The sequence below is a fragment of the Zingiber officinale genome, chromosome 6A (assembly GCF_018446385.1).
Source record: "Zingiber officinale cultivar Zhangliang chromosome 6A, Zo_v1.1, whole genome shotgun sequence".
NCBI lineage: Eukaryota > Viridiplantae > Streptophyta > Magnoliopsida > Zingiberales > Zingiberaceae > Zingiber > Zingiber officinale.
Window position 1 is genome coordinate 115,492,116 of NC_055997.1, and position 140,911 is coordinate 115,633,026.

Here is a 140,911-nt window from a genome sequence, read left to right on the forward strand (position 1 = left end):
CATGGCTGGTACGTTCCTATTGGAGCAATCTGGGTACCCTAGGTTTTGATGTTTGAGCAAAAGTTTAAGTTAGATTTATTGTTGTATTTGATATGCATTGTGAGTGTGCAGGATACAGGGACAACAAGGAAAGTCCAAGGGTGAGTCTTGGCAATGTAAGTCCAAGCATGTAGTCTTGGCAACGTAAGTCCAAGTGTGATCTTGGCAAAGGAGGAAAGTCCAAGGATGAATCTTAGCGGTGTAAGTCCAAGCATGTAGTCTTGGCAACGTAAGTCCAAATGTGACTTGGCAATGGATGAAGTCCCGGAGGCGCGACCTCTTGGCAAAGGAAGACCCGACAACAATGACAAGGCCGATGGAAGCTCCAGAAGGCAAGACGTGAAGGATGGGGAGGCATCCGAAGGACGCAAGGCTGATGGAGGAGGCTAGAAGACTAGGTCTAGGTTGGTCGGGCGAGAACGAGTGCTGAGTGGATGTACTCGGGGTAAAATCCCAAAATTAGGATTTACTGTAGCAGTATTGTAGCGTTACTGTAGCAGTACTGTAGCAGTTGACTGGTGGTTTCATCAGTCGACTAGTAGCGAACAGAGGGTTGGTATCGAGCCGTTGGGCTGCAACGGTCGAATTTCCACGAAAGGCAGTCGACTGCATGTTTTGGCAGTCGACTGGTAGGCAGGGTTTTCTAACCCATGGCCTATATAACCAAGCATTGGAAGCTTGGTTGAAGTTGACGAAATTAGTGGTGGTTAACCCTAATTAGAGTCTCCCAGTGCCCAAGTGATCTAGCGTTCTTGTACAAGGTTGTGGCGAGGTTTCTCCACCCACAAGGAGCTACGTGAGCTAATCGGAAGTTCTCCGGGGAATCATTCATCGACGGATCGGGATCGTCCACCTTACGGACAGCCGTAGAGTAGGAGCTTTATCTCTGAACCACGTTAAATCAACGTATTAGGTTTGCTTTCTATTGTTAGTGTTTATCTTGTATTTCCGCTGTGCACACTAACCATTGTAGGAAGCGACGATTTGGGTGAGACGCTATTCCCCCCCCCCCCCTTCTAGTGGACGTCAAGGTCCCAACAAGTGGTATCAGAGCCAGGTCGCTCTTCTACGGACTAACCGCCAAGAGAGCAAGAAGCTAGAGGAAGAAGAAGATGGAGTCCGAAGGACCGCTCGGATGGGATATCCGAATTCCACCTCCGTACGACGAAGAAGACTTTAATTATTGGAGGAAGCAGTTGGAGACATGGTTCTAAATGGATTGGAACCAATGGGTTGTCTTGAGTGACCCATTTGAAGCTCCTACGGACAAGAAGGGTAAACGCCTCCGACCTCGGCATTGGACCGAAGAGCAACGGGAGCAATCGGAGGCGGACAAAGTGGTAACGAGAATTTTACATAGTTTACTACCTTCTAATATTTTGTTGAGTGTAGGTGAAACCACAAATGCAAGTGATCTTTGGAAAAAGATCATTGTCTATCATGAAGACCCTACAAAAATCCAAGGAGTGGAAAAGCCCAAGGAGAAGGGTTCATTGGTCCAAGAAGAGAAGGACCAATCGAATGTTGACACGAGCTCAACATCCGAGAAGGAGAAGGAAGTGTTGGTGCGGGTAGCACCAACGGTCTAACCCAGGTTTTGATGAATGACAAATTGGTTAAGTTAGTTGTGTTGTTGTCTGACACCTTGATCAAGTGTGCAGGAAAAGTCCAGACAGGTCGACGGGCTGACCGGATGTCTGGCACGAAGTCCAGCTAGGTCGACGGGCTGACCGGATAGCTGGCGAGAAGTCCAAGCGGGTCGACGGGCTGACCGGACGCTTGGCGAGAAGTCCAGCTAGGTCGACGGGCTGACCGGATAGCTGGCGAGAAGTCCAAGCGGGTCGGCGGGCTGACCGGACGCTTGGCGAGAAGACCAGACGGGCCGACGGGCTGACCGGACGTCTGGCAGGTAAGTGAGGTAAGTCACTGGAGGGGAGTGACTGTGAGGACGCATTCCCGGGAAAGGGACATTAGGCGTCGATACGACTTAGATCCATTTCGGATGTCTAAGTCGAGATCGTGACTAGATTCCGGTCTCGGAAACACGGAATCTAAGTCATACTATCTTTATCCATCTGTTGAACTTTAACTGTGCTAACAATTTGTTTTACAGGATGTATATTTGCCTCGGACTAACTTTGTTTTGCAGGAAAAAGGAGTCTTTCTGAAACAAGGTGGTCCGGGCGCCCGGAAGGCGAATTCTATCCAGCCGAGTCGTCACCACGTGGAGCATCATGGTTTGTGCAGCTACATCACATTCCAGGCACCCGGAAGGGATCCAGGCGCCTGGAACAGCATATAAAAGAAGCCCCAGACAGGAGCTTCAGTATCAATCAATTTTTACTGAGAACTCTTCTACTGCTGGTCTTGCTGCTCGACGTTCAAGTACGACGTCAACAACGCTCCGACAAAAGTGCTCCTCCGGTGTTTAGTTAATTTTTCTTTGTCGGTATTGCTTTATTATTACTAGCATTTCCTGTACTTCTTCTGTAATCATATTTCGACTTGTTAGTGATTGCCCAACGAAAGTGGTCAAGGACCACGGGCCTTCGAGTAGGAGTCGTCACAGGCTCCGAACGAAGTAAAACAACTGTGTCTATTTTACTTTTCCGCTGCGCTTATACTCTTGTTTTTCGAATCGATATTCACCCCCCCTCTATCGAATCTAACGGTCCTACAAGTGGTATCAGAGCATGTACCGCTCTGATTTGGCGCAACCACTAATCAGACAGGGGGTGAATTGTTTTTGTTGTTTTTAAAATAATTAATTTTAAAACTGGTGTTTCGTTAACTTAATATTTCACTAATCAATTTAAATTAGTGCAACACGAATCTAGATTTTTTTCTATTTTTCTCTTCCCGCACTACTAATCCAAGACCAAGTCTTGGGATATTTTTTTTGGCTATTTACCTGTGCACAGAATGTCCCAACAAGAAGGATTCAGCACAGTGCGACCTCCACTCTTCAACGGGGACGACTTCCCTTACTGGAAGAAGCGCATGGAGGTCTACCTCAAAACAGACTTCGACCAGTGGATGAGCATCACGAGACCCTACAAAATTCCAGTGGACAACGCCGGGAATCTAGTGGATCCTGAAGACTGGACAGCAGATCTCAAGAAAAAAGCATCAACAGAAAATAAGGCGATCAACACTCTACAATGCGGATTGACAAGAGAAGAACTGAACAGAGTCGGTCCACACAAAAACGCTAAAGAGCTATGGGACAAGTTGATCGAGCTGCACGAGGGAACGAGCGACGCCAAGGTAACAAAATGAGACCTGCTCTTAAATAAAATTTTTAATATAAAAATGCAGGAAGGTGAAACGGCGAATCAACTACACGCGAGGATCAAGGACATCCTCAACGGGCTCCATGCGATAGGCCACCAGATAGAGAACAGAGACTTAATAAGGTACGCATTAAACGCCTTTCCACGTAATAGTTTGTGGGCATCAATAGTGGATGCCTACAAAATTTCTAAGGATCTTTCTAACTTAAAATTAGATGAGCTCTTCTGTGAATTAGAATTACACGAACAAACTAATGCTGGAGCCGAGAAAGGTATAGCTCTATTTGCAGGGTCCTCCAAAGAAAAGAAAAGCAAGCCTGAATTTGAAGAAGAATCTGACCAAGACTCCGAAAACGAAGAACACCTGGTGAACTTGGTAAGAAAAATGTTCACCAGGAGAAAGAGGAGCTTCAGCAAAAAGGATCTTCAAAAGATCAGCTCTCCCTCAGAACAGAAGAACGTGACTTGCTACGGCTGCAACAAAAAGGGACATTACAAGAACGAATGCCCAAAACTAAAGTTCGACAAACTAAAGCCAACAAAAAGGAAAGCACTCAAAGCAACGTGGGACGACTCCTCGGACGAATCAGAGGAAGAAGAGCAGAAACATCAGAGCCACCTCGCACTGATGGCCCGCGAAGCCGAAACTGAAAATGAGTCGGAAGATGAAGACGGGTCTGAACCCGAAACAAGCCACGAGTCCGTACTCGTTTCCGAAGGCTCGAATGAGGTATATCTTAATTTAAACAAAAAGTTTTTTAGAATCATTTCCTGTTTAAATAGTAAATTAACTAAATTAGAAAATGAAAACAAATCACTTCTTGAGGAAAATCAAAACCTCAAGGAACAATTAAAAAATTCAAATCCAACTCAAGATCTAACACTTGAGGAGGAGAATTTATCATTAAAAATGAAATAAACAATTTAAAAGAGATGTTAGAAAAATTCACAACAAGATCAAAAAATTTAGACTTAATCCTAAATAATCAAAAAGCATGTTATAATAAAGCCGGACTAGGATATAAGTCGAATTCAAATAAAACCTTCAAATCATTAATAACCCAATATAAGTCAACCAATCTAGCTTGGGTTCCGAAAGCGTGTCTGACCACGCAAGTAGGACTTAATCAATATTATATACCTAAAGAAAAAATACATTATATAAAATTAAATAAACCAAACCAAAATCCAAAATACAAACCTAAATCAAATTTAAAATCTAAACAGTTTAAAAAACAACAAAATTATCACCAAGTTAACTATAACTATAAAAAGAATCGACACAAGCCTAAAACCAAAATCTAAATTAATGGCCAATAATTCAGGGGGAGGCTCCAGAATAGCTGGCACCTCCAAAACTAACCTACCCGACAGGGTAACCCAAAACTAACTAACGCGGCAGGGTAATTAGGATTAGTTAAAAGGAGACCAAGTTTAACTTGAATCATGGTACTGGTGAAATTTTTGGATGATAGTACGTTAGGAAAGCTTGGGCATCGCATGTCTAGAAAGATATGGCTTCGATCTGGTGCATTTGGCCAAGTGGAACTGACCGAAGCTACCCTTAAACGAATCCTAACCAGTTAGACCAAGATTTAGTACTAAGTTCCGTGGATAGGACTATTCGGAAAACCTCAAAAGGTTGGTTACTTCTAATGATGTCCTTGTGACTCACCAAGCTTAGAAGTTTATCCGAAGAATGCCTATTTGTGGAAACCAAAGCTAAGTCTGAATCTAACACAAGTTAACCAAAAGTCTGTAATCAAACCAATTTCATCTCACAAAATCATAGGATTCCCTGATTGATAATATAGATCGGGTGAGATGAATAAGGCTTAAAAATTAATTTGAAAATTTTAATTTTAACTTAAAAATAAATTTCAAAATTTTTAATTTTAACCTAAAAAATTAATTTGAAAATTTTAATTTTAACTTAAAAATTAATTTGAAAATTTTCAATTTTAACTTAAAAATTAATTTCAAAATTTTTAATTTTAACTTAAAAATTAATTTCAAAATTTTAATTTTAACTTAAAAATTAATTTCAAAATTTTTAACCAAAAAAAAAAATTAATTTGAAAATTTTCAATTTTAACTTAAAAATTAATTTCAAAATTTTTAATTTTAACCTAGAAATTAATTTGAAAATTTTAATTTTAACTTAAAAATTAATTTCAAATTTTTAATTTTAACCTAAAAATTAATTTGAAAATTTTAATTTTAACTTAAAAATTAATTTCAAAATTTTTAATTTTAACTTAAATTAATTTCAAAATTTCTTTAAAAAAAATTAATTTTAAAATTTTAATTTTTAAATTCATAATTTTAATTTTAAACTTAAAAATTAATTTCAAAATTTTAATTTTAAACTTAAAAATTAATTTCAAAATTTTAATTTTAAACTTAAATTAATGCATGCTCAAAAGACTAACTTTAAATCCCACTTACTGTAGGAAACCAAGTGGATTTTGGACAGTGGTTGCTCCAAACATATGACTGGAGATCACACCAAGTTCACTCAACTCACTTACAAAAGCCTAGGAACAGTTGCCTTTGGAAACAACGGCAAACTCAAGGTAATTGGTATAGGTAATATTGAATTAAAATTAGACTTTATAATTACAAATGTCTTACTTGTTGAAAACCTTAAATATAATCTTCTAAGTATAAGTCAATTGTGTGATACTAGGTATAAGGTCAAGTTTCTATCTACAGAATGCTCAATCAAACATCTAGATAATCCTACCATAAGCCTAAAAGGTTTTAGAAAAGACAACATCTATGTCATCAACTTAACCATTTCTTCCATTAAGTGCTATTTAACACAAAAAGAAGAAACTTGGTTATGGCATAGGAGAATGTCTCACACCAACTTTAGAAATATAAGTAAACTAAATGGACTTGTAAAAGGCTTACCGAAGTTACCTAAATTAGATTCAACTATATGTAATGCTTGTCAACAAGGAAAACAAACTAAATCAACCCACAAACAAACAAATCAACCACAAACTAACTCAATCTTAGAACTTCTACATTTAGATCTTTTTGACTCCCATGGAGTCAAATCCATTAATGAAAACTTATATTGTTTAGTAATTATAGACGATTACTCTAGGTTTACTTGGGTAAAATTCTTAAAACATAAAGATGAAACTTTTGAAATTCTTACAAATTTTTGCAAACAGATTGAAAACGAAAAAGATATTAAAATTAAAAGAATTAGGAGTGACAATGGGGGAGAATTTAAAAATCACAACTTTAACAGTTTTTGTCTAGAAAACGGTTATCATCATGAGTTCTCATGCCCTAAAACCCCCCAACAAAATGGAATTGTAGAAAGAAAAAATAGAACCTTACTTGAAGCTTCTAGAACAATGTTAAATGAGTATAACCTACCTAAATACTTTTGGGAAGAAGCCGTTAGTTACAGAACAGAACAACAATAAATAAAACTCATAACAAAACTTTCTTCGAAATATTTTATAATAAACAACCAAACATAAAATACTTTAAGGTATTTGGGTGCCCAGTTTTTATCTTAAATACAAGAGAACACTTAGGAAAATTCACCTCTAAAATTGAAAATGGAATTTTTGTAGGATATTCCCTAAATAGTAGAGGCTACAGAATTTATAATAAGGTTACCTTAAAAATTGAAGAAACTACTAATGTAACATTTAAAGAAACTAAACAAGACATAGAACCTACAAAACCACCGGAGTTTGTTCTAGAAATCAACCAAACTCTAAGTCATGAAGAAGAGGAACAACATCAAGAGAATCAACCTCCTAAAACAATAAGGGTAAACCCAAATCATCCAACTGATCAAATAATTGGTGACCCAGACTTAAGAGTTCAAACCAGATCATCTTTTAGAAACCTAAGTAAAATTTCATTAATTTCAAAAATAGAACCTAAAACTGTGGATGAATCCCTACTAGACCCAGATTGGATTATAGCTATACAAGAAGAACTAGCCCAATTTGAGCGTAATGAGGTCTGGGACCTAGTCCCACCACCTAAGAATAAGAAAATAATAGAAACAAAATGGGTATTCATAAACAAACTAAGTGAAACTGGGGAAATTACTAGAAATAAGGCTAGGCTGGTTGCCAAAGGATTTAGTCAAGTTGAAGGACTTGACTATGACGAAACATATGCCCCAGTAGCCAGATTAGAATCCATTAGAATGTTACTAAGTTATGCAGCCCATAAGGGATTTAAACTATACCAAATGGATGTTAAGTCTGCCTTTCTTAATGGACTAATCAAAGAAGAAGTTTATGTAGGTCAGCCTCCTGGTTTTGAAAGCTTAGAACACCCTGATTATGTTTTTAAATTAAAGAAAGCTCTATATGGACTTAAACAAACACCCAGGGCGTGGTATGAGAGGCTAACATCTTACCTAACATCTAAAGGATTCAAACAAGGTCAAATTGACCCAACCTTGTTTGTTAAATCATTAAATACAAACATATTTATTGCACAAATATACGTGGATGACATAATATTTGGCTCAACAAATTCAGAATTTTTAGAAGAATTTATTAATCTAATGGAAAAAGAATTTGAAATGAGCTTAGTGGGAAAACTAACCTATTTCTTAGGATTACAAATCAAACAAACAAATGAAGGAAACTATATTTCTCAACATAAATACACCAAAGAATTACTTAAAAAATTCGAAATGGAAAATACAAAAGAAATAAAAACACCGATGGCTGTAAACACAATCTTAGATAGTGACCCAAATGGAAAACCAATTGATTTAAAATATTATAGAAGTGCAATAGGTAGCCTACTGTACTTAACTGCAAGCCGACCTGATATTTTATTTGTAGTTAGTATGTGTGCTAGATACCAAACTTGTGCTAAGGAATCCCATTTGACACAGGTTAAAAGAATTTTTAGATATCTTAAAGGAACAACAAATGTAGGAATCTGGTATCCTAGGACAAATAATTTTGAACTAATAGGGTATTCTGATTCAGATTATGCTGGATGCAAATTAGACCGCAAAAGCACAAGTGATGGATGCCAATTATTAGGTGCATCACTTGTTAGCTGGTTTAGTAAAAAGCAACATTGTGTTGCTCTGTCTACAACTGATTCAGAATACATAGCTATAGGCGAATGTGTTGCACAAATATTATGGATGATACATACTCTAAAAGATTTCAACTTAAATATCACAAATGTAAAAGTATTAATTGACAATATAAGTTCAATTAACTTAACCAAGAATCCTGTGCATCATTCAAGAACCAAACATATTGAAATTAGACACCACTTCATCAGGGATCATGTTACTAAAGGCGATATTGAACTCAAGTACATTGAGTCCAAATCAAATTTAGCTGATATTTTTACAAAACCTCTCCCTGAAAATGAATTTAGCAACTTACGACGAAAATTAGGGATGTGCTTAATAGACTAGGATCTTTCAAAAATACTTTCAAAAATGATTTTACCAAATTATAAGTCAAATTTATTTGTGTTCAAACTTTCCATTTTTAGATTTTCAAAAACAGTTTTGGCCTTAGACTAGTTTTGAATCCTTAGAAAGCATGTACCCATAGGACTAGTTTTTGAGCATCTCACCAACACCCTAGGTTTACCTTGCTTGTGTTTGACAAACATAGAAAGGGGTGAGATGCATAGGCCAACTGTCTGAACTTAAGATGCTTATTTTAGTGCATCAACATAAGTCTGGACGTTAAATACAATTCAGATATTAATCAGATTAAAGTTCGTCAGTCAAGTCAAACACTGACTGGTTATAATTAACTTAATCTGACTAACCAAGTGAAAGCTACTATCTTCTGATAGTTAGTTAGTACCTAATTGGTTAGACAGCTGATTAGAGTTAAGTATCAAGTTCAGGGGGAGAATTAACTCAAATTTTGTGTGTTTGAAAAGTGCTTTTTAAAACCTAGCATATGTTTGAACATTGAATTTAACTAAGTATTTGAAAAATGTGAAAGTTTAATCCCACCTGATTTTCAAACCTGATTTGAAAAGTTAACTATTTCAAAATTTACCTTTTATCAAATTAGCCTTAAAAATTAATTTTTGACAACAAAAATTTTTTTTGATTAGATGTTACTTAAACATAAAAAGTAAATTTGAAAAACCTATTTTTGAAAATTTCCACACGCTTAAGAGTTAAACTTGATTAACTTTAAATATACTTTTCAAAACTCAACTTGTCTCCCCCAAGTCAACTTGACTATTTTTTTACTTGGTGTTAATATCTTTCAAAATTTGATTACCTGTTACAGTAACTCTTCACTATGATTATTTACCTTTGTTCATTTTTTTGATGAATGCCAAAGGGGGAGGAGGGTTAGGTGGTTAAGTTAGGTGGTTAAGTTAGCTAAACAAATTTGAAAATACAAACTAACAAACTTTAAAACCACATAAATGCATGTTGTTTCTTGCATATGTTTTCACTAACTTAACCAGGTTGTCATTCCATCAAAAAGGGGGAGATTGTTGGTGCGGGTAGCACTAACGGTCTAACCCAGGTTTTGATGAATGACAAATTGGTTAAGTTAGTTGTGTTGTTGTCTGACACCTTGATCAAGTGTGCAGGAAAAGTCCAGACAGGTCGACGGGCTGACCGGATGTCTGGCACGAAGTCCAGCTAGGTCGACGGGCTGACCGGATAGCTGGCGAGAAGTCCAAGCGGGTCGACGGGCTGACCGGACGCTTGGCGAGAAGTCCAGCTTGGTCGACGGGCTGTCCGGATAGCTGGCGAGAAGTCCAAGCGAGTCGACGGGCTGACCGGACGCTTGGCGAGAAGACCAGACGGGTCGACGGGCTGACCGGACATCTGGCAGGTAAGTGAGGTAAGTCACTGGAGGGGAGTGACTGTGAGGACGCGTTCCCGGGAAGGGGACATTAGGCGTCGATACGGCTTAGATCCATTTCGGATGTCTAAGTCGAGATCGTGACTAGATTCCGGTCTCGGAAAGATGGAATTTAAGTCATACTATATTTATCCATCTGTTGAACTTTAACTGTGCTAACAATTTGTTTTACAGGATGTATATTTGCCTCGGACTAACTTTGTTTTGCAGGAAAAAAGGAGTCTTTCTGGAACAAGGTGGTCCGGGCGCCCGGAAGGCGAATTCTATCCAGCCGAGTCGTCGCCATGTGGAGCATCATGGTTTGTGCAGCTACGTCACATTCCAGGAGCCCGGAAGGGATCCAAGCGCCTGGAACAGCATATAAAAGAAGCCCCAGACAGGAGCTTCAGTATCAATCAATTTTTACTGAGAACTCTTCTACTGCTGGTCTTGCTGCTCGACGTTCAAGTGCGACGTCAACAACGCTCCGACAAAAGTGCTCCTCCGGTGTTTAGTTAATTTTTCTTTGTCGGTATTGCTTTATTATTACTAGCATTTTCTGTACTTATTCTGTAATCATATTTCGACTTGTTAGTGATTGCCCAACGAAAGTGGTCAAGGACCACGGGCCTTCGAGTAGGAGTCGTCACAGGCTCCGAACGAAGTAAAACAACTGTGTCTATTTTACTTTTCCGCTGCGCTTATACTCTTGTTTTTCGAATCGATATTCACCCCCCCCCTCTATCGAATCTAACGGTCCTACAGGAAGATGAGGAGGTATCATCCACATCATCAAGGGAGGAAGAAGTGGAACCGTCCACATCTTCAAGTGAAGAGGAAGAAGAGCAATCCAAGGAAGAGGAGATCTTGGAAGCTCAACCCTCCACCTCAACTACCAAGAAGAGCACAAAGGACCACATCAAATGCTTTGAGTGTGGTAATATGAGGCACTACAAGAGTAGGTGTCCTTCGCTCAAGAAGGTAAAGGAGGTAAACCCTAAACTCACTAAAGTTAATTTAGAAACTACATGTGAGTTGTAGGAAGAAGAAGAAGCATATTAGGTGCTTTATGTTAGGATCGACGGATGGCGGCTAGAGAGGGGGGTGTGAATAGCCTACCCCAAATTCGCGTTTCTTTCTACAAATCAAGTTAGCGCAGCGGAAAAATAACAACAGAAACGTAAATGGAGAAATCAAATCTCAAGCACAGCGATGTAACGAGGTTCGGAGATGAAACTCCTACTCCTCGGCGTGTCCGTAAGGTGGACGAAGCCTATCAATCCGTAGGTGGATGAAACCCCGGATAACCGGCTAATATAAACTCCTCTGGGTGGAGAAACCTCACCACAAAGTCTTTGCAACAGCAAAACAGAGGAGTACAACAATAGAGTCAACAAACAAGAACAATAGAAATTGTAAACACACTTGCTTGCCTTCTCGTCGGAGTCCGTTGATGAAGCAGCAGCTTCACGGTTCCAGCAGCTAGAAAACCAGCACGAAGCTCACGCGAAGCTTCAGCAAAGCTCAAGTCGCAGTTAGGAGAAAGAAGAGTTGTTACTGTAGAGGCCCTCGACCTTGATATATAACCTGCGAAGAAGAAGACAGATAAACTAGCCGTTGTGTCGCAACGACTAGGGCCTGGACCGATCAGGCACACTCCTGATCGGTCAAGGAGTGTTCTGATCGGTCTTGGGACCGATCAGGCCTTAGGCTGATCGGTCCCCAGACCGATCAGGCCTTAGGCTGATCGGTCCCCAGACCGATCAGCCAACTCTCTGTGAGAGTTGGCCTCGTCTCTGATCGGTCTGTGGACCGATCAGGACTCAGGTGGATCGGTCCACAGACCGATCCCCCCTCTTTCTTCTCCCGATCTTCTTCGCTTCTGATCGGTCACCAGACCGATCAGGTAATTCACAGAAACACACTGTTTGGTTACTGATCGGTCACCAGACCGATCAGTCAACCAGCGTATCACTGGATCGGTTACCAGACCGATCCAGGTTTAGAGCTCCCAGCCCTAAACCCTACTTAGTCCGGAGAACGAGCTACTGAGCCCTCTCCGACTTCGTCCGGTCCAGAGAACGAGCTACCGAGCCCTCTCCGACTCCATCCGGTCCAGAGAACGAACTACCGAGCCCTCTCTGACCTAGTCCGGAGAACGAGCTACCGAGCCCTCTCCAACTCTGTCTGGTCCAGAGAACGAGCTCTCGAGCCCTCTCTGACCTAGTCCGGAGAACGAGCTGCCGAGCCCTCTCCGACTTCACATGCCAAGCTTCCATACTTGAACTTCTTCCGTGCCAAGCTCCTTGCTTGGACTTTTCCGTGCCAAGTCTCCATACTTGGACTTTACTCGTGCCAAGTCTCCATACTTGGACTTTTCCGTGCCAAGTCTCCCTGCTTGGACTTTTCCGTGCCAAGTCTCCATACTTGAACTTTTCTCGTGCCAAGCTCCCTGCTTGGACTTTTCACCAGATGTCTGGTCAAACTTGACCTATCTGGATTTCCCTTGCCTGGCTTCACTCACCAGAACTTTCCAACTGCCTGGCTTCACTCACCAGGACTTTCCCTTGCCTGGCTTCACTCACCAGGATTTTCCAACTGCCTGGCTTCACTCACCAGGACTTTCACCTGGCTTCACTCACCAGGATTTCCCGAATCAGGTCGACTCACCTCGGGTCAACCAGGTCAACCTTGACCAAAGATTACACCCACAATCTCCCAAGTTTGTATTCTGTCAAACATCAGAATATAACTTTTCTACTCTCGTCAAACATCAGAATAGAGTTTTTCTATTCTCGTCAAACATCAAAATACAACTCGAGTCAGGTCAACTCGAGTCAGGTCAACCAAGTCAACCTTGACCTAAAGTTGCACCAACAATCTCCCCCTTTTTGATGTTTGACAAAACCATAAACAAGTTAAGTTAACCTGATAACCTAACTTAGGTTTCCCAATATTCTTTCTTGAACATTCTCCCCAAACTCTAATGTTCTTCCTTGAACATTCTTCGGACATTCTCCCATTCTCCCCCTTTTTGACACACATCAAAAAGAGTGAATCAAGGTCAAGAGTTTCTTCCTAATGAAAGTCACATACCTTTCATTGAAACCCTTAAATTCCCCCTTGATACTAAAGTCAACAATCAACTTAGTGATAATCCCATATCACTCAAGTCCTTAGAGTAAAAACTCCCCTCTAAAGGTCAACTCCCCCTTGACTAATAGGTAAAAACTCCCCCCTAAAGGTCAACTCCCCCTTGACCATTGCACCAACAATGTCTTGGAGAGTTTCAAACCTTTAGAAATCCAAAACACAAACTGTGTTTTAACTTTCAGCTGAAATTTCAGACAACACAATCAAAAATCAGCATTTTGGCACGCCCAGCCTTTACTGGATCGGTCACCGGACCGATCCACACTTCCCCGGATCTGTCCAGTGACCGATCCAGCATCCCCTGGACCGATCAAGAAACCTCCTGATCGGTCACACATGTCTGATTTCTGAATTTCTTCCTCCCGAAATTCAGAAACCCCTACAAAATTACAGGAAATTCCAAAAATTATAAAATTTTGAGGATACATTCCTCATAACATATACTATTATGGAAAAATAGTTTTCTATGAAAATAACTTCCATTTTCAAATCTTGATACAAAGTTTAAAAACTTTGAAATAGTTCAAGTTTACCTCAACTTTGTATCAACTTGCTCAATGATGAATGCTATTACTAGAAAGGCTTCATCAAGGTCTTTCAAATCAATTTTGAAATGATTTTAAACCATTCAATTTAGGACCACAATCTTAGGGCTAAGTATACATGACTTGTACACAAGCTTTCCCTATGATCCTCCATTTTGAATTAGGCTCATCTAGGTACAAGAACTATGCACCTTGATCCTAACTCATGATCCTAATATCTCACACACATCTAAGGTGTATCAAACACATCCAAGTCAATTTTGATGTGAGATATGGTTTAGGTCATCTTAATCTAAGTTCTCATGCATTTTCTAAACAACAATTTGATTTCCATATCAAATTGTGTTTTTGTCCTTAAATCAAATTAATTGATTATAAATGCAGAAGATGATGACATGACATAAAATAATATCATAAGTGAAAACATGTGCCAATGTCATGATGTCATGTCATAAAGTATGAAACTTAAATAAGGCATGACATATAACTAATCTAAGCATTATCATGACACTTCAAATGATAATAAAATAGATATGATGTCATGACATGGCATATGGCAAACAATATATGGCAAATAACATATAAATGTATAGAAAATACCTAATTCTAGCTTTAGTTGCCATTTTTGATAATTTTGATCATTTTGTCATAAATTCCATATTTCTAAGTGTAATAGACCTAAAATCATATACTAAAGATTTTTAGATCACTATGTGCCAATTAGATTGACCCTAGAAAACTCCTCAAATGTGGTTGGCACATCCTAATCACCTTAGGAATGAGTAAAATTTCATTTTCAAGGCTTGATTACACCTTGAAAAATGCCACCTTTTTCCATGATTAGGTTAACTACCTATTCAATTAAGGTTGACACACCCTAATTCATCTAGCGTGATGGAATCACGCTCCTAGGAACCCAATACCTATTTGAGCTCATTGGGTTCACTAAATATTCACTAGGGATGACTTCCCTAGCAACCCTCCTAATGACCCTCCTAGGCTTTAAGGCCTTGGTCATTTGGGACTCATCAAGATCAACTCTAGGGGTGACTCCCCTTGTGACCTTGGTGATGGTCTTCCTAGCCCTAGGTTTTGTTCCATAATCAAATGGAACATTATGGTAAGTGGGCTTGACCACTTGAGACTTAGGTTTGTGACTCAAACCTCTCATGTCCTTGGGCTTTGGTTTTTGACCCTTAGACCCTAGAGTTGACTTCTCTAAATTCTTAAGAGCCTTTTCTAAATTGTCAAGTCTTGACCTCAAGACTTGATTTTCCTTTTCTAATACCTCAAGTTTTAATTTGTTATTTATCTTTGAGGTATTCCTAGGGATATGTCTAGTTGTTTTGGGATTTCTACCTAGGTTCTCCTTAGCCTTAGATGAGTTAATTCTAGGGTTAGCATTTCTAGAATTGTCCTTACCTAGGCTAACATGTTTGGCACCTAAGGACATGTATCGGATTCTATGGTTATCATGCTTATCATCATTGGCAATTGCAATAAAGCTACTAGCATGTTTCTCATTAGAATTGCAATAATGTGCCTTAAAAGATACCTTAGCTCCCCCCATATATGTGCTTGGTCTCTTGTCTTTGTGAGGTTGCCTCCTCCTCGGACATTGACTCCTATAATGTCCCCTTTGCTTGCATTGGAAGCACACCACGTGCTCCTTGCCCTTGCGTATCGGGACTCCGGCTTCCTTGACCTTTGGCGCCGGTGGAGTCTTCCTAATTCTCTTTGGACATTTACTCTTGTAATGCTCAAATTCCCTACACTCAAAGCACATTATATGTAATTTACTTGAAAGTAAATTGCTTGAGTTACCTAGGGTTGAGGATGGTTGTATGCTTTCTTCTTCATCCCTTCCGGAAGTAGAGGCTTCTTCTTCTTGCTCCAATCTTGAAGAAGAACTCTCCTCCTCCTCTTCCTTAGATGTTGAGTAGCCCTCAACTTCTAATTCCTTTCCTCCATGATGTGAGCTACTTGGCTCACTTGACTACTCTTCATGACTTGAAGTGGAGCTCTCCTCATGGAACTTAGCCAAGTTGTTCCATAATTCCTTGGCATTGTTGTATCCACCTATCTTGCACAACATATCATTAGGTAATGAAAATTCAAGAATTTTCGTTACCTCATCGTTGATTACGGATTGGTGGATTTGTTCCTTCGTCCACCTCTTCTTCTCAAGAATTTCTCCTTCTCCATCCCTTGGAGGAACAAAACCTACTTGTACACAATTCCAATTAACTAAGTTAGTCATAAGAAAGTACTTCATTCTTACCTTCCAAAACGCGAAGTCGTCGCGATCGTAGAAGGGTGGAATCGTGATGTCTTCTCCAAGTCCATCCATTCTCTAGCTTGTGCTCCCTTGGGTGTTAATCCGACGAAGAGCAACCTTGCTCTGATACCACTTGTTAGGATCGACGGATGGCGGCTAGAGAGGGGGGTGTGAATAGCCGACCCCAAATTCGCGTTTCTTTCTACAAATCAAGTTAGCGCAGCGGAAAAATAACAACAGAAACGTAAATGGAGAAATCAAACCTCAAGCACAGCGATGTAACGAGGTTCGGAGATGAAACTCCTACTCCTCGGCGTGTCCGTGAGGTGGACGAAGCCTATCAATCCGTAGGTGGATGAAACCCAGGATAACCGGCTAATATGAACTCCTTCTGGGTGGAGAAACCTCACCACAAAGTCTTTGCAACAGCAAAACAGAGGAGTACAACAATAGAGGAAACAAACAAGAACAATAGAAATTGTAAACACACTTGCTTGCCTTCTCGTCGGAGTCCGTTGATGAAGCAGCAGCTAGAAAACCAGCACGAAGCTCACGCGAAGCTTCAGCAAACCGAGAGCTCAGCAAAGCTCAAGTCGCAGTTAGGAGAAAGAAGAGTTGTTACTGTAGAGGACCTCGACCTTGATATATAACCTGCGAAGAAGAAGACAGATAAACTAGCCGTTGTGTCGCAACGACTAGGGCCTAGACCGATCAGGCACACTCCTGATCGGTCCAGGAGTGTTCTGATCGGTCTTGGGACCGATCAGGCCTTAGGCTGATCGGTCCCCAGACCGATCAGCCAATTCTCTGTGAGAGTTGGCCTCGTCTATGATCGGTCTGTGGACCGATCAGGACTCAGGTGGATCGGTCCACAGACCGATCCCCCCTCTTTCTTCTCCCGATCTTCTTCGCTTCTGATCGGTCACCAGACCGATCAGGTAATTCACAGAAACACACTGTTTGGTTACTGATCGGTCACCAGACCGATCAGTCAACCAGCGTATCTCTGGATCGGTCACCAGACCGATCCAGGTTTAGAGCTCCCAGCCCTAAACCCTACCTAGTCCGGAGAACGAGCTACCGAGCCCTCTCCGACTTCGTCCGGTCCAGAGAACGAGCTACCGAGCCCTCTCTGACCTAGTCCGGAGAACGAGCTACCGAGCCCTCTCCGACTCCATCCGGTCCCGAGAACGAGCTACCGAGCCCTCTCTGACCTAGTCCGGAGAACGAGCTACCGAGCCCTCTCCAACTCTGTCTGGTCCAGAGAACGAGCTCCCGAGCCCTCTCTGACCTAGTCCGGAGAACGAGCTGCCGAGCCCTCTCCGACTTCGCATGCCAAGCTTCCATACTTGGACTTCTCCCGTGCCAAGCTCCTTGCTTGGACTTTTCCGTGCCAAGTCTCCATACTTGGACTTTACTCGTGCCAAGTCTCCATACTTGGACTTTTTCATGCCAAGTCTCCCTGCTTGGACTTTTCCGTGCCAAGTCTCCATACTTGGACTTTTCTCGTGCCAAGCTCCCTGCTTGGACTTTTCACCAGATGTCTGGTCAAACTTGACCTATCTGGATTTCCCTTGCCTGGCTTCACTCACCAGAACTTTCCAACTGCCTGGCTTCACTCACCAGGACTTTCCCTTGCCTGGCTTCACTCACCAGGATTTTCCAACTGTCTGGCTTCACTCACCGGGACTTTCACCTGGCTTCACTCACCAGGATTTCCCGAATCAGGTCGACTCACCTCGGGTCAACCAGGTCAACCTTGACCAAAGATTACACCCACAATCTCCCAAGTTTGTATTCTGTCAAACATCAGAATACAACTTTTCTACTCTCGTCAAACATCAGAATAGAGCTTTTCTATTCTCGTCAAACATCAAAATACAACTCGAGTCAGGTCAACTCGAGTCAGGTCAACCAAGTCAACCTTGACCTAAGGTTGCACCAACACTTTACATGTGGTGAGTGGGGCCACTACCACACAAAGTGCCCAAGGAGAGGAGAGCTCAAGAAATTGGTGCACTTGAAGAAGTGGGAGAAGAAGAGAGCTTCAAGGGTAAGGGTGGTAAACCCTAATTTGAATGCTAGTTCAAATTTAAATCGTTTTAATGCTAATTATAATGAAAGTAGGAAGCATGATGACACTAAGGGTAAATATATTCCTCCTCATGCTAGATTTATCGCACCTAAGGCTAGAAAGGTATATAACAATTTAGGCAATAACTCTAAGGATTATAGATATATGCTTAGATATAGAAATGCTCATAGGGGTCAAGAAAAATCCAAGTCTATGGATTCAATGACGGAAAACCAAGTCTTGAGGTCAAGACTTGATAATTTAGAAAGAACCCTAGCAATAATGGAAAATATTCTTAGGGGTCAAAATGAGCATAACCTAGGAAAAGCTAGACAAGAGCCATCCAATGGCTATATAGGTTTGGGATACAAACCTAAAGCCAAGAAGGATGTGACTTCCTTTCATAGGGTTCTATATAGTTATGGGACCAACCCTAGGCTTAGAGGTCAAGTCAAAGATACTAGGGGAGGAATCCCTAAAAGTACTTTTAGCAAGACCAATGTGACGAAGACTTCTAAGAAGTCTAACAAAGTCACAAAGAAGGTTACAAGGGAAGTTATTCCTAGAAGTGACTCAGTAGAAGTGACCAAGGCTTCTAAGAAGCCTAGAAAGTGTTAGGATCGATGATCGCGGCTAGAGAGGGGGGGTGTGAATAGCCGATCCCAAATTCTCGTTTCTTTCTACAATTAGAGTTAGCGCAGCGGAAATAAAACGAATAGAAACGAAAGCGGAAAGATCAAACCTCAAACTCGTCGATGTAACGAGGTTCGGAGATAAACTCCTACTCCTCGGCGTGTCCGTAAGGTGGACGAAGCCTATCAATCCGTCGGTGGATGAGTCCCCGGAAAACCGGCTAATAAGAACTCCTTCTGGGTGGAGAAACCTCACCACAATATCTCTTGCAACAGCAAGAATGAAGTACAGAAATACAGCAAGAAATACAGACAATATGAATGTAAAACACCTTGCTTACCTTCGACTGGTTTCCGTTGACGAAGCAGCAACTTCACGGAAGAACAACAGCAGCTGACCAGCCGGGGAAGCTCACACGAAGCTTCAGAAACAAAGAGCTCAGCAAAGCTCAAATCACAGTCTCGTGAGGAAGAGAGTTTTTCCCCTCCTTCGTCTACTGTAGAGGTCTTATACCTGCACCTGCGAAGAAGACAAAGAAGACACAGAATCTAGCCGTTTTGTCGTAACGGCTAGTGCGTGGACCGATCAGGCTGAAGCCTGATCGGTCCAGATCCTCTCTGATCGGTCTTGGGGACCGATCAGGACCTGTGCTGATCGGTCCCCAGACCGATCAACACTCTTCACAGAGAACTCGCCCAAGTTCTCTGATCGTCTCCTGATCGGTCTGTGGACCGATCAGGGTGCATGTGGATCGGTCCACAGACCGCTCTCCCCTTCTGTTCGCTTTCTGATCGGTCTGCAGACCGATCAGATAATATACAGTAGCATACTGTTTGGTTACTGATCGGTCACCAGACCGATCAGATAACCCAGTGTATCACTGGATCGATCCACTGATCGATCCAGAGATCGGTTTTTGCCCAAACCAAGTCCAAACCAATACCCGGTCAACCTTGACCTGTTGGTACATCATGCTTAGCATCTGGTCACTCCCTTGACCTGCTAAGACTCCCCACCAAGTGTCCGGTCAATCCCTTTGACCCACTTGGACTTTTCTCTTCGTGTCAAGTATCCGGTCACTCTCTTGACCTACTTGACCTTCTCAACACCAGATGTCCGATCACCCTTGATCCATCTGGATTTTCCCTTGCCCAACTTCACTCACTAGGACTTTCACCTGGCTTCACTCACTAGGGTTTTTCACCTGGCTTCACTCACCAGGATTTCCAATCTGCCCGGCTTCACTCACAAGGACTTCCAAACTGCCTAGCTTCACTTACTAGGACTTTTACGTCTGTCTGGCTTCACTCACCAGGACTTTCCACATCTGGTCCAGAGAACGAGCTACCGAGCCCTCTTTGACCACAGTTCGGAGAACGAGCTACCGAGCCCTCTCCGACTTCCATCCGGTCCAGAGAACGAGCTACCGAGCCCTCTCTGACCTAGTCCGGAGAACGAGCTACCGAGCCCTCTCCGACTTCCACTTGCCAAGTTCCCATACTTGAACTTCTCCGTGTCAAGTCTCCATACTTGGACTTTTCCCGTGCCAAGCTCCCTGCTTGCACTTTTCCCGTGCCAAGCTCCCTGCTTGGACTTTTCCGAGTCAGGTCAACTCACCTCGGGTCAACCAGGTCAACCTTGACCAAGGGTTGCACCCACAACCTCCCAAGTTTCTGTTCTTGTCAAATATCAAGATACAACTTGAGTCAGGTCAATCAGGTCAACCTTGACCTAAGGTTGCACCAACAATCTCCCATCAAAATACAACTCTTCTGTTCTTGTAAAACATCAAAATACAACTCGAGTCAGGTCAACTCGAGTCGGGTCAACCAGGTCAACCTTGACCTAAGGTTGCACCAACAGAAAGGTCCTTAGGAAGGTATCTAGGGAAGTCATCCCTAGTGAGTACCTAGAGCATCCAAGGAGCACCAATAGGTTTTGGGTTCCTAGGAGCATATTCTCTAGACCCTAGATAGGTTTAGAGAGTGTCAACTCAAATTGGAAGGGTAGTTAACCTAACCTTATTAAAGTTGACACTTGAGAGTATTTTCAGGGTTATTGTTAACCTTTGAAAATGAAAAGGATGATAAGTGTTACTCTTTGAAAGAGTAAAATGTGTCAAAATTTGAGGAGTTGAATCTAATTTAATTTGACACACTTGAGAGAAGCAAAAGTAATGCCAAATTTGGAATTCGACATTTTATTATGGAATTAAGGGAAATGTAAACCTTAATCCAAATTATCACTCTTGGAGAGAGTAACATGTGCCAAATCTTAAGGAATTATCTTTGAATTAAATTGGCATAATTTGGAGAATCATAAGAAATACCAAGTTGGGATTTTGGTATCTTCTTAGTGATTTAAGAGAAATCTAGGTCCTAATGTAAAATGTTTACTCTTTGGAAGAGTAAAATGTGTCAAACATTGAGGATTTGAACTTAATTTAATGCCAAGTTGGGATTTTAGCATTTTCATGAGAAATCATGGGCAATCTAGGGTTAAATTTTGAGTTAGTTAAGTTTAAGGACACTTAGATAGGTAATCTAGGTATCTTATGTATATTAATTTGTCATGTTTTGTTTGCCCATCATATATCATGACATCATATCTATTTTTTCATTCATCTTTATTATGAAAAACATAAAAATATCATGTCATATCATACATACATCATGTAGTTATAGCATGTTTTTCTTTTAAAAATTGCTTATTTTAATGTATGCCATAAAATATCATGTATTATTTTAATTTCCTTGTAATTAAGGACAAAAGACATTTATTAAGAATGGTAAATATCCCAATAAGTGGGATTATAACAAATGACATCCTAGGTGGATGATCACAAGTTTCATAATGCCTAGATAGATATGCATGATCCCTTAGTTTAGGGCAAGACCAAATATACATCTCACAAAAAACTATAAGGTGACTTGTATGTGTTTTAATACATGTTAGATACAAGTGAGATGTTAAAATGGTGAACTAAACTCAAGATGTTGATCTAGTGCATCTTGTTGAGTTTTAGTTTCATCAAAACACATAATTATGTGTCTTCCAATCATTGGGAAAGCTAATGTACAAGTCATGTGCATTGAGCCCAAAGAACGTGGTTGGATATTGGATTTGAAAAAGATTTCAAAATACTTTTGAAAAACCTTGGTGAAGACTATCTTTTGATAGTAATCATCATTGGAAAGTTAGATACAAATTAGGAGAAAACATTGAAGTTTTCAAGAGTTTTCAAATTTGTGTCAATCTTTGAAAATAGGAAGTATTTTCATAGAAAACTATATTTCCCTGATAAAGTATACCCTAAATAATGTTTACATGAGTTTTCATGATGAAAACAAGTATGGATTGGTTAAGAAAAACCAAAGTGAAGTTTCGGTTGAGGTTTAGTTTCATTATTGAATTTTGAACCTCAAAACTTCGAGTTTTGGTTTTCCTAATTATTTAGGAACCCCAAGTCATTATTGGTGCAATGATAGAAATTTGACCATATTTTTAGGGGGAGTTACGCTTTGGAAACATAAAAATCTTTTCCAAGACCAAAAGGAGGTCAAGTGTTAAGGTAGCACATGACATTGGTATGAGAGGTGTTACCAAGAATAAGGGAGAGTCATCCAAGGCCAATAAGAAGGAATATGCTAGGGTAGCATATAATTATAGCAAGGATGAGGTGTCCAAGATTAAGAACAAGAAGAAATTAATCAAAGACAAGGTGTCTAAGGTTAAGAAGGTGAGTTTAGTAGGTCAAGTGTCACCCGAGGTGCATCGAAGTGACCTAGCCATAGTGGATGAGTCACCAAGGGAGGTGACTAAGGTTAAGATTCCTAAGGTTAGGAAGAGCCTTTGGGACCCATGGTAGATGGGTTATCAAATGTGCCAAGTGGTTAAAAGACGGACTTAAGTCTCTAACACAGTGGGTTAGCACAATTGAGTTGAGTTTCATGCATAGAAATATGAATTGGGTTCATATTACATGAAAATTAGTTTTTGATGTATAGATGCCATATAAACTAATGCTAGTGATGCATTATGGTTTAGTATGGGCAAATACATCAAGAGGAAGCCAAAACTATGACTTTAGGTCAAGGTTCAATTGAACTTTTTAGCTAGTTTTGTGTTTTGTGTCAATCTTAGGATTGGTGATAGATATATTTTTATATATATATTTCCCAAGTATATATTGATATAATAGACCTCTCCACAAAATTTGGAGATTTTTGGAGGTATTTGGAATTTCTGCCGCATTTCTGAAGTTGGATAGAAAAGGCTGATTTTTCATGAATAGTGTACCAGTCGACTGGTGCAGTTACCAGTCGACTGGTAACACTGTTCACGAGCACAGAATGTCTCTGTAAGCTCGTTTTCATGGGGGCAGTCGACTGGTACTTCTTGCAGTCGACTGATACGGTCTGAAAATATTTTTCAAGCATTAGAAAATGACCAAAAGAGTGGTGAACATGTATATAATCTTATGGGGGATTAATACATGATGTTTATGGTCATTAGAGGTCAAAGAGTCCAATAATTGGGATATTGTTGGAGCTTTTCTTTGATGTATGGTAAAGGGGGAGAAATTTAGGTTTAAGTGGGAAACTTACATACCTTTGCAAGAAATCCTAGCTCCAGGGGGAGCTTAGGTGAAGGGGGAGCGATTGCTCATTTATTAGCAAAAGGGGAGAAGTTTACCTTTGCAAGAAATCCTAGCTCAAGGGGAAGCTTAGATGATGGGGGAGCCTAGGATTAGGTTCCATGATTTATGAATGTGTAGATTACATATATTTATTTGCATATGTATTGCTATATTGTTTCCCTAACTTAAACGGGTTGCCAAACATCAAAAAGGGGGAGATTGTTGGAGCAATCTGGGTACCCTAGGTTTTGATGTTTGAGCAAAAGTTTAAGTTAGATTTATTGTTGTATTTGATATGCATTGTGAGTGTGCAGGATACAGGGACAACAAGGAAAGTCCAAGGGTGAGTCTTGGCAATGTAAGTCCAAGCATGTAGTCTTGGCAACGTAAGTCCAAGTGTGATCTTGGCAAAGGAGGAAAGTCCAAGGATGAATCTTAGCGGTGTAAGTCCAAGCATGTAGTCTTGGCAACGTAAGTCCAAGTGTGACTTGGCAATGGATGAAGTCCCGGAGGCCGACCTCTTGGCAAAGGAAGACCCGACAACAATGACAAGGCCGATGGAAGCTCCAGAAGGCAAGACGTGAAGGATGGGGAGGCATCCGAGGGACGCAAGGCTGATGGAGGAGGCTAGAAGGCTAGGTCTAGGTTGGTCGGGCGAGAACGAGTGCTGAGTGGATGTACTCGGGGTAAAATCCCAAAATTATGATTTACTGTAGCAGTATTTGTAGCGTTACTGTAGTAACACTGCAGCGTTACTGTAGCAGTTGACTGGTGGTTTCATCAGTCGACTAGTAGCGAACAGAGGGTTGGTATCGAGCCGTTGGGCTGCAACGGTCGAATTTCCACGAAAGGCAGTCGACTGCATGTTTTGGCAGTCGACTAGTAGGCGGGGTTTTCTAACCCGTGGCCTATATAACCAAGCATTGGAAGCTTGATTGAAGTTGACGAAATTAGTGGTGGTTAACCCTAATTAGAGTCTCCTAGTGCCCAAGTGATCTAGCGTTCTTGTACAAGGTTGTGGCGAGGTTTCTCCACCCACAAGGAGCTACGTGAGCTAGCCGGAAGTTCTCCGGGGAATCATCCATCGACGGATCGGGATCGTCCACCTTACGGACAGCCATGGAGTAGGAGCTTTATCTCTGAACCACGTTAAATCAACGTGTTAGGTTTGCTTTCTATTGTTAGTGTTTATCTTGTATTTTCGCTGTGCACACTAACCATTGTAGGAAGCGATGATTTGGGTGAGACGCTATTCACCCCCCCTCTAGCGGACGTCAAGGTCCCAACAGTTCCGACCTGTACGCCAGGTCTGTTTCTCGACCTGCATTTGTCTACTGTTATTCATGGCTAGTACGTCCCGACTTGTACGACAGGTCCGCTTCCTGACCTACTTTTGAGGCCTTCCTTGCCTAGCCTTTGCGTGGTTTGTGGGCTCAGCCTTCAGCTATGCCTGACTTGTGGGCTCAGTTCTTGATTGCTATCGAGGCTGATTTTTGTTCGACTTGTGATCTTCTCCCTTGACCGCCCCGTTAGCTGAGACTATGGTCGTAAACTTGACTTCTAACCCCCCGTAAGCTTTACTTTTGACCAGCCACATAAGCTTGACTTTTGACCAACCACATAAGCTTGACTTTTGACCAACCACGTAGGCTAGACTTCTAACCTCCACGTAAGCTTAACTTCTGACCATCTTATGATCTTGACTTCTAATCACATCATTTTACTGACTCCACAATCATGCACCGTATCAACCGTCATTTTTAAGTGAGTGTGTGTAAATATTTCTTAATTTATCTTAATAACTGATAAAAAAAATTATGGAATCAAATTATTCATCTCCAAAAATAATTTGATTTGAAAAAGCTCGATAGCCTTACCGCTTTCACGGCATGGTACAATGGTAAACTGTGAGAAATAAGAAAAATTAAATTAAAATTTTAAATGAAAAAAAATATTTTTAAAGTTATTTTTCAAGTATGAATTAATTATGTTGGAACTAACAAAAAAAACCATCTACTTTAATTAAAATCAATGTACCACGAGACCAAAGAAAATTTAATCCCTAAAATATATCACACAAATCCAAAATAAACCCCCTCCGACATTAAATTCTCTCCGAACACTCGTCTCTATTTGAACGATTAAAATGTTCTTTTCTAAATATAGCAAACCCTACAGCCCTAAACTGATCTCACATTTATAAATATGGCAAACCCTTGGCTACCCTCTCCTACTATAAATTACCCCTTTCTACCCCCCTGCATTGATAAATAATATTCATCAAGCCTTCAATAAATACAACATGGCAATTAGACTCCTCCTCCACCTCCTCCCCTTCCTCCTCCTCCCCCTCCTCCACTCTCCGGCCGCCGCCCATAACATCACCCGCATCCTCGAGGACTTCCCCGACTTCTCCACCTTCAACAGCTTCCTCACCGAATCCACCGTTGCCAACGAGATCAACCGCCGGCAGACCATCACCGTCCTCGTCGTCGACAACTCCGCCGCCGGCGCCCTCTCCTTCCTCGACAGTGACACTCTTAAGAGTGTCCTTTCCATCCACGTCATCCTCGACTACTACGACAAAGTCAAGATCCACTCCCTCCGCCGTCAGTCCACCTTCTTCACCACCCTCTACCAGACCACCGGCGTCGCCGAAAACAACATGGGCTTCCTCAACTTCACCCGCCTCCCCGACGGACGCCTCGCCTTCGGCCCCGGCGTCCACGGCGCGCCCCTCAGCGCCACCTACGTCAAGCAGGTTGCCACCAGGCCCTACAACATCTCGGTACTCCAGATAAGCGGCGCCGTCGTGCCGGCGGGCATCACCGAAGCACCGCTCGCGCCCTTCGGCCCCCCCATCAACGTCCAGCCGGAGATTCTCGTCCCGTCGCCGGCCCCTTTGGATGAGGACTCGGAAGCCAACTCGCCCGATGCCGACGCTCCCGGGCCCGATGCTGACGCGCCGGCGGCGGATTCGCCGGCGCCTGCTGCAGACTCGCCGGGGCTAGCTCCGGCCGGCGACTCGGATGCGCCGGCAACATCGGAAGACGACGCCAAAGACGACGACGAGAAATCTTTGGCCGGTCGGGTCGCCAGCGTCGGCGCAGGGCTCATCGTGGTGACCGCCGGCGCGCTCTTGCTATAAATATACACCTTGAATTTTTATTTTAAAATTGGTTTAATGATTGGCTTGGTGTGGCCATTGAACGACTGATTAATTTAACAAATGATTATTTTTGTCATATTTAATTGATATTGGAGGAGTCTAATTGGACAATTGATCTGGGTTTTGCCCATCAATGAATTTTCTCGGGCTTTTTGAAAAATTATGAGCACAATACGTACATTTCTATCATTGATATTTTGAAATATATTTTATTTAAATGTTTATATTTAAGATTAACAGCATTACTTAGGATCGACTTGACATAAAATTTTAAATGACAATTGATATTTCAACTTTTAAAGAAATACAAGAAGTTTAATATAAACAGTATTATAAGAAACATCTGAAATGGATATAATCATCATTTTAGTATAAAAGTAAAAACTTCAATGCTATAGATTATCGATTCAACTCTTTGAAGTAAAGGTTCCTTTGTGTCAAGCGATCAATATGTTTAGATTGGGATAACAGATAAAATGAGGGGGATCTCAAATACTTGGGCACGTGAAAAATCATATTGTTGAGAAGCATGGAATCATCACAAATATGTTATTTGTTGAATATGTTTTTAGATCACTTGTATTTTATAAGAAATAAAAACTCTATCATCCTCCTTTAATAGCCTCAAGTGCTTAGTTAGGCGAACTTGGTGAGGTCCTAGCTATGTTATCCTTGCTTAAATGGGGATTTAATTTGGAGTACAAAGGACTATATATGGTTTAGTTTCCCCACGGACCCCACCCAATCTAAGTCATTACTATGGTTCATGATCATTGCAGTCACCAAAAAGAACCTCATTAATAAACATCAGACCCTTTCATAATTAATTTTGATAATGTGAGTGTACGTTGTTAAGCAAAAGTAAACTTGAATTGTAATCACTGTAATGTTTAGTTCCATTTTCTCTATATTTGTGAATACTAATCGTATATCTCTTTATAAATATGCAAATGATATAGGTGTTGGTGTAATCGTTTTAAGATCAAAGTTGACCAGTTTTACTAAGTTCAGATTGACTTGAGTTTAAGTTTCAATAATTGATAATGTACGAGAGAGAAATTAAGTCAGTTAAGAGAGGGTCGGATATTTAACTTTGAAAATCCTAATTAGAGGTTAGACAAATAGAAAGTTCTAGTTGGACTAGGCAATGAAAAATCTAATTGGGAACTAGGCAATGGAAGTCTTAGCGACACTAGACACTGGAAGATCTAATAAGAAACTAAGCAATGAATGTCCTAGCAGGGCTAGACAATGAAAATTTTTAACTGGATATTAGGCAACAGAAAATCCTAACTAGAGGTCAAGGAAGGGAAAATCTTAACTGAGGTTAAGTAAGTGAGAAGTCTACCTAGTGACTAGTTTTAAATGGATATAAACAAGGGAGAGTCCAATGGGAAGTTGGTGAGGAAAAAGTTTAAGTGGGTTAAAAGTTGATCGGACACTTGACACAAGGTGAAAAAAAAAAAAATCAAAGGTTGATAGAACACTTGGTAAAAAAATCTTGACAAGTTAACGTTGACCGGATGTTGGGCAAAAGAACCCTAAATTTAGATTTCAGGTATTAAGGTTGAGCAATCGCTTAGGGTAATCGATTGGCCCAAGAAAATCGATTGAGAGTTGCTTTTACGAAGTTTGACAAGTGTGTCGAATTAATTAGATCAATCGATTCAGCATAGGTCAATCGATTGGACGATTTTCACAAGAGAACAGAAAGACCTGGAATTGATTGAGGCAATCGATTCAGACTTCACCAATCAATTGAGCTAATCAATTAGGGCATTTTTCATGAGAGAACAAAAGATGTTGGAATCGATTAGTACAATCAATTCAGCGGGTTGTAATTGATTAGGTTAATCGATTGAAGTGTTTTCACGAATAACATAAAGTTTCACAATCAATTGAAGTTAGTAATCGATTAATACGACTCACTAATCGATTAGTCAGGCAAAAAAGAACTGTTCTACAAGTCTTGAAACGGTCAAACTGAAGTAATAATCGAGTGAGCATAACGTCAATCGATTAGGCAATATTTTTCAGCTTGAAAGGAACTTTAGAAAAGAGGAGCTGGTGGACATTTGAAGACGTCGGTTCTTGAGGTTTTGACAATAAGTGTTGTTGTACTTTTCAAGCATCAAGAGAGGCTAACCAAAGTAAGAAAAGACTAAGCATAAGCAAGGTTCATTGTTGTAAAATTATTTTCAATTTCTTGTGTAATCTTGTTTGTGTTTTCTTATTTCTATTCTCGTATTTGAGCTTATACAAGGTTTCTTCGTCTCTGGAAAGGAAGTTTTCATAGTGAAGTTATGAGTGAGGAGTGAACCCTTGGATTAATACCTCAAGAAGATAGAAATCAAGTAAAATATAAGATGTTAATAATTAAAAAAATATGATTAACCAGGTTGGTTAACGTCAAGCCTGGGGTGACCGGTCCGGTCCTACGGAAATTTTCTACCGGCCATCAGGGTAAATCAGGAAGCACACGTGGCGGTCAGTCCAGAAGCCCAACATCCTTTGATTATACCCTCCCCCTACTCATTTGGAAGAAAAATTTCTACAAATATATCGTAGTTGAGGTTCGAACCACATATACCTAAGAAACAACCACGAATACCTAAGAAACAATCTAGATATCCTACTACAACATTATAACTCCGATGACAATTAAAAAAGCAACGTGAGTTATTCAACCCCTCTCTCTTTAGTTTATTCATATCTTAACAATATCTAACGTTTGCGATACTCGAATTACTTGAGATGTTGCTTGGTGATGAATATGTGAGGCCGGACCGTATCTTCGGGATTAAAAGAATAGTAAGAATTGGATAACTTGATTAATAAATACAAAATAAACACAGAGAGGATTCAAATGACATGCATGTATAAATGAAAAATGATCTTAAAGGTTGAGTAAATTCAATTATAAAAGTGCTAAATTTCAAATTCATTTCCAAAATTGAACTGGCGCGTTGTTTCATTTTAAATATATAAAAAATGAAAATAATACATCCATACATATGTTGAATTGTTGCTCATATTTGACTTTGAGGTACTTCAAAACCGCCCCAAATTGAAACCTTTCTCCTTTTCTTTCTCTTCAAACCAATCAAAGCCAAGCTTGGAGAAGGGTAGAACCCATGGCGAACCCAATCATGGTACACATTCCCACTCCGTTGCTCGGGGAACCAGAGGCATGATCCCCCACCGGACCAGGAGCCTCCGCCGACGAGGGAGTCGATGCGATGCTTGTCACCGGCACGTCCGCCACCGGCCCTTCTGCGTTAGTCCCCATCCGATCCTCATTCCTGGGAGCAGCGGCGGGGGCCTTCTTGGGCGCGCCGGCGGGGGCCGCTCCCTTGTTCGCGGGGGAAGGTGCAGTTGGACCACTCTTGGGGGCGCCTGAAGGAGCGGCGGAGATGCTGTTACTCTTTGGCGCCTCTGCGGCCGTTGGAGAAGAGGAGGTAGCGCTGCTCTTTGGAGCTTCAGCGGCCGTGGGAGGAGTGGAGATGCTGCTGCTCTTTGGAGCCTCTGAGGCAGTTGGAGAAGAAGCGGTGGTGCTACTCCGAGGAGCCTCAGAGGCTGCTGTTGGAGCATTGGAGAGGCTGTTCTTTGGTGTCTCTGCGGCCGCCGGACCAGAGGAGCTGCTACTGCTCTTTGGAGCCAAGGAGCTGCCACTGACTGGAGCTGATGCTGTTGGAGCTTGGGATGTTGCAGTGCTAGCGCTGCTCTTAGGAGCTTCTGAGGAAACAGAGGAACTGATCTCGGGAGCCTCTGAAGAAGCACCACCACTGCTCTTCGGAGCTTCTGAAGCAACAGAGGAACTGCTCTTCGGAGCTTCTGAAGAATCAGAGCTACTGCTCTTGGGGGCCTCTGAAGAAACAGAGGAGCTACTGCTCTTCGGAGCTTCTGAAGAATCAGAGCTACTGCTCTTGGGGGCCTCTGAAGAAACAGAGCCGCTGCTGCTCTTGGGAGCCTCTGAAGAAACAGAGCCACTGCTGCTCTTTGGAGCCTCTGATGAAACAGAGCCGCTGCTGCTCTTTGGAGCTTCTGATGAAACAGAGCCGCGGCTGCTCTTTGGAGCCTCCGCTGCCACCGGAGCAATGGATCCACTGCTCTTCGCTTCCTCAGATGTTGCAGGAGCAGTGGAGCTGCTGCTCTTCCGTGCCTCTGCAGAAGTGGGAGCCTCTGTGGCTGTCGAAGTTGCAGAGCTACCGCCACTCTTCGGCGCCTCTGCCGCAGTGGGAGCCGCTGCCTTTTCACCAGAGGTAGCGGTGCTGCTTCCACTTGACGCTCCCGTCGCCGGAGCGGCGGCAGAGCTACCCTTCGGTGCCTCCGCGGAGGCAACAGGTGGGGCGGAGCCGTCGGGAGTTGTCGCTGCTGGTGGAGCGTTGGTCGAAGAGGCAGCACCGCTGGCATCACCTGTCCCCATAATGGCCTTGCTCACTTCGAGGACCGATAGATTATAAGGCCTCGCCCCGACGACCTTGATCAGGCTGCAATCCTGCGGAGCCCCGGCGACGTCCACGCCGAAGACCATCTTCTGTCCGGCCAACTCGTTGTACTTCAAGTCGCCCCCCAGGGAGGGGATAATGCCAGACTTATTGAAGTTGCGGTCCAAGACGTAGGGGTCGTAGTAGTCGAGCAGGACGTGGAAGGAGACGGCTTTCCTGAGGCTGTCGCCTGAGAGAGACGAGAAGGCCGAGACGGCCTTGTTGTCGAGGACGAGGACGGTGACGGTCTGACGGCCATTGATGACGTCGACGAGCTTCAAGTCGGTCAAGTACTTGGTGAAGGTGGAGTAGTCGGTGTAGGGTTGCAGGATCTCCATGACGTCGAAGGCAACGGCGGAGGAGAGGAGGAGGAGGAAGGGGAGCCAGAGGCGGAGAAGCGGGGAGTGTCCGGCGGCCATTCTGAAATGGCCTTATTTAAATAAAATAAAATATACAATTTTCGACGCTTCGAAGCTAATGGAGATATACGCTTCCGACGAAAGGAAGAAGGGATCCAGTCGGAATATATAGGGGAGTCTCTTTTACAACCGTGGGATCGAGAGTGAAGTCAATCGTCACCATCCATATAGCGACTTTCATGGAGAGTTCCTCTCTGAAAATCATGTTCGCCCTTACAAATCGCTGTGGACAGCCGCGCACTTAGCAGTTTCTATAAATAGTTCTTCTCTAGCAATATTTTGGACAAAAGTTAGACCACATTTGAAACGTTGGAACGGCTCAATCCAATCCAAGAATTTGTATGTACCTCTTTTAAGGCATCAAATAATATTACAATCAACGCCGATGGTATTATAATATCCATAGTCAACGAATATATTTTATAAACAAAATATAACTAATGAGTATTAATATTAAATAGATATAAAGTGTGTTAATTAAAAAAAAGTGTTGATATAATAAGTATGTGACATTATTTTTTTTTGAAAATGTAACATATTAACTAACGTTCAAATTAATAAAAGGACATCCATATTAGGGATAATATATGAGTATTATAATACATAAATGATGTTACAAACTAACATAGATGGGTGTTATATTATTCACATATTAATAATATTCAATTCTTTAATGAATATATTTTATATAATATTTTTAAAAAACTAAAAAAAAATTTTAAATATAATGAATAAAAATAAATAAATAGATGGTAGTATCTACAAATAATTAAAATGAATATGAGTATGTTAATATAGAAAAAAGCTAAGTGATATACTATTTGAAGATGTGTGATAAATATAATATATTAACGTTCAGATGCCTTCACTTAAACACTTATTTTATCATTAGGATTGTAAACGAGTCGAGTTAAATTAAGTTGAGCTGAGCTTTGGGGTGTTCAATCTTGTTTGATAAGGTAACAGAGTCGAGTCAAGCCGAGCTTAAAATGAACCAAGATTTTGAAATTATTGTTCAAGCTTGACTTGGTTTATTTTTTATGAGCTTGAGCTTTTTTGAAGCTTAGTTTGTTTAAATGTTATCGAGCTCTCAATTCAAGTTTGGCTTGAGTTTGGTTCGAACTTGGCTTGAGCTTGGTTCAAGCTTAGTTTGTTTAGATATTATCAAGCTCTCGATTCAAGTTTATTTGATTGTTTGAAAACTTTAATTGTTTAATTGGTTATTGAGATTGATAATTTAAATTTATTTATTTTATTTTATTTTATTATTTATTTATCATATTAAAAAGAGTTTTATTAATGAATATGATTCATGAATATTATTCACGAACGTTGTTCACGAACGTTAACAAGCTGAATACATATGTATTCAAGCTTTTTTGTTTAGTTTAACGTGCTGTTCAAACTTTTTTATTTAATTAATCTTGTGTATATTAAACGAACATAAACAAGTACTTACTAAGTCGAACACCAAACTTGTTCATGAACACTTAATTCATTTACAGTCCTATTTACCATGTTCAAACACCAACGTTTTGAATTTCACAAATTAATATTTTAGTTTTTTTAAAATAAAGGGAATAAATGAAATTAGGAATCTCCATGTTCATTTAAGTAGATAAAATATGATGAGTTTTATTTAATTCGATATGATATTAGATCATAAATTGAATTTACTGAATTAGAGAGAAAAAACATCTATCTTTAAAATTAATTGGGCAAATTCGAACATCTAAATTATTAAAAAATATAATATTAAAGTTATGATAATTTATTTATACACTCATAATAGTTTTAAACACTGAGAGAGAGTTTGTTAGTGTTTTGATTTAATTTTTTACATCTGTTTTTTAATAAAGGAGATAGTATTTTTTGAAAAGAAAAAAAAATATGTATTTAGAAAATGAAAATAAAAAATATGTAAATCAAAGGCTCTCTAAATTTTACCAAAAAAATGAGAGGAATTTCACATCCAAAAATTAAGGGGAAAACAAAATTTTCTCTTATCCTAGAAGGGAGGGTGATATATAATATCCTTAGCAATTGATTTTTTTAATTTTTTTTAATAATTTAGGTCCAAGCTTCACCAATTAATTATGAAGGTAGACGATCTTCCCTCTAATTCGCTTATCATATACATCCAAAACTCAGGTGATTAAATAATTGAAATGGCTATGGATTTGATAGTAAAATGGAATGAAAATAAGAATAGAAATGAACTGATCTAGTTATATGCGTTTAGTTGATTCCCATGAATCTCAAAATTATTTTTAAATTATCATTTTCAAACCCACAAATCAAATACTATATTTTACTATTATTTCATTCTCTCATTCTCAAATCCATTAACCAAACAACCTCTCAACTTATGCACACTAAAAAAAAGTTTACAACCTTCCTTTTAATTCATCTATGGAATAAATCGCAGAAGATGTCGTTTGGGACTTTGGCGAAGGCAGCCCATAAAAACCCTAGCAAAGATACCGAAGACGCCGGCTGCGGATAAAGAGGAGGAGGAGGCTTCCTCTCCGGCGGTACTTCTCAGATCACGGGTCTTCGGAGGGTGAAGCGGCCGTCCTCCCACATCGCCATCGGAAGAGGCCGCGGCCAGATTTGGAAAAGCTCAAGTAAATTACAGAATTGACCTCCACGTGAGAGGAGGGTAGTTTCGTAAATTGTGGATTTTCCCGTTTAAACATAGTTATAGTTAATTTAAATTTGGAATTATTTTTTATTTTCCATTTGTTAACGATATCGACTGTTTTGGATAAAATACTTTGCAAATTAATGCAACAAATATTAATTAATTAAATATTATCAAAGATACACAATCAATCAAGCATGATTTACATTGATCATTTCAGATGATTTTTCGGTTCATGGACACATACATTTTTTGTTAATTACTTGCGATTCATCTCGGTCTCTTTTACAAACGTTCCTGGTCTGTCTCTGTGCCTAAACAAGGGCACACCCAGCTCATAATGCTTTTCTTCTTGTGTTGGTCCTGCCGCCGGTGCCCCCGCCGGCGCTCCCGCTGGTGCTGCCATCGGTGCCGCTGCCATTGTTTTCACAGTTGATGAACTCAGAATGAGGCCAGACACGAGAAAGAGGACGATCATAATAAAAGACTTAGCCATTATTGTACGTGTGAGGATATACATTACCTGAGAGATAGAGTTATATAGAGGATCCATTACAAGAAAAAGGTTGATTAGACGAAAATTTCGGTCGCTAATGTGTCTAACTTTCTATCTTTTCTATATATGGACAACAAGGTGTGTGGATGTAAATTTGTTGCAACTTGCAAGTTCAAATGTCTTGAGAAGACAAGCCACGACAGTTTTGGTAGTTAAAATATAGTAGTTCGGATCCTCTGTCCCGAATTTTTTCTGTCCCCATGTTCCACTGTCAATCGGACGGTCCAGATTATATCTCAAAGTATCATGTCATCTTTAAGATGTGTGCAGTATTCTTGTGATGTGCTATGATACCTTGAGATGTAATCTGGACCGTCCGATTGACAGTGGGACATGGGGACAGAGAAAGTTCGGGGCAGAGGATCCGAACTAAAAATGTAGGATGTTGTCATGTGAGATATTGGTAGTTCAGATCTTCTGTCCCCATTTCTCTCTGTCCCCATGTCCCACTGCCGATCGGACGGGTCAGATTATATCTCAAGGATGCCTTGCACATCACGAGGATACTGCACACATCTTAAAGATGTCATGATGTATTGAAATATAATATGATCCGTCCAATCGACAATGAAACACGGGGACAAAGAGAAATGGAGACAGAAGATCTGAACTAAGATATTGGAGTTGAAACTCCACGTATTGGCCACATTAATAATAAATATTTTTTAATTTAGTTTAATATATAAATGAATGAGTAACTAGTTGAATAACTTTTATGTATATTTGAGATTAAAATAAAATAAATTACTTTTAGTTTTTGTGTACATAAAAATTGTAAGGCATTTTTTTTAAGGCATAATTTGAAATTTTTGATATTTTGCGTTGTTGCCGGAGCTATTCGCGGCCAGCCATCTGTTGGTCCAATTGAGTCGAACCGGCGGTTCGAACCGGACCTAATTTAATCCAACCTTTCCTCCCTCCCCGCTCCACCCACGATTTCAAGTTTGAATCACCACCGCCACGGCCGCGTCCGCCACGCGCCACCATAAATACCTCCTCCTCGATCCACATATATCGTCTCCTCCCTCGCCCATTGGCTCCCTGAGCTCCTTCACGCGCTCACAATGGCGTCGTCGGCACTGATCAGAATTATCTCCTTGGCGACTTGCTCCGTGGTGCTGGTCGTCGCCGCTGCCGGCAGCGGCGGCAACTTCTACGAGGACGTCGACATCACTTGGGGCGACGGCCGCGGCCAGATCCTCCGCCACGGCCGCCTCATCACCCTCTCCCTCGATAAGTACTCCGGCTCCGGCTTCCAGTCGAAGAACTACTACCTCTTCGGCCGCATGGACATGCAGATCAGGCTCATCTCCGGCGACTCCGCCGGCACCGTCACCACCTTCTACGTACAATTACGATTCCCTTCGCCTCGTATATATAGTTCAGAATATTAATTATATTCAATTCAAATGAATCGATCCATTACCATTTCATTTTGTAGCTGTCGTCGGACACACAGAATACAGAGCAAACGAGCACACACGACGAGATCGACTTCGAGTTCCTCGGCAATGCCAGTGGATCCCCTTACACTCTCCAGACCAACATCTACACGCAGGGGATGGGCAACAGGGAGATGCAGTTCGAGCTCTGGTTCGATCCCACCAAGCACTTCCACACCTACTCCATCCTTTGGAACCCTAAACACATCATGTGAGACGACATACATATATCTACAGATTATTTCTCGCCAAGATTTGATTTTGACGGATCGAACACGAGAATGGAGGCTGAGGAGTTTGGATTTTCTCACCAAGATTTGATTTTGATGCATCGTTTCAGCTTTCTCGTGGATGGGACTCCCATAAGGGACTTCAGGAACATGGAGTCCAAGGGCGTGGCCTTTCCCGACCAAAAGCCCATGAGGGTTTACTCCACCCTGTGGGACGGCGAGGACTGGGCGACCATGGGCGGCCGAGTGAAGACCGACTGGAGCAAGGCACCGTTCGTGGCGTCGTACCGGAACTTCACCGTGGACGCGTGCGTCGTCGTCGACGATGCGGATTCGCATTCGGGCTGCAATTCGAGCAATTTCGGGTGGTGGAACCAAGAGCTGGACTCAGAGAGCTGGAGGAAGATGAGGCGGGTGCAGAGGGGGCACATGATATACAACTACTGTGACGATGCGAGCCGATTTCCTCAGGGACTCCCGCCGGAGTGTTGAGGGGGGTGGAGAGATCGATAGAGATCTTCTAATCAATTTTTTAATTTGTTCGTCGTGTGTGTTCATCTGAGGATGTGTTACACGTACATCGCATTGCATTGCTGATGATGAATGGCGACGGATGAAAATTGAGCAAAGTTCATATATATATATATATATATATAAAATTTAGAAACCCCAAAATTATTATTATTAGAGAAACTCTGGTTTCTCATGGGACGAAGGAGATGCCGAAGACAACACCGCCGACAATCACGATCGCCGGCGGCATGGTCTCATCAGTGCACGAAGTGTAACAAGGGCGTTCCGCTCATCAATCAACGATCAAGGCGCTGTGTGAGGGCCTGAAAAAGCTCCTCTGCCTTCTGTGCCGTCCCCGAACTCCCAGCACCGGCAGGCTGGTGTTCATCCTATGAGAGCTCGAACTCAAGGAGCTTCAATGCCCTCCGCTCTTAGAAATTCTTCCTCCGATCCTTTTAAAGTTTTCATGGAAATTTCTCAAATTTTTTTTTTAGTCGGGTATCCCATCCCGTTCTTACGAGCCGACTAACCTCGAGATGGATAATCCGGTATACATTCGACCCGCATCCCCGGTAGTTAATAAATATGTCATGTGTGAAAATTGAACCTAATTGTTTAGGAATGCACCATGTCTCTTACCACCAAACCAAGCCCCGGGGTTCCAGGAAACTTCTAGCTGTGTAATATAATAATATATAAATTATTTGAGTCTACTAGTGTGATTATGCACACGCTGTGTAATATAATAATATATAAATTATTTGAGTCTTTGAAAATCCGAATTGGATTTTCTAGTATGTGACACTAGAGAATTCCAACAACAAACTAATATAACGGACTTCCCTATGCAAAAAATTAATTTAATTTAATATTATACTTATCTTAGTAAAAAAACAAAGAAAAGTATATTTTTTAACATCGGCCTAAAATATTTATAGAAATTTCTTTGATCCTAGTGTTGTCAATTCTAAGATGTGGGACTAAAGATAATTATATTTTTTTTATATAAAACAACCAGAGAAAATTAATGATGAGAAAAAATCATAATAATACGTCGTAACTGAGTCTCGAACTCTAAATCAATGATTGTTTCGCTTGTGGAATTACTAATAAACCTTGGAATTATTTTTAAAGTGAATAGAAAAAAAGATAATAACGTAAATTCATTTTAAGTTTCACCAAAGTTAGTTAGTAAAGGGGGGAGATTTTCAATAAAATAATAAGATAATCAGGTATCCAAATCTGACGAGCTAACTAATCTTAGAATCAACAATCTGACCAGGGAGGTAAATCACGGTAGCTGGAGAAGTTAGTGTGCAGTGGGAAGAGGTGCACAGGGACCAGAGAATTACGCCTTGACTACCCCGCGGTTCGAATCCACGCTCTCAAGTGGCAAGCTTCTACGTACTAACCGCTCCAGATAACCCCGTGGGGCTCCATAAAAACTTCTCATGAATGAACAAATGGTGGTGTAAAGTATTGAGGGGGCAAACTAGCTAGCAAGAACTCCTAGCAAGGGCTTTGGATTTGGTCAACCGATATTTTAGCTTGACCAAGCCTTCCGTCCTACATAACATACTTGTCTAACTTGCTCTTCTAGAGTTAAATTATCTCGTCGTACGTTGAATGAAAAATAGATTAAAAGAAAAACTAGTTTCAATAGAAAGGTGAAACAGTTGGACAATGCAAAATTCAAAGTAAATAAGTTGATTGATTATATATAATTAGACAAGAGATTCTTTGTTATGCGTTCCACGTGCAAAGGAATGTAGATCTAGAGTCTAATTTGTATTAAAACTGATTGACAGGTGTGCAAACAAGAGTTTCGTGTGTCGAATGTCGTTCTCGTTGAATTGTCCAACTAGTCCAACTCATATTTTGCCTAATATAATAGGTTAGCAGTGGTTATATATATATAACTAATATTGGTCATTATTAATTGTGGTACTGAGTGGTGGTTGCATGATTAGTAGTGGTCACTAACTACTTTTACATAACTAGTAACAACCACTAATACATAGTTAGTGGCGGCCATTTACGGTGGTTATATGAATATGGTAGTGGTCATTAATTGCAGTTATATAAATTCACACACACCTGCAATTCCTCTTCTTGGTTCTCTCTTTCTTCAACTTCTAATTCTTTTGCTTCTTCCATTGATCTTTCGTGATGATGTTTAGATACTGAATTCAATCTGCCATAATTAATATGTGCTTAATTGCTAAGAGTGGTTTAACTATTGCAACTTGAGAAATGGGTCATCTATTTAAACTTCTCTGTTTACTTAATGATGGAAAATTGAAAGGGAAAAGAAGGACAAAGGAAAACAGATACATAAGAGGGAGAAACAACAAAGTTGGGAGGGAAAGAAATCCTTTGGTGGCCCGTGATCTATCACTCGAGCTCAAGCATTCTCGGTGACTCGGTCCTTGATCACGACAGCTTTCTCCACCTCACCATGCCTCGCAGAAGGCGGAGGCAAACATCTCTTTTCCTACTTGTTAGGGCTTTTAGCTGTTGGATTTTATTTTACTATTCGATGGGCTTATATGTATTTCTAACATGTGGATTTATGTCATTTAGGAAGTGTTGGTGCACTTGGGGTATGAGGATTTTGATGTTTGATAATATATCAATGTTTGGATAGTTTGATTAAGGATTAATTCAAACAAAACTTAATATTTGAAAAAAAAAAAGTTTAGTCCGGTCAAAAGTTGATCGAATAAATAGCAAAGTGAAGTCTAGTCAGGTTTAGAGTGACCCGATGACTAGCAAAGAAAATACCTAGCATGTTAGTGAGAACCGAATGTGAAACAAAAGCCTAGCCAGGTCAATAGTGACGGGATGACTAGTAAGAAAAAGACTTAATAGGTTAGTGAGAATTGGATGTTAGGCAAAAGTTTAAACGAATCAAAGGCGACAAGGTATTTTATAGGGGGTAGCCTACCAAATGATTAACAAATAAGTCTAAGCAGGTCAAGGTAATCAGATGATTGGTAAACAAAAATCCTAAGGGGGTGAGTCTTAGGTGGTATAGTTTTGGAGGAAGTCCAAATATGAAGTCTAGTAAATCGGATAGACTTATAGGAGTGCATTTTAATCCAAAGAGAGTGATACTTAGATGATAAAGTCTTTGAGGAGTGACCTTCAAGGAAAAGATAAGCCTAATAAGTCAGGTAGACTTATAGGATTATGCTAGGTTATTTGTTTGTATATGTATATTTGTCTTACATGCAGAAACCTGGAGTTGGAAGTAAGAATAAGGGAGTAGATATACGTAAACTAGCTAGAGGCAGCCACCCGGACCAGACGGATCCGGGCGCCCCAAGTGGATCCAGGCCCGGAAAAGTTCTGAGTGGCTGAACTTGGATATGATAGAATCAGACAAGCCGCGACTGATTTATATTGAATGAGACCGAAATCCAAGCTTCTAGGGCTGGTCCAAGTGCCTGGAATGACTCTATATTAGCAACAACGAACATAGCCTTCGACAATTAATTCTCTCTACTAGTCTACCACTTTGTACTCAAAGAAAAGTGGCAAGACTACTCGTGCAACCAGAGAAACTCCAGGAGAAGTGCTAGCACTCAGGGGCGCCTTTCGGATCGACCGGCGATGACTTGTTTGGGTTGCTTTTATGTTATTACATACGTGCTTTAAATTTATTACCCGTGTTTGTATACATAAACTATAACCGGTTCTCTGTTTTCGGAAAGGTTTTGAAAAAGAGAAAAACTAGTAGATGAACGCCTCCTATGATTATGCCTTAGATGTATTGATCATGGAGAAGTTGGAACCAAATAAACTACGGGTGCTCTTTCTCATGTCTTTAAGTTCTTTTATGATATTCCATTACGACTAACTTTGATAGAAAAACAACGAAAAAAGTGAGAAAATGAAAGGTCAATATTCACCCCCTATGGATGCAGACAGATCCTACAATAACATGATCCATTAAGTGGTCTAGTTAAGGCTAATTGTGGTTTTGTGTTATTTGATGTGGGGTATATGTGTAGAAACCATTAATTCTCACCATTATTATTGATTAGTTGATAACAAATCCAAGTAGTTATAAATAAGGCATGATCCCCATAGAATTAGATATTCTGATAGATATCTTTACTATCAATTGGTGAGATGATTATGATTTCGTCACCTAACTTCTACGGAAGACTCGCCTCTTGCTCTTTTCCTTTTATGGACTAGATTTTCTTGTTTTCCCATGTTGTTAAGTTCATATGATTTAGAATTCATGCTTAAGAAAATTCTCATCATTAGCTTCGAACAAAATAATGACGCCCTTGCCCAATCGCTCATGAGCCGGGATCACGATGCTATTAGAGTCAATGTAGCCAACATCGTTGATCCGTTAGAAGTCAAGGCCGTGTCATGAACTAGCAATGACCTCGGAGAGCCCGATCATGATCTCACCTCTCACGATAGCCGTGGAGAGTACGATCGCAATCTTGCCGTGAGTCCGCAAGGCGGATGGTTGCAACCTCGCCTCTCATGACAGCCACAAAGAGGCCAATCACAATTTCACCTCTCGTGGCGGTTAAGAGAAGAATTTATTTTAAAAAAATTATGATTACCACTTGCCTCATGAGTTCGTCCATAATCTATCACTATCAACATTTCGAGTCCCTAAAGAGTCTAGCTGCCTAAACTATCTTTATATAGTTCTTTATTTTATCACATTTCTATTTTTATGATTATCCCTACAATCCTTTTAGCTTAGCTTTTTGGTTCCTCTGCTTAGGGCCACATGTAATATGACCTTTCCATTTTTTGTCCATCCACTCCAACTCATTCAACATTATTTATTACATATTAATTAATATTGTTAAAAAAAATATTCTTTAAAGATAATTTTATAATTTATTTTTTTGCATAGAAAAATGAATAGTATTACACATGTTTGCTAATAGTCAATTTTTTTTTTAAAATATGAGACCAAACAAGAAAAGTTAATTACGTTATCATGAAGCACTAAAAAAATGTCAAAGAAGTGAAACATGCATGCCATCTTATACATTGTGCATGGTTTTCAGATCCCAAAAAGATTATATTAATTAATTAAAAATTAAAGAAAAAAATAAATATTACTCATAAATATTATATAAGCTCACTATGGTCTAATTCTAGTAAACACTTAGCTTCATTTTAACTTAAATAATCTATCAATATATAATTATTATATAAAATTAGCTTCATCTTTTAAATTATCCTAAAGTTTAAAAGAATATCAAAAATACCCCCTCTTAAGTTCTTTAATCTCTATCATTTTTATAAATCTTTTTTTAAAGAAAATATATACGGAAAGTGTCGATCCAACTACCATCTCACTTAATCCTTGTTGTTGATCATTCATCTACCACATGCATTGATCTTTAATTCATGATCATCACATGGCTGCCACATGATGAACATGAGACTTCATCATAATTCATCCCAACCACCTTTTTAATTTAATCCATTAATTAATAAAAAATAATTAGATTGGTTTAATCTTAAGCAAGAAGCTCGATGGAGCCAACGACCGCCACGTGGTCCGGGCAGCTTTTGCCGGGAGTGGCACTCTCGTAGTTTGGTGCGACTGCAAGGGTCGGCCCTTTGCGCTTCCTCTACGCCTTTCGATCGAGTCATTAATATCACAACACGTGGAATTTAATGCGGGAATTAATTCCTTTTTAATGTTTTTGGCTGCTTGATGGACGATTTTGCCCCTGCGTGTTATTTCATCTGGCGCTCTTCGTCCCGACTATTTAAGGCCTGCGCCTTCGCTCTCCCTCCGCCTTGGTCCACGAGGTGTTCGATCCAATTCCCCACCGCCGAGTTCGAAGCCTCGATTCGCCTTCGATTCGTGATCCCCCAGCAGAATTCTCGGCGTCGATGGCATCTAAGGTCGCCGTCTCAGGCGAATTGCCGGTCCTTCCTCCGATCAAGACGGCGGCGCCGATCCGGGAAAAGCTCCCAGTCGTGGGAGGCCAGGCCTCCCCTGGCGACGGTAGCGGCGACGAGGAAGGGTGTGTCACGCCCAAATCGGAGGAGCACTATCTCAAGCCCCTCGCCGTGTGCCCGCCAGCCCCGAGGAAACCGAAGCCGGTGAGGAGGACGTCACCGGCGCCGGCGACCGACTCTAAGGTTTTCCGCGCAGTGCCCCGAGACCTGACCTCCATCTTCCTCGCTCTCCCTCCGAAGAAGAGGATTCGTATAGCTTGATCTGATGAGAAAAGCCCCTTTCTGCTCGATACGAATCCCTAATTTTCATGTGTGGTACAAAATCGATTTATTTTTCCAATTTTTTTTCTTCGTTCGGTAATTCCCACATCGCTTTGTATAAGTTTGACAGAAATTGTGCTCCATACCACGCTTCTGTGTACAAATATGAGAATCTGTTCTTCATATGGCTTCATTGTTTCAGGATCTGGATCAGATTCCCAATTTTTCGCCTTGTCTTGTTTAAAGCCGTGAATTTTTTTCCCTTGTTCCAAAAATGAAAATTGCATAAAAGTTGCAGAAATTATGTTCTTCATATTGCCTCATTTTCAGTAATTCTTCACTCTGTGATCTTCAACTATATCAGATTCCCAAAGTTGCCGTGTTCTTCTTTCAAAGTCGTGATTTTTTCCTCGTTCCAAAGACGAAACATTGCACAAAGTCTCATAATTATCTCAAAACTGTGAATTTTCTTGGGAAATAAAAAAAAAAACTCCCACAGAACACGTTATCAAACAGCACTTCTGAGTTTTGTCTGCAGATCTAACAATTGCAGGGACTAAATTCTCTCCGTCTTGTGAATCATACTTCGGCTTGGAGCTAAAGAACAGAATGAAGTTACTGAATCTCTGCTGCAATTCTTTCCTGTCAGATCTTTTCATGTGGTGGATCCTGAAGCAGCCCTTCAATTCTCACTTCAATGAATGACATCAACATTTCTGATAATAGTCCTGCAGACAGACTGACATGAACAGGACGGCACACAATGCAGATCGCTAACAAGGAGTGTCTCAGCCTACCAGATCATAAATCTGTCCTCCACACAGAGGACAGCAACTGTTTGTTTCAGTCTCGCGATGAGCAGATGGAAGGATTTAGAGCCTGTGGAAGGAAGACTTGTTTTGGAAGGGATGGGCACATGGAAAGCTACCAAAAAGCTGCCATGGACTGATGGCATAGATTCTCTACAACTCACTTCATGTCTTGGTTTCCAAGCCAAGCTGTCTTAGTGTAAAGGAATTGCTGACATGAAAGAAAGAGAAGGCTCTTCAAGAATTAAATCATGGTACAATTTTTGATTGATTGTTTGTTTGTTGATTGCTTCTGTTTCTCCATTGATCAAAAATCATGTTGGGGAAGGAAACAAAGGTGGTAAAAACTAAAGCTCAGTGGTTTCTTTAGCAAAGAAACAAACGTTACATACAATTCTTGATTCTGTTCTTATTTTGTCTTGACAGTGAAAGTGCCATAAAGTAGATAACTTCAGTTGTTTATATGCTTTATAAATATTTTATTGAAAAGAGACAACCACGAGAATGCTTGGATAGATAGGAAGAAGCATTAACAATTTTAATTTTGATCTCTCATTCCATATGCAAATGAAAACAAAATTATAATTATAATAAATCTTGCACTTTGATTATCTATAGTTATTGTGTCCCACAAGTAAGAGATTTCATTCTGATGGTAACCAATTTTGATGGTAATTAATTCGACTCCACAAATTTTTTTACCAATTATCGAGATAAATAGAAAAGTAAATATAGATCCCAGTAGATGACTCTCAAATGTAATAATATATTCTGAGTGAGATTTTAATTTTTATTACTCAGGAGTCTATTCCATCTTTTATCATCACTTTATATATATAAAACTTTTTATTGATATTAACATTCTTCTTCACTACAACTTAATGTCATTTAATATATTTGTAGGGTGAGAGAGAGATAGATAAGCTTAAGATGAGCAACTATGATTAATTTATACTTAATATTTTGATTAATTTATTGGGCCTAAAATACTTATGAGCTATTATCTTTTATGAAAATATTATTATATATGCTTCATATATTAAGTGTTTAGTGGATTTGGTGGAATATGTTTGTTGTTTGTTTAGGGTAAATTATTATCATAAATTTATGGTTACACTTGAAAATTTTATATGCAAAGATAATCATAATAATTTAATATATTAAATAAATCTCTAATGATTGGAAAATTAAAACAAACACTCAATAAATAACTACTCATAAGTTATAATTTCATTCAAGATTTTATTATTATAAAAATGTTTCTTCATTTTTTTTTCATTAATCCATCTTACTTGTAATTAATTCGGAAGGAAAATTATATTCTAGAAATCGACCACAAGATAAATTCAAGAAGTACACAAAGACAGGCGTAGCCAAGATTTATCATTAGAGGGGGTGAATTTAATAAATTTTAAAAAGTAATACAATACAAAATTAAATTATCCAATTCTAAAATTCAAAAATATTTTAAAAAATATAAATTATTTAAAAACATTAGTGTAGGTTGACTTTCACAAACTAAAAGCTTAAATTTTGAATTTAAATAGTTGAAAATTAATTTAAAATCAAATTTTCATGATTAGTCTTGGTTGTATTTTAAACAACAATCCATCAATTCTCAAATTTTATCTATAATTCAAAATCAAAGAATCATCAGTGACCTCATTTCCTCATAATATTTATTTAACATTCTTACGTTTGAGATTTCTATTTCGATCTAAATAACTATCAACTATATATCAACCTACTAAAATAACCTGATAATTTTTCAATTCTCCTTCAATTAATAAATAACTTATTTCTTGTTGACATGTTTAAAAAAAAACAAAAGGGAAAAAAGAGTTGAGTAATTTGAATTAGTCGAACAAATTTCATTTTTTAGAATTTAAAAATAAGATGAAAATTTAATCCAATCAATGGAGTGGGAGTTTGTGGGGTTCCTTAACCCATTGACGTTGGTTTGTTGGTCCCAAACATTGTAGTGGAGAGGCGGTGAGGGATCAAAATGTGGTGGTGATGCAGCACGACCATTGGATCGACCACAGGAAGTCGCTCTGGGTGGCGCACAAGCAGCACGTCCTTGGGACCTGCCGCTGGCCGATGAGGGTCGGATCCAGGCGTGGATAACCGGGAAGCAGGTTCATGATTCTGGATTCCTAATCCATCGAGTCGTCGTCTCTCTTTTCCTCCGCTGCTTGCAAACATCTGTTGAGGTCATCTGCGCCTTCTGTTGTGTCGTCGATGACCACCAGCTCCTGCTCTCCATGGAGACAAGCTGCTATGCTTTCCTCGATCCCTCTCATGTCAAAGTACACCTCATTTTTCCTTGTCCATTTCATATTCTTCTCAAATATTGTTGCGATTCGCCAATCTTTAAACATGGGGGGCGGTCACACCCTCTCATCCTCAAATGACTACGCCCTTACATATAGATCATATCATGACATCCAATATCATTAATGGTTCGAATTTTACCAGCATTCCAAAATACTTAATAAAGATTCAAAAATACTCAACATGAATTTTAAACTTTTGCTACATGAGAATCATCCTCACCGTTTATCATCATATTATATAGTGAAAAAAATATCCCTCCACTTTAAAACATAATTTGGAAGAGTAAAATATGCAAAATGATTGATAATTTTAAAGGATATTTTAAAAATCTATTTAATTTCAGATATGTTTATTATAACAATAAAGTGATTATATTCACCTAATGAGTTTTAATTAAAGAGTGAAAGAGATTTTTGTAAAAAAAAAAGGCATGTGTCTGTTAGAAAATAATATTTTATTTTATTATAATAAATTTATCATTTTCTAATTAATTAGTTGAGTATGTATTGCCATATTGGACGAAAATTGATCTTTGATTTCATCGTAAGACGTCTGGCTCTCTGATCAACTCAGCATTCGACGTAGACAATTTCGGATAGGTTAATGATTATCCATTTAATTGGGTATCCGTTGCCGTGGAATCCCGTTTCACCTGCAAGGGGACGCTTCCGGAAAACCGAGTTTGGCCTGCTCAGTTCCTTAACCTCCTTCCTTGACCTTTTGTGTTTCTCTATAAACTGTCTTCTTTTCTTCTTCCCCTTTCTCTCTCGCCGATCGCCATCGGGACCGACCAACAATCCTTACCGAGGGTTGGATCTCCGCCGTTCCTCCAGCTCAGGACTCTCCCTGCCTCCGATTTGCTGCCGGTCACGGAATCTGCGATCAAAGAGGCGCCTTTGAGAGGATTAAACGAGGAGGAAGCAGCGAGAAGAGGAATAGGCGGCGGAAGGAGTTTCAAAGATGCCGCCTTTGGTGCTTCCCACCGTCGACTTAAAGGATCGCGTGGGCAGCTTGCAGGGCTACTTCCATGGAGAGGAAGAGGGGTCGGCGGTGGTGGTGCGGAAGAGGGGCAAGCTCTCTTTAACTAGGATGGCGGCAGGGGAGGAGAAAGCGAGTTCCTCTATCTGCTCCGCTTCCTCTTCCTTCTCTGGTTTAGCGCACGGCGAGGAGGAGGAAGAGGCGGAGAGCGAGCGAAAAGATGAGGGTCTGATGTCCTTGGATTCGCTGGAAGACGCGATTCCCGTCAAGTAAGAGTCTTCTTCGATGGATCTGGTTGATCGTTAATCGTTCTTCCCCAAATCGATGGATCTAACTGCTTCTTGCCCTAAATCGGCACAGGCGAGGACTGTCCAATTTCTTCTCGGGGAAGTCCAAGTCCTTCGCCATCCTCGCCGACATCGCCGGCGCCTGCTCCAGGGACGTGGCCAAGCCGGAGAACCCATTCAACAAACGCAGGCGTCTGCTGCTGATGAGCAAGACGCGGCGGGCCTCCTACATTTCGTTCCTCCGCCCGCCATTGCCACCGCTCCTGTCGCCTGCGCGCGCCGTGGAGGAGGGCGACGAGGAGGGGGAGGAAGACGAGAAGCGGCACCACCGCCAGGAAGGGGGCGCCTTGGGGCCGTTTCCTCACCTTGGCAGCCGCGGCGGCCTCGTCGGAAAGCCGCCATTTCGATCGCCGAGGTGCTTTTCCCTCTCCGATCTCCAACACCACGCTTAGTGTTTCTTCTTTTACCCCAAAATAATATAAATCGATCTCTTTATTATAAAGATCTGAAATTTAATATCTAGCCGCAATTTATTAAGGTAAAGGTAGGAGGGAAATTTTTAAATTTTAATAAATTAATGATTAGAAATTCATTTTTTAAAAAAATAAAGCGTGACGAAAGAAATTTTAAATCGGATAAAAATGTATTAATAGTAATAAGATTTTAAAAATAAAATCTCTTTTTCCTGATTTTTATTTTCTTTTTTATTCTTCTTCCATCGAAGTAATCAGAACCCTAAATCCGTGCAAAAGAAAGTGGAAAGTAATTATCACTATGTCTCTTAGATTTTTTTTTGCCTGATAAGCTTTTATTAAAATGTCTTTTATTTAAATACACATAACAAATTATATTCGTTTTTTCTTCAAAAAAATGCTAGTACTAAAAATTAAAAATACTCATTTTATCCGTGTAAATTTCTATCTCTTAACGAATATAAAATTATTTTAAAATAAAGTAAATACCTCTTGATACATTTTTGTATGTAGAATTATTTTAACAATAAAGTAAATAATCCTTAGTACATTTTAAACATTAACAGATTTTTCGGAGGCATTATAAAAATGACCGTAAATTATGAAGTGCGACTCTTTTTTTTTCTTTAAGGAAAATGACGAGTCAATAGCAATTTTCTCATTTATTATTTCGGACACGTGGCATTGCATGGTAGCGGTTAATTTATATTTAGTCTCATAATTATGAAATGACTGGATCAAGGTCAAAATAAAGGAGTGCAACGTCGACCCGGTTGTTGATACGTTTGAGAAGCACAATTATTTCGTTTTTTAGAAAAAAAAAATTATGAAACTTAATTAAAAAAATCAAACATATTTATGAGAACTTTCATAACTTTTTTTTGACTTTTTATGTGGTAGCTAATAATAATAATAATAATAATAATAATAATACAATCTAAAAAAATATAAATAAAAATAAGACAAAAGATAAAATGTCATGAATTTGGAGATTAAAAAACTTATATATAAAATTTAATTTGAGCAACGTCTTGGACAAGCAAAAAGTTAGACCTTCAAGATACTTCCAAAGACAAAGCAAAGGGTTTCTTAGGGGTTACTTTCGACATCATTAGTCGTAATTTTTCAAGCACATATTTCGTACTAGGAATCAAGGGTTGCTTATCCCTAGTGGGGCAAGACTTTAATAAAATTGAGGTGAGATAACTATCCCATCAAAGATATACCCCTAGTTATAATATAATTATGTGTATTGATCCTGTCTGGAAGCTGAGAAGACGAATCTGCCGGTATGACGTGTCTGAAGGGTTGACCGCATCCCCATGACCCAGTCGATGATCTGTCCGCTGCGTTGACCAAGTCGTCTGAAGTCCTCCTCCGGTCAACTGTACCTGTTTCCAGCGACCGGGTTCCCCCGGTCTCTGGTACCTCGGTGCTCGAGGCGAATCCCACAAATGTATGAGTAACCAGATAATAACAGAATAGTAGTAAAATAAACAAGGGGGCGCCCTCGGATGGATGAGTGAGCTGGTCGTGGTGCTGATCAAGTCGTCGCGGTCGTGACAAGTAGATGGGTGTGAACCCGCTGAGAAGTCAAATCTAATGGTGGCGGCACGGAATCCGATGCAGCCTGGATCCGGAATGCGGCATGTAGGCTGTGACACAACGGCTCGCAGGCCGATACGCGGCACGCAGGCCGGATAACACAGATAGCTCGTAATCATAAGAGAGATGCACAGAGTAAAACCCAACGACTCAATGGCCGGAACAACCTCGGCTCGATGGCCGAACCCGATCTCGGCGCGATGGCCGGAATAACCCAAATAGTACCAAGCTGTGGCTATCTGGAAGGTGACGATATCCACTAAAGACAACAGCAGTAGATGCGAGAGGGGGAGGCTGCGGCTATTGGCGGCGGCTATGGCCGCGGGAAAAGGCAGCGGTGGCTGCCGGCGGCGGCTGTGGCCGCGGGGGAAGGCAGCGGTGGCTGCCGGCGGCGGCTGTGGCCGCGGGGGAAGGCAGCGGTGGCTGCCGGCGGAGGTGACACCGGCGGCGGCTGTGGCAGTCGCCGGAGGCCGTGGCGGATGGAGACGCTGGCGGCTGCTGGAGGAGGTGACACCGGAGTAGGAGGCGGCGCTGGACGCCGTACGCGACGGCGGTGCTCGATTTCTCCCTGGCAGCGGTGAAAACGCCCTCTCCTAGGCGTCGTCGATGGCGTGAGACCGGAGGAAAGGGGTGGAGGAGAGGAAGAGGAGAGCTCCGGCGACTTCGTCGGTCGCCGACGAAGTGTGTGAGAGGGGCAAACCCAAGCTTCTCCCTGGCTGGCGGCGGGTCCAGCTCCCTGTACAAAAAACGCGAGCCCCCCCTCCTCCTCTCCTGTGAACGGCGCTTCCCAAAAAAAAACCCCTCAGCCCTAGCAATCCTCCATGACCAAAATGCCCCTGACCACTTCTTTATTTACTTCTCATGCCCTCATTTACCTCCGGATCACAAGCCTCCCCCTCGAGTCTAGTCGAAGGAGGCGTGAGTCCAACTGACTGGACAGTCTATTGCAAAGAATTGAACCGCTATCGATGTCAAAGCTAAATCGCTGAACCAATAATATAATGTCGCTCGAGCGGTCGCTATAATAGTGGCGTCGTAGGAGATGGTAACGGTACTGAGCGGATCAGGTCAATAATCGCACTGATGTTGAATGCGCAGCCGCGAAGATACTGACCGGACGATCGAAGTGATGTCGATCGGGTGGATAGACGATCAAGCGTGTGGCCGAACGGACAATCGGAAAGATGTCGATCGAGTGAGTAGATGGCGAGCGGACAATGCCGAACGGGCGACAGAGAAAATGACGATCAGTCGATCATGAAATGCTGGCCCGACGCACTGAATGAGCCGCACCGAGAATGGTCAGCGAGCGAACATAAAATGCTGTTCTGGCAATCGAGTAGCGATGAGTGGGCAATGCTGAACGAGCGATCGGACTGATGCCGATCGGATGGATAGATGTCGGGCGGACTATGCCGCGCGTGCGACCGGAATGACGTCGATCGGTCGGATAGATGCCGGGCGGACGATACCGTGCGTGCGACCGGAATGACGTCGATCGGTCGGATAGATGCCGGGCGGACGATACCGCGCGTGCGACCGGAATGATGTCGATCGATCGGATAAATGCCAGGCGGACGATACCGCGCGTGCGACCGGAATGATGTCGATCGGACGATATCGCGCGTGCGACCGGAATGACGTCGATCGGTCGGATAGATGCCGGGCGGACGATACCGCGCGTGCGACCGGAATGATGTCGATCGATCGGATAAATGCCAGGCGGACGATACCGCGCGTGCGACCGGAATGACGTCGATCGGAAGAATAGATACCTGGCCGCGACGACTGCTCGACCTCGAACGGGGGAGATAGATGATCATGAATCTGGTCCGTGACCAGTGAAGGCCGCTCAACCCCGAACGGGGGATATAGACATATGATGTGCTGGTCCGCTGAACTGGTCCGAAACCGGTGATGATCGCTTGAATATAATCCTCCCGGCCGATTGGCTCAGAGTCTTCGCCATCGAGCCCCTGGCTCGTATATAATCCTCCCGGCTGCTCGGCTCGGGGGTCTTCGCCATCGAGCCCATAGCAGCTACGGGCTCGTATATAATCCTCCCGGCCGAACGGCTCGGGGGTCTTCGCCATCGAGCCCCTGGCTCGTATATAATCCTCCCGGCTGCTCGGCTTGGGCCATCGAGCCCCCGGCTCGTATATAATCCTTCCTACTGCTCGGGGTCTTCGCCATTCAGATATAATCCTCCTACCGAACGGCTCGGGGTTCGCCATCGAGCCCGTAGCGCACGGCTCGATATAATCCTCCCCGAACGGCTCGGGGTTCGCCATCGAGCCCGTCACGGCTCAGATATAATCCTCCTACCGATCAAGACGGGGTCTTCGAGCCTGTGGCTCGGATATAAACCTCCCAGCCGAACGGCTCGGGGGTCTTCGGCATCGAGCCCCTAGCTCGTATATAATCCTCCCGGCCGAACGGCTCGGGGGTCTTCGCCATCGAGCCCGTAGCAGCTACGGGCTCGTATATAATCCTCCCGGCCGAACGGCTCGGGGGTCTTCGCCATCGAGCCCGTAGAAGCTACGGGCTCGTATATAATCCTCCCGGCCGATCGGCACGGGGGCCTTCATCTTCGAGCCTGTGGCTCGGATATAAACCTCCCGGCCGAACGGCTCGGGGGCCTTCGGCTTCGAGCCCGTGGCTCGGATATAAACCTCCCGGCCGAACGGCTCGGGGGCCTTCGTCTTCGAGCCTGTGGCTCGGATATAAACCTCCCGGCCGAACGGCTCGGGGGCCTTCGTCTTCGAGCCTGTGGCTCGGATATAAACCTCCCGGCCGAACGGCTCGGGGGCCTTCGTCTTCGAGCCTGTGGCTCGGATATCAACCTCCCGGCCGAACCACTCGGGGGTCTTGGCTCGAAGAACTACTACAGATCACATAACTAACCGAAAACAGATAACGGAAAGACTGACCTAGGTCATGAGGATAGAAGAACTCTCCGGCGTCGTCCATCTTCACGTTCCAGATCAGGCGCGTTCCCACAGACGGCGCCAATTTGATCCTGTCTGGAAGCTGAGAAGACGAACCTGCCGGTATGACGTGTCTGGAGGGTTGACCGCATCCCCATGACCCGGTCGATGATCTGTTCGCTGCGTTGACCAAGTCGTCTGAAGTCCTCCTCCGGTCAACTGTACCTGTATCCAGCGACCGGGTTCCCCCGGTCTCTGGTACCTCTGTGCTCGAGGCGAATCCCACAAATGTATGAGTAACCAGATAATAACAGAATAGTAGTAAAATAAACAGATACCGAGTACGAGAACGTACCCTGGCCCAGGGGGGCGCCCTCGGATGGATGAGTGAGCTGGTCGTGGTGCTGATCAAGTCGTCGCGGTCGTGATAAGTAGATGGGTGTGAACCCGCTGAGAAGTCAAATCTAATGGTGGCGGCACGGAATCCGATGCAGCCTGAATCCGGAATGCGGCATGTAGGCTGTGACACAACGGCTCGCAGGCCGATACGCGGCACGCAGGCCGGATAACACAGATAGCTCGTAATCATAAGAGAGATGCACAGAGTAAAACCCAACGACTCAATGGCCGGAACAACCTCGGCTCGATGGCCGAACCCGATCTCGGCGCGATGGCCGGAATAACCCAAATAGTACCGAGCTGCGGCTATCTGGAAGGTGACGATATCCACTAAAGACAGCGGCAGTAGATGCGAGAGGGGGAGGCTGCGGCTGTTGGCGGCGGCTGTGGTCGCGGGGGAAGGCAGCGGTGGCTGCCGGCGGCGGCTGTGGCCGCGGGGGAAGGCAGCGGTGGCTGCCGGCGGCGGCTGTGGCAGTCGCCGGAGGAGGCCGTGGCGGATGGAGACGCTGGCGGCTGCTGGAGGAGGTGACACCGGAGTAGGAGGCGGCGCTGGACGCCGTACGCGACGGCGGTGCTCGATTTCTCCCTGGCAGCGGTGAAAACGCCCTCTCCTAGGCGGCGTCGATGGCGTGAGACCGGAGGAAAGGGGTGGAGGAGAGGAAGAGGAGAGCTCCGGCGACTTCGTCGGTCGCCGACGAAGTGCGTGAGAGGGGCAAACCCAAGCTTCTCCTGGCTGGCGGCGGGTCCAGCTCCCTGTCCAAAAAACGCGAGCCCCCCCTCCTCCTCTCCTGTGAACGACGCTTCCCAAAAAAAAACCCCTCAGCCCTAGCAATCCTCCATGACCAAAATGCCCCTGACCACTTCTTTATTTACTTCTCATGCCCTCATTTACCTCCGGATCATGTATAATATAATATATGAACGTATAAGTATGAACAAATACTATATTTAATTTTAGTCAAAAGGTCGTCTATAAATTGAGTAAGGGTATGCCGTTAGATCTATACAATAACGAACTTCTCTTATTAAAAAATAATTTAATATGATACTTGATCTTGCTAAAAAAAATTAAAAGAATTGTTTTCTAATATCACCGACCTAAAATATTTATAGAAACTTCTCTGATTGCAGTGATATCAATTTTAATATATTGGACTAAAGAGAATTTTAATTTCTAATTGATTAATGGAAAACATTCATAATAATACGTCGCTACTAAGATTTGAACTCTAGATCCCTAATTGATTAATGAGAAAAATTTCTAATAATATGTCGCAACTGAGTTTCAAACTTTAGATCACTGATTGATTAATGAATCTTTTTTTAATAATACGTGAGTCTAAAACTATAAAACTTTATATCACTGATTGATTAATGAGAAAACTTCCTAATAATACACCATAGGTCAATTTTTAACTTTAGATCCTGATATGTTTGTGGAAATTATTAATAAGTCTTGGAATTATTTTTAGTGTAAAAAAAAAGAATATTAAAATAATTTATTTTAAACTTCACCAAAATTAATTAATAAAGGGACATATTTTTAATAACATAATTGCTTAATATAATTGCTCAATCTCACCCCTTAAATATCTTTAAAAGGGCATTCGGCCCAATTAGGCCCAATAGATCCAGCCATATAAGGACAATTTAGGAATCCCAATTTTGTGATTTCAAATTCAATCTAAATTCAATGCCATGGAGAGAAATCACAAAGTAATTAATTTCCTATTTATTTGTAAAAATTTTAACTATTAAGTATGTAATTTTCCATCATAAACTTTTTTTTTACTATTATTACTATTATTATTATTGTTATTTTAAAATAGAATTATTATTAGTTCATGGGGGCATTATACTTTCATTCATGACCACGTTATTTCTTCCTCTTCCCTTCACCCACCCAGCAATCATCTCTCAATTACTGCCCGACATCTCCACGTCCACGCAACCGACACCGCGACAGGAGACAACAATGCCTACCCTTTCTCCTCTCCCCCATTAGTTTCTCCTCGTGGCTGTACTACTCGCGTAATTGGACTATACTTTGTCGGCCATACATGTTATCCAATATTGAGCCAGGTACGATTCGAAGTAGTTACGAATATGTGCGCTTCATAATTGGCGATTAATGATCGAAGCATCTTACTCTCTGAGTGTAATTAAGTTATCCTACTCTACGAATAATAAAAGTCCATCTCATCATAATATTGCGGGACCCGGTTTCACCGGTTTCTTGTTTTTCAAATTATCCTGCTCCGCGGGCAATCCTATCGCACGGCATTGATGCCATCCTTGTTCCGGTAATTTTAAAAGCAGCGACTCGTGCTCAGTGGCAGAATCGTGAATAGCAGACAGTTCGCCGTCCATGTCCGCCATCGAAGCGCGCTCCCTCTGCTCTGCGACAAATGTGAAACCCTAATCCCGTTCCTGTGCTCTTCTTCTTATTCGTCGTCTTCTTCTTCGCTTTGGATCTCCCCGGATGCAGCGGCGGAGCCAGTAGTTGGGCCGCAGTTCCACGGGGTGCCGAAGCGTAGCTCGGATCCGAAGTTTTCTGGAGATCAGGGGCCTCTCGGTAAGTTTGAGAGCTCCAGGTGGTTAGTGGTCGTGCTCGAGGAGAAGATATAGACGCGATTTATCTATAGATAGTTCTTACATTGTTCTACTTCTATAAAGTGTGCTTCATTTGTTTACGGCCGGTTGGTTCTTTTGAGTCTTCGGTTTGTTCTTTTGTGCATAGCGAGTATTGATGCCTGTCGCTGCTTCTAGTTAGTGGCGAACTGGAGACAAAATCTCGCCTTTTGATCTTTGCACGCCTTACGGGCTCCGTTTCGTCAAGTATGTGTAAGAGCGACGATGTCTACGTGAAGTTCATAGCAAAATAGCCCGGTTGAAGCTTTTAGCGAATTAGGCTAAGTTAGATGTGGTGTGATCAATGATTGTATCATGATTATTGCAGAGTAGCTGTAGTTCCATGAACCATTTGTTTAATCTTTGACGTCCATCATTAGTCTGAATACTTTTTATTTTGTGATCCGATGGTTGTATCATGATGGATTATGATTAAAGTGGCTATATCCTATAGTTTTATGAAACATTTGTTTAATCCTGGACATTCATTATTAGTTTGGAACAGTAAGAACACCTTTTCCGTTTTCATTCTCTGCTTCAATGGTTGTATCATGATGGTTTCTGATCAGAGTAGCTATAGTTTTGTGAATCATTTATTTAAAGCTTGGACTGAGTCCATCATTGGTCGGCAATAGTAAGAACATCTTTTTCATTTGCATAATTGCAAGGGCTGGTAATTCTGTCCTTGGTCATTCCTGTTTTGAATTTTGATCTATTTTTTGTTTAGTGGATCCTTCGATATGTTTCCTGGCATGTCCTTTGGTGGAGGAGGCATGCACAAAAGTTAGCTAAAATCAAATTGTGTTCGTCTCATATTTCTCCACTTAAGTATCCTGATCTATATTTCTATGATCTATCCTTAATGTAGAAAGAGCTCATGCCAATCAGCACATAAATGAACATATATATTGACTATTATTTATTTGTAGATGCCGTATAAATTTTAAAGCGAAACTTTGCTTTATCCCTGAATAACCTAGAAAACTTCAAATTGCAATACTATTTTCTTAAATTTTCTGAAACTGCATGCTGATGCTTCTTATTTTTGTGTGATTTCATGTTTCAGTTGGAGCATTCAAAAATTAAGCTTTAATTTTATAGTTCCGGTTAATAAATTAATGAAGATGGAGCTGGAACTTGCGATCACAGTTTTATCTCTTTTATCATTTCTAACTATTGCAAGTGGGGAAGTATATATTGTCCATGTAGAAGGGGAACCTGTAGTGAGTTACAACGGAGGTGTAGATGGTTTTTCTGCTACAGCAATTGATATATCTCAGGAGATGGACATCACCAGGTAATACTAGCTTTCTTACTTGTGCTAATGCTGTGCCTCCACCTTCCAGTTTCTGAGTGATGGTTAGTTTCTGAGAAACTGTGCGAACCCTGGTTTCCTTCTCAATTTATCAAGCGTTTCAAATTTCCAGCATATAATTTCATTTAGAACTACTTGTCTTTGTAGGTAATTTGAAATGTCTGTCTCTTGCCTTTGTGTGCCATTGACTAACATGGTCATTTTGAACAAATATGTGTGTTCATGTGTGTGTGTGCACGCACGCTATTTCATCTGTTAAAGTTTTGAATTTCATGACTTAACTCTCCATATAACTAAAGTATCTAGCAGATAATTTTCTGTCTTCATACAAACAGTGAATCTGTTACATCATATGCTCTTCACCTCATAAACAAGCACAATTCTCTTCTTGAATCGGTTTTTGAAGTTGGGACCTATGAGAAGCTATACAGCTATAGTCATCTAATCAATGGATTTGCAGTTGACATTTCTTCTGAACAGGTAAGTGTCGTTGAATTGTGCTTAAGCATATGTAATGTCAAACTGTTAAACTAAGATTTATTTTATTTCACAACCATGTGTTTAGATTATATGATCAATTACTTGACTAGGCTGAAGTTCTCCGTGGTGCTTCTGGAGTGAAATATGTGGAAAAAGACATGAAGATAAAGAAATTGACCACTCACACTCCACAATTTCTGGGATTACCAACCGGGGTATGGCCAACAGGTGGAGGTTTTGATAAAGCAGGAGAAGATATTGTCATTGGATTGGTGGATTCAGGAATTTACCCCCAGCATCCTAGCTTTTCCACACACAATAGTGAACCATATGGGCCTCTTCCTCGTTATAGAGGGAAATGTGAAGTTGATCCAGAAACACAGAGGAACTTTTGCAATGGAAAGATAATTGGAGCACAACATTTTGCAAAAGCTGCCATTGCTGCTGGTGCATTTAATCCATCAATTGATTTCCCGTCACCATTGGATGGTGATGGTCATGGAAGGTAAACCACACATAATTGTGCCTTGATTACCAAAGTCCTTGATGTGTTTTATGATGTAGTATATAGAAATGTTGATTGCACTACCACCCTTTTACTGAGGGATATCACAGGATCTTCCTGAAGAAAGATATTTCCTGAAATCCTAATTTGAAAATTCCCCTGATAAATATTTTAATCAAGTAATGATTTCTCTGTTATTGCCAGCCTTGAATGAAACATTTTCATTCACTTTACAATTTAACAGGTTGTTGTAGCATTTTGGTTGGTAACTGATGATACATTGAGATTAAGAAGTATTCTTGTATTAAATTGAATAAGGTCATTGTAGTATTTCCATGCACTGCTTTCCTAAAGTCCTCATTTAGTTATTTATGAATTACAATATGGGGATGTTGAGCCTTTAGTGATCATTGTTTTGGTTAATCAAATCAAGAATTTAATGTCAATGAGGATACAAACAGTTATCTAGTTCTGATGCTGCTTAGGGTGGAGAGGAGTTATTGCCTTTGTTTTCTAGGATTGGGTGTGTGGCTTATGCCAGAACCTTTGGAATCAGCTTCAGCTAACCCTTAATAGATGGGCTTACAACATCAAAGTATACTTGCTTGTTCTGTTTAAGGTGAGGATTTTTTTTTTTTGGCTTGAATAATTGAAAAAAACACAATCATGCAAGAATTAATTATACATGTCCTTTCTCATTGCTCTTAAACAAATTACGATAATTTTGCCTATGGGAAGATCAGCCTTATAAGTTTGTTTTGAATAACATTTTTCTAGTTGATACTTAGTTGAATGTCAACTAGAACAACTCTAATGTGCTTGTAAGTGAAATGAATGCCATTAGGTGATTTTTCATCATTCACATAAGCACTCAAATAACCTTGCAATTTCTCATGTGTGATTATTAGGAACACTCTCGCTTCTTGCATGCCTCCTCCCTTCCATCTACAGGTGCAGCCCAACTCTTACAAAAAGTGAAAATAGTCAGAGGCCATATCTTCTCAAAATGAATATCCATTTCGAGTGAAATAAATGGCCTAGGATAAATACAAACTGAGGATGTAGGGTTATTGAATATGAACACTCTCTCATTGCAACTTGTTGGGGTCAAAGGGAACCTAACACACTTCACTGCCAAGGTGAAAGGGTCTGAATTCAACCCAATTCTAAATGACTAGCCATTTGGAAGGAGATTCTCCTTTCACATTGTACTTAAAGGTCCTCAGCACTCTTCTCTCCAGGAATATGAGAATGGAGTGCCCTTGCTTCACAAATGTATCAAACAACAATGATATTGCATGCAAAAAAGTATAACACAATAGATAATTTATCCTATGCAATCAAACTTTCTTTGTTTTCAATTGTTCTTAGCATTTGATGTTTCTGTAAACTTCTGTTTCCATATCTGGTAAATTCTGATCTACCCATCCTTTTTGTCACTAGTCATACTGCTGCTATTGCTGCTGGAAACAATGGAATCCCTGTCAGAATGCATGGATATGAATTTGGAAGGGCTAGTGGCATGGCACCACGTGCTAGGTAAGCTTTTGAACCTTCAGTGCAAATCATCTTAAGTTCTGGTTTCACCATTGAAGACAATATTGGCGTCTTTTGTCAGGATTGCTGTGTACAAGGTTCTTTATAGGCTTTTTGGGGGATATGTCTCTGATGTCGTTGCTGCTATTGAGCAGGTATACAAGAAAACAGTGAAATTCTTTATCAATTGAACCTGTTGTATGATTTAAGAATATGATGGTACTGATGAGAATACTATTTTTTGGAGAATTTTCTTGAGGGACACTATTTCTCTGAGTTGATATTTATAGGCTTTGGTTTGGAGAATATGATGGGTAAAGGCCTCAACTATTAACAGATTCATAGATATTAAATTTGTGGTCCTGATACTATTATTTCATGTTTATCCACTTCTTTTATCCTTATCTTCTTTATTATCATTGTTGTACTTCACATATATGCCCTTGAGAGCATTAAGGCATATTTAATCCTAGATGATGTGTGGTTTCAAACCTTCTTTAGCCACGAAGGTAATTAATTACTTGATCGTAGAGCTGGCATCGTTCTCTCCGCCAAGGCATTAGCCACTCGTAGTTAATTTAATTACATGAAGTTGCACATTTCTTGTTCTTGCATGTTCCAGATAAATTCGGATGTTTTAATTTTAATAAGTCATTTAATCTTATCTACATGTTTTAATTTTTAATTTTTGCACTTCGATTCTTGAACATACTTTAAGTTCTTTGAAATGTGTAAAATTGACAAAGCAAAGTGTTTCAAACAGGCTGTTCTTGATGGTGTCGATATTCTTAATCTTTCAGTAGGGCCAAACAGCCCCCCAACAACAACGAGATCCACATTTTTGAATCCTTTCGATGCTGCACTTCTTTCTGCAGTAAAAGCTGGAGTGTTTGTTGCTCAGGCTGCTGGAAATGGTGGCCCGTTTCCAAAAACGTTAGTGTCATTCAGTCCATGGATTACTACAGTAGCTGCAGCTATCGATGATCGTAGATATAAGAACTTTTTAACCCTGGGTAATGGAAAAACCTTAACAGGGCTTGGATTATCACGTGAGTATAAGCTATTGATTTTTATCTCATGCATGTTTTTTGCTTAATCATTTATGAGTGGAGCATGTGCTAAATCAGGCTGAGTTTGTCCTAGCTATTTGGAACTGACTACACAAATAGTATCTCTCATTTAGCTCAGATAGGATTTAGATTGATGTTCTTAGGTTTATAGAATTTTAATACTGGCTGTGGAGGCTTAACACAATCCCCAACCTCTTTTATCTGGATTTGGGATTGCCCGTTATCACTTTATTTTGTAATTTGCCTAAATAGTTCAGAGGATAGTCTCTAGACATTGTTTCGCACTATGTAATCATGTAAGGCAATAAGAATGAGATTTGATTTTAATACGATCTGCAAAGTTTTTAAAAATACTGGTTCTAGAATATCGTATGCGAGACGTGAACAACTTATTCAGTGTGCTATTTAATTTTCATAACTGTTTGTCGATGCAGAAGACATGATGCTGACAATAATTGGTTGCTTGGCCATTGGAATTTTGAACATCATGTTAATCCTTCCACTTTGTAGTTTGTGATAAATGTTTCTATTCCTACTTTGCTGCTTATGTAGTTAAGGTATTTTTCTTCATTATGTGGGTCGTATATTTTTCTCTCAAATTACAGCCGCCACCCATGGGAACACGTCATTTGATATAGTTTGTGCAAATGATGTGATGCTGGATTCATCTTTGATGAAATACAATCCATCAGACTGCCAAAGGCCTGAGCTGTTGAACAGGAACAAGGTGCAGGGAAATATTCTTCTGTGTGGATATTCTTTCAATTTTGTTTCTGGAACTGCATCCATCAAAAAAGTGTCTGAAACAGCAAAAAGTCTTGGGGCGGCAGGCTTTATTGTAGCCGCTGAGAACTCTTATCCAGGTACCAAATTTGATCCTGTACCTGTTGATACTCCAGGGATCCTCATCTCAGATGTCAGAAAAACACAGGTATTAAATTTATTTTATTCTTGAAAGTTGAAATTAAATGTTTCAAGAGTTCTGATCCTGCAAAAACGATCCACATGATTTTAAAATGCACGTTGTATTTTCTTGTTGATGTTGGTACTTACATTTTAGTTCTGACTCCATTCTTTGGAAGGCTTTGATGTTATTTATATAATTACTGAATCCCACGGTATACTTCAATATCAGTACATTAGTTAAAGATCTTTTCAATGCAAATTCAAAATTGAAATTTGATGGTGTTCACACGCTAAAAGGGCCATTTCATGATGGTGTTTGCCAATACTTTCTGACACAATTTGCATAATCTTAGGAACTTATTGATTACTACAATGCTTCAACAAGAAGAGATTGGGCTGGTCGGCCTAGTAGTTTCCAGGCAACTGCCAGCATTGCCAATGGTTTGTCACCCATACTCCATAAATCAGCCCCTCAGGTGGCATTGTTCTCGTCAAGAGGGCCAGATGTTAAAGATTTCAGCTTTCAAGATGCCGATGTCCTTAAACCCGATCTACTAGCTCCTGGCAATCTCATTTGGGCTGCTTGGGCACCAAATGGGACAGACGAGGCTAATTATTTAGGCAAGTATCCAACTTCAACTACAGTTTTCTTTATCTTATAAACCAGTGTTTCGTTGCTGTTAAAATGGAAATTTATGTGGAGTTAGAAATATTTTTTATGTGAAAGGGCAAATTTTTATGAAACTAGCGGTAAGGTGTGGTCTGCATGTTATTGATTCCTTCAGAATAATAATTATTGTTTCAAAGTCGTGGATTCCCTAATTCTACTCAAAATGTGCAGGAGAAGGCTTTGCTATGATTTCTGGCACAAGTATGGCGGCTCCCCATATTGCTGGAATCGCAGCCCTCATAAAGCAAAACAATCCACATTGGAGCCCAAGTGCAATCAAGTCCGCCTTGATGACCACCGCTTCAACTCTGGATCGAGGCGGCAGACCAATATTAGCTCAGCAATATTCCAGCTCAGGCATTATGACTTTTGTGCAGGCTACACCATTTGATTATGGAAGTGGTGCTGTTGATCCCAAAGCTGCACTGGATCCTGGACTTGTCCTAGACTCAAGTAAGTTGATCTTTTAACTATATCATAGCGTCTTTTTGAGTCTTAGATACATACAAATTATTTAGAGGCAGTCTGATTTAGCCACCTGAGATGCTTGAAACCATCTGCTAATCTTATGTAACCAAGGCCGTCCTTCTAAAGTTCTAAAAGATAGAACTATCGGCTCTTACATAGTGAATGAAACTGAATCCATCTAAACTGAAATTATTTCACACTTTATCGATGTAAACTAGGCCTGTCTTAGCTACCTAATGCCGTATCAGCTACATGGGTCGGTTTCTGTGTGATTAAAACCCTCTGTTGATATTCTGTAACTGAGATGGGCCATCTAACCTACCTATAGGCTCTTAAATAGTTGACGGTATTTAATAGAAACCAAAATAGATAAGGCATTTTTTTAGAGCTTGGGTTCTGGTCCCCAACCGGAGCTAGATGTGCTAGTGCTGCAGAATGCATACCTAGAAGCTTGTTGAAGTCATCATCATCCAAAACACCATTCAGATCATGGTTGGAAGCTTTCATCAGTTTCCCTGGTAGTATTCCATCTCCTTAGCCCGTGCATGTAAAGGTGTCGCTCAATTTGAACAAGACAATACGAGATTTGAATCTACGATACTTGCCATTTACAATTAGGTCCCGTGAATGTTACTGATCCTCCTAATTCTGAGCTATTCATGTCTGCAGCTTACGAAGACTACATCAAGTTCTTGTGCTCAGTTCCAGGTGCAGATCCACGAGAAATCTCAAACATCACCAATTCCCAATGCAACAGCACCCGCAGTCATCCGGCCGACCTAAACACTCCATCGATCACCATCTCGCACCTCGAAGGAACTCAAACAGTGAAAAGAAGAGTGACAAACATCGCAGACACTGAGACTTACGTCATGACTGCAAAAATGGCACCGGAGATTGCCCTCGAAGTCAACCCGCCAGCCATGACGGTGCTCTCAGGTGCCTCCCGGGATTTCACTGCGACTCTCACAGTCAGGTCAGTGACTGGTGAGTACAGCTTCGGTGAGATAGTGATGAAAGGAGACAAAGGGCACAGAGTGAGGATTCCAGTGGTGGCAATGGGCTACCGTAGCTAATTTCGGTAGTATTTTGGTGTTCTTTTATCACTAGAACTTACGTTATTTTTTATATATCGTATAATAAATTGTAGGACATAAAAAAGTTGTAAATTTTGCTGGTGCTTATGTAGTTGCTACTTGGTGTTGAGCCCATGATTATTATCATGAAAATATCAGGTTTAGTGATGGTTATAAATAGCTTATTAAAGTGTTAAGATTTCTTCCATACCTTCTTTTCAGCTGTTGGATTTGGTAATCGACTATTGCTGAATGAAGATTAGTTGATATGTATTATTTAAAAGTATAGAAAATTAACATTGTTCCTGCTGTAATTTTTTTATATAAAATATTAGTAGATTTTTTAATTTATAACTTTATCATAAATAATATAGAAGTCAACTAGTAAAAAAAGTTTTTTTCATAAGTAGCTTAATAAATTTGAAATTAATGTCATTGTTGCTCTGTATGAAATATTCCATTGAAGTTTTATGCACTCAGTGCGTAAGTTAATACATTTGAATATAAATGCTGCAAGAATTGACAACACAAAACTTCCATCTCGAAGCATAGAATTTATTGTATAAAGTTAGGGATGTAAACGAGCCGAATCAAGTCGAACAGTATTAGGCTCGAGCTCGACTCGTTTAAGTTATATTCGGGTTCGAGCTCGGTTCGAGCTCGAATCGAGCTTTTATCACATGACTCAAGCTCGGCTCGTTTTAAAATAATCAAGCTCGCGAACAGTTTGAGTGCGGCTCGTTATTAGCTCAATTATCAAAGTTAATGAGCCTAATTTGTTAAGCGAGCTTAGGCTCGTTGTCGGGCTCGTTTTTTATTCGTTTTAGAGCTCATTTTTTTTTGCTCATTTTAAGGCTCGTTTTAGAGCTCGTTTTTTTGACTCGTTTTAGAGCTCGTTTTTTGACCCGGTTTAAGCCTCATTTTTTTTTGAGTCACGAGCCTATAAACGAACATGTTCGCGAGCTCACGAGCATAATATCCTTAAGCTCGAACTCGACTCGATAAAACTATCGAGCTTGATTTCGAGCTCAGCTCGATAAGATAAACGAACACGAACGAACTTTTTACTGAATCAAGTTCCGAATAACTCGGAAACCGTTTGATTCATTTACATCACTATATAAAGTCTTATTTAAGAGGTCTATTGTACAGTCTTACTTTGCATTTTTGTTTTCACGATTTGAACCATGACCTCAATATCATATGACAACAATTTTCCCGTCAAAAACTAGCCTCTGAAAAATAAAAAGAATAAAATGTTGCAAAAATGACAAGTTTCCTAAGAATTCTTCATAAATAAATAGATGAATTATTCATGTGCAGAAAGTAACAAATATTTCATCACTAAACCAGTTGAGGCACCGTACAAATTCTTCATGAACAAGCAGGAAAAGGTGTGGAGGTGTGTGAGACGCTTATTTGCATTCCTGTGCAGTAGTTTTGTATAACACTTGATGAGACCTTGGACATGAACCATTCTGAAGCGTGCGACGCTTTCTTTTATTCATCACCTGAAACAGACAACTTTCGAGGCTCAAGCATGAGCCTCTTGGATGGTGTCGATAGAGCATTTGAGAAGCTTCTTTATTCGTGACTTGAAACAGACACTTCCGAAGTTCATACATGGTTCAATTCGAGCTGCTCCACCTTTTGGATTTTGAAACCTCTTATGCGGATTTCTTCAGGGTTGGAGCTGTCTTTGTGATCGACGTGCTGAAGAACCCATCCTTTGTTTTGAACGGCGCCTGCCAGTTTGACCTGCAAGTTTCAAATCTCAGTAACCACATTGGATGAATCACTTTTTTGTTTTTGGACATTTTCTAAAGAATTTTGTCATAGTTAAAAAAACTGGCAAAGATATACCTCTACTTCGTTAGCAATAAGAGTTCCATCCAAGGAGAGAGTGTCGAGGATCACATTTGAATTATTGATGACCAAAGTGGATCTTTGTGACACGGAACATGCCTCATTAACTTTTCTTTTCACATCGCTAAATGTCAACGCCCATTTTGGATTCCATGTTACGCGCGGCCAAACCTCTACTTCTTGTCCATTGAAGACATCAGTAATGGGATCAGCTATCTGGACTCCAGCCTGAAAAGTATAACTTTGAGAGCTTAGACGGCAAACAATTATCTAAATATAACATCAATATAACCTCATTGCCTTATCAGCTATAAAGTTTTTAGTCGTTTTGTTTTTATATATATGGTTAACGTTTTGTTCAAGAGAGGACCCTCTCACAAAAAACCCGCCTATCTCTTATTCAGTTCATCAATTTCTAAACAGAAAAACACATGCAAAAAACAAAAACAAAAAGCTTATTGAAAAGGTTGGAATACTAAAAAGGAACTGTGAATTCTCCATTATTTTTCATCTCCAAGGTTGGGAACTGTGAATTCTCCTTGATTTGATTCCAAAAACACATTTCAATAAAAACTGACCATATAACTTGATGCTCTAAGACTCAAGAAAATCACAAATAAATTATAAATTCCTGTAAAAATTCCATAGAGAAGTACCAAGTGAAATGCAAGATTGGATTTTTGTGTTGTATGCAAAACACAAGCAAGAAATCAAACCTTTTTGAGAATAATGCTGTTAGCCTTATAAATAGCCATCTCACCACTTGTTGCACTGTGATATGGATTCCCCTTTGGCACCTACAAAGGACAATAGCAAAGCTAGTCATTTTTCTATCCATAAGTAGACAACAAATTCTAGCTTAGAGCTCTAAGCCATAACAAATAAATAGTGCATGCCCTTCCAAAAAGTAGCAACATACACATGTAATCAGCATAAAAAAATCATCGCTAACATGCTGAATCAGAAGCAATATTCCTGCAATCATACAATTTAAGACAAACTTTTGGCAAATGTATTGCCCGTTGTTTCGTTGTCCCTAATCAAATGAGATGGCATATAAATCCTCTTGGTATTTATCAGTAATAAAAATAATGAATGAAATTTCATCTGGTCATTTACAGTATCAAAATACTATATGAATTTTCCATACAGGATTCCATAAAGCTGGTTTCTTGGTAGTTCATATCTGCAGATGTGGAAGAATTATAAGTTGCTACTGATGTTTGACAAAGCTGTAGTAAAAACTTATGAAGACAACTCAGCTTGCTGCTCGGCCTATAAAACCGCAGAATCACAATGAAACATATGATGAAATTTATTGCATTATGGGGATTGGAAGGTGATTTTTCTTGTCAAGACATCTGACAATGAGGGGGCATTTCGACAAAAAGGACTCACAATGACGAGATGTTATACACACTATAGAATTACAAAGTCTATATGCAAGTGGGCCCCTTGAGGATCGACGGTTATAAGAAGAGAACCAGAAATATAGTTGCATATGGGTATGCAGAGGAGTTTGACAGCAGTAGCACATATCAAGTTAGGAAAGAGTTGAGCACAACTTGGTCCAGCATCTCTTAAATGAAAGCAGCTGGAATTAGCAGCAATGGATTAACTTACATGCTAATGCATGTTAATGGCGTTGAAAGTGTTGGGAAGTCTTGAAGATAAAAGAAAAAAATTTGAAAATTTTAAAAAAAAATGAGGCAGTAAAAGAAGGATTTGCAGGTGATGTAATACATGAAGAAATTGTCATTCAATTTTGTTTCTTCAACCTGAATCTGAGAAGGAATATATTTGAACTAGATGTCAGGGAACATCTTCCGAAAGCATATGTGAAAACAATGAAAAACATCCCCACACAGTTATATGAAGGAAAAGATGTAGCATGCCTTTTAAGATGTTTTAATTTCTAGATTTGATCCATAAAGAACCCCATGTTTTCTCCTGATGTGGTTTACAATGGTGCATGCTATATTCTTCTTGCTTGGCCTTGGAAACTCTTTCAAGTGTCAATAGCCTCATGAAAATATATGTTTCCAAACAGGATTCTTAGATGTGATCATGATTACTTATAAATGATAAACTTTTACTTTGTGATTACCTTCTGAGTCACTGACCCAATTTGATGATGAATTGAAACCCAGAAATATCACATTAAGCAGAAAATAATGTACCTTAGCAGCATCCTCAGGGTTATTCTTCACTGGTGCATAACCGAGCCATGTATCCATCACCTACATCATCAGAAAATATATGATTACAATAAGTTCAACTACCTCAAAAATTAAGGGTAACAATCAGTTAAATGTGGAAAAACATAAAGATATGGCTATTTCCATGTTTTCAATCCACCAAAAGTGGAAATAATTTTTGCTAGAAAATATTCAATTTACCTAAATTTGAAGAGAAACAACATATGAGCTCAAATACTTACAAATCCTATGTAATAAACTCGTTTCTTTCAAGTTTAATCACTTTGAGGTTGAGAAAAATCTAAGGTGAACAAATCATATTTCTAATCCTCTATCTATGCTAAGTTTAGATAAATATTAAGACTTGTATGCGAAAACATTAGACTGTGCTATACAGTGTACATTATAGTGAAGCAATTTACAGACCTATCCACCACCATGGGTCACTGCAAATATTTCACTTGTCTAAGCCTTATGCAGGCCATCCAATTAGTCCGGAATTATCACTGTGGAACCTACATTTGAATATCACTTTCTTCCTCATTTAGAACTTATCTTCTCACCTCCTATCTCATAATCATCCCTAATGAGCAACATGGCTTACTCCAATGGTGGCTACTCCACTATGAGCATCCTTTCCCAATAGGAACACCTCAGCAGCCTTCTCTAAATCAGATAACCCTTCTACTTCTCAATTCCAACAACTACAGGACTAAACATTAACTTAAATAAATAATAGTGCATTCACACAAGTCTCTCATTTGCTCACAATTTTTCAAGTAGAACCAGTCAAGAGACAAAGTCTAGTTCATAGCTCACAATCATGCCAAATTAGGCCTATCTCAGCTCCAATAAGATAAATGCTCCACTAACATAGGCGACATTTTTCTGACTTTTCAAATGGATCATCTCAGGCTCTCAGCATGCACTTGATCTCACCAAATTGAGAGAACCATCTTGTTCATTTGTCGTGAATGTTGCTCCAAAATTCTTACCTTCAACTTGATGATAGTTCATTCATAAAATCTTCATAAGGTCCCTCATTAACAATCCATAACATCTCATGTGACAGTGGATTGGGTGCCACACAGTTCTTAGATATAGGTTATGACGAAGAATAAATAGGACGAAGAATAAATAGGACGAAGATTATTCTAAGTAGCTGATCAGTAAGTTTGACAAATTAGATCACAATCACATTGGGTTAATTTTACAAGAGAAAGTAAATCAAAATGCTACAACTCTAATGTGTAAATGTGAATAGTCACGTGGAACACTTAGCAAACTATTATCTGAAAATGCTATTTATTAGGTGACAAACTGATACGATCTCCATGCCACATCATCAGCCCATGGTGCCACATAAGAAGAACATCATTTATACATATTCTAGAAGAACCAAGAAAGCATAACACTTGCATTGCAATGCATAAAATAAGGAAGTTGGTTGTAACTTCGATTGATAACTACCACCTATTTATATCTATATATAGTACTTAGGACTAATAAGGAGGTTATCTCTAAGAAATTGCTATTTGTTTCCGTATTAGGAGGATTGTCCACTCCATAAGGACAAATGTATTGTAAGAATTCTACATGATATAAGTGAGATATATATTTGTTTTCCTTAAAATAAATTGTATCTAACATTTTGGTATCAGAGCCATCAAAATCCTTACCCACATTCGCTGCCACAATGGTGAATACAATCTTGTACACTCTTCTCCTCCGCCAATACGAGAGGCCATCATACAATAACTTTCGGCTATCCAAACTTAATAGTTTGGATGTGTTAGCCACTGATGTGGCTGTTCTCAAATCACAAGCCCACATTCCTATGATGGGTGGTACGAGCCGTAAGAATGATGATCAACAACATTCAATCCATACTGATGAATATGACAATTCCTAGGAGTGTAATCTTTCACGCAAACATCACACCAAAATGGATTTCCCAAAGTTTGAGGGAGGTGATCCTAGAGATTGGATTCTCAAGGCAGACAAATATTTTTGTTACTACCAAACACCTAAGGACTTGAAAGTAGATCTTGCTGCCATGTACTTAGAGGGTGATGCATTAGATTTATTCGCCTGGATCAATAGTGAGCAGTCGTTGGTATACGGGGAAGTTTAGTTCAAGCCTTACAAGAGAATTATGGTCCGGCCGAATTTCAGAATCCTGATGAACATATTTGTAGTATTTTACAAACTCACAGTGTTCAAGAATATCGCCCGGAATTTGTTAAAAGGGTTGCTCGTGTACAACATTGGCTAGAACATTGTCTCTTAGGCGTTTTCTTGAATGGATTACAGGAGGAAATAAAACTGATGTTCGAATCCACAAACCTCGGAGTGTTTATAAAGCAATGAGTCTAGCCTTGGAATATGAAACAAAGTCAAAGATAAATAAAAATTTCAAGGGTTTTACTGTGGTTGTGCAAGGTCAAAACAACACCAATTACATTCCCCGCCAGAATACCAACTTCAACATTAATCGGTCTTTCCCATAGACTCATCTTTCCAACACCAATGCACCAATGAAATTCTGGGATGCAAAAAACAAACACGACGAGACAAGGGCCTGTGTTTTCGTTGTAATGAAAAATTCAGTCCAGGACATCGCTGCAAACCAACATCATTTTCATTATTAGAAATTGCTAATAACGAAGATGGGGCTATCCAGTTAGAGGAAACCAATGAAACTGAAATAAAGGGAAGAGAGGACGACATGGTAGAAATCTCTTTTTATGCTATTCTCGGTAGCTCTTCCGGCACTACAATGAAAGTACAAGGAACTCTGTATGGTCATCTAATACTGATCCTCATTGACAGCGGTTCCACGCACAATTTCATATCTGACAAGTTAGTCGATGACCTTCGATTGCTTGTACAATCATCGCCTACATTTGGTGTGCAGATTGGCAATGGCGAAATCATACGTTGAAGCAAAATTTGTAAGGCGGTTGAAGTGCAATTAGCTTGAGTATTCTCCAAGATTACTATCCTTTCTTGATTGGAGGTGCAGATCTCGTATTGGGAATAAAATGGTTAGCATCTTTAAATACTGTACAAGCAAATTGGAATGAGATGTTTTTGATTTTCCATGCAGATGGCAAATAGTACAAACTTCAGGGGGTAACAACACCATCTTATTCAGAGGCTACATTCCAATATTTGGCCAAGGAGCAACTAGCAGAATCTGTCAAGCCACTGATTACAACAACCAAAGCACAACTTGCCAACACTCTTGCCAAACCACTGGTTACCGCATGTCCAGTCGACTACTTATTAGGTCGATTTGAGGCTGTCTTTCATGAACTTGAGGCACTTTCGCCCTTTAGACACCACGCACATTCTATCCTGTTAATACCATCGGCTACAACACCAAACATTAGACCATACTGCTATCCTCATTCTCAAAAAACGGAAATTGAAACATAGGTGGCCAAATTATTGAAATTAGGATTTATACGGCCAAGTACTAGTCTGTTTGCAAGTCTCGTACTTTTAGTGCAGAAGAAAGATCATTCTTGGCGCATGTGTATGGATTATAGGCGCCTAAAACAAATTACCATCCTTGATAAATATCCAATCCCCAACATAGATGAATTACATGGTGCCATCGTTTTTTCTAAGATCGACTTGTGCTCTGGCTATCATCAGATGCGAATGCACGATATATTCAAAACTACATTCTAGACTCATTTGGGGCACTACAAGTTTATTGCCATGCCCTTTGGTCTTATGAATGCTCCGTCTACATTTCAAGACGCAATGAATGAGCTATTTTAGCCTTATTTACATAAGTTTATCTTGGTTTTCTTCGATGACATCTTAGTGTATAGTGTTGATACCGAACAACACCAGCAACATCTGTCCATCGATTTCCAGCTCTTGTGGGCACGACAATTCTTTTTATGCTAAAAAGTCCAAATGCCCATTTCATCAACCTCAACTATCCTTCTTAGGCCATACTATCTCATGCAAGGGTGTAGAGATGCATTCGGATAAACTACAGGCTATCAATCATTGGCCTCTACCAAATTCTATGAAGGAGCTACGCGGCTTTCTTGGCCTCACAGACTATTACCCGCGATTCATCAAGAACTATGGTCTAATTGCCAAACCTTTAACTGATCTCACGAAGAAGAATAACTTCAAATGGCATTCAGCAGCTACTGCAACATTTCAAACACTGAAACATGCCCTTACATCTGCTCCAGTTCTTCATCTTCCTGATTTAATGTAGCATTTACTATTGAATGTGATACATCATCAGAATGCATAGGGGTCATTCTTTCCCAACATGGACATCCTATTTCTTATTGCAAAGATTTATCTTTTTCAAACAGACTCAAATCTACTTACGACCGTGAGTTATTGGCATTACAAAATGGAAGCATTATTTGTTGGGTCGACATTTCTTTGTCACTTGTGATCATTGTAGTCTCAAGTTTTTGCTCAACCAATGTCTTACAGCAAACAAACAACGGCAATTTCTCTTAAAATTGTTGCTATTTGATTTCTCTATCATTTACAAAAAAAGGTGCCAAAAATACACGAGCATATGCTTTATCGCGCCTACCTCAACATACTGACTTCTTATCAATGGTCATTCCTTTCCCTTTGGATTTTCTGGAGCTACAGCAAGCATTATTACAGCATCTTATACACATTCCCTAATAACATATATTTCCTCTGATACAAAGACACATCTAAATTTTTTTGTCATTGATCACTTACTCTACTACAAAAACAAACTTGTCATCCTTGAGCAGTCTTCACTACGGCAAAAATTATTGGTTGAATCTCATGAAACTTTCACTGTCGGTCATGGAGGCTATCTCAAGACTCTGCATCGCTTATCACAAAGTTTTTACCGGCCACGCATGAAGTATGATGTTAAAGCTTGGATTCAAAATTGTTTAGTTTGCCAATAGTCTAAATATCAAGCTTTAGCTCCCGTAGGTTTGCTACAACCACTACCCATACTTGATCGAATTTGGAAGGATATTTCTTTAGAGTTCATTACTAATCTGCCGAAGTCAATGGGTTATGATACTATTCTGGCTGTAGTTGATAGATTGAGCAAATATGGCCATTTTGATTCACTATCTCACCCCTTTACTGCCAAATCTGTTGCTCACCTATTCAGCAAGGAAATTGTTCGTCTGGGATTCCTAAGTCTCTTGTGTTTAATAGAGATGTGATATTCCTCAGTGCTTTTTGGCAAGAACTATACAAGCTCAGTCACACTCAATTCCATATGAGTTCTGCTTACCATTCGTAAACTGACGGGCAAACTGAAATTGTGAACCGCTTCCTTGAAACTTATCTACGCTGTTTTTCTCATGAACAACCTAATTCTTGGTCCAAGTTTTTATCTTGGGCAGAATATTCATATAATACTGGATTCCATAGTTCATCCGACACTTTTCCTTTTTGCATTGTTTACGGCAGAGATCCTCCGCATCTGCAATCTTACATTCATGGTGCACTAATATTGCTGATCTTGAAGACTCGTTAATAACACGGGATGCTATCCTACGCACATTGAAGGACGCTCTTCTCAAAGCTCAGTCTCGTATGAGGTCACATGCAAATTCCAAACGACGTGATTTCCAATTTCAAGTAGGTGATTTGATTTTCTTATGTCTCCAACCTTATAGACAACATTCCTTAGCCAAGCGCAGGAATGAAAAGTTGTCACCACGATTCTTTGGGCCGTATACTATGACAAAAAAAAGTTGGACCAGTTGCATATGAGCGTGCTCTTCCACATTCTTCCAAAGTGCATCCAGTTTTCCATGTTTCTCTCCTACGCTGCACTTATGGACAACATAGCACTTCACACACACCATCGCTTCCTATCAATTCCGAATGGGAGATGTTAATGACACCTGCCACTATACTAAATCATCGCTAGATCAATGAAGGCGAGTGTCCCTCTGTGGAACTCTTAATCTAATGGCTCGATAGACCTCTTGAAGAAGCTAGTTGGGAGAATTATGATTTGCTCGTTGCACAATTTCCCTCATTTCGCCTTGAGGACAAGGCTTCTTTCGAAGGAGAGGGTATTGATACGATCTCCATGCCACATCATCAGCCCATGGTGTCACATAAGAACATCATTTATACATATTCTAGAAGAACCAAAAAAGCACAACAGTTGTAAATATTATGCTTTTTCTCGGATATTCCAGTTCAAATACCCATGAATTTTTTGTTTGCTTACCGGCTTCATATAATTCAGAAAACACTAGCTTTCTCGAAGCCTCTTGCTCATAAGTCATATCTCTCATCAAAAGATGCTATTCTATAATGTCTTTTTAACAAATCTCCCGCTAACCCGAGCGAATATACAAATATCTGTGAAGTTGGTTGTAACTTCCATTGATAACTATCACCTATTTATATATATATATATATAGAACTTAGGACTAATAAAGAGGTTGTCTCTAAGAAATTGCCATTTGTTTCCGTAATAAGAGGATTGTCCACTCCATAAGGACAAATGTATTGTAAGAATTCTACATGATATCAGTGAGATATATATTTGTTTTCCTTAAAATAAATTGTATCTAACACAAACAAAAGCAAGAGTTATATGTTGAAACAAAAGAAAATGTTCACTTACAGTGAAACCAACCCTTGCTGATGGAGATAGAGACTTTGGATAATCTTGCATCATGCACTCCAATCGAGTTGATGATTTGAAGGCAGTTTTTGTGGAATCCTTGTATCTGATAAACAAACAAGTTACAACTAATCATCACATAATTTCTTCTTTTTCCCCTTTTCTGAGTGTATCTAACACGAATCAATAATCAATATCCTATTACAAGAAAATCAAATATCACACTGTATATGTATTTTGAGTATTAGGTAGATTGATCATACAATACAGTAAATTCAAAACTTAAATTGTGGGGAAAAGTTATAAACTAAGATTTTAAGATAACTAGAACTAAAATGGAATATATGAAATATAATATAAATAAAGTAGTTGGCACACGTTAGTAAGCCAAATTCAACTAGAATTAAGTCAATAATGTAAATATTGCGCTAATATGTAGCCAGCACTAGGCACATTGCAATTCTTCCCTCATTCCATTAGAAGATATAAGTTTATATTTTCAATAAATAAGAGCATCACATCAAAAGATACAAGATCTAAGACTGAATAACAAGTATGAATATGGATCCAATTTTTTATACAAAGCTTCTCTGATCAATCAAATGATGGAAGCCAATATTTCATTCTTTCTGTAGTAATTCACAAGGGAACAAAGAATTTACTTTGGATTAACGAACTCTGAAATAGCACCTCTTGTTTTGTTAAGTTCCTCTATGTATGGCTCGAGTTCCAGAATAAGCTGCACGAAATAATATTAAATGTCACATCTTTAATTTCATGCGTCATTTTAAGAAACAAAACAACTAAAATGACTGAGAATGCCCAAAACACAAATATAATGAAAAGGCACAATGCAAATTATGGGAAAAATAGAGTAAATAAATCATTGTTACCATAGAAGTAAGACTTATTGCTGCCCAAATATCAATTATTACCACATGGAATAGAATCCATGAAACTGACCCGAACAATTGAGACTCTTATTGCTTGTTGTATTCCAAAGTCGACCAACATAGAGAATTATTAAAGAATATTACATAGACAATTTACATCCAAATAGTCAAATGACAAAATCATAATAATCATGTTGCTTTGCTAATTGGTCATTGCACTCAAACAAACTTGTCATTTTCATGAATAAGCATGGAATCCCACGTCCAATCTGCATGAAACTGACCCGAACAATTGAGACTCTTATTGCTTGTTGTATTCCAAAGTCGACCAACATAGAGAATTATTAAAGAATATTACATAGACAATTTACATCCAAATAGTCAAATGACAAAATCATAATAATCATGTTGCTTTGCTAATTGGTCATTGCACGTCCAATCTGCATGAATGTATCCACCAACTATTCATAATCATTTTGAAAAGTTGCAACTAAATTAGGATATATCATACTCAGTTCCATGTTTTGCACTCTGGTCATAACAAAATTAGATAACTAGTCTAGTCCATGAATTTGCATCAATTCTAGGTCAGTGATGTTCATGGAGTATAATAACTAAATATAGATTAGACATGCGGTAAAAAGTTTGAAACTGATTTGGAATTAGTTAGGCAAACTTGTGTCATCTTTCAGATATAGAAGTCACCGGCTTTCTGGTTTAGGCTATTCTTTTAGTTATATCTCATTCATCCTAACAATGTTGAAAGAGATCTCTTTTGGTTCTAGTAAAAAAGAATCATCTAATCAACTTAAGAAAAAATTTAGTTTGAATTATCTCTACAAACCCAACAAGTTGAACTGGAGTCACTAATGGTTGACTTGGAATGATTTTGAATTTTTGAGAATTAAATTTAAATTTTCGATTATATTTTGTGTCATATATGTCAAACATTAATTATTCCAGATAATATACTAAATATTTTAAATTCTATTTGGCACCATATATGTCAAGCATTATCTAATCCAGATAATATACTCAATACTTTAAAACAAATATGTTAGGATTAATTGATTAATCGTTCTAACAAATAACTTAATTGTTCCATAATCCAATAACATGTAGTTGTTATAGATATATTAATTGAAGTATTTAACATGATCATAATTAACCCTCAGTCTCTAATTATATTTCATAATATGTTCAATAATTAAAATTGATAATTATTTTAATTTTGTATCTCATAGTAGTTACTTTGAAGGGGAGCCTTGGTGCAACGATAAAGTTGTTGCTTTGTAACCAAAAGGTCACGGGTTCGAATCCAGAAAACAGTGTCTTGCAAAAAGAGGGTAAGGCTGCGTAAAGGATCCTTCCCCGGGACCCCGCATAACGGGAGCTTCGTGCACCGGGCTACCCTTTATCTCATAGTAGTTACTTTGTTTTGATGATTTCAAATTTTCAATTCATGGAGGTGGATTTCAATCCCCCCACACACCTGGGTTATAAATAGTTATTTTATGAAAACAAAGGAACAAAAATGCACCTGATTTATGTTTCCTGGAAATGGAGAAAAACCTGTCTCACAATTCACATCTCCATCAGCATGCCCAGTTGCTCGAAGCAATGGATCCAGCTGATTATATTCCACATTTATGACCATTGACCTCCCTGCAACAATTGTCATTCATTTAGTACAAGTCACAAGAAATCAAAGGAATGTCAAAATAGTACAATTGCTGATCTCTATAGATGAAATGAAAACTTGAAAAGATCATAGGTTTTGCTGTAGATTGAATAACTCGAGAGGACTGAAATACCATCAGTGTGAGTAAGCTTTGTTATTCCTCCGATAGCTTCCTTCGCCTTCCTAGGAACAGCAAGAGAATTGACATGGTAACCCTTTGTCACACTAACTCCCAAGGAAGCTGGAATTGCCTAAATTAATGAGAGAGTGAACAGAAGCAGTTGTTAGTTGTTATTGGTAAGACCAACATATACCTAGAGGTGAAGTTTAAATTCACGCAAGTACTGGGAAATCAACCTTAAAGAGTAGTCCATTAGTATCTTGGAAGAACAGGACCCACTTTATGCCTTCTTGTTTCCTTAAATCAGAATAAATGAGATGTATTTAGAAAACATTTAACTGCCCTTGAACAGATGAGAGGCGGTGTAATTGGAAGGAAACTATACTTACTGATAGAGGGCTAGCTCATAATTACAAGAAAAAGAAAGAGAAGAAACATCAAAATTAGATAATTGATAAAATTAGCAAACCATTTATTGAGAAGTCCACTGGAATAAAGCAGTGCATGCACATCGCCATGACCATGAGGCTTTGTCTGGATAATAATGAATAATAGCAATAAGGAAAAAAATCTCTGTGAAAGTGTAAATTTATTCCTTCAATCAAGATAAAAAGAAAATAAAACACATAAATGCTCTAAAAATGAGATTTCATTCAAGATAAGCAACAAAATTTTCCACAAACTAAAACCAAAAGAAGAGTACAACAAAGAATATGGGCCACAGGTAGTACCTGAATTTTGTATTTATCATTGGGATCTAATGCTAACGTTGCATCATTATCATCTAGGCAGGCTACTTTTTCCTAAAACAAGCATCACAGCACATTAAGTTAAACATGAAAACACCTACACCATTATCTAAATAACTAGTAAATAGTTACTTGGGTCCACCTGCTTAAGTAATATCACTTGTGTGGATTTCATTCCGAAATAATTGTTTGATTCCAACAGTTTTATCGTTGGTGTATGAGTGTCATCAGAAGTCATTATCACCAAAGGAATCTCTGATTGATGTTGATCTACAAAAATTAATAGGACCCACAATAAGCTGCAGTAATTCTAAGCAATCCATAAAATCATATTGAAAATTGCAAGTTATGTTAAAATAAGTAATCCTCATAATAGCTAATGAATAGTAGAATATTGATTAAAACGAGCAAAAAGAAAAAAAAAAAAAGCACAGATTAGACATGGGACATTAAAAACACTGAGAAATTTTAATATTAATAAGTATTAGCAAGTAGTAATCATGTCTTAACATAGTTCCAATACATATTCTACAACATTTTAGCCAGCACTACCACACCAAGACCAATAACAAAAAGGAAGCAAGGATAAGAATTTGTCATTCAAAATTTTAGAAGAATAGTAAATGAAAGGTTTAGCAAATATGCAATGTAGTGTTAGGGTAAAGTCCTGATGAAAACACTTGCATGGATGGGGAATTGTAGTAGTTATTGCTCTAAGTATATTGCCATCATCATCAAAAATGTCAATCCAAATTATTTGGAGTTCACTACAGAGATCCTTTCCCTCCATTGAACTCTATGCAAATCCATATTTCTAGTAATATTCAAATCTCTTAAGTTCTTATTATGTAACTGATGTATCCATAGTATTCAAATTAAAAAAAAAAAAAAGATTGATGCAAATGATGTATAAAACTGTAAAACAATTGTATATTTGTAAAAATAGATGCAAAAAGTAGAATAAAAGATTGAGAAATGAAGGTATGCCCTTGTTTAGTGTCATATTAGGGTAGAAGGTTCGGCCTAATAAAGTAAGTATATTTCACATTCTGATGAACTAAAGAAAAGAAGTTAATTAAGTTCCTAAAAATACAAAGATTTCCCCATTTTTTGTTTATGAAATACAAATCCTTTCCAAGTCTAAAATTTTATTGAACAAAACATAAATTTAGATTTGACATTTTAGATATATATATATATATGCAAACCTTGTGCTAGTCTACAACTAGACTCCTGCAGAGCTAGAATAGATTCTACGTAGTGCTGCATAAAGCATCGGCCAGTGGTGGTTTCTATGGGGAGAGCCAACTGCAAAAGAAATGAAGCATTTTAAGGATTAAAAATACTAAAGAAATTTGTTGTAGTTTTCTTCAGAAGCAAAAGAACATCTCGTAACAAGAGAATTAAGACAACTAAGAGGGGTATTGTTTTATATTTACCATATCAGTCAACATAATGAATCCAAAAATAGCAGTCTATTTAAGCAAGTTAGGCATTATCTCAAATGGCTGGATCTAACCACAACCAAACGAACTGTAATACAATAAGCACATATTCTTATATGCCAGTGCTAGTAAAGCTTCTGGTTCACCCTTGCAACGTTAACATGCATCTATGAGCTTGCAAATGTCCAAACACAGCAAGCTCGTGTATTTTTATTCTAGACTTGGTTGATTCTACTTAACAAGAGTTCAAGATCATAAAAACAACTTGGTTTTATGATCAAATCAGAAACATATTGAAGCAGGCTATTTGGAGTGTAATAAAGTCTATCCACATGGGAATATGAGCTCTTACTTTAATACCCTTGTATCCTAGACGTTCACCAAGGCCTCCTGCAACAAGAACAAATGCCGATTTCCTGGCTTCTTTAATGCCAGCCTCTTCCAACCTGATGAAGTCAGCATCACCAAATGTCAGAACTTGTCCTGACGGTACCTGCAAAAGAACATAAGTGCATCAGCCAATTCATTTTTACTAGACACCAACTCATCTCAATTGTTTGTAGCAAAAACTGTTATGTTATCAATAATAACACAGAATTTTTTTAATAATAATCAGACACAAAATAAGAAAACAAAAGATAAACAAGAAAAACAAGATGATCGTGCAAGGCCTTTAAAGCTACTTTTTTTAATCCTCTACTCTCGTGTTAATATTATCTTCACCAATATACAAATTGAACTATCTAAAACTCTTATTACTTTCAAGAATTTCCTATTGTATCACGTGAATTGTTCCCTCACTTCTTTTCTAATCACTGAAACTAATTTTCATACATTCCATCATAATCTTACTCACTTATTATTCTTTTCTAAAAATTCGAACTTTGGTTTATTTCATTTATACTTATCAATTAACACAATATTGTTTGCAAATAATATACACCAAGGAAACACATCTAGAATGTGACTAGTAAGTTCATCTAATAGTGTTGTACAAAAGGTAAGGCTTTTAAAACTAAGCCTTTGATGTAAAAGGATCAGAAATTGTCAATCGACAATTTGGCATTCGACAAGATCTGCATTAGGATTGATAGCCCCCTCACCCAATCTAAGATTCAGTGACAGCATCCATAGCAGGTAATTGGTCTTGACCCTCTATCTTGACAAGAGTTCTTCCTGTGCATAACCTCATTCCATGTCATTGCGAGAGCAATGGCTCATTGAATTTGTTGATAATATTGATAATGGGATCGTTGATGGTACTCAACTAAGATGGGATCTAGAAAATTGGCCACTACTAAGTCCCCTAGTAATTGAACACCAAAAGGCTTCCTGGGGTCATATGCCGTGAATGTAAGTTTAGTGGTAGGGTTCACTAGGAAGGCAGTCGACAAGGAGACGGGAGTATAAAACAGCCTCATAGGAGGAGAAATCAAGTTGGTGAAGAACAATACACATGGGTCATGGTTGCAAGAAGGAGAAGTTGACCATCAATTGGATGGCAAGTTGGACATTGTTGTAGATATGGAGTGATGATTGGAATAATAGACTCCGACATTATAACTTAATGACTAAGTGTTGCCATGTGGGACAAAACTTCTATATTCTAACAGATATGAATGTTAAAGATGAATTATTTAAATACACAAAAGAACAAATACTCACCGAAGGAGTAAAGCCATCATAGGGATTTTTACCAACTTTTGAATCTGCTAAGAGCCTCTTTGCATTCTGAATATATGAACTCAAACCACCAGGATAACTTGAATTGAGCCTAGCAACCTAAAAATAATTTGTTAAGTGACAGATAAAGGATAACAGATTAATTTAGCAATGATTAGTCACAAGAATGAGTAGAAGATTGTAGTTTACTAATCGATCTGACAAAATTAAAGAAATAAAATAAATATCTATAATCATATGTCACTTAAGCACAGAGTCTCTTCTCATATCTTTTCAAATATTTTGTTCTTCTCTCCTAGGTCAGCTACATGCTAATTTCAAAAACCATGTGGCATCAAAATAAACTTATTTGGATATTTTAAAGAGGTTATTTATTTCGAAAAGTGAAAAATACAAGTTTGATGAATGAAATCCACTTCAGTGGCCTTTTGCAATCAGCTTCAGTTTTCATTTTGCTCATGTTTCTGCATCTTTAAGAGAAAGAAATTTATCCACGAAAATTATTTGTATTGCAGACATGAGTTGTTAGGATAGTAACTGCTCTAAAACAAACTACAGTTTCTGAGAATAGTCTACATGTAGATTAAAGCTCATATTATAAACATGCAGTTTTAAATATGGCCTTTATTAAAATTTTGGCATTAACATCAAGAGGGATATGAAATTAATCACATCATTAATACACACATATACAGTATATGACTAGCATAGATAACCTGCTCAAAGAAATCCTTTTTCTTCCCATCATCAACACCTGGCTCTGGCCAATGTTCAAATAGATGTTTCTGTCCCTCTAGTAACAACATCTTTGCAAGCTCAATCTAGAGAAGTATGACAAAACAACATGTAAGTAAAATAAGATTTTTGAAATTATTTTGTTAAATGTTAATTAAAAATATAAAATCAAGTACAGAATTATTAAAGGCAAAAAAGAGTTTTTTTGACAGACATTTCTGATGCCTAACTTTTTGTCACGACATTGAAAATTTGTTGTAGTTACCAGAACCAATTACTCCTAGGGAAGGAGACCATCTAACCTAAAGGCAAGGCAAAATAAATACTTTAATTTGCATCAGGGGTATCAGCAAGCTACCTCTGAAGATCCAGGTTGTGCAGATACTTCAAACATATGAAGCAAAGCCAGTTAGACTGCTAGGAAGTAGGAAATAAATAATAAATCATGATAACACGAGCTCAACACAATTTTTTTTTGAAAAAAAAAGAACCAAGTAGCTTCTATCTATGTTTCCCAATAAAATTCTGGCATTCCTCGTCAAATCAAAATAAGAGAAACTCATGGCCATGGACTGAAACAATTTCAAATGAGAAAACCTGAGTCCATAGATAACATACATTCTTTCTCAAGGATAATAAACAACAGAAAAACTTTCACCATAAAGACTCAATAGCCACTTAAAAAAGAAATAATAAATAATAACAATAAAAATATATCCTCCACCATATGTCCTATCTAAAAGATAGATTGAAATCTGAAACAGAAAGGTTAGCATGATAAGGATTTCGAGGGGGGAAAATTCAAATCCTCTCCTAAAGCATGTAGATTAGATTGGACGGAAGAATAAAAAATCAATGCCCGAGTGCACTATAAGGGAAAGAACAACAGAGGCAGGACAAATTACAGCATTAAAACAAGACCGTTCGTGTCGTTGGATTGTATGTTAAGCAAAACGGTAACTATCAAACATAATACGAAGTAGTAACAAGGAATAACAATTTCTCATGAATTACCAAAATCGTTTCAATATAATTTTGATTGAACCCTAAAAATATATTTTTGGAGAAAAATGCAGAAAGCTACAACTATTCTCTGAATCGACATTTAAGCCGAGTAACTTTGAAGGAAATGTAATAATGTCATCACCTACTAACAGAACAATAACGTAGGCCACAAAAAGATCAAAGTATGTCTCTGCTTTCTGTAAAAAAAAAAAACATTTGAGCGAAGTACACGCAGAGGCGCTCGTCGCCAACGGCACCAAAAGTACGATTTCTAGTTTTCTTCGTGCAAAGATGAGAATTTTCCAAGAAGATCCAAATCCAAAGTGCCGAATAAACTGGACCGAATCTAAACAACAACGGATTTATCTTTCCGTTGAATTATTGTTTAAAATAAGGCCAAGAACGCTTGAAACCTGCTCCGGCGAGAGGACCGTCAGATTCTTCTGGAGATTCGGGACGGCCGCGGCCCAACCATCGTCGTCCCCAGAGAATATCAACTCGGAAAGCTTCTCGGCAACGGCAGCGGCGGCAGCAACGGCCATCTCGAAGGCGAAGAGGAGAAGGATGAGCGCGGAAGGAAGCGGAATATGGAAAGAGTCGTCCGCTCCACGCGACTCCCCATCACACGGGATACATGGACAACTGTAGGAAGCACAAGAGCCGGCGGGATCCTCTCCAATTCGTCAAACAAAAATAGCCTTCTCGTCTCGTCCCTCCTTTAGAATAATAGACAGTCAAGATGTTAAGTCATCTTGTGATATCGGTCCTGATCCGGATTGGAAACGTCGATAGATGAGTAGGGATTGGCGGGGATTCCCATGCGACGGGTTCTGGAATAGCGCCGTCCGAACCGCATCTGAGTGGAATTTGAATGGAATAAATTATTGTTATTAGAATTTTAAAATAAAAAAGAATTTGCATTTAACGATTATTTTATTGAATTGTTTTTTCAAAAAAAATACTAAACAAAATAATTAATTAATTAATTAATTAAAATAATCTGTGTGATTGGTACATTAAGTTGGTTCGTTATTAAAGGCCGATATTTACGGTGGAGTTTTTTTGGAAATTTTTCATAAAGGCAATTAGGGGAATAATTAAAAAGAAAATTTAAAAATTAATAATGAATTGAATTCCTCTCTTAAAACTAAAATATTATTAACTTCCAAAAAGTTATCCTATAAAAAATAATAAATTCGTCAATGGAAGTTTCTTTTTATTAAAGGGCATAAATCAGTTTTTTCAGATATTATTCCATAATTAGATTTGTTTTTATATTATAAATTTAAATTTGATTTTTTTTTGTTTTATAAATTAAAATATTGTTTATTAATTGGACAGTTAATAGAGATTATAAAATTATTTATTATATTCTTTTCCTTGTTTTCCTAAGTCAGACATTTTATAAAAATATAATTTTTTTGTATGAATTAAAATTGACATCCACATTTTATTGATGTAATTTTTTATATTAATAATTATAGATGTGATTATTTATTATTTTATGCAATTAAGATATATCCTATTAACCTAATTTTTGATGAATGAAATTAGGGTTCAAATTCAGATTAAATTAATTTTATAAAATATTTTTTAAAAAGTTAAATTTAGAATGTATATTAAAAATAAAAATACCATGATTTTAAAAACTTGGGGCGCTTTTTCTATTTTTAAATAAAATATTTGAACCTTCAAATATTTAAAAAATAAAAATAAATGAAAGCTTTTATAATCATCAAACTAGAGGTTTAGGTTTGTCTAATAAAACTCGGTCATAATGATATAATCTCCCAAAGCACAATAACCATCAGACTTAGAACAGAAGCCCTTAGAAAATAGAAATGCTTTTGGATCCAAACTAATCAAAGAGGGAGAATCCCATGTCCTCGTCACTCTCCTCCTTCTCTTCCTTCTTTTCCTCGGCAGGAGGTGCCTCAGGAGCTGCTGCTCCACCACCAGCGCCTGCCGCTGCAGCGCCTGATGGAGCACCACCGCCGATGAATGCACCACCACCCCCACCACCACCGATGATTACCTGCACCATATAACACAAATACACATGAAATGGCAATATGATTGGTGCAAAGAATTCAATCTGGACAGCAACATAAAAATTGATAGCATGGGAGCTAATGGTTTTGAGGCTATAAATGTAGAGAAACTCTGAGGCTATAAATTATCAATAAGATGATAGATCGCTCAATGGTGAATTGCAGTGAGGTAAAGTTTAGTCTTGCAGACAAAATAGTGCATACAGTAGCCAAAAAAAATAATGCATAGGGTATCAAATAACCACATGAGTACATGGATTAGAAGCCCAGAAATATAAATAGTGAACAAACAAGTATGAGCAAGATTAAGATGCCATACAAACCACTTGGTTTGCTATTTCACTGACATATCTTCATTGTCATCATCATCCCGAAGCTATGTTGGTGGTATCTTTTTGGGATCAACTATAAGCTCTACGGAGCCTGTATCACTAAGACTACCAAATCAACTTAATCATAATTCCATTAAAGAAACTAAATCTTTCTTTTCTTACTCTAATGATCTCTTTTGACCAAGTCCACAACTTATTTTCTCAGATTTTATCATCTATTTGAGATATAACTAATTCCCCTTTTACAAATGAATTCTAAGTTAGATCATTAGATTTATGACAGAACAAGATATTAATCCGATCAGATTAGTTACTACTGTAAACGTAACATGGAAAAATTCTTTAAAAAGAAGAAATAGAATTTAGTTGGACGGAGGAACATCATTAACCAACACTCATTCTTCTATGACTATCCATGCTCTACCTAAGAGGGGCATTCTTTTAACAGATCGGACTATTCACCCCAAGGAATACAAATGAACAAGGCAGAGTCGATATCTCAGCAAATTGATATGCTAAGTAGGTGCTGCTTCTCTTAAAAAATACCATTTTTGGTTACAATTATTCAAAGAATATAATTTCACTGAATCAATTATTGAAGTCAAATTGCTCAAATATCTAACTTTAACGTGGATCAAAAGAATTATCAATAAGATCATTAGAATTATCGAAGGAAAAAAAATCCAACACTACTCAGAATACTACGAAAGGCACAAAAACGAACAGAGAACAGAACCATATAGTTTTATACGGTGTGCAAGATATAATCAATTCAACAGCAAGATCAATGTAAAGATCGATCAGATCTCTCACCTGGAAGACGGCCGAAGACGGAGAGACCAATGAGAAGGACGACTGTACGCCGCCGGAGGAGTCAACACCGAGCACTGCACGAACAAGCTGCCGTTGGAGATCAAAGGTCGAAGCAGCCGAGGCCTCGAGATCGCCAGAAAGCTGCTTCGCGGTCCATTCGCTGCCCGAGCTGCGACACACGAAGGTGAAGACGCCCATTTCTCACTTCTACGACCTCGCGCCGACGCCAATTCGCTAACCCTAATCCTGCCTTTCTTCTTTTTATACTTACGTGGAAATAATCTCTAGGCATACAAGCCCATCGTAAGTTTGTTAATAACGATAATACCCTCGCGTGAAATCATCGTGACATGATTGGGCCTAAAGCCCAATATTTTACAAGTGATACGTAATCGAATAAATAAACTTTATTTTTAATCATTTTAAGGAAAACAATAATTATTTATTATACGCCATACCATAGAAGATAAAATTTAAGGGAATTTTTAGATATTTATAGTAAATGTATTAATTGAATTGTTATTTCAAACCCTAGTTTCCTTTTTTACGGTTTAGAAAAATCTAAAGTATAACTCATATATACACCCCTAGGCTTATTTTCTAATTTCAAATATATACTATCTTCTAAAAATTTTCCATAAAATATATAATAATAATAATAATAATAATAATAATAATAAGATCGAATTCAATTATGAATTATTTAAGCAAAAAAATAAAATTAAATCAATTTTATCTAGGACCTAATCAAAACTATGCCTGTAAATTTATAACTTTAGGGGCCAAAATATATTTCTCTTCCTATAAATAGATACCCAGCTCGACTTCTATCTTCACCGTCTTTGTCCACCGGTTCGATTTAATTCCCTAGAGAGATAGAGAGAGACGACGGCTGCAGCGCCGGCGGCGATGAAGAAGCTGGAGGGGTTCCGCAAGATCGGGCAACTGAAGCACGTGATACGAAAGTGGCGATCGCTCACCCTTGGATGCGGATCCGTCGACGACGGTGGCTCCACGCCCCCGCCTGGGTCTCTTCCCGTCTACGTTGGGCCTGATCAACAGCGCTTCGTGATCCCTATCCGGGCCCTCAAATTCCCTGCCGTATACGGTTTACTCCGCCTCAAGGAGGAGCAATACGCCTTCCCTGTCCGCGACGTAGGCTGCCTCGTCTTCCCCTGCGACCCGGACTTCTTCGGATTCGTCCTTGACACCCTCAATCGCGACGAGGCACGCTACGGTAATATGTCCCTAGACGCCTTCGTTGCCCTCTTCTCCGATCTCAGCAACTCCGAAGCCGCCAACGACTCTCCGTGCCGCTACTCCTCCTCCTGCAACACCTTCTCCCGTCTCCTCACCAGAACCACCAGTGCTTGTTCAACGTCAGCACCAATCTCTCCCCGGAACATATGATTCGAGGAAGAATTCGTCCATGGATCTTGCAGTTCTCCAATGTTTTGATGTTTCTTTTTCATGCCCTTTCTCCTTTTTTTTGGAAAGGATTCAAACCTAAATAATCCGACTCCTTACGCTTTTAGTACGATGGAGGAGTTATGAATTCCTTTGTTTTTCCTATCTTTTTTATTTTTATTTTTTGATTTGTGACTAAAAGATTGGATCTTGATGATTTATTCCTGATAAGCATTAATTAACTTCTGTGTTTGATCTGATTGGTGATTTCGATTTTTCATTTAGAAAGAAAGAATTTGTCTTGAATATTTCAAGGCTTGTATTTCTCTGTGCAGTGTCACCGTGTGCGTGGATTTAAAGATTATTCAATATAATAATTTTTACAATATGCAATATGGTTTGCAAAAAAAATAAAAATAGGGCTTATGTATAATTTCAGAATATCCTAGGGTGGATATTATTTAGTGAGTCATGATATTATATACCTCGCGGTAATCTTGATATCTTATATTCATGGTCATAACACATATATTAGGGGTGTGAGATATCTTTTCTAACTATGAACCTTAATATCCAACTAGAGAATGTGGCTGATGTGGCATTAGGTGTGGCCCCATATGTAGATGCCCCCTTTTGTAGCAAAGGTGTGAGATATATTTTCTAACTATGAGCCTTGATATGTTGCACTCTTGAGATGTTTGTAATTGAGAGGGCGACCGATATGACATTAGGAGTGACCCTCCAATGTAGTTAGCCCCAACTCTGTCGCATCTGTGACAGTGGAGGGGGGCGGCCCATTAAGATATCCTTTTTAACTATGCACGTTAGGGGTGCATGGCTGAAAGGGTCATCGATGCGTACACTAGGGGTGTAAGATATCTTTTTTGACTATGAACTTTAATATTTTACACCCTCAGTCATGCCCTCCTAGTTTGTTAGATATATTTTCTGACTATGAATACTAATATCCTACACTCCTAGCATCCTCGCCAAGGGTGCATAGATGAGGGGACGATCAACATGTATTAGAGAGTGGACCCTCCATGTGGTCACCCTTGCTCCATATGACAATTGTGCAATATATATTTTTTGACTATGAGCCTTGATATCCTACACCTCTAGCACATGACGAATGAGGGGACGATTGACTTGGTATTAGGATTACTTTTTTACTATAAACTTTGATATCTTGCACCCTGAGCTTAGTATAGGGGAGTGGAGGATATCTTTCATGATATTTTTTAGGGTGCATAAAAAACACATAAAAATAAAAAATATGAAAAAGAAAAAATAAAAAAACCTAGAGTTTAATAAATAATAATATATAATTGATTTTATAATTAAGGGTAATATAGTAAAATATTAAACTAGGTCAAATAACATTTGATTGTGTTTTATTTTTTATAATTTTATAATCATATAACTAAAATGATATATGATAACTTGAACCGAATGTACTTAGTAATTTTAAAATTACTAAACTATGTATTCGACAGAAGGTATTTTGAAAATTAGACGGACTTTTAAAATTCTATAATGTATTGCCTGGATTAGGTAAATTCTGAAAACTTAATGAACCCTTTTGATAAATTGCCAAAATTACATTTGAAAACAAAAACAAACAAAACACATTTAAATGCTCTTATTTTTTAATATATGACTTATTTGCCCCTCCCAAGAATTATGTTATTAACGAAAAACAATCCCCAAATTTTCATTAAACAGAGGGCGATCCATGTCCGCTTTCACGCCGCAAGAACTGGGCAGAAGACTATGGTGGCGTGCTTCGCGATCTGCAAGCTGAACTGCCCTCCCTTCTCCGTCACGTCGATCTTCTCCGTCCCCGGAGGCGGCACCATCTCGAACTCCTTCACCAGCTTTCCCACGACGAGCCCTAGCAGCGGCATCGCCAGGATGATCCCGGGGCAGCTCCGCCGGCCCACCCCGAACGGAAGGAACCGAAAGTCCACCTTCCCGCCGCCTACTACCGCCTCCACCTCCCCCTCCTCCTCCAGGAACCTCTCCGGCCTGAACTCCTCCGGCCGCACCCACCACTCCGGGTTGTTCCCCAGCCACCACGCGTTCACGATGACCTTCGTCCGCTTGGGGATTTCGTACCCACCGAGCTTCGCCGCGTCGAGGTTCATGTGGGGGACCAACAGCGGGATCGGCGAGTGCAGTCGGAGCGTCTCCTTCACCACCGCCTGCAGGTACGGCAGCCGAGGTAGGCTTGTCTCCGTCACCGGCTCCTCGCCCAGAACTCTCTGAAGCTCCTCTCGAAGCCGATTCTGACAACTCGGGTGGTTCACCAGCTCCGCCAGTGCCCACTCCATTCCCCACAACGTCGTCTCTATGGCTGCAGTCCACATCCATCAACCGATAAATCACTTGTAATTGTAAGATCGATTTATGCTCAATCCATAGTTAAATTGATTACCTGCAACGTTAATGTTCTCGACGATGTAGATGACGTTGTCGGAGCTGATCTCTCCGTTCATCTCTGCTTCGAGGATGTAGTCCATGGCGCACCTCAGCCGGTCGTTGTTTCCCTGTCTGGCGGACATCACCTTCCTGTTCCGAAATCGAAAAATTAGGGCAAAATCAAGTCTTTTCGTGGTAGCGGTATCGATTCCAACGATTTGGTCAAGTACCTTCTTTTCTCGACATAGTTATCGTTGAAGAAGGCGAGCCGACGGCTCTGCAGGTCCCTACATTTCTCCAAGTAGCCCTTCAAGAAGGGCCTCAGGATGGGGATGAAGTCGCCGTAGTTGTAATCGAAGCTCTGCGCGAGGCGGCTCCGCTCCGAGTTGAACCGCGTGGCCTGCTGGAACAGAGGGTCCTCCGCCGACTCGAACCGCACGTCAAACATCATCCTGTACATGATGTTGTAGAGCATGAGCTGGAGGCGGTGGCGCACCACTACGCCCTCCGCCGGCGCCGCCCGCAGGCTCTCCACCACCGCGTTCATCTCCTCCTGCCACATCTCCCGATACTGCGCCACCACCTTATTAGTGAAGAAGGGCATGGTCATGATCCGCCGCATCTTGCGCCAGTGGTCGCCATACTCGGTGAACACCATATCCTTGCCGCTGTCGGTGAAGATGTCCCACACCAGGTTGCGCGGCCGCGAGCCGAACTCCACGCCCTGCGTGTGGAGCACCTCGGCGGCGAGCTTGGGGTCGGAGACCACCGCCAGGTTCCGCACGCCCAGCCGCAGCAGGAACACATCTCCGTACTTCTTAGCCATCCCCACCAGATTCCGGTGGTTGAGGTCGTTCCCCACCTGAAGCCAGTTGCCGAAGACGGGCAAAGCGACGGGGCCAGGCGGAGTTTTACCATCGCCACCGCCGCCATAAGTCACGAAAAAGAACGGGAGGACGAAGACGAGGGGAATGCACGCCGCCACTGGTAATTGGCCGAACTTTACAAGGCAGGCGGAGGCCACGGCGAGGAAAGTGAGGGCGGCAAACCTGGACACGGAGATCGCCATTGGGGCGCTCGATGAAATGCCTCAATGGGTTGGATTATATTTATAGAAAGAATTTAGAACAATAATAAGATTTTGGTGACTATTTTGATAATTAATATATTAATATTTGATTAATGGGTTAATGGTTTTGAAAGGGTAAATCCATGGGCAGGAAACAAGGTAGAGAGCGAAGAGAGAAGGCAGAAAGTCGAAGAAATACAATTTTCAAAGTCTTAAGTGAGTTGGTAAGAAGAATAAGATATGGGTGGGTTGGAGGAGATCAAATTCTCTGTCCCCAAATTTTTCTGTCTCCGTATCTTCTTGTCGATCGGATGAATCAGATTATATCTCAAGGATGCCTTGCACATTACAAGGATACTGTACATATTTTAAAGATGTCATGATGACTTAAGATGTAATCTGATCTGTCCGATCGGCAGAGGACACGGAGATAGAAAAATTTAGAGACAGAAGATTTGATCTGGGTTAGAGGGGATGCGACTTTGTCGATTATTATTTTACCTAGCAATTCGAATAACAAAAATATTTAGAGCATGTTCAGTAGGAATTATTGCCATTATATTTAAGAATTAATATAATTAAATAGGTCAAAATCGGAAATACCGTTTGCTCTCTGTTTTGGTGGCTTCAGTGAAATAATTTTGTTTACTTTTTTTCTTTAGAATATTATTACATTCTATCCATACTCTCTCCTTTGTGTCTCGATGAGCTATGAGCTTCTCGTTCACTATTATCTTGCAAGGCGGATCCACCTTCTTCCCGGCCAATGTCGTTTTCTTTTGCGGAACTGGCCGGCGGTTGGCTTCCTGTTGTTGCTTCCTTGGAGTCGTCCGCGGGGTGTGCCAAGTATTCGATTGCAGTCACCACGTCGCTAATCAAAGGTCGATTGGTCGCGTCCTCTTGTAGGCACATCGCCGCGATCGCGAGGGCTTGGTACAAGCCCTTCAGGGGGTATCTCCCTTCCAACAAAGGATCAGCCATCTCCACGAATCTCCTTTTATCCTTAAACCTGGGTTCTGCCTGCTCCGACACAAGGAATTCGATCAAAAGCAATGCCGACAATTGTCGAAAGAACTAATTGGCAAAAGCCGAAAAAAAGGATATACCCAATGGATGAGATTCTGCTCGTCTGAAGGTTTCGACAAATCGATAGCTCTCCTCCCTGTTATTATCTCCAAAAACACGACCCCGAAGCTATACACATCGGACATCTTGGTCAGTTGCCCTGTGAGTGCATACTCCGGAGCACAATAACCATAAGTCCCCATCACCCTCGTCGAGACATGGCTCTTATCACCGGTCGGCCCAACCTTTGCAAGGCCGAAATCAGATAGCTTCGGGTTGTACTCCGCATCGAGAAGAATATTAGACGCTTTGAAATCTCTGTATATCACTGGAGGATTCGCGGTGTCGTGCAAATACTCCAATCCTTTCGCTGCTCCTTCAGCTATTTTCATTCTTCTAAGCCACTCTAACGGCTTCTCGTTTGCCGAAAGATCTGTAAGACTCAATTCGATCAAAATAAGTTAAATCAATACGGAAACATCATCTATATTCGTGGTTTACCGAGTAGATGATCCTCTAAAGAGCCCAATGCCATGTATTCATAGACTAAGATTCTTTGATCTCCTTCGGCACAATAGCCAATTAGGTTGACAAGGTTTGGATGGTGGAGTAAACTCAACATGAGCACTTCAACGAGGAACTCTCTATTCCCTTGCAAACCGTTCCTTTCGAGTTGCTTAACCGCTATATCCTGCAAGAAGATTGGAAAAATGTGAAGGAAAAAAATCGGTAAATAAATAAAAGATCATTTGCAATTCTTTCTCGGATTTCAGTACTTGGTTTGTGTCCTTGAGACGACCTTTGTAAACTCTTCCAAAGCCACCTTCACCGAGGAAGCATTCCGCTTTGAAGTTGAAAGTCGCAGTTAAGAGTTGATCAAATGTAAAAACAACCGTGGAATTGGGGTTGTTCCTGAACCGTAGGATTTCCTCCGCGATCGATCTATGATTTCCGGTATCTACACATTTTTTGTGCCAATTCATAACTTTGAGATACAAGATCTCAAGAACAATGTGGACACGCGAAGAGATTCACACCTGAGCCAAGTGAAAGGTTATTGACAAGCGAGGTCAATGGGTTGTGATACACTCTCGCGCGGTCTCCCTCGATAGAAGTCTCTTCTCGTAGGTCGGATGATTTGAAGCAACAAAGGAAGCCCATGAAACCTTTCTTCTAAAACTTGGCTTTCAAACCAAAGCCAAAAGAAGTGTTATACTAATCAAAAAACAAAAAAAAAATATATATCTAATGTACTTATGCGGATCAACTAAAAAGTCGATCCACATAGGCGAAACATCATCGGAAAGATCACACAGAAAACGATCCCGCTACGACGATGAAACTCTTGGATTCTTTTCTTCCAACCGAATGTGGAAGAGGAAATAAACAATGGACACAGTTCATCTTACTAAACTCAATTACTTTTCCAACAATGTAAAAGCTAAATTTAAGACTGCCTCCGAGAGTTGTTTTTCCTTTTTGTTTATTTTTAATAACTACAAAGCTAAATGCAAGGGATACCGTCAATTTATGTATTAAACATGTTAAAAGAAAACCATCATTCTTCATGTATGATTCAATTTAACAGTGCCTAAATTGCAGGAGCTATTTAAAAATTGAAGTAATTGTTTGGGGTTACATAAAATGTTCATTTTTTTTACTTAAACCCTAATATTTAATATATTTTTTTACCAATACGACAAAATGCCCTTGGGGGTTGGATTGGCTATTTCTTGCCTATTTATTTTCGTTTGTTGAAAGGAAGCAAGAATCGCTCTTCTTCTGCCACTTCCCCTTCTCTTCGCTGGGAGAACGGTGCAAGCCACAGGCGAGAGGTGCTTCCCCATTCCCGATTCCTTCATCCTCGCGCCCATCGCTCCCTCTCGATCCTTTGATTCTCGCCAATCCGCCGTTTTGTCCCCTCGATCGGCCGATCCCGAGGTTTCCCCTCCGTTTGATCACTTCGACATGAATCAGAGGTTGAAGCTGCAGCAGCAGCAGGCCCTGATGCAGCAGGTCATGCTCCAGCAGCAGCAGCAGCAGCAGATTTACCATTCCGGGGTCTTGGCTGCCGCCATGTCGCAGGTGTGGCTGCGATCTTTATGCCAGTTTATTATATTTCTTTGTAGATAGTGATATATCCAAGCAGCAAGTATCTTCGATTGTTGTCAAGTAAACATTCATGTATTGAGCGGGTTTTAATTCGCCCCGTCGATCGTTGTCACTTTGTCTCGAGATTGTACACATATTTATAGGAGTCATTTGACCACCCATGCCCTCCACAAACATTCAAAGTCGAATGTATTAGATGGCAAGTGAGGATTTTGATTACCATTTAGTTTCAAAAGAACAACATGGCGGAATCACATGTAACTTTTTCAAAGCCTGAAAAATTTCCCCTGTTCATGAATTACTGGTTCCAGTGGATTTGAATTGCATTACTGAATTTTGGTCTGGACATGCGTGTGTTAAAAATTGAACATCCTCGGGGGATCAAGGGTAAAATGCCTAGGTTTTCTCATTGGGCAAATGTCGGTAGGTAACGATCTGCAGGAAACATATTCCTATTTTCATTGTGGTTGTTTCTAATCCTTATAATCATTTCTATTTCTGTATAATTTGTATATGCTGCTGCTCCACCCTTCTACTTTTGTCTCACGCTGAGGTCATTCCATGTGCCCTGAATGCTGCCCTACTTAACAAGTGCCTTTTTTCTTTTTGAGATTTACTTGTTAGCAACGTCATGACTATTGATGTCACACCGCAACTATACAACAAAATAAAATGTGGCATACGGAGTCAATTAATTAGCTTATATGTAAGGCAACAAATGTCTTGAGTACGAGACTTGCCTTCTTCAAAACAGAGGCTTGCTTTCTTATATATTATCTAAAACAGGCATTATAACAATTTTTAAAGTAATTTTATAATTAACTTATTTTCAGACTCTATTTATGTCAAAAAAGATATTTAAAGGCTAACTCCTATAAAAAAAAAAAAAAAGTTCTATAAATATGAGCTAGAGTGATAAACTTACCTTTTAATGCAGTGTCACTTGCTGCTTGCATTACTTTAATTTAAAAGAGGTTATTAACCACATTGAGTATATTCAGACGCTTCATTCGCTCAAGTTCTGTTACAAAGTTTCTGTTGCGTGACATTCTTTTTACTGGGCTATGGAATGACGAACATGATGCCAATTTGCTTGGATTTCAGTCATTATTTGCTGCGATCCAGTAATTCTAGCTCTCTTACCTCTTTTTATTTTTATGTATGGTTGGCTGGAAGCTCTTATGCTTCTGTTATCATCCCTTGACATTTTATCCATTTTGATATTTAACCATTATTCCTCAGACCATGCCCCTGGATTTTCTTTTTTCCTTGTTCCAAAATGATTCAACACATTTTTCCAGTCCTTTGATTGAGTAAAATTATTGTCTTTGTATCCTTTCCTAGATTTCAAAGATGGCATTTTAACAAAATTATATGTCTCCAAATGTAAGTGTTTGGATCTGCCACTCACTTATATAACATCTGGATTATGTAATTGCGAATCCAATGATTATTTTTCCATTTTTCTTTGTTACTTTCTCTATTTGTAGTTTGGCTATAATCTAAGGTGAAAGTTATGACTTGGGTTTGGCTGCTCCCTAAAACACTCTCCTAAAGAAGGCCTTTTGTTTGGAGTTACATTTTCAGTATTCTACTATGTTTCACTCTAATATCATATGATTTTATCTCTAACATTTCTCCTGTGAATTATACTCCAAAACAAGTGGTGGATGTGATTCCCACTTATGTCTTCCAGGAAGGGGTTGAAATTTTCAGCCTTGCCTCTTGGAGATAGATGTTGATCAATATCCCTTTTTTACTTTACTAATATTCGGATAAGTTGATTTCTGTTCTTGGACTTTACTGATCAGAGCATGTAGTAGAAATTCCTTTGCATTTTTAAAATTTATAGTCCCTTGTTAGGCTTCATTGCATAAGAGGATTCGAATTGGAATTCCATGTCCGATTGTTGTTAGTATTTTTCTGATTTTTTAATTTCCCCAGTTGTTAGGATAACTATAGTTTCTCTAGTTGTTTTTTTTTCTTTACATTCACATTTTGCAGATAGAACCTGTTCCAAGTGGCAATCTTCCGCCTGGTTTTGATCCATCCACATGCCGCAGTGTGTGAGTGTCTATTTTTGGTTTTTTTTCTTTGTTTGCCTTTCTTTTTTTATTTCCTTTTCCCCATTTTCTTTCAAAGTTCCAGCCCACTTGTTTCAAAAATTGCATATGAAGGTCATTTTGATAGCAACTTCCCAATGGGTAGATTTTGGTGAATGTCCTAAAAGATTGCACATTTAGTCTGCCCTAACTTCAGACTTCTTCGGGACACATTTTCTGTTAATAAGACATTATTGAAAATCTGGATTTCCTTCTATCCTAAAGCTTTTGTATGCAATTTTAAATATTTCAGCTTGAGCGTGGATTCTTTTTTAATTCCTTTGTTTTATTAGATATGTGGGCAATATCCATCAAAATGTGACAGAGAGCCTGCTTGCAGAAGTTTTTCAAAGTGTTGGTCCACTTGAAGGATGCAAACTAATCAGAAAAGAAAAGGTTTTTTTTCCTGGATCACATCTATTACATCTTTTATCCTTAAGTCGATGGGTCATTCTCTGTGCTCTTATTAGCATCACTGATTCCTTTACTTATTGAAGATGTGGAACCACAAGCTTGTTTATTTGGATCACTTAGTTTTTAGATAGAAATTTCAGATTACTTTAGTAGATTCTGGTCTGTGTTAAACATGAACGATTATTAAGCTATAGCTTGTCCTAGGTAGTTTTTTTTGTTTATTCTATAATCAAGCCTGTGCTAGACTGTGAAAGCATATAACTGGAATGAAGACAAAATACAGTTGCATACAACATGTGGTTTTGTAAGTAGGACTAAATTTGGATGGGAGTTTAGAAACAATGGATTTCCTAGTGGAACATGAGAAGGTTTTCTAGCAATATGAAACCCTTGAAAAAAGCTTAATTAATGAACATTTTATACTTAGTCCAGGAACTGGAACTTTTATTTTAAGTATATTGATTTACTGTGCATTGTTTCTTATCTAAGATGATCTGCGTTCTATTGGCATCTCTGATATTAGCTTTTAGGATTTTGTTCATGTGGACAAGGTTGTCATCGGATATTGAAGATGCTAGAGCTGAATCATTATTTATCTGCAGGGGTTTTCTGTTCCCCCTTTCTGTATACTGATTTTCGAGGGCCATGGTTTTTGTCTTAGATGATCTGCATTCTATTGGCATTAATAATGGTATGTATAAGATGGGGTCCACGTGGATTAGGTAGTCCTCTGATATTAGCTTTTAGGATTTTGTTCATGTGGACAAGGTTGTCATCGGATATTGAAGATGCTAGAGCTGAATCATTATTTATCTTCAGGGGTTTTCTGTTCCCCCTTTCTGTATACTGATTTTCGAGGGCCATGGTTTTTGTCTTAGATGATCTGCATTCTATTGGCATTAATAATGGTATGTATAAGATGGGGTCCACGTGGATTAGGTAGTCCTTTGATATTGGAGTCCGTGATAGATTCTCTTGTCATTCCAGTAGGATTGCTGGACGATGGAGCTTAGGCAGCAAGCCATCATGCATGTTGAATTGTTTTAGTTTATTGCATCATGAACTCCATGGTGGATGCTGATATATATATATATATATATATAGTAGCAATTGCTCTTCTGGTTTCTATAATTATTGTGGCAAATATGACACTGTTGGAGGGTGAGGTAATACAACATAATATATGTTGCTCCCGGAGGAGCCGGTAAGAGGGGGGTAAATTGTCCTGTAATTTAACACTTTCTTTTGCTATCGTTCTTAGCAAAGTCACACTGTTAGTTTAAACAAAATAAATAACATAAAAAGAAGTAAGAGATTAATAGAATTTTACTTGGTTACAACCAGGATAGTTTGATCTAAGGCAGATGAAATTCACTAAAATTCTCCTTTCATCATAGGCGGAGTAGCCTTTTTCCGTCGTTGAAAACACAAAAACAACTAACAGAATTCGTAGATGAAATACAAATGTGTTCTACTTCAATGAAGAAGACCAAGGCTCTATTTATAATCCATTATCGAAAGTGGTCGTTTGTTGACGTGACATCTCCGGACGCTTGGGCCCTCTCCGAGCGGCAGCGAGGCAAACTTTATCCCCATGCAATGGCTTCGAGATTGAATTTTTCCATGTCTGGGCGCCTGGACCATGTCCGGGCACCCGAACCATTGTTGACGTGGAACCAAAGTGATCCACAGCAATGACACTACGATAACATGCGCCTTGGTGGTTCGGGCGCCCGGATCAGTCAGCCATTCGCTGACCGTCTGACGCCTTCTCTGGTCTCTAGCTTCTTCTCCTGTCGCTTGGGTTATCCTCCGACATTCCAGAGTTGAGCTCACCCGAATCCAACTCCAGCCTTCTCCTCAAGTAGTTTTCCGCTCCGGCTTCTCGTCCCTCGGAAGTGCCACGCACGTCCTTCTCGCTGTGTACTCTTCTACAACTTCTCATCCCTCGGATGCACCAAGCCCATCGACTTGATTCTCATGCCATCCTTCTCATCCACTGCGTCTTCCGCTCGACTTCTTGTGTTCCTAAGTTCCTGCACACTTAGACAAAATAAACAACATAAAAAAAGTAAGAGATAAATAGAATTTTACTTAGTTACAACCAGGATAGTTTGATCTAAGGAAGATGAAGTTCACTAAAATTCTCCTTTCATCGTAGGTGGAGTAGTCTTTTACCGTTGTTGAAAACACAAAAACAACTAACAGAATTCGTAGATGAAATACAAATGTGTTCTACTTCAATGAAGAAGACCAAGGCTCTATTTATAGTCCACTAGTCGAAAGTGGTCGTTTGTTGACGTGGCATCTCCGAACGCTTGGGCCCTCTCCGAGCAGCAGCGAGGCAAGCTTTATCTCCATGCAACGGCTTCGAGATTGAATTTTTCGATGTCTGGGTGCCTGGACCATGTCTAGGCGCCCGAACCGTTGTTGACGTGGACCCAAAGTGATCCACAGCAACGACACTACGATAACATACGCCTTGGTGGTTCGGGCGCCCGGATCAGTCAGCCATTCGCTGACCGTCTGACGCCTTCTCTGGTCGCTAGCTTCTTCTCCGGTCGCTTGGGTTATCCTCCGGCATTCCAGAGTTGAGCTCACCCGAATCCAACTCCAGCCTTCTCCTCGAGCAATCTTCTGCTTCGACTTCTCGTCCCTCGGAAGCGCCACGCACGTCCTTCTCGCTGTGTACTCTTCTACAGCTTCTCATCTCTCGGATGCACCGAGCCCATCGACTTGATTCTCATGTCATCCTTCTCGTCCTCGTCTTCCGCTTGATTTCTTGTGTTCCTAAGTTTCTGCACACTTAGACATAAGGATCAAAACACCATAGGACATAACTTAAATCTGTTGATCACATCAAAATTTACTCGGGTACTTACACATATTGTGTAACTAGATGCAACATCATAGTTATGCTATGGGGAAAAATATATTTGTGACGGTTTAGGAAAAATCCTCACAAAAATTTGCACCGCTATAATGAGGTAGGCTAAAGATTTCCCCATTATATATTAGTATTGGTGGCAGAAAATAAATTTCCAGGCTCATTCGTTCTGATTAAAAGCTTGAAAATCCTTACTGAGTTTAAGGCGTTAAGAATAACGCATGGATATGATAATTTTGTGGTAAAATGACTAAGTGAATATTGCAGAATATCTTTGGTTCAATCTAACATGATTTCTATCCTTTGGAAGTTTTTGCACAAGCAATTTGAAGTCTTACGGGCAGGGTGTCAAAGTGTTTGCAGACATCTAATTTGATCTCTTCCCTTGTCCCCATTGGCAAATATTTTTCAGATTGGCTGCTCAAAGTGTGCATGATAGATAATATATAATGGATTTCTTCCTTGTAGTACTCAACCAAGCAAGGCAACTTGGATGGTGAATCACCAGGGCTTGAGTAATGTTTGAACCGCTCACTGAGTGATCAAATCCCATAAGAATCACATAATTCTTGGAATATTGTCGTTTTGAAATAGTATCTGCCATCTGCTCTAGTTGGTTGATTTATTGTCAGCATGTGGAAACTTCTACAGAGTAACAAAGGAAACAGAAATAAGTGCATTTTAATATTTAAAATTTCTCCTAATGTTGTTATGTCTCTGTCTGATCATGTATCATCTATTTTGTAGTCTTCTTTTGGGTTTGTTGATTACCATGATCGAAGATCTGCAGCTCTTGCAATCATGTCATTGCACGGACGACAGATGTAAGATCTCTTTAAGATGCATGGCAGAATTTTCCTGTATATGATAATTTTTATTTTGGATCTCTCATATTATTGAACTACTCCAGATATGGCCAGGCAATCAAGGTGAATTGGGCATATGCCAGTGGTCAAAGGGAAGACACTTCTGGTATATATTTCAGACTACTGAACCATTTTCTGTTGGGGGTGACCAGTACCTCCCCAAACAATTTTCACTTGAACCTATTTTGCTTTTAATTTCAATTTGAGCAGGACATTACCATATTTTTGTTGGTGACTTAAGTCCTGAGGTCACTGATGCAACACTTTTTGCATGCTTCTCAGTGTACCCTAATTGTTCGTAAGTCATTCACATGTTTTCCTTGTGCTCAGATCAGAATTATTTAGCTTATGACAAAGAAAGTAGCACAGCAAGTGATTAATTAATATAGAAGATAAAATTCAGGCATTTGCAAATGACTCAACTTATTTTCAATCTTTAGTGATGCACGGGTTATGTGGGATAATAAAACTGGGCGCTCTAGAGGATTTGGCTTTGTTTCTTTTCGCAACCAACAGGTATGAAAGTAATTCTCAGAAACTTCAGATTTTTTTTTTCTTTACTACTAATTTTTAGAGGTTTCAAATGTATCACAAACAATACTTTAGGGTGAAACAGCTTTGGTTGTTCTATTTGACATAAAAATTTGATTTTTTTTTTTTTTTTTTGCATATTTCAGATTTCAGACATTTTTGTTATTGTTCATCCAAGTTTAGGTTGAGTTGTTTGGCTTTTTCAGATATTCAATTTTTAGGAATTTTTAGTTAAATAAATGTTCACTGTTGTTTGAATTAAAGTCAAATTTGCTCTAGCATTTTGTTAAAGTTTTTATAGGAGGATCCAAAGCTTGATCTGGAGCAAATTTCATTTGACAGACTAAAATTCGATCCAGTTCGTTGAAAGTCCGATGCTGTTTCGGTTTGATTGTTCTTTTTTCTGGATACCCCTAATTCCTTCCAGTTGGAAAGTTCCAACAGCTTGAGAACATTAACATTATAAATATGCCTTCAAACTAACTTTAATTGATTTAATTCTGACCAAGTGGAATGGTTTTTCTCAGGAGGATGAAAACGTTCTTGGCTCTTAGTTGTTTGGTAGTCATAACTTGTAGCCACTGTTATACTTTCTCCTTGTAACCCGTGTTAACTTGTATTTGGTCTGAAGCTAGTTTATTGTTCACAAAACTCAGAAGGCAAAATCCTTTATTTCTCCTTACTGTCATGTTAACTTTGCAGGATGCTCAAAATGCTATTAACGACATGACTGGTAGGGTTGTATACTGCTTCTGTAATTTCAATATTTTTCCTGACTAATTGATTTTCCATGGATTAATTGGAAACCCTTTTCTCCAGGCAAATGGCTTGGAAGCCGACAAATAAGGTGCAATTGGGCAACCAAGACTACTGGAGAAGACAAACCACAAAGTGAGGATCATAATGCAGTTTTTTTGACCGAAGGAAGTAGCAACCCTGGTGAGCTTGCTAAGATTTATTTACTTGCTAAGATTATGTGTAGATCCTCATCCGTCACTACTCCATTCAAGTTCTCTAATTCAAGAGTTGGCTTTTCTCTTGAAACACATCGTGTGTGCTGCTGCTTTGTATACCAAAATGCCAATATATGATGCAATTTAAAGAGAACTCACATTGCGTCATTTGATAGGAACAGATGGTGCCCAAGAGAGTACAAATGAAATGATCCCTGAGAACAACCCTGCATACACAACAGTGTATGTCGGTAATCTGGCCCATGAGGTAACTCCTACCTATTATTTAGACTTCAATATCATGTTTAGCTGTTTATTTGCCTCTATTTTTTCTCCTTTTGTTCCATGTCAACATATGGAATACATGTTTGGTTGTGTTTGTGTTGAATGAATTCACCTGGCGATAATTTTTCAGGTAACACAAACTGAGCTTCATCTCCAATTCCATATTCTAGGGGCTGGTGTGATCGAGGAAGTGAGGATACAAAGGGATAAAGGATTTGGATTCGTGAGATATGGTAGCCATGACGAAGCTGCTTTAGCCATTCAAATGGCTAATGGAAGGATAGTTTGTGGAAAATCAATGAAAGTATGTTCTCACTTCTGCTACATAGTATTGAAAACTGGCTTGTTCTGGTGTTCTTCTGGTATACATCTAACATTATTTAGATCCAATTACTCTTGCAGTGTTCTTGGGGCACCAAGCCAACTCCACCAGGAACAGCTTCTAATCCACTACCGCTTCCCATTCCCCCATTTCAGCTTGTTCCGATGCCAGATCTCCAAGGTTTTACAGCTACTGAGCTCCTGGCGTATCAGCGTCAACTGGCTTTAAGCCAGGCGGCTGCTGGAGCAATGGTTGGCCAACATGGACTTGCTGCTGCACAGGCTCCAGCAGGGATTGGTGGTTCTCAGGTGATCTATGAAGGTTACCCCAATCTTTCATCTGCTCAACAGCTTCTGTACTACGACTAAAGAATGTGATTTTTTGAGAATTATACAAGCCATCATCCATTTTTATTTTTTTATTTTTGGCATGACAAGACAATTATTATTTGCACTTATTTTGAGTTTTGTTTTTGGTTTCTTATTTTCCTCACTGCAACGTGAATTTGGCATGTGGAATGTAATCTTCGAAATACTTTGTGCACATATTGTTTTTCTTTTTAAAAAGGAAATTTATGAGCAGATTTTGAGATTAAAGAATATGGTACGGCTGTTAGAGTAGTAGTGGTATTGTGACTATTTTAAAAACTCTAGGATGGATTTAAAGAAAAAGTTAGAAATATAGAAAGAAAAGATAGAGAAATATTCATTTCATATTAAAAGAAATCTCCTTTTATTCTTCTTTTATTTTATTTTTTTATTAAAGGAGTTATCCTTTCTCTGTTTACATTGGAACAAATTACTATAATTTGTCTGCGCCGGCATTTTTCATAAATTTTCTGAACATAAGTCCGTATTTTCATATTTATTATTCCTTAACTTTAAGGAGCAAAATGAGAAGTTCTCGTTTAAATGTAGTGTAAACATTAAAAGAGCATATCTAGTTTTTTAGAATTGTCTTGTTTTTATTTTATTTTATTTTTATCAAAATGATGTACAGTACTCCTTTTAAAATAATACAATGGTTCTTCTTGGATATTATTATCTTCTTAGAGATCAGATCCGCTGGATCAGAAGAGGTAGGCCCTACAAATTTATTAATGGGATGAGTTGGACCTATCTGCAAATGAGGAATTCACTATTTAAAAGAAATCTAAATTTTTTATTTCTTATTCAACAAAATAAAATTACATCTATGAGAAAGAGCCAGCGAGCATTAGCCGCTCAAGTGGTGGTCGACGGGACAACGAGTGATGATCGCTCGTGAGTCGGGCACTACCTCATCAAGTGACTAGTAACTGTTTTGTGTGTGATCGCTCGTGAAGCGACCACATGTGAGGCAAACACTGCCTCATCAGGTGACGAGTAACTGCTTCGCTAGTGGCCGCACGCGAGGAGATTACTACCTTGTCAAGCAATGAGCAACATAAGTCTATGTCGGCAAATAGAGATTACATCTTATACTTTTATTTAACATATATTAATGTGATGTCAAATATAATTTCTTTTCATGCTGAAAAAATCTTATTCAATGATAGTTAATTACTTAATTTATCCTGTTACTCACTGATCCTGTCCGAATGTTGAATCAACGGACGCTGGGCCACGTGGCGCTCCCCGGCTGCTGACGTGGATCTTCGACTGGTTGCACGAACCTCCGACGAACCTGCACAGAAGTCAGGCCGGGAAGGGGTTCCCGGCGGCGACCCTCCGACGCTCAAGTCAGACAAGCAAGCAGTAAAAAAGTGGCTCTCAAAATATTAGAATGTGTACCTCCGGCGAAGTATGAGGTTCTTTATATAGAGCGGTGAAAGAGCTCCTGCACGTCCACCGAGGTACATACGTGTCCGTAGCCCATACCTCGGTATGTGTCTGTCAGGAAGCTTACCTGACCCATACTGCTACAGTCCAGACATGTCCTTGATGGGACAGCGGAACCCCGTCATAAGATTTGGCGTATGACCTACATGTGGAGCATATCCGCTGCTAGAAGATGTCCCTTGTCTTTTTCCCCGTACTCCTGCCGGGCGTCCGATCGACCCACCTCTACCTTCCGTCCGACCGGTCATATATGATGGTCCACTAGGGAAATTATCGGTAGTGTAGTGGCGACTGTTAGCAGTATGCTTCATGTCTTCGGCCGAGTGTGCTGTCCGCTCGGCCCTACGATCTTACCCAATGAGCGCTGGAACCCCGACTCCCATAGGGGTGCCTTTTGCCATCGGCCGAACACCGGGCGGCCGCTCGGTCGGTCAGTCCCCTTCTCCGGTCAGCCTAGCTGGTCCGACCTTCTTCGATGGACCGCCCGGCTCTTTGACTTCCACGTGGCATTGACCCTTTACAATGAGGGTCCCCTGTTCTTATCGCCGGATCACTCACAATTCTTGATAGTTCAATTATTAAGGTTCCTGATTTGTGTACTTTAACTTGATCGAAAGTCAATTGTTTGTATTATTTAAATTCTATATTTTCTAATCATAGTCTTTATTTATATATATATATATATATATATATATATATATATATATATATATATATATATATATATATATATATATATATATATATATACAATGCTGTTAGCCTGCGGGACTTAACAAACGCGCCTGTGCGCGATTTGTTTGCTGGCATTGCATACGTGGCAAAAAATAAATTCTTTAATATGGTTTGCCTTTTAACAAAAGCTCAGCTCATCTCCACGTTAAGCTCTCTCCACACAAACAGAATAGACAAAGCTAGGGCTCCTTCCTCCTCCTCGCGCCGCTCACCTCCCCTCGGCCGCCGCTCACCTCCCCTCGGCCGCAACTCCGTCGAAGCTTCTGCTAGGGCACGAAGCTTCTAGATCGTGCCCCTCGGTCCGTCTCGGCAACCCGTCGAAGCTTCTACTAGGGCACGAAGCTTCAAGATCGTGGCCCTCGGTCCGTCTCGGCAACCCGTCGAAGCTTCTGCTAGGGCACGAAGCTTCCAGATCGTGCCCCTCGCCTCCTCGCGCGATCTCTCTCGGCAACCCTCCGAAGCGAAGCTAGGGCACGAAGCTTCCAGAGCGTGCCCCACCCCGCCTCGCGCGATCTCTCTCGGCAAACCACTCAGCTTCCATCTCGTGCCCCTCACCGCCTCGCGTCTGTGTGCCAACCCCTCTCTGTAAGCCGAAATGAGCTTTGTTCATCTCTGTGATCTCGAATGCTTGATTTTTTTCATCTCTGTTTTTGAAGAAACAAGGACCTGTTCCAATTCATGATTTTCCCCTTGAATACAATGCCCTTCTGTAAATATTTTCCAAATGTCCATTCTTCTTACCCATTGGCTAAAAATGTTACAAAGCTTAATATTAACAACTATGTTTAGCAACTTGACAGTCAAAAAAATATGCACATCAGAATGTTCTGTTTTTATGGATTTCATAAGTTATATCTGTGTGTTTGTGTCCTGGTTGCATGCGTGAATAGCATGTTTAGAGACCCAGCAGTTTATAACTATCTAAATAGCATGTTTAGAGATTTATAAAAATATGAGTGATAGCCATATTGCAAATCCTTGCACCTTATAAGAGTAGGATCCAGATCTTGTCTTCTATTTGTTGCATCTATAATAACCACTAGTGTTTCCAAGCAAATCAACAAGGATCGTTGTATATAATTACATTTTTCTAATGGCACTAGTCTATCTATAATTTAACCATTAATAGGTTGGTCACAATATACGCATACTGCTTTAATTTGAGTTAATAATAGAGAAATGTTAAATTGAAACTAATATCATGCAACTTTATTTGGATTTGAGATGTTGGAAATTCAATTGTATACGGTGGAAAAGGTTATGTTTTGTCTATCAGTTGTATCAATATTATACCTATCGATTATTTATGAAATTCCTCTAAAGTTGACATGTTTCATTTGGATTTCATCATTTTTTCTTTGATAACTTATATTCTTTTGGTTCTACATTTTACAGGAAACTTGCAAAACTTTGACTCTTTATATCCAATCCATGGTAATCATTTCATTTAAGTTCTAATATATTGTCTTTATAAGATTCTAAATGTTGTTTTAAATGTAGGGAAAAACATATGTTGTATTTGTTGGACGCGAACCGGGAATTTATGAAACATGGGTAGAAGCTTCTGATCATGTTATTCGCTTTAAGGGCGCTATATACAAATCTTTCAAAAGTAGAGAGGAGGCAGAAAAAGCTTTTGAGGCATACTTAGATAAAAAATCTGCACCAACTTCCTTTGCACCAAGTCGAAATGAAATATCATGTGCAACTTCAAGTTCAAGGTCAAGTTCAAATTTAGAGAGAAAACTTTCAAAAGCTGAAAAAATTATTAAGTTGAAAGATGCATTGAAAGAGTTAGAACGTCAATTGGATTCTCTTATGATTAGTGATGATAATGATGATGATTAGGCATGTTGTTTCAAGTTGTTATATGATTTGAATTTCAAATACTAATTTTATTTTGAGTAGTTGCAAGTGTTATATCAAAATTAAAATGATCATGATGTGATTTGTTGCTATGGTAGAGTTGCTATGCACCTTGAGAATTAATGATTTGCATCAAAATATTGTTAATGCTAATAGTTTTTGCAAGAACAATCTATATGTTTGCTTGATGGTTATAATCATGAACTGATATTATAAGAAAATTGTATATTGAATAGACATGTATTTGAAATGGTTCTCTATTCATCATTATGAGAAGATGATGTAATAGCATTGCAACATATGAGAAATCCATCAATTGAAGAAAATAATGGCATAGCAAAAAGGCCAGGTGGATTGGAAGATGAAGCTGCAAATCTGGTGATCTTGACCAGGCCATGAAGTTCTTCAGGAGCATGGATGTGTCAGTGGTGCCAGCCAACACTGTTATTTATCACATCCTCATTGATTCTTATTGTAAGAATCAAAAAGTTTATGCCTCAATAGACCTCTTCAACGTGATCCAAAAACAATATATATTGCCCAACGCCACTATCTACACCTCCATTTTCAAGGTCTTGAGGATCATAACATGTCTGATAAAGCTTTCGAGTTTATGGAAGAGACGAGTTCACAGGGATGCAAACCAAACTGTGACAATAGATGTTCTTACAGGATGGTTAACTGCTATCAGCGAGACTGACTGAGACTATTTGTGCAACAAATGACATCTTCCACTACCTGGTCGTCACATGAGTCGCAGTTGAAGTCCAGAATTTGGACTTCCTTCTGGTGCAGATTTGCTCGCCCCCAAAAGATTAACCAAAGCCAAAATTTTCACTGTAGGTGTTGCGATTGGAATCCACCCTTCTCTATGGCCACCTCCCCAAAATAAGAGGCTGCAGATAGGCAGATTTGGTAGTGAACTTTCCGTTATCACTCCATCTCCAAGTGATTTCCAAAGATAACTCCTCAGAAAGTGCAGCTTTACCCAACTGATTGGTCGCACAAAATGCAAACCAAAAGTTGTGGTTGAGATGTAGGTGTCTTAGCTTAACACCTTGATTTGGACAAAGGGAAAGGAGATTATGGAACTCCAATTCAAGCAGTTCTCCACGAACCCATCTTCTATGTTTTCGAAACATATGATCATGTGGCTGGCTTCTAACAGAGAGCACTACACTCCTATGATTTTTCTGGAAAGCAGTCTTTTGAGACCACCCAAGATCCAAGCAGCCGAACACTCCATGCAGAAGCCCCCACCATTGGCTTAGCTGGGCTAGATTAGGTTCTTTAAGACTCAATACACTTAGTCCTCCCATGGACGAAGGCCAGCAAACTATAAAGCATTTTTCTTCCTCTTCTTGTGATCTTGAGTTATTTTAATTCCTTTAGGATGTAGCTAATTATCAATTATTATTGTCATTTTTTAGTTGATTGCTTCCACCCACTATATTCAATAGGTTAGGTAGGCAGGATTGATCATCTACTCACAATAAATAAATAAAAGAAAATAAATTTAATATAAAAAGAAACAGATAAATACCATAGAATACTAATTATGAATTGATATTTAATATAATCAACAGACTTTGTATCACTAAACATCTCTTCATGGATCCATTCACTTTAATATAATCCTCAGATAAATACCCACTATATATCGAGCGTTGTAGGTATGATCTGCGTGGAAATCGAATCTGATTGCTTGGGAAAGCACCTGCTTGTTTACCATCACGCTGTAGAAGATGTTCTAGCTTGTTTGATTGATCAATATCACCAAATATAATCAGTAGAACAAGACATGCATCTTGTTGAAAAAAATAGGTCTGCTGCTAGCTTCTCCCTTGATGCAACAAATGACTGCATATATCTTAGATCTTATTTTCATCTTATATGAACAAATAAAAAAATAGACATTTTTGCAAGAACAAACATCTTCATTTGCTGGTTCTATTTCTGATATACGAGATTGTCAATGGGGCATGCAACTGTTAACAAAGCAACTAACAAAGCAACTGAAGAAGCATAACAAAGCAACAAAGCAGAGACCTGACAAAGCAACAAAGCTACGATATTGTCAATGGGACTATAACATGAAAATAAAATATAAGAAACTGAAGAAGCATAACAAAGTAACAGATATGCTTTGAGACATGGACAAAGCAGAGACCAATAAAAATATGAAGCAGATATCAACAAAAATATGGACGAAGCAGAGACCAACAAAAATATGGACAAAGCAGAGACTTTTTGTTGTTAATGTACTAGTCTCAAAATAAATTTGCAATAACTGACAACAGATGGAGCTTGTTTAAACAGATACAAAAATACTTAAAGAGTTCATAATAGCCTACTCAAATGTAAAAAGTATGAAACTTGTTTAAACAGTTACAGAAATGCTTAATGAGTTCAAAACAGCCGGCTGGAATATGAAACGTATGAAACTGTTCAAGTGTCTCTCCACGCACTAGGTCTGGTATGTCATCATCTTCTCCACCTTTAGGTAATGCAGCTTTAGATTTAGGTGTTGCACCTCAATCAGTCAACCATTAATTTCTGTTTCTGCATCACCAACTCAATCAAGAGGAAAAACATAAGCTAAATATTGTCAAATATTTAATCCTTGTAAAAAAAAAATATTGGACAAACCAATTGTAGAATGATGTCTACCTGCATTGCTGTTAGATCAAATGCATTGAGATTTAGAGGACCCATTGAATTATTTGCTAACGAATATTGGTAGAACCTACAATAATAAAGACAATTATTAATTTTAATATCTCAATCAATCAACCACTACTTTAAATTAAACTTTGATAGTACTTGCCTGCTATAGATGTCAATTCTTCTTCATATGTGTCATCATCGCTGTTATGATGATTATCCAAAGTTGATCTAACAATCAATACCATGTCAAATGTACACATTTAATAAAAGATATTGATTTTGCAAATAAAATTAGCATACAAATGGAGAATTAATCGACACATACCTGTAAGACCGATGCGGCCGGCTAGAAGGGGGGGTTGAATAGCCCTGAGTAAAACACAACCCTTTCTCGGACAATTAAGCTAACACTTGAAAAAGAATAGATTAAGCAGAAAATAAAGCATAAAAACGAGGCACCGGTTTTGACTTGGTTACAACCGGGGAGGTTGTTAATCCAAGGAAGATTGTTGCACTAAAAACTCCTTCAGGCAGAGAAGCCTCGTTTACAGCAGTGTAGGCACAAAAAGAAAGAAGCTAATCAAAGAAATGGAAGCACACAAGTGTTGTTTACAATTTCTGAACTGATTTAAAGCTTCTGGACCAAGGTCATGTTATAGCCTTGGTGGGCGCCTGAAAGGTTCCGGCGCCACAGAGAGATAAAATTTATCCCCAACGCTGGAATCGAGATAATTCTCGATCTGGTCAATATTGTTCGGCGTCCGGAAGGGTTCGGCGCCGGATGGGTCCGGCGCCCGGTCGATTCCGGCGCCGGACCGAAAGTCAACATAGTTGACTTTTCATCGGACCGGGTTCAGTCCCGCCCGGTCCGGTTCTTCCGCTCCGGATCCGCTCGTTTGGGTGATCTCGCCTCGGAAAAGGGCTCACCCAACCCAACTTCCGGTCTTCTCGGGCGTGCTTCCTCCGGCTTCTCGTCCTCGGAATTGCCGTGTTTCCTTCTCGTCCGTAGGCGTACGCAATCTTCGTCCCTCGGTCGTCGACCTTCGCGTTGCGTCTCTTGCTCCCGAGCAATCTTCCGCTCCGGCTTTCGTCCCTCGGAACCACCGCTTCCTTCTCGTCCGCGGTGTACTCTTCCGCAGCCTCGTCCCTCGGACGCACAGGTCCTTCTCGCTAGCGTCTTCCACTCGAGTACGTTCCTAAGCCCGCACACTTAGACACAAGGTTAAATACACAGGACCTAACTTAACTTGTTGATCACACCAAAACAACCTTGGGGTTCCAACAATCTCCCCCTTTTTGGTGTGATCAACCCAAGTTAAGCTAGGGTTAAAATATACATAAAATTGAATTAAGTAAATTAACTTAAATTGCAATTTAAGTGCAAAAAGATAGAAAAAAAATTATATTCTATCTACCTCCCCCTAGACTTATACTTTCCTTTCTCCCCCTTTGATCACAAAAAAAAATGGGGTTCCAAGAAAAATAATCTAAGGGTTAAAGACTTAGAAAAAAATATTTCTAAAAAAATCTAAGTTTTTAAGAAATTTAGAAAATTTTTCTAAGTAATTAAGGCTGAGATTTCTTGTTTCAAGAAAAAAAGTTCTTAACTTAGGAAAAAAATAATTTTTGAGAATATTTCTAAGAAAAAAAATTCTAAGTAGGTAAATTGAAATAAAATGTTTTGAATAACCTTTTTCAAGCACTAATTAATTCTTGTATTAATGCTTCATTAGTAAGTTAATTAAACATTTATTTCAATATTTTGGCTTCCAGGTCGTGGCGAGGCACTAGGCCTTCTTGGTTATTGGAGCAACAACCACTTCCTTAGACAAAGCCTCATAATGAAATTCTTTATTTAATTTTCTCACTTAAAGCGCTAATTTTACTTTTAAAATTAATTTAAGCATGATTTAGGAACCCAATATAGGTTCCAACCTACTGGATTAACTAAAAAGTTTTTAGGGACATATTTTCTAGAGATATTTTTAATTTGTCCCTGGTGATATCTATAATACCAATTCAAATTATTGAACCTTCTAAAATTGGTTTTAGATGAGCAAGCAGAGTTTTTCAAATTTTCTACTTGAAAAATTAAATTTTGAATTTCTAATTTTAATTTTTCATTTTCTAAATTTGATTTATCTAGCATTTCTAACGGACAAGATGTAGCTAATATTGCTTTTAAATTTTTATTTTCATTTTCTAATTTGCAGCAATCTTTTGTTAAAATTTTAATGAATTTAAACATTTTATTAGGAGGAAGAGATCGTACCTCACTTACCTTGTCGATCTCGTTGTCGGTTTCTCCCCCTGAACTGCTGCTCTCTTCGGACGTGGCTCCCCCTTCATTGATGCTTTCGATGCTCATTTCGGAAGAGCTTGATTCGCAGTTGTCGTCTTGATGACTCGCCATTAACGCGAGCCCGGAGAACTCCTTGACTTCTGATTTCGACGACGTATCGTCCCACGTCGCTTTTAGGGCCTTGCGATTTTGGATAGGCTTCTTACCCTTGTCCTTCCCGTTGTTCTTCAGTTTAGGGCAATTGTCCTTGACGTGCCCTTCTTCATCGCAATGGTAGCAGCGGATGGTTCTTTTCTTTCTTCCCTGCGGATGGTTAGATTTCCTAGATTTACAAATATTTTTAAATCGTCTTACCATCATTACCATTTCCTCGTCGTCGAGAGAAGATTCTGACTCAGGTTCGTCTCTCGAAGCTTTAAGGGCGACATTATTCTTGGGCTCCTTCGGACCTGCACATCTTGACTCATGCACTTCAAAAGTTGAAAATAATTCATCTAATGAAATTTTTTCTAGATTTTTTGAAATGTAAAAGGCATCTACTAGTGATGCCCATTTTGAGTTTCTAGGAAAGGAATTTAGGGCATACCTTAGCTAATCTGGGTTACCTCTTCTCCGAGATTCGTAAGTCTGGTGATGAGTTCCTGAATCCTCGAGTGTAGATGTGCAATTGTTTCACCTTCTTCAAATCGGAGGTTTGTAAGTTCGTTACGAAGTAAATCCAGTCTTGCCAGTTTGGCTTCGGATGTTCCGTCGTGCAATTCAAGGAATTTATCCCAAAGCTCCTTTGCCGAGTTGTAGGTACCGACTCGATTGACTTCTTGTGTTGGAAGTACACTTAGCAGATGAACTTCTGCTCTATTGTTCGCCACGTGGTCAGCCCGCTCCTTCTTCGACCATTGATTACTTGCTTTGCCCTCTGGTCCTTCATCGCCAAATTCCATTGTTAGTAACAAATCATAATCTGTTTCAAGAAATCCCTCCATTCGCTTTTTCCATTTGGCAGTCCCTTGAATTTTGGTGCGTGGATGTTGGATCCGCCATCTTGTTGCTTCGTTGTGGTTAGTCCTCCTGGCGCCTCGGCTCCGATACCACTTGTAAGACCGATGCGGTCGGAGGGTTGAATAGCCCAGTAAAACACAACCCTTTCTGACAATTAAGCTAACACTTGAAAAGAATAGATTAAGCGAAAATAAAGTATAAAACGAGGCACCGGTTTTGACTTGGTTACAACCGGGAGGTTGTTAATCCAAGGAAGATTGTTGCACTAAAACTCCTTCAGGCGGCCTCGTTTACAGCAGTGTAGGCACAAAAGAAAGAAGCTAATCAAAGAAATGGAAGCACACAAGTGTTGTTTACAATTTCGAACTGATTTGAAGCTCGGACCAAGGTTATACCTTGGTGGGCGCCTGAAAGGTTCCGGCGCCACAGGGATAAAATTTATCCCCAACGTTGGATCGAGATAATTCTCGATCTGGTCAACATTCAGGGTCCGGGGGTTCGGGCGCCCGGATGGGTCCGGGCGCCCGGACGACCAAAGTCAACATAGTTGACTTTTCATCCGGGACCGCTTCTAGTTCAGTCCCGCTTCGGTCCGGTTCTTCCGCTCCGGATCCGCTCGTTTGGGTGATCTCTGCCTTCCGGAAAAGGGCTCACCCGAACCCAACTTCCGGTCTTCTCGAGCGTGCTTCCCTCCGGCTTCTCGTCCCTCGGAATTGCCGCGTGTTTCCTTCTCGTCCGCCAGCGTACTCATCCGCAGTCTTCGTCCCTCGGTCGTCGACCTTCTCGCTAGCTGCGTCTCTTGCTCCCCGAGCAATCTTCCGCTCCGGCTTTCGTCCCTCGGAACCACCGCGCGCTTCCTTCTCGTCCGCCGGTGTACTCTTCCGCAGCGCCTCGTCCCTCGGACGCACAGCGTGCCGTCCTTCTCGCTAGCTGCGTCTTCCACTCGAGTACCTGTGTTCCTAAGCTCCTGCACACTTAGACACAAGGTTAAATACACAGGACCTAACTTAACTTGTTGATCACACCAAAACAACCTTGGGGTTCCAACAATACCCTTGCTGTAAAATAGGACAATTGCGCTTGTCATGTGACACACCTCGATGCCCACATCCACGACATAACCGGGACTTTGAGGTTGACTTCTCCTTTGATGATTTCAATCTCTTCCCACATCCCTTTGTTCTTACTAAAGAAGGATCAATAATATTAGGGGACTCATCCATAGATTTCTTCCTTTGACCTCTATTGTCACATTTTTTACTAATGTTCATCTCTTGAATTTTACTGTAAATACAATCCAATTGCTCATCCAAGAAGTTTGTCCCCTCATCAGTCAAAGATGCATCATCAATTAATACTGAAGCTTTATAAGATAACCTTGAGTGTCTTGACATCAAAACCCTATCTGGATCATCAATAAAATTTTGCACCCCTAAAGTATATATTGCTCCAACCTTTGCATCTCGTGTCCATCGTTTGAGTATATACTTATCAGGCAAATGAAACACTTGATTGATACGAAAAAAAGCTAACATATGCCTGCATGGAATGCCATCAAACTCAAATTTCCTACAGCTACAGGATATATTATCCCTTTGTTTGTCATGCATGAGCACCCTTGGTTTAGAGGAAGAACAACTTTGAAAATTCATCACATGATAAACCACTGAGTCAACTCCCATAGATACTTGTTGAACATAATAACCATGACTCTCACTCATTTCACTTTGAAACTCCACCCATTTCTTTTTCGTATACAACTTAACCATTTGAGTTTCCATTGGCCAGTTTGTCTTAATCTTAGGATGCTCATTCATATCAATATGATCTGCAACTAACTCATTGTGTCTTTGGTGTCTCAGTGCCCTATTGAAACGGGTGATAAAGTCCATCAATGAATTTTTATTTGAAACATATCTCTTGAAAAATGCATGGGAGCCTTCAGATCTCTGACTACTTGACATTCCAGCACAAAATACATGGCTAAAATTAGCTGGCACACTTATGTCGTAATTCATACATCAAAGATAACCAATCATTTTTCTCTAAGTTAGCACACTTGATAACCTCTTGCCATGAATTCTCAAATTCATCAGGTATAGTAGAATTTCTAATAACATTATTTATACTTTGATAGTAGTCACGAAAAGTCAAAGGATGCAATTTTTCTGGAAATTTGTTCAGTATGTGCCATAAACAATATCGATGCACTGTTTGAGGGAAAACTTGGGAAATGGCTTTTGTCATAGCAGGATCCTGATCAATGATGATCACATTTGGTGCACCTTTAGGCATGGCTTCTAAGAACTTGTTAAGCAGCCACACAAAAGATTCAGTTTTCTCATCACTTATAAAGCCACAACCAAAAATAATTGTCTGGTGATGATGATTCACTCCTACAAATGGTGCAAAAATCAACCCATATTTGTTGGTGTTATATGTTGTATCAAATACAACCACATCACCAAATATACTATATGCCGTTCTTGATACATGATCAGCCCAAAAACATCTACTGAATCTGTTATCTGAATCAGTAAGGTATTCAAAGAAAAAAGTTGGATTTTTCTCTTTCTCAGATGCAAATAGCTCGATTAGTGTTTCAGCATCGATACCCTTTTGTTCATCCCTTAGCTCTTTCTCAAAATTTCTGATATCTCTTTCTGTGCAACCTACTTGCTCGGGCCCTCCATATTCTATCTCCAATAATCGCATTTGTTGGCAGGTTGGCACATTGGCCTCTGAAAACCGTTGAGTCAATGCTTTTTTAGCTGCTGAAACATGACGATGTGAGCGTAACAAATGCACCTTTGAAGGAGTCGATAGTGGATGATTATGACCTTCCATAAAATTAGTGACAACCCATGCAGATCCAGTTTGTTTCTTGACAAGTGAAATCTTTGACTTACAACCAGTTCTAACTTCACCACGTGTTCTTTCCCTTGTACGTTGATCACCCTTTGCTTGTTTATTCCGTTGATCATCCGTATGCCCTTCTTTAAAGCATACAAATGTTTTCCACACAACCTCATTTGTTATCTTATTTTTCTTGCTGCTATTTATCCTTGCACTAAATCCAGATTCGCGTGCATATTGGTTATAGAATGAAAATGCCTCATCTATTGATGAGAATTCCATCCCATATTTTGGCTTTCGATCATCTGCAACTTGAGGAATGTATAACTGATCTTCACCATTATTTTCACCCATTGCTAATAAATTTCAGATGTAGACGAAATGAAATTCTGCATATCATTATCAAATAAACAGAAAAAACATTGTAAATGTATACTTCAAGCTCATGCAACCAGGACACAAACACTAGTGGTTATTAAAGCAGTAAGCGTATATTGTGACCAACCTATTAATGGTTAAATTATAGATAGACTAGTGCCATTAGAAAAATATAATTATATACAACGATCCTTGTTGATTTGCTTGGAAACACTAGTGGTTATTATAGATGCAACAAATAGAAGACAAGATCTGGATCCTACTCTTATAAGGTGCAAGGATTTGCAATATGGCTATCACTCATATTTTTATAAATCTCTAAACATGCTATTTAGATAGTTATAAACTGCTGGGTCTCTAAACATGCTATTCACGCATGCAACCAGGACACAAACACACAGATATAACTTATGAAATCCATAAAAACAGAACATTCTGATGTGCATATTTTTTTGACTGTCAAGTTGCTAAACATAGTTGTTAATATTAAGCTTTGTAACATTTTTAGCCAATGGGTAAGAAGAATGGACATTTGGAAAATATTTACAGAAGGGCATTGTAGTCAAGGGGAAAATCATGAATTGGAACAGGTCCTTGTTTCTTCAAAAACAGAGATGAAAAAAATCAAGCATTCGGGATCACAGAGATGAACAAAGCTCATTTCGGCTTACAGAGAGGGGTTGGCACACAGACGCGAGGCGGTGAGGGGCACGAGATGGAAGCTGAGTGGTTTGCCGAGAGAGATCGCGCGAGGCGGGGTGGGGCACGCTCTGGAAGCTTCGTGCCCTAGCTTCGCTTCGGAGGGTTGCCGAGAGAGATCGCGCGAGGAGGCGAGGGGCACGATCTGGAAGCTTCGTGCCCTAGCAGAAGCTTCGACGGGTTGCCGAGACGGACCGAGGGCCACGATCTTGAAGCTTCGTGCCCTAGCAGAAGCTTCGACGGGTTGCCGAGACGGACCGAGGGGCACGATCTAGAAGCTTCGTGCCCTAGCAGAAGCTTCGACGGAGTTGCGGCCGAGGGGAGGTGAGCGGCGCGAGGAGGAGGAAGGAGCCCTAGCTTTGTCTATTCTGTTTGTGTGGAGAGAGCTTAACGTGGAGATGAGCTGAGCTTTTGTTAAAAGGCAAACCATATTAAAGAATTTATTTTTTGCCACGTATGCAATGCCAGCAAACAAATCGCGCACAGGCGCGTTTGTTAAGTCCCGCAGGCTAACAGCATTGTATATATATATATATATATATATATATATATAAAATCATAGAATATGTTAAAAATATAAGGGGAGTTTGTTAAAAAATATATTGATGACCATATAATAATATAAATGAGCTTGATTATAAAATGAATGATCGCAATTTTAATAGTATTTTCTCATGCTTTAAATGTATTAAATATTAAATACTTATATTTCATATGTTTGGAAAATTAATATTCACGCACTATTTTATTTTATTTTATATTTTTAAATTAATTAATTTATTATATCAATTATTATCGACGATTAACCCATCTAAATTTGAATTCTAGCTATGCTCCTGTCTCTATCTCTCTTGTTATACATATTAAGTTATAAGCCGATTAAACATATTATAGTAGTAATGATTTCACTATTCAATTTTATCATCTCCTATTACATATATTACATTTAAGTTGATTGTATACGTTCTAGTAATTATGAAATTATAATTATTACAAGATGAATATTGTTAAAGATAATAAATCTAAATTATAATAGTAAAATTTTATAACTGTTACAACATAAATATTAAATAAACAAGTTAAATTTATATTATAGCAGTGACTATAATTTGAATATTTTTAAATACGTTAAGTATATGTCATAACAATTACAATTTTATAGTTAGTATAACACACTAATAGACTTATGTTTTATTTAGTGTGATAAGATAATAATATCAAATAGTATATTTTAAGGTAGTCAAGTCATTTTATATTTTACATGTGGCTGATGAGATGACATATCCATCGAAAACAAAAATTTGCTGTAGAGAAAAAAACATGACAATCGACAGTTATTAGAACTAAAAATAATGAGTCATCAAAAGAGTTTGAAGATTTGATGTTTAGAAAATAATTAAGTAGAAACAACAATAACAAAAAATTAAGGAAGAAAAAAAAATCTAGAACTAATGGAACTCTAAAATTAGATGTTTTGAGGATATTTTAGAAATAAATACTTCGAGGAAAAAATAACAACTTTCAATGTTATATTTCTTAAATCTCATGGATAAAAATGTAAAGTACAACCTCTATATGAAGCTGGATCGTAGCTAACTGCTGCTCCTCTTCCAAACCCTAAGCCCGAAAACTAGTCGGTCGCCCGCCGCAATGCCGCCCAAGTTGGATCCCACGCAGGTGGTTGACGTCTACGTCCGTGTAACCGGCGGCGAGGTCGGAGCCGCCAGTTCGCTTGCCCCAAAGATCGGGCCACTGGGTCTCTCCCCAAAGAAGGTGGGCGAGGACATCGCCAAGGAGACAGCCAAAGACTGGAAGGGCCTCCGCGTGACGGTCAAGCTCACCGTGCAGAACCGGCAGGCGAAGGTGTCCGTCGTCCCCTCTGCCGCCGCCCTCGTCATCAAGGCCCTCAAGGAGCCGGAGCGCGACCGCAAGAAGACCAAGAACATCAAGCACAACGGCAACATCTCGCTCGACGACGTGTTCGAGGTCGCGCGCGTCATGCGGCCGCGATCCATGGCCAAGGAACTCTCCGGCACCGTCAAGGAGATCCTCGGCACCTGTGTCTCCGTTGGATGCACCGTCGACGGAAAGGATCCCAAGGATCTGCAGCAGGAGATCTCCGACGGCGACGTCGAGGTGCCGCTCGAGTGACCGGTAAGGCTGTCCATCGATTCGAAATCAAAATGCTTCATTTCCAACAATTTCAGAGGATTTCCAGACTGATTGAATCCAGAACCATGCATTTTGAAAATCGTGACCTGGTTATGTATTTCCCTAATCAAGGTGTTTTCACAATCAAAATGTGATTTTGATTAAACGATCTGCAATCTTGCTTTCTATTCTTCTCCGACCTATTGGAGTTCAATGTTTTTTAAAGATATTTTTTTCCCTTTAATTTGATCCTCATGCTTAATTCCACATGGAGTTCATTTCATTTTCAATTATTGATCAAATTGGAGACAAAAGATTAGAATTAACCATCGACTTATTATCGATCATTGTGTAAGACAAAGAAAAAAGATTATAATATAATTATTATATAATCCTTATATAATCATATGGATTTTATTTCATGTTATCCCTATACTTAATTCAATATCATAATTATATGGTTACAACATGAAGGAATAATTCAAATTAAATTTTCTTAGCCAAACATGAATTCTTGATATTGTTTGATCAAGAAAGAGAGAATAACGCTTATAGACCCATATTTTTCATTGATTTTATAATTAATTTCTTAGAACGAGATAGTGTAAAAAAAAATTGATGATAAATGTTTATTTTAAAAAAAAAAAAATCTGGTTTTGAGACAAGGATAATTAGAAATAAGAAGAAACAAAATCGCATACCATTTATTCAAATAAATAACAATAAAATAATACCATCGAGAGATCAATACACATCTTGAACTCGATAAGCATTGCTGTTCAATGTAAACAAAAACAACCTCCTTAGTGACTTAAAAAGTGATCATTGAGTGACAGACAAAAGATGAAACATTATGAATGTTCTTCAACTTGGCCAACGAAAGAAAATACTCCAGTCATGGAGTGAGCCTCTGTGGATCACGGGGGAACAGCGATGTTTTTCGGATGTTATTGAGGGCACAAAAGAGCATGACCACACGCTCCAAGCCGACGCCGAACCCACCATGAGGCGGCGCACCGTATCTAAAAGGTCAACGCTAAAAGTTAGTTAGCTGAACTCAAAATTGCGAGCAATAAACATTCCAGATTAAAGAACTGGTGCCTTCTATCGACATTTAACAGCCTTGAAAGAAATTGAACTATGAGGTATACAGTTCTACAAGGATTGTAACCTTCACGCTGGTTCAATAATTTTTATAACGATCATACACTAGATATTGTTTTCCAATCAACCTGTTTTTAGAGGAACATATGCAGTTCAGTGAAGCAGTTCAAGTGGAGTAAAAGGAGCATGATAAGTTCTTCATAATGCATCTACTAAATGGCTATGTGCCAACCAAAATATATGGCATGAATTTTAGAATCCACGCAATCACAGAGGAGTAGTCATAAAATGAGCATTGGAAGAAATAATTTATAAATAGAAAGTAATCAAGAAAGATAAATACCGGAAGGAGTCGATGTAGGATGATATCGTTTTCACATCAATTCCGCATGCCTCTGCACGAGTGGTTAATAGTTCTGGGAGGTGTATTCTTTGAGCCCCAGAGATTATTTCCTCACCTAAAAGAAAACTCAGAAAAGAGAATTCATAATGACCATGGGTAGAATTGTCGAAGTAATTATTTAGGAGAGGCAATCTGCTGGGCGCCCACCGTGCGCGCCTGAGCGCAGCCGGTGGCCTAGATCACTTCCAAGCGCCTCGCATGCACTCAGGCACCCACCGTGGGCACACGGTGGGCACCCAGCAGATCATCTGCCATTATTTATATCACAATGTAACTGCAACAAATTGAGTAATTTGGATTGATCATATTTTATAATAGATTGCTTTTTGCTATATAAATGGCTAATTGGGAGTGAAGTTTACAGAGCTATAGCAAGTCAAAGTTCACTTTTAAGACAAATGCTAGAGTTCTACACTACCACCTATATTACATGATCAAAAACTGTGGAATGGTGGTTAAAGACACAACTGCTTGCCCCATAATGGAGTTTTCCAATTTATCTTGGAAGAATTTCAGCTTGCATTAACTTGCTTTTTTGTGTGCACATGAACATGCCAAATAACAGCAATCAGAAGCATAAGAATTTTTTTTTTTTCAAAATTAGTTAAAATGCAGCATTTCTCACCTCGAATAAAAACATCAAACGAGTTACTGTATGCTGGATTGTCATAGCAAGGCATAGTATAGAATGGTCTTACAGCCAAAGGATACCGACATAGAATGTAGAAATCAGTGTCATACCTGTGTTGGAAGGGAAAATTGAGAATTTTCAGCAATGCTTCTGGGAGAACTAGGAAATGAATCAGACGAGGAAGGAAAAAAACAAGAAAATTACTTCTCACGGACAAGCCTGCCCAATTTCCTCTCAGTCTCTGTGTTCAGGTCACCTAGAGGATCGACTTCTACTCCAGCCTCCTGTAGAACCAATCAAACTAACTTCTTAAAAGGTGAAAACACATGGGAATAATAGTAAGAATCTATTAAAAACAGGTGAAAGTTGTAACTATCCTCAAAAGGTTGAGAAAGGTGTAACTGTCCAGCTCAGAGCGGCAAAACTTGGGAAGTATTTATAGTGCTGAATTTAATTTCAATTTAACAACTACTAAATTCTACTATTTCACTTTTTTCATCAAATAGGACTACTGTAAAACTTGCTAACATTAGCTATCGTATTGCAAAGAAAAATGCTTTCAACAGGCATGCCCGAAAGTATTTGATTCAACATACTGACATCTTTTACTTGATGAACATAGTGTCATAACTTGTATATTAAGACAGCACAAAAATTCTCCAGATCCCTATAGAAGTTGCATACACTATATGCACCACTTCCACAAGTTAACGTTTGATTTCATTTAGTGCATCAACAGACCACAACGTAATGGCAATTCTATCAGCCTAGTCTTCATTGCGTTAGCTCTTTAAATAACTAGGAATGCAACAACCCATGGCCCAACAGAATGGCAAGAAGTGGCTGCTGATAAATGATTTCAACAAGGAGATACTAAAAAAATGAACAAGTTCTTAAACTGTAGTAAAGGATATTCACCTTAAGCATTTGAATGCCCTCCTCGAAAGTAAGTTTCAAAGTCTTTCTCAAATACTGAAAGATGATGATAAAGCTTCAGAAAACACACTAGACAAGATTTTCTAGAAGATTATTTATATAGGTTTTCAACATAAATGCTACAGTCTCACCTTCAAAGGTTCAAAAGGGTATTGTCTATTGATGGCATCAAGTTCCGTTTTGCAGTTCTCATTCAGGTCATCAAAAATTGCAACAAATAAACGATCCACAATATCACAAACCTGCAAGACACATTAAGAAAGCTTCAAAAATTGCATGAATAAACTAACTTTGTCAGAGGATATAATCTGCCAATCCCACCTCGAAATAGTGCTCTTTAATCTCCATTTCAACATCAAGCCCAACAAATTCACATAAATGCCTATGAGTGTATGAATCTTCTGCTCTGAAAACAGATCCAACTTCAAATACACGTCCAAAGCCCCCACATATTGCCATCTGTTTGTAGAGCTGTGGTGATTGTGCCAAACATGCAGGTTGCCCCTTGTAGTCAAGCTTGAATACTGCTGCACCACCTTCACTAGAACCAGCTATCAACTTTGGAGAATGTATTCCAACAAATCCCTCAGATCGCAGAAATCGCCTAAACACCTAGATATACAGTTACCGGTTTATAAGAATGTTTTTCACAATGCAGTCTCAATCAAATGCATTCCAGAAACAAGCATTTTAAATGTAAATGAACACAAAACGGGCACTCGTCTTTGATGACAAGTGCTGCTTTTATTTCAAGATTGCAAAAAACAGGTTAGTTTTAGTTAGTCACAAAGAATTTGGTAAACATACAGACAATATATCAGCACATGGCACAAATGGATGGCCTATGGAATTTAGTTTCTATAAAGGGCCAGCAATTAAACAAAAGGAAATAATGTTACAAGTTGGAATCTAAATTTAAACAATGTTTACTGATGTAAAATTTGTAGTATGAAAAAAAAACACATTTGCAAGAATCCAGCTAAAGAACTTGATAAGAACTTACATCCTCAACATGACACTGAATGCGAAAAATTGCCTGATTTGCAGGAGTTCGTATGTCAAGAACTCTATAATTCAAACGTGTATCTTGACCAACACGAACAAGTTGCACTCCCGTCTGTCATCCGTAAATTAAGTTTTTGATTTATTTCAGAAGAAAAAAAAAATCAAAGTTTTACTTCCAGTATTAAACCGCAAAATTTTTAGATGTTTCACCACTCACCTGTTCTGCTTTTTCAAAGTCTTTCTCGCTTCGTGCTGCATCTTCGATATTTATAGGAAGATTAGGCACAGATCTGTTGACACAATAGAGTTTCTTAATTTGAACTTCCACCTGCAAAAAAGTTTCAGGTGATTAAGTCGCCTTCCCACTTAAAGGTACATTTACTAAACTGACAATCATTTCCGTTGTAAAAGACAAAACAGACTGAGATACTGATTTCAAGCATGAAGAACGGAAGAAGAGTAAGACCATGCATACAACTAATAAACAGGTAAAATTGATGTGTAATATTAGAAAATTTACGTAAGCAGTTAGCCAATCGAGCAATCTCGTATCGCATGTGAAGTAAGATATTGAGATTCGTCTGATAAAAGTTGAAAACAGTTCGGCTAGAGGGGGAAAACACATTATACAAAGTTGAACAGAAATTTTCACGTGCTCCGTCATCACCAGTAGGTACTCTCAGATCTCTGAATTCCGTTTTTTATAGTATTTGATAAATGATACAATTCACACTCTAGGACTAATTTCTTCGCATCAAACGTCAATTTCGTAGATAAAAAGTGGACTTTCGAACACAACCGATGGCAAAAAAAGTAAGCAACTTACTTGCTGAGTCGTTCCCGTTATCGGATCTTTGGGAACTGAAATTATCCCTTCAACATCCACAATTGATTCCTTGTTGAGCACTGTTGCGAATTTCACCATCTGGGGGCTCACAGATTCCTTATCGACGGAAAGGACGCACTGCACGGTGCTCGTGAATTGTCTCAAAACAAGAAAAGCCATTTTCTTGCTCACCGGCCTAATCGTCTGGGCGACTCCCCGGATGAGCACCGACTGGCCGGAGAGCTGGCCCTCCAGCGCGCCGATCTCGGTCCACACCCGGCCACTGACGGCCTTGGACTGGATCTCCTCGATCGGTACTTCTCCGTAGTTGGCAGCGAAGGGATCAGCCTCTGCGGAGTCATCCTGGGCAGCGGTCGCCGACGCGGAAGTCTGCTGCTTGCGCTCTTCCTTGGACTCCTTCTTGGCCAGCTTCTTGGCCTGCTTCTTGCTGAGGGTCGTGCCGGCCAAATCGTCGGCCACGCCATCGACAGACGATAAGGACGCTTGGGAGGCCGTCGGGGGTTCGGATGACGCCATGGCTACCGCGAGCAGGAGAAATGCTGAAACCCTACCTCAACGTTCCGAACCTTTTTATTCATCAACCGAATAGATGCTTATGCATTTCGGCAAAAATTAAAATGCGCCCCTCCATTTTTGAAAAATATTGAAAGAATCTCCAATTATATTTTTCATCCAAAAAATATTTTTATTTTAACCCTCATTTTTTTTCCTGACGTTTGGTTCTTTCCTAAAAATCGGAATAGGAATGAGTATCATAATATTATGGAATGAGAATGAATATGAGCTTGGGTATTATTCTTAAAAATAATATTTGGTTAGTTAAATATTTTCAATCAGAATTAACCTAAATTTCCTTTTTTTACCCTTTGAGTAAAATAAGAGAAAAAATTAGATTGAATAAAAAGTTGAATGTGAGAGATACATATAATGATGAGAGAGAATGATGAGAGAGAAAGTATGAGAAGAGAAAATGAGAAGAGAGAGCGTGATAAAAGAATTTGAAAAGAAAAAAATATGATGAAAGTGAAGTGTGTTGAGAGAGAAAGAGTGATGAAAAAAAATAAAGAGAGAAAGTGTGATGAGAAAAAATGAGAGATTGAGGAGAGAAAAAATGATGAGAGAGAAAGTATGATAGAAAAAATGAAAAGAGAGAAAGTGTGATAAAAGAAAACGAGAAAAGAGAATGTGATGGAAGAGAATAAAGAGTGAGAAAGTGTAATGAGAAAAAATATGAAGAGAGAGAGTATGGTAAGAGAGATCAAGGAGAAAGAAGTTATGATGAGAAAGAATATATGATAAAAAAAAATAAGGAGAAAATAAAGAAAGAGAAAATAACAAGCGAGAGAGTAAAATGAAAAAAATTGAATAAATATATTGAGTATTTTCTTCTAAAACTTAATTTTTATTCTCATTCCATCAAACCCAAGAGAATGGGTGAGTTTCATCCATATCCAAATTTTTAGATTTTATTCCAAAATCTTAATTTCATTCTCATCAACCAAACACAAAGTTTAAGAATGAATTCATTCCCTCGTTCTCAAACCTCTAAACTAAACGCCACCTTAAAAATAGCATTAATTAAACCTGCTTAAATATTGGATGCACTTTTAACAACAATAAAAATAAAGAGACCCCTTTTTTAATTAATTGTACATATTTCTCTGAATAAATATTATTATTAGCAAAAAATGTACACGAGGTTGAACTTGAGATCTACACGAACACAATGGATGGAAGTTCACAAGAAGTAGCAAGTTAGCAAAGTACCAAAATACACGATTGGAGAGCAAATGTGCAAACATGTTTGATCAAACAACTTGCTGAGAACCTTGTTGAGAGTTCAACATGCTTGCTTTATTCAACAAAGCGAGGCGAAGGAATGAGTTTTCCACACTTGGGACCATTCATCAGTTGCAAATAGGATGAGTCGATGAGCCCAAAAGTAGCATCAGTAAAAGGAATTGCTAGAGATCTAACGTTGAAACGAAACCTGTAACGAACAAAATGGTCTAAGCGGAGTAATTTACACTCTATTAGCTAAATTGCTAGCGCATAAACCGATAATCTGGATGGAAAACTGACCTCAGAATCAAAATCAATGCAATGGTCAAGCATATGGAGTTTTTGGGTATCTGAAAGAGAGCCTCCATGTGGTGCTTGCAGCAGATGGAATTGGTAATTGCTATTTTGCGAGTTGAATGACAGCAGAGTCGATTGCACAAGGGGTTGCTGGTCTTGTAGCATTCCTGGTGTTGAATTGACCATACCGGTTGTAGGATCAGCGATGCTTGTGTGGTTTGCATCAATAAACTTGATACCGGAAATTTGCAGTCGCTCTGCTGGGCCGCAAGAATCATTTGACAGAAGAGAGAGAGCATGCCGAAGATCCAATGCTCTTTCAGAGTTGGGAGAAAAAACAAATGCTCCCATATCTGCAAGGCAAAAAAAAATATATTAAAAATAAAATAAAAACTACAGTAATGTTCGGTAATAATGAGCAGAAAGTCATTGTAGCCAGTAGCCATTGCATTCATATATATAGAATGCTAACTTAGACACAACCTTGATTGAGGACCTCAGCGGTGGTGCCCTTGGAGGGTAAGAGCTTGTTCAACTCATCGCAAGCAGTAGAACCAATATGTGTTCGAGTAGTAGAAAACTGCAGCTGCCTGTCAGTGCATCCGGCTTTATTGGACTTTATCCGAGACTCTTCCGGTTGACGTAAATGGAAACTGGTCAGACCATCCCATGAGGAACTACCCATAGGCGCCTGACCAAAAACAAGATCCATCTTACGTTCATCATCTGAAAGGAACAGACGATGATCAACTAACAAAACAGAACATCTTCATATAGCTTAGAGTGAAGAAGTACCAATAACTTTAATCTGAATTTTTTTGTCCTCCGGGGGAAAAAATCATATAACTTACAGTGAGTAAATAACAATTAAGGAATCTATCAGCAGCCAGCATGAGATCACAAGAAACAATTTTCCCTCAACTTCTCATGGTGTCAGGATCAGCAAAGCAAGGAACACAAAAACAAGAGACAACAAATTTCCATAAAGACAGATCCTTTGCTTAACAAAATGCATCAGAATAGCTTGAGAAGAGGGATACTGAAATTGAAATTCACTCGCAAAATGTCAGAGAAGAAGTCTACCAGGGGAATGTTACAAATAGAACCTCTAATGCTGCAACTAGTACAGCTTAAGAATCCATCTGAACCAATCATATAAATGGACACGAGGCAGTAAAATATAGTATCCAACAAGATCACCAGATGAAGAAAAAGACATTTTCAAAAAGAATCTAAGAAAATCACTGAGAAAAATCCTTCAGTTTACCATAGGAAAAGAGGAATATCTTCTAGAGAAGACAGTGCCAATCTTTAACCAATTTCAATAGATCCAAGAAAGTTCTTAAATAGAGGCAAAGTTCAAGAAATACCATAATTTAATCTAGATAGGCTTGACGAACTAAATGAGATTGTAGCTGTTTGTGGCTTCCTACGACGTGCATTATGATCATATAAACGCCTGCGGCAACTTCTCTTTTTCTGATCAAACTCTGACAAATCATGGAGCCTGGAAGGTCAAAAGGGAATTTTTTTTCAGAATAGACGAGTTTTCCAACTAGAAACATCACAAAACAATGCATCATAAGTCATATAGTTGCATGCTACAAGGCAGTCCAAGGAATAGAAGAATTTATCATGGAGCACACTATATAATACTAATGTGCTGCTGCCAAATCTATGTACTCTGCCACTTTTAGCGTTGCATTTGTTCAATCCACTATAGCCATCTAAGTTGCAGTAACTATTAGACGCATCATAACCATAATGGGCAGCAAAGAGCTTAAATCAAAACTGTAACACACTTCTATCGGCAACTGATATATACTACATACAGAAATTTGTGCCAAAAAACCTCACCTGCTACATTGCTGACAAAACCGGCGTGCCTGACCAGCTATGATCACCTTAGGAGACTTTGAATGGCTTTCACAGATTTTATGTTTGCGATGATACTCCTTAGCTGTTGTAAGGTCAATATTACAACCATCAACAAGGCAATAAGGGCTCAGTACGTTCTGCTGAGACAACCTGGACTTTTTGATTGTTGCTGAGCTTGACGCCAGAGATGCAGAGGGAAAGTTTTTGATGTTATTCTCTGCATCAACATCCTCAAAGTTCCTTCCAAGCTTCAAACCAGTAAGAGGCTCCTTAGGGTGGCCCGTCTCCACTGCAATCGGTGAAGTTTGAGAATCAACTACCCATGGGTAAATAATCTTGTCTGAGAATTGAAGTGTCCTTTCTGTTGGTTGAATATTCAACTCTGGCTTTCTCCTTTCAGTATCAGACAGAGAACCTATGGATGCATACAAAGAGCTTTTGTCGGACCAGTTACTCAATTCTAGAACAGAGGAGGCACCACAGCCGGATGAACATAAATCTTCAATTCTCAAGTCTATTTCTTGTGCATCCTTAGGGATGTCAATTTCCCTACCAGTGAATGCTACTGGGCTTCCCCAGTCCCACTGGAATGGAGTTTTGGAACCCAATCCATCCAACAAGTCTTTGCAACCAATTGAAGGTGTTTTCCTGCTCGAACAAATGACCAAAATACCAAGTACAAATTATAAGTGTTATATTAAGCAAAGATGGTTCAACAACAAAAAAAAAACAGCTCAAATTATCAAGATAAAAGAATGCTACCAAAAAAAAGATTATTCCGAAACTATTCCACCTTCTTCTAGGTCTGCACCACCAGGGGGCTGGAGATACAATTAACAAAGGTTGACTGCTCCCCAGAAAAGAAATCAAAACTGAGCATCAGATCCTGGGTATGTATCAACTTCTCCGTCTACTAATTGTTCTCTCAAGTTGTTTCCTAAACGAGATGGTTAGCACTCTCTGGCCACTCTTTCCCCAGTCTCCATTCTTCCCAATTACCATTTCCACCAGATATCTACTTGTTTTTTGACCGCATTCTTCAGCCTCAAGGAAGAATTCTTTGAAATAAGACGGTGCCACTATATTTTCTTTGATATCAGTCAGAACCCTTAAAACAGAAACCCGGCTAGTAAGGTCACAACTTTTCTTTCACCAAGCAACGCACTGAATCTAACTCGATTAAAAAAAAGACCAGAAAAAGGAAAAGCAGGTATTTCAGGAGAAGGACACGATTGCATTAATTATCCAGGGCCAAGGTATCATCTTTTGGGGCAATAGAGAGGTATACCCTTTACCTCCACATGGGGAGCAAAACCCGGATTTTTACTCAGTTCAGAAGCGACACAGCGACCAAGATGAGAAAACAATACTAAAAAGACGGCATCTTCAAGCTCAATTACTGGCTCCTCGCTAGGGTTCAAGCCGAGAAGAGGTGAGACCAGCTAGTACCATTTCGCTTCGATCAAAACAAAGGCATCGCGTGGTGGAGCATATCAAAAAAGGAGAGGGAAAAAGGCAAGCGATTGTCACCTTTGCGCAGTAGAAGCGATAGCGGGTGGGATCCCGGCGTCCAGGTCCCACATCTCTCCTTCTCGCTCCCCTCCTCTCTGCAACGGCCCCGTGAGAAGTTTTGCGGTTGAACGAAACGGAGCAGGGCAGAGTGGAGCGGTCGAACCGGGAGCAGCAGCGCCGAGAACAACCGCTGCTTCCTCTAACGATCTCTGCGCTCGGCGAGGAAGCAAGCAACTGCGAAGAGGCACGGACGGCAGAGAATATAAAGGGTAGAATGGGAATAAAAAGTATATATATATAAAAAGAGTATATGGAGAGCGAGAGGGGGTGGGGGGCGCGGATTTTACTCTGCACTTGTTTATCGTACACATTTATAGATAATTGGAGTATAAATCCGGATGGCTGGACGCTCCACCGAGCTCTCTGAGAATCAAGGCATTCAGATTTGTACTCATTGCTCATGAGTATATATTACATATTTTATATTCTGAGACTATCCTTATATATTCGGACACCCGGATGTCTCCTAGGCATCTCGATTCTCAAAAATGAATCGATAGTCACAAAGCGTTCCGTGGAAAGACGTCACGGTTTTCCAAGTGGTATCCAATCACGTGGAGATCGTTGAGGATGTCTTTGAATCGTGCATACAGTTGGGTGACCATCTCTCCGGGAAGCATTTTAATGTTAAATAAATTATTCAATAAAAGATCTCTCTTATTTACCTTTGATTGTCGATTCTCTCGTGTAGTTTTACCAGATGATCTCAAAGTCCTTTTGTGTTGTTGTAAGGCCCAACTCGATTCAATTCTTCCATAGTGGGCCCACATCAAATGGTGTTAATTGCCTTGTAGTTCAGTTGTGCCTTCTTAATCATTAAGGGAGTCCAGTCTTCTGGTTCTATTGGCTTTCCATCTATCATCGGAGGTGTGTATCCTTTAAATATGGTGAATCAAAGTTCAATGTCGGACTTGAGGTAGAACTTCATTCTGTTTTTCTAGTAGCTAGAGTTTTCCCCTTTGAATAGCAGGGGGCGGACAATGCTGTAACATTCTTGGTAGGAGTTCGATATTATTGCAATCACAGAATTAACAAACGAAATTTCCAAGACTCTTGTCTTGGGATTAACAGTGCGAGATAAACGAAAGAAATGTATAAGAAAAATCTCTTTAAAGAAAAAGAAAAAAATTTTAAAATTTGCTTGAAAAACTATTAAGTAATTTCAAAGTGACCTGCTCTGATATCAATTGATAAATCGAAAGAAAGCGATAGAGGCCGTTGCATATCGCTAGTTAAAACTTTTTCTTCTGTATGGTAAAAACCATTAGAGTGCAGCAGAAAATAATAAGACAAATTCAGTTATTTGATTCAGAGCCTATGTCGACTCCTACTCTAAGACCCGTGATCCTTGATCGCATCGTGGGTAATCCACTATAACTTTTCTTTCCGAAATCTTCATAAAGAAGCAATTCGTACGAATGAAACTAGAAGATAGTAACACACCACTATTTTCTTGAAATTAAAACAATGTAAGTTAGTTAAAATTATACCACCAATAAGTAGAAGATGAAGCTCTGTCGACACTTCTTGATAGAGCAGTTTGCTTGTGAAGATGGAGTGTAAAGTAAGAGCACGAACAACAACTTTGCATAGAGATGAATTGAGAATTGATGATTTTCCTTGGACCTCGAGCTCCCCTTATATAAGCCTGGTTCGGTCGACTAATTCTTTAGTCGACTGATCATCTTATCAGTCAACTCAATCTCTTGCTTTCCTTCTTTGACGAGATTCTATCTCTGTGTATTTATGAGCATTTATGGTTCGGTCAATTGATCCCCCTAATCAGTTGACCAATCTGTGCAGTTTCCTTGTTCATTGAGATTCGTCAATAATTCTTTGATAGTTCGGTCGACCGATGAGTTACTTTACCAAACTTTACTTCGGACTGATCATTGTTATGTATCAACTTGGTTCAGTCAACTGATTCATGGGTTTGATTGACTGATCAGACTGGTTCCTGCAAAATAGAGTTAAACAAAATATTCCTGTAAAATAAGGCGAGGACAATAATATATGATACATGAGTAGTAATTAACGGTAAAACTGTCTTGATCTCAACTTGGAAACCTTTCCGGTTTCTTCAGTTGGATCAGCGACCTAAGGTTGTTCCTTTCTGGAACACGACCTCACCGTCGCTTCTCTCCAGTTGCTTACATCAACCTACCTACCAAACATTGGTCCTCTAGACCTGTTTGGACTTTACCGTTTAGTATCGGATCGACTCACCAGGGCTTCCTCTTGATACCAGGTCCTCCAGACCTATCGAGCTTCCCTGCCAAGTGTTGGGTCCTCTTGACCCACTTGGACTTCCTTCCTGACTTCCATAATCCGCTAAGACTTTTCCCGTTGAGTAAATATCCCGCGCACTTAGTTAACTTATTAAATCATAACAAGACTTAACTTGAACCTTTGACAATATGAAAACTCAGGTTCGATTCTGGCGCACCATGCACCAACAAAATAAGCATACAAAAGGCGATTAATAGATAAGTGTTAGAGCATGTGGCGAACTTATAACTGATTGTATGTCAAAATTTTCACTTGTCAATGAACAAACTTGACCTAATTGGGTTGTCACTACCTTAATGGAAAGTCATAATCATCCACTCTTGACTCCTTCAAAGGTACATTTGTTACGCTCAAATCGTAATGTTTCAGAATAAAAAAAAAGCTTTGACTTAACAGTTTTCAAAGGTCAATATGTCAACTTGTCAATAAATATGATTATTAGAGATAGACTACGGAGAGCCTGAGTGAGTAGGTTGCGCCAAAAGAGATTAGAAAATTTGAGAAGGAGCTAACAGATGAACAAAAGAGTATCGATGTTGAAACATTGATCGAGTTATTTACATTTAAGAAAGAGAAACATTCAGCTTTTTTCTTTGATTACGAGATTAATTTAGGTAATAAATTTAGTAGGTGTTTTTGGACAAATCATGTATCAATGACAACATATAGTATATTTGGTAATGTAGTTATATTTGATACAGCATATAACATCAACAAACATGGATTAATTTTTGTACCATTTGTAGGAGTTAATCATCATGATTAGTGATCCTGTCCGAACCAGAAGTCAACAGACGCTGGGCACGTGGCGCTCCAAGGCTCGCTGATGTAGATCTCCAACTAGTGTCGAGATGCTCCGGCTATCCTGCACAGAAGTCGAGCCGGGAAGGGGATTCCCAGCGACGACCCTCCGACGCTCAAGTCAGGTAAATCACGATGAACAAGGTGGCTCCAGAAGTCTCAGAGTACGTACCAGAATCCTCCTGCCGGTGAAACCTGAGGTTCTTTATATAGAGCGGTGTCAAGTTTGGGCACGCGTACCGAAGTGCATAAGTGTCTTCTGTCCTTTCCTAGGTATGCGGCTGTCAGAAAGCTTACCTGACCCCTACCGCTACAGTCAGAGCATGCCCTCGATGGGACAGCGGAATCCCGAAGTGCATAAGTGTCCTCTGTCCTTTCCTAGGTACGCGGCTGTCAGAAAGTTTACCTGACCCATATCGCTACAGTCAAAGCATGCCCTCGATGGGACAGCAGAATCCCCTGTCACAAGATTTGGAGCATGGCACACACGTGAAACCTACAGGTTGTCAAAGAAAGAAATCCTCTGGCCTTTTCCTTTGCTCCAAACTTGTAGTCCGAGCGGACGGATACCTAAACATCCGACCGGACATCCGCAATGGTTTACTTGTGCTTTGTGGAGACTAACAAACAGGGGTGTTTTATGACTGCGGTCGGTCAAAAGGTCAGCTCGGTCCATGACCTTTTTAACTGAGCGTCGGAACCCCGATTTGACAGGGTACCTCCCAACTATAAGTGCGAGCCGGACGGACCCCTCCAGGTACTCGATTCCATCGACCGGCCGACAGTCCAATCGGACCGACCGTCTACGGCCGTCCGTCCGGTCGGACCACACTCTCCTCTGGGTGGGCGGCTGTTCCGGTGACTTCCACTTGGCGTTGACTTTGCAAGAAGGGGGGGGCCCACTCTTACTACCGGATCACTTGCCTTCCCTTCAAGTCTAGTCGAAGGAGGCGCATAGTCCGACTGACTGGACTGTGAGTCTAGCCGAACGGCTCCTCCATGCTAATACTCTCCGCCCGGTCAGCGGCAGAGATATCCTTGAATGAATCAATGATGGCTTTCGCCGGATCTCCTTGCGTTCTGCGCCAATCTTCGACATCAATGTCGATCATACCTTCATTAAATGCTCCGAATGATTGACTGCCACGTGGAGCAATGTCATCAGAGTACGGAGGCGGTTGCGTGATATTTTGATGTGACCGAAGTAATTCGAAATATACGGCTAGATGTATGCTTTGATTCCCGTGACCTGGATCCGACGGTGGAGGCCGCCCGGCCCTCACCCTATAAATTCTTCATTTCCTCCTCACCTTCACACGCCTCCGTCACCTCTACTGTTGCTTTCTGCGCTCTGGAGCTCCGGCGATCTCGCTTTTGCCCTTTGACGCTATCCGGCTCCTTTCTTCGATCCCTCTTCCCCCAGTAAGGTTTTAGATCTTTCCTTTTTCCTTTCCGATATCTAATTCGCACTTCTGCTCTGGTTTTTGAAACTCCATTCCCTCGTCTTTGAAACTTCCTTTTTGATTTCTTCTGTCCCGATCATGGCCAGTTCTTCTCATCCCGAAGAACAATCCTTAGGCCCATGGTATACTACCATGCGATCTCGCTTCGAACAACGGGATTTTAATATTTTGGCTGACAATTTCGAAATCCCCGAGGATATCGAAGTTCGCCTAGCTGGTCCTGCCGCTCGGCCCCGCACGGTGGTTTCTGTGTCTTTCGCGACCAATTCATCGCCGGTCTGCGGTTCCCCGTACATCCTTTTATAGTAGACGTCTGAATTATTTTAGCGTGCCGCTCGGCAGTTTAGTACCAAATACCTTTCGTCTCCTCTGCGGCGTTGTCGTTTTGTTCAAGATTCACAACATCCCTCCGACCGGAGGTCTTCTATTATCCTAAGCAAGCCGAGCCGGCACCTTTATGTTCCAAGCTCGGCCCGGTCTGGTCTTCTTCAATAACTACCCACTTCCAATAAACATTGGAAGGACTATTATTTCTACCTCCGCATGCCCAATCAGCCAAACTTTCCGACCCAGTGGCAAGTCAGTCTACCTCCTCCCGAGATGAAGAAATTCAAGACCCGACCGGATTATCTTCACGCCGCAAATGTACTAGCCGGTCTACGGCTTGACATCAACAAGCTTCTTCACGAGGGAGTGATGTACATTTTTGGGCTGAGTCCTATACGGACCCCACTTCCGACCGGCTTCGGTAAGAACTTTGCTTTGGCACTTGCTTTAATTGCTAACTGATTTCTTTTTCTCTTCCTGCAGCTGACATCGTCATGGACTCGGTGATGGCCGGCGTTCTAAAGAGAAAGGCAGCGGCGCTGGAGGCCGTGGCAGCCAAGGAAATGAAGGTGCTGGGTATTCAGCCGGTCGGTTCTCACGAAGGAGAAAGCGGCACCCAGGCTGAATCGGCCGCTCAGGCCTCTCAACAGCAGGTGGACAGCGGAGCTACCCCCTCCAGGGAACCAACGGCCCCCGAGGAAGGGTCCGTTCGGGAGGAGGATCAGCCACTGCAAAAGAGACGCCGAGTGGAGACCCCGCTACGCTCGGCTACCTCCGCGGTCCAACCCTCTGACCGGGCCGCCTCGACTGCGAAAGGGAAGGCGCCTGTGCCCGAGACCATTTCGTCCGACCGGACGCCTTCTGACTGGGACGAGCTGACTGCTCCGGTCGAGGCCACTCCGGTCGACACTCTCCCCCCTGCTCGCCGTTCAGTCCAACGTTCGACCATCCATTCGCGATCTTCTGCGCCAGCTTCTGATCCCGGTCGGGCGATCCCTGGTCATGGCCGCACAGTACGGGCTACTCTTCATCTCCCTACTGAAGAGTTGCTGCCAGAAGCTGACCGGACAACCGTGCCCGAGCACACTATTACTTTGAAAGGGCCCCTCGCCGAGATGTGGGCCGACGCTCGGGCGCGCGTAGCACTGATCCCTCTCCAGAACTTAGCCAACAGCCACATGCAAGCGGCTACGGGGGTAAGTTCTTCGTTGTTTTTTGTTTTTTGTTTTGCCTAAAATATTTCCGCTCGGCTTCTAACAACTGCGCCTTCTCGTTTCAGAGGTGGGTGGAAGAGATAGCAGTTTCCAGCCGTCTGGCTATGGCGGACGAGGAGATAAGGCAACTGCGGGCGGCAGGTGGTCCGAGCGGCTCCCAAGGACCTTCCTACTCCGAGCTGCAAAAAGAGCTGAAGAAAGCTCAAACTCTGCTGGCTGCTGAGCAGAAGAAAACAGCTGACCAGGCCCACGCCCTAGCCGAGTCCGAGCGACAGGTCAAGTCGCTTGACACAAAGATAACTCTTGCCACCACTCGGAAGAACACAGCCATCTCCGATCTGGAGAAGAAAAACGTGGAGGCCCGGGGCCTGGAGTCGAAGATAAAAGAGCTGACGGAGCAGCTCGATCGGGAGAAGGCAGGCCGCTCGGCTGATGCGGAGAAGATCGAACGTCTGAATGAGGCCCTCACAAGCTCCCAGGCAACCTTCAAAGAATACCAGGATGCCGAGCCGAGCCGAGTCGCCGCTCTCCGACAAAGCCACATCCGATCGCCCGAGTTCTCGGAGAAAATTTGCGAGCGGATGTACTCGGCTTTCGACTTGGCCATTACGGCTACTATGACCTATCTGAAGTCGAAGGGCCTTCTTCCAGAGTCCACCAATATTCCGGCCGGCGATCAGGTGGAGCTTCTGAGCAATATTCCGAGGGACCTCTACGACTACATCGAGTAATTCTTGTAATTTAGCCGCTCGGCTGATCATGAACCTTTTTGTATTTAGGCCACTCGGCCTAAGGTTTTAATTTTAATGAAATGCTTTCCTTTCGTGTATTTTATCTTCTTGCACTGTCCCCTTGCTAACACTTGTGCTATCCGCTCATCTCCTGTCACATCACACCTTTGGAGAATCGCTGGAGTATTTTCTCCAGCTCTTCCGTTCGGCCGCACATAATTCTGTGTTGCTACCAAGAATCGCTGGTTATGAGACGATCCGAACCTCTCGATGTTCAACCTCGGAGCTCGACGGTTGGCCTGCTCGGATTATTTATAGACGCCGACTCGTCTCTCGATTTTTAACGACGGAGCTCGTCGGCGCGGTTATTTATAGCCGGACGGCGCGGCTCTCGATCTTTAACGACGGTGCTCGTCGGTCTTCCGCTCGGAGGGTTTATAGACGCCGGCTCGTCTCTTGATCTTTAACGACGGTGCTCGTCGGTCTTCCGCTCGGAGGGTTTATAGACGCCGGCTCGTCTCTTGATCTTTAACGACGGTGCTCGTCGGTCTTCCGCTCGGAGGGTTTATAGACGCCGGCTCGTCTCTTGATCTTTAACGACGGTGCTCGTCGGTCTTCCGCTCGGAGGGCGTATAGACGCCGGCTCGTCTCTTGATCTTTAACGACGGTGCTCGTCGGTCTTCCGCTCGGAGGGTTTATAGACGCCCGCTCGTCTCTTGATCTTTAACGACGGTGCTCGTCGGTCTTCCGCTCGGAGGGTTTATAGACGCCGGCTCGTCTCTTGATCTTTAACGACGGTGCTCGTCGGTCTTCCGCTCGGAGGGTTTATAGACGCCGGCTCGTCTCTTGATCTTTAACGACGGTGCTCGTCGGCGCGGATATTTATAGCCGGTCGGCGCGGCTCTACGGTTTAACGTCTGGGCTAGACGGCCGTCAAGGCTAATTTTGACACTTCCGTTCGGCGTAGCTCTTTGCCTTTCCCCCAGCTTGGATAATGCCCTCCTGGCCGCACGGCTCAGGATCTACTTCATCGAGTATTTTGGCTCGGATAATATACCTCCGTCCGAATGGCACGGGGCCTTCGATCTTCGAGCGTTTGGCTCGACCCATTTACCTCCGGCCGAACGGCGCGGGGCCTTCGTTCTTCGAGCGTTTGGCTCGACCCATTTACCTCCGGCCGAACGGCGCGGGGCCTTCGTTCTTCGAGCGTTTGGCTCGACCCATTTACCTCCGGCCGAACGGCGCGGGTTATTTGCTTACCAGTCTTAACCACATAAACCTCCCGGCCGATCGGCTCGGGGGCCTTCGCGCTACGATGATAATGCCTTATATTCGCTCCTTTGACTTTTCATCTCTGCATTTCAAGTATTTAGTCGAAAAATGAAATACACAGGGTGATTTACAGTGATACACCTTTCACCCCGCCCGGAAAGGCTGGAGGTGGTTCGCGCTCCACGGCCTATCTAGCTGTCGTCCGTCCTCATCCTCCAGATAATATGCGCCCGAGCGGAGCTTTTCGATGATTTTGAAAGGGCCTGCCCATGGCGCTTCAAGCTTGCCGACGTCGCCGACCGGCTTGACTTTCTTCCAGACAAGATCGCCGACTTGGGAATTACGCGCCGGTTGTAGTTTTGCTTCATCCACGACGACGCCATCACCGAACGGACGCCTTTGCCCTCTCCTCTTCTACCAAGTCCACTCCATGTTTCTTCGCTCGGTGTTGTCATCATCATAGTTCGGATCTGGTCAACGCCGACTTCGACCGGTATGACAACCTCACCGCCATATACCAAATGGAACGGTGTGACTCCGTCCCTTCTTTTGGCGTCGTTCGGATAGTCCACAAGACGCTCGGTTCATCCGCCAACTCCTCCCAAATGGTCGAGCCGAGCTCGAAGAATTCGGAGTATCTCCCGATTGACCGTTGCTCGAGGATAGGCCACGGACGTGAAATGTTGCTCAATCCGTAGCTTTGGCACCAATCCTCCAACATCTTCCCTGTGAATTGCCGCCTGAGACAAACCGGCGAGGGATGCCGAACCGACAAATGATGTCTTGCCATATGAATTTTTTTGCTCGATGATCTTGTATCGGCTCGGCCTCCACCCACTTGGAGAAATAGTCTACCGCCACTAGTAAAATTTCCTCTGCCCAGTCGCCATCGGAAATGGACCCACAATATCCATTCCCCACCGATCGAACGGACATGAGATGGTTGATGCCTTCATCTCCTCTGCCGGTCGGTGGAGAAGTTGTGATACTTCTGGCACGTAGATACCGTCCGAGCGGCATCTGCTTGGAAAGTTGGCCAAAAGTATCCGGCCAAGAGGATCTTCTTGGCTAACGAGCGTCCGCCTGGATGACCTCCACATGATCCTTGATGTACTTCCTGGAGGATGTAAGCTGAGTCCTCCGAGCTTACACATTTTAGCAGAGGACGCGAGAAAGCTTTCTTGTAAAGCTGATCTCCGATGAGTGTAAACCGACCGGCTCTTCTTCTGAGGAGCCGGGCTGCATATTCATCGGATGGTGTGGTGCCCGAACGGAGGAATTCTATAATAGGTGTCCTCCAGTCACTTGGAAACGCGAGGCCTTGCATCCGGTCGACATGCGCCACCATCAGCGTTTTTTCAATTGGCTGCTGAATGGCGACCGCCGTTATTGAGCTCGCGAGTTTGGCCAACTCATCGGCCGCCTGGTTCTCCGTTCGGGGAATCTTCTGAATAAGCACTTCTCGGAAAGTAGCTTTGAGTTTTTCAAAGGCCTCAGCGTAGAGTTTAAGCCGAACACAGTTGATTTCAAAGGTGCCGGAAAGTTGCTGAGCGGCCAACTGTGAATCCGAATATAGGGTCACCCGACCAGCTCCCACATGCCGTGCTGCCTGTAATCCGGCTATAAGGGCCTCATACTCTGCCTCATTGTTGGTGGCCTTGTAGTCCAGCCGGACGGATAGGTGCATCTTTTCTTCTTGCGGTGAGATAAGCAATATCCCAATCCCGCTTCCGAGTCGAGTGGAAGACCCATCCACATATATCCTCCACAGAGCTTCCGGCTCTGGCCTCTGCACTTCGGTCACAAAATCAGCCAAGGATTGGGCTTTAATCGCCGAGCGGGGCTGGTACTGGATGTCAAACTCGCTTAATTCTGTCGTCCACTTGATAAGCCGTCCGGACGCTTCTGGATTCAACAGGACTCTTCCGAGTGGACTGTTCGTCCGGACAATGATTGTGTGAGCCAAGAAATACGGTCGAAGGCGCCGAGCGGCTAGAACCAAAGCAAAGGCCAACTTCTCGAGCCCGGTGTAGCGAGATTCAGCATCTTTCAAAATATGGCTCAGAAAATACACCGGTTGCTCTTCACCGTTCGCCCTCACAAGTGCTGAGCCTACAGCATGCTCAGTTGACGATAGATACATATAAAGTGACTCACCCCCGATCGGCTTGACAAGTATAGGCAGAGAATTCAGATATGTTTTCAACTCTTCAAATGCTCGGTCACACTCTTCGTTCCACTGGAACTTAGTAGCCTTGCGCAGGATCTTGAAGAATGGCAGGCTCCGGTCGGCAGTTTTGGAGATGAATCTGGACACAGCAGCTATCCGACAGGTCAACCGCTGCACTTCCCTTGTGTTTCTGGGAGGAAGCATGTCTTGCAGAGCTTTCACCTTGCCGGGGTTGGCTTCGATTCCCCGCTCGGTCACTACGTATCCCAAGAAACGTCCTGATTCAGCTTGACTCCGTATTTGCGCAGCGCTCGGAATGTCTCTTCCATGTCTTTAAAGAGATCTGCCGCTAGGACGGATTTAATAAGAATGTCGTCCACATAAACTTCCGATTCCGCCCTATCTGCTCCTCGAACACTTTGCTCATCACGTGCAATAGGCTGCTCTGCACTTTATTGATGGTTTGAACTTCAAGCACTGAAATTATAAGTAAACTCTTGTTCTGTTCGGTAAAGCATTTTTGTTAATCTTTAAAATGCAGCTAGTGCAACTGCTGAGTATCCACTCACAGAAGAGGTTAGAAAATCTGGTGACCTTATTAATCCCGATCAATTGGCAAACATTGCACGCACACATGATACCAAGAGATTGAAGAAGCATGGAGGAGTAAGTGGGATGGCCCGGAAAATTTCTACTTCACCGGATTATGGTGTCAAAACAATCGTCTTTTCCATTAGACAGGGACATGCAACTCATGCTGCGCTAGGCTCGGTGAAATTCCGGCAACTCGTGTGTCGACCAAACAAAGACATCATGATTTTGCCGGAGGCATTGGATCAGCTTCTTCTTCTGCTTTTCCTCTAGATCCGAGGCGATGAAAGTGGTGGCCTCCGATCGGGTCGGATGGATCTGAACTTCCTCCTTTTCATCATAAATTAAAGCGGGAGGTTTCTCGTTATGGCGTGTACCTCGATTCGGGGCCTTCCGAGCGGAAGAAGCTTCTGCTCGGATCATCTCTATATAGCATCGCCGAGCTGCTAGTTGATCTCCACGCACTTCTCCTACTTTGTCTTCCACAGGAACTTTATCTTCGGTGGAAGGTTGAAACAACCGCTCGGAATTCGCCGAGCGGCGGTCGTATGACATTGTAGGATGATGGAGAGTCGACCACCACGAAGTTTATTGTCCCGGTCCTCCCGAGCGGCTCTTCCCCTGAGGTGGCCAGATCCGTCCGACCAAACTTCGTTGCAGTAAACCCGTAGAGCGGGTAGTCATGGGCAAGACTCGGCTCGATCAATTTGCACTGATCGAACGCCTTCTTGAATATGATGTTGACCGAGCTCCCCGTGTCAACGAATATGCGATGAATAGTGTAATTTGCTATTACCGCTTTAATGAGCAGCGTCGTCATGGG

The 140,911-nt window shown here is 40.3% G+C and overlaps 15 protein-coding genes across 18 annotated transcripts; 8 read left to right on the plus strand and 7 right to left on the minus strand.

Moving 5' to 3' along the window:
- The first annotated feature begins 25,807 nt into the window (after window positions 1-25,807).
- LOC121995194 (fasciclin-like arabinogalactan protein 3) lies at window positions 25,808-26,653 on the plus strand. Its single transcript, XM_042549000.1, has one exon. It carries the CDS (start codon window positions 25,808-25,810, stop codon window positions 26,651-26,653), a length of 846 nt encoding a protein of 281 aa, XP_042404934.1.
- A 3,124-nt stretch (window positions 26,654-29,777) lies between these two features.
- On the minus strand, window positions 29,778-31,580 carry LOC121995195 (uncharacterized protein YMR317W-like). The gene has a single exon (XM_042549001.1). It carries the CDS (start codon window positions 31,578-31,580, stop codon window positions 29,778-29,780), a length of 1,803 nt encoding a protein of 600 aa, XP_042404935.1.
- A 4,264-nt stretch (window positions 31,581-35,844) lies between these two features.
- Window positions 35,845-36,944, plus strand: LOC121997586 (probable xyloglucan endotransglucosylase/hydrolase protein 23). The gene is made up of 3 exons (XM_042552081.1): window positions 35,845-36,126; window positions 36,222-36,433; window positions 36,563-36,944. The coding sequence occupies exons 1-3, from the start codon at window positions 35,845-35,847 to the stop codon at window positions 36,942-36,944; spliced, it is 876 nt and encodes a 291-aa protein (XP_042408015.1).
- Window positions 36,945-42,732: 5,788 nt separating this feature from the next.
- LOC121997587 (cyclin-dependent protein kinase inhibitor SMR4-like) lies at window positions 42,733-43,500 on the plus strand. Its single transcript, XM_042552082.1, has one exon. The coding sequence runs from the start codon at window positions 42,858-42,860 to the stop codon at window positions 43,185-43,187; it is 330 nt and encodes a 109-aa protein (XP_042408016.1). The 5' UTR covers window positions 42,733-42,857; the 3' UTR covers window positions 43,188-43,500.
- Window positions 43,501-46,996: 3,496 nt separating this feature from the next.
- LOC121994334 lies at window positions 46,997-48,081 on the plus strand. The gene is made up of 2 exons (XM_042548403.1): window positions 46,997-47,580; window positions 47,672-48,081. The coding sequence occupies exons 1-2, from the start codon at window positions 47,294-47,296 to the stop codon at window positions 48,048-48,050; spliced, it is 666 nt and encodes a 221-aa protein (XP_042404337.1). The 5' UTR covers window positions 46,997-47,293; the 3' UTR covers window positions 48,051-48,081.
- A 7,252-nt stretch (window positions 48,082-55,333) lies between these two features.
- LOC121997588 (subtilisin-like protease SBT2.5) lies at window positions 55,334-63,839 on the plus strand. Its single transcript, XM_042552083.1, has 11 exons — window positions 55,334-55,577; window positions 56,700-56,930; window positions 57,284-57,428; window positions 57,539-57,933; window positions 59,377-59,472; window positions 59,552-59,624; window positions 60,233-60,518; window positions 61,145-61,470; window positions 61,799-62,066; window positions 62,287-62,568; window positions 63,253-63,839. The coding sequence occupies exons 2-11, from the start codon at window positions 56,752-56,754 to the stop codon at window positions 63,657-63,659; spliced, it is 2,457 nt and encodes an 818-aa protein (XP_042408017.1). The 5' UTR covers window positions 55,334-55,577; window positions 56,700-56,751; the 3' UTR covers window positions 63,660-63,839.
- Window positions 63,840-64,932: 1,093 nt separating this feature from the next.
- LOC121997589 (UDP-sugar pyrophosphorylase-like) lies at window positions 64,933-83,318 on the minus strand. Its single transcript, XM_042552084.1, has 17 exons — window positions 83,086-83,318; window positions 81,649-81,753; window positions 80,915-81,031; window positions 79,602-79,742; window positions 79,013-79,112; window positions 77,947-78,074; window positions 77,787-77,858; window positions 77,525-77,589; window positions 77,292-77,352; window positions 77,068-77,185; window positions 76,794-76,918; window positions 75,023-75,099; window positions 74,361-74,466; window positions 67,706-67,765; window positions 66,242-66,322; window positions 65,523-65,753; window positions 64,933-65,417 (listed from the first exon to the last, which is right to left on the minus strand). Exons 1-17 carry the CDS (start codon window positions 83,212-83,214, stop codon window positions 65,277-65,279), a joined length of 1,857 nt encoding a protein of 618 aa, XP_042408018.1. The 5' UTR covers window positions 83,215-83,318; the 3' UTR covers window positions 64,933-65,276.
- A 1,052-nt stretch (window positions 83,319-84,370) lies between these two features.
- LOC121997590 (60S acidic ribosomal protein P3-like) lies at window positions 84,371-86,137 on the minus strand. Its single transcript, XM_042552085.1, has 2 exons — window positions 85,869-86,137; window positions 84,371-84,707 (listed from the first exon to the last, which is right to left on the minus strand). The coding sequence occupies exons 1-2, from the start codon at window positions 86,064-86,066 to the stop codon at window positions 84,531-84,533; spliced, it is 375 nt and encodes a 124-aa protein (XP_042408019.1). The 5' UTR covers window positions 86,067-86,137; the 3' UTR covers window positions 84,371-84,530.
- Window positions 86,138-86,777: 640 nt separating this feature from the next.
- LOC121995196 (auxin-responsive protein SAUR50-like) lies at window positions 86,778-87,278 on the plus strand. The gene has a single exon (XM_042549002.1). The coding sequence runs from the start codon at window positions 86,778-86,780 to the stop codon at window positions 87,276-87,278; it is 501 nt and encodes a 166-aa protein (XP_042404936.1).
- Window positions 87,279-88,848: 1,570 nt separating this feature from the next.
- LOC121997591 (cytochrome P450 CYP73A100-like) lies at window positions 88,849-90,772 on the minus strand. Its single transcript, XM_042552086.1, has 3 exons — window positions 89,927-90,772; window positions 89,713-89,846; window positions 88,849-89,631 (listed from the first exon to the last, which is right to left on the minus strand). Exons 1-3 carry the CDS (start codon window positions 90,763-90,765, stop codon window positions 89,021-89,023), a joined length of 1,584 nt encoding a protein of 527 aa, XP_042408020.1. The 5' UTR covers window positions 90,766-90,772; the 3' UTR covers window positions 88,849-89,020.
- A 662-nt stretch (window positions 90,773-91,434) lies between these two features.
- Window positions 91,435-93,704, minus strand: LOC121995197 (probable serine/threonine-protein kinase PBL23). Its single transcript, XM_042549003.1, has 5 exons — window positions 93,620-93,704; window positions 92,607-92,788; window positions 92,332-92,521; window positions 91,872-92,263; window positions 91,435-91,785 (listed from the first exon to the last, which is right to left on the minus strand). The coding sequence occupies exons 1-5, from the start codon at window positions 93,702-93,704 to the stop codon at window positions 91,435-91,437; spliced, it is 1,200 nt and encodes a 399-aa protein (XP_042404937.1).
- Window positions 93,576-102,771, plus strand: LOC121997593 (RNA-binding protein 208-like). 4 transcript variants are annotated; one of them, XM_042552087.1, is made up of 12 exons: window positions 93,576-93,915; window positions 95,947-96,008; window positions 96,338-96,440; window positions 100,093-100,169; window positions 100,256-100,317; window positions 100,422-100,509; window positions 100,652-100,727; window positions 101,445-101,475; window positions 101,562-101,681; window positions 101,872-101,963; window positions 102,111-102,284; window positions 102,365-102,771. In XM_042552087.1, the coding sequence occupies exons 1-12, from the start codon at window positions 93,799-93,801 to the stop codon at window positions 102,668-102,670; spliced, it is 1,308 nt and encodes a 435-aa protein (XP_042408021.1). In that variant the 5' UTR covers window positions 93,576-93,798; the 3' UTR covers window positions 102,671-102,771. The 4 variants fall into 4 exon arrangements, with proteins under 4 accessions (XP_042408021.1, XP_042408022.1, XP_042408024.1 ...); XM_042552088.1 differs by having other exon boundaries at window positions 101,878-101,963; XM_042552090.1 differs by having other exon boundaries at window positions 93,578-93,915; window positions 101,878-101,963; window positions 102,383-102,771.
- A 15,451-nt stretch (window positions 102,772-118,222) lies between these two features.
- Window positions 118,223-119,042, plus strand: LOC121997594 (60S ribosomal protein L12-1-like). Its single transcript, XM_042552092.1, has one exon. It carries the CDS (start codon window positions 118,275-118,277, stop codon window positions 118,773-118,775), a length of 501 nt encoding a protein of 166 aa, XP_042408026.1. The 5' UTR covers window positions 118,223-118,274; the 3' UTR covers window positions 118,776-119,042.
- A 404-nt stretch (window positions 119,043-119,446) lies between these two features.
- On the minus strand, window positions 119,447-124,287 carry LOC121997595 (aspartate--tRNA ligase 2, cytoplasmic-like). Its single transcript, XM_042552093.1, has 10 exons — window positions 123,681-124,287; window positions 123,072-123,182; window positions 122,853-122,966; window positions 122,171-122,461; window positions 121,981-122,091; window positions 121,832-121,885; window positions 121,118-121,197; window positions 120,908-121,023; window positions 120,223-120,337; window positions 119,447-119,797 (listed from the first exon to the last, which is right to left on the minus strand). Exons 1-10 carry the CDS (start codon window positions 124,215-124,217, stop codon window positions 119,671-119,673), a joined length of 1,656 nt encoding a protein of 551 aa, XP_042408027.1. The 5' UTR covers window positions 124,218-124,287; the 3' UTR covers window positions 119,447-119,670.
- A 1,070-nt stretch (window positions 124,288-125,357) lies between these two features.
- Window positions 125,358-129,416, minus strand: LOC121997596 (squamosa promoter-binding-like protein 12). The gene is made up of 6 exons (XM_042552094.1): window positions 129,189-129,416; window positions 127,638-128,306; window positions 127,151-127,287; window positions 126,264-126,506; window positions 125,784-126,133; window positions 125,358-125,691 (listed from the first exon to the last, which is right to left on the minus strand). The coding sequence occupies exons 1-6, from the start codon at window positions 129,239-129,241 to the stop codon at window positions 125,674-125,676; spliced, it is 1,470 nt and encodes a 489-aa protein (XP_042408028.1). The 5' UTR covers window positions 129,242-129,416; the 3' UTR covers window positions 125,358-125,673.
- Window positions 129,417-140,911: the final 11,495 nt, after the last annotated feature.

What these genes read in the sequence shown, in the direction of transcription:
- LOC121995194 (XM_042549000.1), top strand. Translation starts at nt 25,808, where the DNA reads ATGGCAATTAGACTCCTCCTCCACCTCCTCCCCTTCCTCCTCCTCCCC.
- LOC121995195 (XM_042549001.1), bottom strand. Translation starts at nt 31,580, where the DNA reads ATGGCCGCCGGACACTCCCCGCTTCTCCGCCTCTGGCTCCCCTTCCTC.
- LOC121997586 (XM_042552081.1), top strand. Translation starts at nt 35,845, where the DNA reads ATGGCGTCGTCGGCACTGATCAGAATTATCTCCTTGGCGACTTGCTCC. An exon ending in GCACCGTCACCACCTTCTAC is followed by an intron (nt 36,127 to 36,221) that starts GTACAATTACGA and finishes TTCATTTTGTAG; the next exon opens with CTGTCGTCGGACACACAGAA. An exon ending in TGGAACCCTAAACACATCAT is followed by an intron (nt 36,434 to 36,562) that starts GTGAGACGACAT and finishes GCATCGTTTCAG; the next exon opens with CTTTCTCGTGGATGGGACTC.
- LOC121997587 (XM_042552082.1), top strand. Translation starts at nt 42,858, where the DNA reads ATGGCATCTAAGGTCGCCGTCTCAGGCGAATTGCCGGTCCTTCCTCCG.
- LOC121994334 (XM_042548403.1), top strand. Translation starts at nt 47,294, where the DNA reads ATGCCGCCTTTGGTGCTTCCCACCGTCGACTTAAAGGATCGCGTGGGC. An exon ending in GAAGACGCGATTCCCGTCAA is followed by an intron (nt 47,581 to 47,671) that starts GTAAGAGTCTTC and finishes AAATCGGCACAG; the next exon opens with GCGAGGACTGTCCAATTTCT.
- LOC121997588 (XM_042552083.1), top strand. Translation starts at nt 56,752, where the DNA reads ATGAAGATGGAGCTGGAACTTGCGATCACAGTTTTATCTCTTTTATCA. An exon ending in GATGGTGATGGTCATGGAAG is followed by an intron (nt 57,934 to 59,376) that starts GTAAACCACACA and finishes TTTTGTCACTAG; the next exon opens with TCATACTGCTGCTATTGCTG. An exon ending in TGGACTTGTCCTAGACTCAA is followed by an intron (nt 62,569 to 63,252) that starts GTAAGTTGATCT and finishes TCATGTCTGCAG; the next exon opens with CTTACGAAGACTACATCAAG.
- LOC121997589 (XM_042552084.1), bottom strand. Translation starts at nt 83,214, where the DNA reads ATGGCCGTTGCTGCCGCCGCTGCCGTTGCCGAGAAGCTTTCCGAGTTG. An exon ending in TTCCAGGAAACATAAATCAG is followed by an intron (nt 75,100 to 76,793) that starts GTGCATTTTTGT and finishes TATTTCGTGCAG; the next exon opens with CTTATTCTGGAACTCGAGCC. An exon ending in TCAGAGTTCGTTAATCCAAA is followed by an intron (nt 74,467 to 75,022) that starts GTAAATTCTTTG and finishes TTTGTTTATCAG; the next exon opens with ATACAAGGATTCCACAAAAA.
- LOC121997590 (XM_042552085.1), bottom strand. Translation starts at nt 86,066, where the DNA reads ATGGGCGTCTTCACCTTCGTGTGTCGCAGCTCGGGCAGCGAATGGACC. An exon ending in CGTCTTCGGCCGTCTTCCAG is followed by an intron (nt 84,708 to 85,868) that starts GTGAGAGATCTG and finishes TATATGGTGCAG; the next exon opens with GTAATCATCGGTGGTGGTGG.
- LOC121995196 (XM_042549002.1), top strand. Translation starts at nt 86,778, where the DNA reads ATGAAGAAGCTGGAGGGGTTCCGCAAGATCGGGCAACTGAAGCACGTG.
- LOC121997591 (XM_042552086.1), bottom strand. Translation starts at nt 90,765, where the DNA reads ATGGCGATCTCCGTGTCCAGGTTTGCCGCCCTCACTTTCCTCGCCGTG. An exon ending in AACTATGTCGAGAAAAGAAG is followed by an intron (nt 89,847 to 89,926) that starts GTACTTGACCAA and finishes ATTTCGGAACAG; the next exon opens with GAAGGTGATGTCCGCCAGAC. An exon ending in CGAGAACATTAACGTTGCAG is followed by an intron (nt 89,632 to 89,712) that starts GTAATCAATTTA and finishes TGTGGACTGCAG; the next exon opens with CCATAGAGACGACGTTGTGG.
- LOC121995197 (XM_042549003.1), bottom strand. Translation starts at nt 93,704, where the DNA reads ATGGGCGCGAGGATGAAGGAATCGGGAATGGGGAAGCACCTCTCGCCT. An exon ending in CCCAGCGAAGAGAAGGGGAA is followed by an intron (nt 92,789 to 93,619) that starts GTGGCAGAAGAA and finishes AAAAATGTGTAG; the next exon opens with ATACCGGAAATCATAGATCG. An exon ending in TTTAGAGGATCATCTACTCG is followed by an intron (nt 92,264 to 92,331) that starts GTAAACCACGAA and finishes TGAGTCTTACAG; the next exon opens with ATCTTTCGGCAAACGAGAAG.
- LOC121997593 (XM_042552087.1), top strand. Translation starts at nt 93,799, where the DNA reads ATGAATCAGAGGTTGAAGCTGCAGCAGCAGCAGGCCCTGATGCAGCAG. An exon ending in TTTCTTTTCGCAACCAACAG is followed by an intron (nt 100,728 to 101,444) that starts GTATGAAAGTAA and finishes TTAACTTTGCAG; the next exon opens with GATGCTCAAAATGCTATTAA. An exon ending in TCGGTAATCTGGCCCATGAG is followed by an intron (nt 101,964 to 102,110) that starts GTAACTCCTACC and finishes ATAATTTTTCAG; the next exon opens with GTAACACAAACTGAGCTTCA.
- LOC121997594 (XM_042552092.1), top strand. Translation starts at nt 118,275, where the DNA reads ATGCCGCCCAAGTTGGATCCCACGCAGGTGGTTGACGTCTACGTCCGT.
- LOC121997595 (XM_042552093.1), bottom strand. Translation starts at nt 124,217, where the DNA reads ATGGCGTCATCCGAACCCCCGACGGCCTCCCAAGCGTCCTTATCGTCT. An exon ending in ACCCTTTTGAACCTTTGAAG is followed by an intron (nt 121,886 to 121,980) that starts GTGAGACTGTAG and finishes ATCATCTTTCAG; the next exon opens with TATTTGAGAAAGACTTTGAA. An exon ending in TCCTACATCGACTCCTTCCG is followed by an intron (nt 119,798 to 120,222) that starts GTATTTATCTTT and finishes TTGACCTTTTAG; the next exon opens with ATACGGTGCGCCGCCTCATG.
- LOC121997596 (XM_042552094.1), bottom strand. Translation starts at nt 129,241, where the DNA reads ATGTGGGACCTGGACGCCGGGATCCCACCCGCTATCGCTTCTACTGCG. An exon ending in ATCGCTTCTACTGCGCAAAG is followed by an intron (nt 128,307 to 129,188) that starts GTGACAATCGCT and finishes TTGTTCGAGCAG; the next exon opens with GAAAACACCTTCAATTGGTT. An exon ending in TTTTGTCAGCAATGTAGCAG is followed by an intron (nt 127,288 to 127,637) that starts GTGAGGTTTTTT and finishes TTGACCTTCCAG; the next exon opens with GCTCCATGATTTGTCAGAGT.